The sequence below is a fragment of the Phoca vitulina genome, unplaced genomic scaffold (assembly GCF_004348235.1).
Source record: "Phoca vitulina isolate PV1807 unplaced genomic scaffold, GSC_HSeal_1.0 scaffold6, whole genome shotgun sequence".
Classification (NCBI taxonomy): Eukaryota; Metazoa; Chordata; class Mammalia; order Carnivora; family Phocidae; genus Phoca; species Phoca vitulina.
Window position 1 is genome coordinate 5,629,400 of NW_022589709.1, and position 107,522 is coordinate 5,736,921.

The window sequence follows — 107,522 nt, forward strand, 5'->3', positions numbered from 1 at the left end:
CTTTCTCCAGCGAGCGAACTCTTTTGTCATGGCCTGTGAGATTCTGTGTAACACCCAGCCTCACACCTTATGCCTCCAGTCTCCCTTCTCACTTCACTCATCCCTCTGGCCTTCAGCCAGTCCCTCAGGTATGTCGAGCTCTTTCCTAAAGAGAGGTCTTTGCACCCGCAGCTCCTTCTTTCAGGAGACCCCTTCTCCCAGACCTTTGTCTTGCTCTGTCTTCTGCACCAGGACTCAGCTGAAAACCAACTTCTTGGTACTCACTGGGAGGGCACTTAAGAGAGCCTCGGGGAGTCAGGGAGGGGGAAATACTGTGTTTGTGAGCTACATGGAAGTGACAAGCTGTGTACCTGTGTAAAAACTCATCGAGCTGTCCACTTAAGATTTGTAAATAGACTTAAAAAAGATGAAATCTAAAAAAAAAAAAAATCTAAAAAAAAAAAAAAAAATTCACCCTCTTGTTTCCTTACTATCATAGCAATAAATAATTCCTATTACTCTCGACTATGGCATGTGCATCTCCATCCTGGCACCATAATTATATTCTTTGATTGTTTATTTGTAAATTGCATCTCCTACTGGAATGGAAGCCCCACAAGGACAGAGCCTCTGTCTGTCTTGTTCGCTGAGGCACCTTCCAGCACGGTGCCTGTCACACAGCAGATACTAAAAAAAAAAAAAAAAAAAGAGTGAATGGATAGATGTTAGGGATGAATAAAAAAGCTTGGATTTAATGATGGAGGGAAAAATGGGCAGAGGAGGAATGTCCGAGGCTGGAAGTTCCCACGCCCACCCGGCGGAGAGTCGAGGGGTCTTGTTCTGGAAGTCCAAGAGCCTGTTCCCTCCCTGGAGCGCCAGAACCTGCTGTCTACACCTCATTGGGGTTGTCCTGGTCAGCGTAGATGAGGAAGCCCGTGAAGAGGCTGTCGGTCCAGTAAGGGTCATAGAAAAGCCCGTTCTGCTCTGAGTAGAAGATCTGCAGCCAGACCTCATCACCCTGCTTCAGAGCCAGGATGGTGGAGCCCGAGGCCACATCGTGGTTGCCCGTGTTGGCATCGAAGGTCCGGATGCGGTACTGGCCGTTGTGCACCAGGCCGATGGCCAGGTGCTTGTTGGCCAGCGTGATGTCGTAGGTGAAGTAGTAGATCCCCGGCACGCTGCAGACAAACTTGCCACTGGACGCGTTGTAGTGGCCGCCCTCGTTCATCAGGATCTTGTCAAACTTGATGGGGAGCCGCTCCCTCGGGTAGCTCTTGGTCACGGCCACTGAGAAGGCCGACTTGGCGTGGCCGCTGCCGCAGCTGCAGGGGCCTGGGAGGCCCGGCTCCCCTTTCCTGCCCTTGGGCCCCTTCTTTCCTGGTGTGCCGTGCTTCCCCGGGGTACCACTGACCCCCTTGGGGCCGCGGGGGCCGGCCCGCCCAATGGCCCCGGCTTTGCCCTTTGGTCCTGGCTTTCCCCGGTTACCTGTCCGGCCAGGTGGACCTGGAAGACAGAGCAGCTGGTGTTATGGAAGGGCCTTCACAGAACTAGGCAGAGGCTGTGGGCCTTGGCTTTCCATCCTTGGAGCAGGAGGCTTTGGGTAATGGAAAGAGCAAGAAGGTTTTGGAGTCACATAGAAATGCGTGCAAATCCTGATGGTGTAACCTGGGGCACTTCTCCCCATCTTATCTGGAAAATGGGAATGGTGATACTTACCTTCCAGAACCACTGTGGATCAGGGCAAAAAGAATAACTTACAACAGTTCGCCCCCTTCCCTTTTCCTGCCTTCCGGGGAAAAGTCTGGTCTGTCGGCCAGACCAATCCTTTGACGGGCTGTTCTGGGAATTGGTCGACAAAAGAACTGGAAGAAGCCTCTTGACTTCAACGCGTTGAGCTTAGTACAAGCCCTGCGTTGAGCACGAGGTCCCTGTCCATATGTGCAAGAGTTTTAGTGCAGCACTGCTCACGATAGCAAAACTAGGAACAACTAAATGCCCATCCAAAGACAAATGCCTCGAAAATTATGGTCTACCCATACTGTGCAATTCTATGCAAGAGTTAAAAATATGAGGCAGATTTATGTGTACTATATGAAAACTTCTCTCAAGTATACTGTTAAGAGGAAAAAGCAGGTGGCAGACCCTTTTTTGTTGAAGGGAAACCACAACACTAACTAGTTCTATAGCCATTTAAGAGCAGAGGAGAATGGCCCATAGTAAACACTCTGCGAATGCAGTTGGCATATCCTGCCGAACATTTGCCAAGTCACGTTTTCCTGTAGAATGCCCCTTGGTTCTTAATACCCGTATTTCATACAGTGTGCATTTCTCTCAATGCAACACTTTGGCCAGTGATTATATAGGAAACATGTCTGTTTATGTCCCCTAAATTCAATACAACATTTTAAACAAAACAAATGTGGGTAAGGATTTGAGTCACATCCAAACACAATGGTATAATGGATACAATTGGTAGATTGGCAGAATTGGCTGTAGATGTTTGAAAAGTTTGCCGAATGTCAGTCAAGGGCCTGCTTCTGAAGGTTGCTGGTGCTGAAAGGCATCCTAGCCTGATTGTACACAAGGCGACTGTGTGCTAGGCACCAAATGAACTGGGCGATCACAAAGGAATGTTGTAGGCGTTTTACATTCTAACAAGGCACTTTGCTTCTTTTACGGATATATGTAGGCATTTTACTGTGTTTTAGTTTTGAGTTAACATGTAATGCATTTAAATCCTTCCTATTTTAAGTAATTGGGAAAGAGATTCCCAAATAGCATTTTCTCACTGAACATCTAATTTTCAGGAGCAGATTGCTTAAGTGGCTGGCAACGCCTGGTGTTACTACACACATAGGTAAGTTATGTAGAAGAAGGCCAGGAAGGAGACGTATCTAAGCAATTAATAGTAGTTACCTCTGGGAAGTGAGGAGAAGATGAGGAGGGTGGGAATTAAGAAGGTCTCTTGCTTTATTTGTATGATTTGAATATATCGCAGTGAGAATGTATTTGTGTATTACTCGTAATTAAAAATTTTTTAAATGGGGAAAAATTAAACTAAGATCACGAAGCTGTTCCATGAAAAAAATGACAATAAGCAAAACTTATTGCCTTCATAGTGGGAGAAAGGACTGTGAGGAGGAATAAAAACTGAGTCATTTTGCTTTGGAATTTTTTGGGGGAGACAGATAAGGAAGCTTCTTGGGAAGTTCTACGATGTGTGATGTGGTGGGCCTCTTTCTTGATATCTTTTTGAGGAACTTCAGGAAAAGCTGATTTTACTTTTCAAGACCTTTCTGGGGATGGATCTGTATGTGTATGTCGGGGGAGGGTGGTGGGGTGGTTGCTACTGGTCCCAGGGTGGCCCAGCTTTACCGGTCAGGACTCTGCATCTCTTCACACTGCCTTGCTTGGTGTGTTGTCTTAATTCTCAGCAGAGACTCAGTGCATCGCAGGAGAGATGGCCAAGAGCAGCCCCCAGCCTACATCCTCATACCTCTTGATCCAGGAGAAAAAGGCAATAGCAGAGATACCCACTCACTTCTGGGACCTGTAAGGTGAATGTCAGGGGCAGCTCTCTCTGCTTGGAGCCCAGCCCAGACTGAAGCTACCACTGGGTTCAGGGAATGGGATACTGGGACATCCAGTGCCTGACGCACTCTGAGACCTCCTCGAGTCAAAGCCATCATCATTATTGATATAGTTGTCTGGGGAAGGAGGTGCTTTTGGAGGGCTTAATTTGGTGTGGTAGGAGAAGGTCTGGATTTGGAGTCAGCTCCCAACCTGTTACATGAGCTTGGTACATCAGTTAAGAGGTGACTACCATTTATTGTGCGTCTACTTTGAGACTGATGCTTCCCAGGTCATAGGTCATCTTTGTCACACCCCGGTGAGGTTAAGTGCTGTTATCATCTCTATTGTAGAGATGAAGCAACTGAGGAACGGAGAGAGGTTAACTCATTTGCCAAAGCAGGTCCCTAGGTCTGTGTCCAGAGTTCAGGTTCTTGCAGCTGTGACGAATCCCCCTTGACTCTCAGTTTCTTCGTCTGTGACGTGGGGATAGTAAGAATACCTCCTTCACAGGATGGTATGGACGGCCAGTTGAGCAACATACTCGTAAGTGCTTTGTCAATGTTAAAAGTTATAACGACTCCCCAACTGCTTAAAACGTATGCGTGGGGATGTTGCTGACATCAAGGGTTCTGAGACATAAAGAATATCAAGGCGGAAAGGGCCTGTAGACACTGTTCCATCTGTTTGCTGGCTGCCTGGCATCTCCTCCTTCGGGGAACCGCCCTTCATGACTTCATGTGGTCCCAGCGAGGCTGTCAGTCCCAGCGACCAACTGCCCTCACCACCCACTCATCCACCCAGGGGTGGGCCCATGACCCAGTCCTGGCAGATGGTGGTACCTCATCTCCATGGTCAAAGAGATTGGTCCAGGAAACATATGTGATTTGGGAAGATTAGTCATCCTGAGACTGGCTCTGGGGATCAAGCCATGAGGAGGTAGGCCTGAGCCCGTTGGCAGCCATATCAAAACTTTCAGCCTTTGTGAGAACAAAACCAACACACACGAGAAGCAGAGCCTTGACAACAGCATTTGAGCTCCTGGACCCAGCCATTGCTGAAGCTCGGCTCTTGAACTCCCCAGTTGTATGAGCCAATAAATTCCATTCAGGGCTATAAATTGAGTTTCTGTCACTTGCCACCAAAGGGGTTCTGAATAATATATCAGGAGACTTGCCTAAAGCAACTCAGCAAATCAGTGGTGCAGCTGGGGAAGGGACACAAGATCTGATACCTACTGATCCTTCAGGAAGCACCGCTCTGCTTTTTAAAGAGACATTAATTTGGTATATAATGAAATGGGATTACTTTTCGTTTGTATAACTAAACTCTCTCTGTGCCAGAGGATGTCAGCCCCAGGTAGGAGCAGGAGGGGCAGGCACTGGGCCTCTTACCTTCCTCCCCGCTGTCTCCCCGGTCCCCGTCCTGGCCATCGTGGCCGTCTTTTCCAGGAAAGCCCATTCTTCCCACCATTCCGGAGGGCCCTGGGGCTCCTGGGGGGCCGGGGGGGCCCTGGGGGCCAGGTAGGCTGCAGACAAGTTGAGGGGAGCCCTTTTGGAAGTCTCTGCGGGCGAAGGCACCAAGCAGCGGGTCTGCCGCACAAGGGAGGGCACAGGCCAGGAGGACCCAAGGGATCATGGCGGTCACCTGTGGGAGGCAAAAGAGCTGTGAGCAGGTGAGTCCAGCCACTGAGCTGACTGGTGGTCAGTCCGAAAGGCAGAGAAGGAGGAGGAGGCAGCTGGGAGAAATTCAATTATACTTCTCTCTTGCTCTCTCCTACATCACATGCAAGTAGCTGGACAGGGTCATCCTATCTGGAGGACATATTTGGATGAACTGAGTCATGGACCCAGAATATACTCTGGAGAGGTCTTGGGGGCGAGGCACTCATCATCACACTGTTGTCCTTCAGAGTAGCTGAAACGGAGGTAGGACCTAATGGCCCAGTCGCACCGATTGGGAGGAGCCGTGGATGGAGAGAAATGAGCTATGATTTCATTCAAATACGCAGTACCAGTAGGAAGTCATTGTAGGTGATGATTTGTGGCTATGCTGCTTCTGCAGGGGGACTCGGGGTAGCGCCAGGTGAGAACTGAGGCTTCAGTTCTAAGTCCAGGTGCCCCACACCTGAGCAGCACGGGGAGGGACGGGGGCTACGACAGCAGCCTCCCTGCCAGGTGCTTCCTGGGGGCAGGCACGGGCTCAGAGCGTTCCACACATTACTTAACTCACAGCATCCCAGGCAGACGGATACTGGCGAGGGAGGGGAGGCTCAGACACGTGCACAACAAGCCCACCTCGTGCAAGTAGCAGGTGACAGGGCTTGGGTTTGAACCAGACTGGGCAGATCCAGAGTTTGTGCCCTTTTGCTACAGGCAATAATGCATACTTTTTTTTAATTAAAAAAATTAATTGAAATAATACACTTAACATTCTTTGTGAAGTCAAACAATACTCTAAGTCTTATAATGAAAAACTGTGATCTCCAGCCCCACCTATCCTTAACCTCACACCCCACCCCAAACCCTTATAGCTATCTCTTCTGGCATTTACTTCCATGAACAGATAATATGCTTACACTGATTCTTTTTTATTTATCAAAAAAATTTTTTTTTAAGATTTTATTTATTTATTTGAGTGAGAGAAAGAGCAAGCACGAATGGGGGAAAGGGTAGGAGGAGAGGGAGAAGCAGACTCTCTGCTGAGCAGGGAGCCCAACTCGGGGCTCGATCCCAGGATCTTGGGATCATGACCTGAGCTGAAGGCAGACACTTAACTGAATGAACCACCCAGTCACCCCTCAAAAAAACTTTTTAAATTAAGTATTAGGCTCCATGCCCAAAGTGGGGCTCGAACTCACAACCCTGAGATCAAGAGTCACATGCTCTACTGACTGAGTCAGCCAGGAGCCCCCTGTGCCCTTTATTTTAGACATTATCTTTTGAATTTCATTTATGACAGATGAGGAATCAGCTCCCTTCCATCACCCTAGCTCCTATTTCCTCTCCCTCATGTAGTTAAAATATAATTTTTGCTGAAATGAAAATTTGCTTTCTGAATCATTATCAGTATTGTCTACTGCCAAGCTAAGCCCTATACCATAATTGCATTTCCTTTCTCATACACTCTTTTCTTACTGGACATAATAATTTTATTTTTTCATTTGCTTAGTTCCCCATGTTATTATTTTCTTTTTTTTTTTAAAGATTTTATTTATTTATTTGACAGAGAGATAGAGAGAGAACACAAGTAGGCAGAGGGAGAGGGAGAAGCAGGCTCCCCGCAGAGCAGGGAGCCCGATGCGGGACCCTAGGATCATGACCTGAGCCGAAGGCAGACGCTTAACCGACTGAGCCACCCAGGCACCCCCCATGTTATTATTTTCTACATTACCATTTGATCCATTTATTTTCCATTTATTTTGATCCATTTATTTTCCTGAAGGTAAACGTCCTGGAGCCCCCCAGCCCCCTGTTCCGATCCTCACACATGCAAAGCCGTTGCCATCCTAGATTCTCCTTTATGATCACTGTGCGGGTTGTCTTTGCCTCTCTCGTGTTACATCTCCTGTTGTGTGAATCCCATGTCTTTCTCTTTGTTTAATTAAAAAAGATTTTGTAAGGCTTCAGTTTGGTGGCACATATCCTTTGATAGCTTCCTGGAAAGTAGTATGGGGAGTAATTTTTTAAAAAACGTTGCAAGGGGGCGCCTGGGAGATGGAAGGTACCAGACATGCCCCAGCAGGGGTCAGCCTGGGCCAGAGGGGTCTGCCCTTTTGCTGCAGGCAATAATGCATACTTATTGAGGGGCCCCAGCAGCGATAACCATGCAGGGCAGACACCAGAAAGCCAGAAGCTGAGGGCGAGGTCTGGACTTGCAGCAAAAAGAGGTTGTGCGGGCCCACCTCCAGGCTGTTACAGTCTGAGTCCAATATGGCAACCCCAAGGCGCCGGCAGAAGGCCCCCACGAAAGAGGTAGCTTCGATGTCTGCCAGGCCCAGAGAGGCAGAGCAGTACAGTGTCCGTCCCCACCCAGAAACATGGAAGAGCCCTCCTGCTGCCTGTCCCCTTACCTCTCCTTCCTTCAACCTGGAACAGGTGAGCTGAGAAAGGGGACAGATGGCCCTGCCAGCTTCCCATCTTGGCTGGGGGACAGGAGGAAGTCTCACCTTTGAATGAAGATTGAAGATGGGATTCCCTGGGAGTGGATGCCTCCCTCCCTGGCTACATTATAGAGGGGCAGAGGAGGTAAAAATGTGTGCCTCTGACGTCACCTGAGCTGCCCGTGGCTGGCCTGAGTGACAGGAGAGGTGTTGGCGGGCCTGGAGAACGTGGGGAAGTGTCATGTGCATGATGTACTTTTGGAGAATTGTGCCCTAGACCCTCCCAGGCACCAGGCATCTCCATCTCCTTCCCTCGTCTGCTTGACAAGGGTCTTGGAAAACTGTCGCTGTTCCTTGTGAGCTGTGATACATCTGGGTGCCCACAAGAGAAACCGAATTCTCAAAGCAGGTTTGAAATGGTTTGAAAAGTTGCAATCTGCAAATATTTTGGACCAGGGAGAGGGAGGAAGGAAGCCGGTGGGAGCGAGTCTTCTAGGCAGAGGAGGTCCTGCAAACAGCTAGATGAAGAAAGGCAGGAAGGAGAGACAGCTAGATGAGAGAGGAAGGAAGGCGAAGAAGCCTCTGTTTCAGTTTACGAGCCCCCTTTCTCTTCTGACGATCACTCTCAGCCACACAAGCCCTACCTCTGCCGGCACCAGCCTCCTGGGGACAACAGGGGATGCCGCTCAGTGACCGCTGGCCCAGGGCAGGCCCCAGTGGCTGGGTGGAGGAGCAGGGCTCTGGAACATGCACGGAGGAAGGGATTTCTCAGAGCTGGAGTCTGGCGGTTCCCGCAGTCCGAGCCAGGAACTGTTTTGGAAATAAAGGCGGGGAGACTAGATTCTGGAGGGAGACAGACACTCCTTGCCTCCAGGGCACCTCCAAGAAAAACAAGGCTGCAAAAATTCCTGCTCCCAGCCAGTGCCCCCGCCCTCCTGCCCTCCCAAGCCTGGCCCCAAGCCGACTCTCCACACTTTGGTGCTGAGACAAACTGGATGTTGGGGGCTTGGAGGGGAGCCAGGGCCACAAGGCATCCAGACAGGTTACCTCTTCCAGGGTCTTTTAAATAAATTTAGAATGGCATACTTGGGGAGGGCCCCAAGGGACCAGCCCTCTTAGTTACAGGCAGGGAAACTGAGGCAGAGGCAAACTGACTTTATTAGATGCCTACAATGTTCCAGGCACTGTGTGAGGCTCTTTCCATGAATTATTTTATTTGAAGTTTATAATAAACTCTGTGAAGGTGGTAAACTTATTATCCTATTTTTCAGAGGAAGAAACAGAGGCTCTGAAAAGTGAAATGATTTACCTAAAGTCACGCAACTGGTGCAACGGGGACCGCATTCAAACCAGTGTCTGAGGGGGTCTGAAGACCGCACTTAATCTACTACACCTTGCTCCCTCCTCCTGCCATTTTTTTTTTTTTTAAGATTTTATTTATTTATTCATGAGAGACAGGGAGAGAGAGAGAGAGAGAGAGAGGCAGAGGCAGAGGGAGAAGCAGGCTCCCTGCTGAGCAGAGAGCCCGATGCGGGACTCAATCCCAGGACCCTGGGATCATGACCTGAGCCGAAAGCAGATGCTTAACCATCTGAGCCACCCAGGCGCCCCCCTCCTCCTGCCATTTTTGTCCTGTTTTATACTAGAGGAGACTGAAGCTCAGAGAAGCTAATTTGCTCATATTTACACAACAGTTCATGGCAGAAGTTATATTTGAACTTGGGTTTGGCTGACCCTGAGGCCCAAACGCTTTCCCTTATGTCAGCATTTCTTAGATTTTTCTCCTAAATATTCTGAATCACAGAAGAGACCTTGAAGCATTTGCCAAAGCCACACACAATAGAGAAATTTCTTTAATATCAATTTACACACACACACACCTGCAAGCACACACATATACACACGTGTGTGTGTGTGTGTGTGTGTATAATACATGACTGTGAAAATGTAGATGTGATACTTTTTCTCCCTCAGGATACTTGAGTAAATCGATGCTTAAGGAAAACCTCCTATCCTTTGAGAGGCCCACACTTGGCTTAGCCAAGGTGATGGGGTGGGGATGGGGGGACGTCCTGGGCCCTGACTTCCACAAGCCCCTTTGGAGTGTTAATGGGATGTTCCCATGAGCTGAACCAAAAGACCAGGGTGTACAAAGCACATGCCCGGCACCAGCAGCTCATTCCTTGCTTAGACCCAGCAGGAGCCTCCTCCCTGGTCTCCTGCTTCCCCCACACGTACTCCCCATGCGAAGCCAGAGGGACCGTTCAGAAACATAACTCAGCCCCATCACTTCCTGGAGGGTCTTAGTCCAGTTGTTGCTGGCGGTAACAGCAAACATCGGAAACCCTCACGTGGCCCACAAGGCCCTAAATGACCCGGCCCCTGCTGCCACCACTGCCCCACACCAGCTCCCCCTGCCTCTCCCTGCTTCCCCACCCCCCAGCCACCCACCTCCTTCAAGCCAAGCTCCATTCTGCCAGCCTAGGAGCCCCACCCTCTTGGCTAGCTGGCTCTTTATCCATTGTGTTTCAGCTTAAATGTCACTTCCTTCAAGGCCTTCCCTGACGTGCCCTCTCAGACAGCTCTCCCTTTGGACCCCAGCTCCTTGACTGTGTCTTTCTAGCCCTTACAGCAGTGCACCTGTACTCACTGGATTTGCTCGCTCCCCTGCTTACTGGGCATTCCCATTAAAATGGAAGCCCCATGGGAGCAGGGACCGCAGCTGGTCTGTTATATCCTCACAGCTTCCAACTTCTTTGCACACAGTGGGTGTTCAAGAAACATTTGCCTCATTAATGTGTGAGACACACACTCTGCCCTCAAGAAAATCCACAGTGAGGAGAAAACAAGGCAACGGCCTAAATCCAAAAGGAATCCTTGGATCCAAATAAGGTTTCTCCAAAAAAAAGAAAAGAAAGTTTTCTCCCTTTCGAGGTTATTCTAACTCAAACCAGGTCTAATTCTAACCCCTCCTTTCTTTTGACCTCCTAGAGCACAGGGGCTCCCACCCTCACTCCAGGGATGGAGCTTACAGAATATTTTACACATAGGAGGTACTCCATAAATATCTGTTCAACTGCTCAGAGGGAATAAAAAACAATTATTGATCCTTCCTCACCTAGTTCCTGGGGAGCCTGGGTGGCTCAGTAGGTTGGGCATCCAGCTCTTGAGTTCGGCTCAGGTCAGGATCTCGGGGTCATGAGACTGAGCCCTGTGCCAGGCTCCGTGACCAGCAGGGAGTCTGCTTGAACACTCTCTCTCTCTCCCTCTGCCCCTCCGCCTGCTTGTGCTGGCATGCACCGTGCACGCTCTCTCTCTCAAATAAATAAATACATCTTAAAAAAAAACTATCTTATTTCCTAAATTCTTTCTGGTGGGAGTTGAATAAGAAGGCTATGACAGTCTTCCTGCTGTAGGGGAAAAAAATGTTAGTTGATTAAACCCCCAAAATGAAGTCATGAGGTACTAAACTTGGATGAAGTTCTTCAGTCTGGTTTTAATTTGTCCAGTCCCTGGACTTCTCATCTCTCAGTTAAGTAGCTAATGATTCATAAATACACATGTCCTAGGAAGAACTGGGAGCTAAAGTATCCCAGCCTGAAGTCCACTGTCAGGGGAAGAGTCTGCCTCCTCCTTTCTGCCCTTGGCCCTCAAGACACGGGCTCCCGGTTCATTCCCAAGGACCCTCGGCCCAGACTGTAATGAGAGAAGGACCATAAGTGGGGACATCGGTGTCTTGCTGACTACCCCTGAGTGTGGTCTGCTGGTAGAAACTCCAGGGACACTTGTCCAGGCCGGCTGCTCACTTCTGAGCCATCCTGCCTTGGAGACTAGAAGATCTACATTATGCTTAAATAAATCTAACTTGCTGGTTATTGGGTTATGACCACTGGCAGGTAGGGCTGGTGTTTAACTCTGTGATTAAGAGCCATGGGAAACCCACTCACTTAGTCTCCCCATCTAATGGAAATAATAGTTTAGCCACCTCACGGAGTTTCTGTAGGAACAATGAGATAACGTGCCCACAGCTTCGAGCCCAGTGTGTGACTGACCGCTCACCAGTTGGAGAGAGCTCTGAAATGCCCCCTAGCCCTCACCCCCTCCCTGTGAAGCCCGAAGACCATTGCCTGCCTCATCCTTCAGGGCTCAGATCTGCTACTGTCTCCTCAGACAGAAATGTCTGGTCATGGGACCGAAAGTATCCCACCCACCCCTGCTACTTTGCTTTTCCTTTCCAAGCACTTGGACCAAGTTGTGATTATATAGGTATTGGTTTCTTGACCCACCAACTGTGTCCTCCCTCTGGCGTGGAAGTCCAGGAAAGCAAGTCCCTGCCTGTCTTGCTTTTGATCATGTCGCCAGAGCCCAGCACAGTACCGCCCCACATATAGGAGTGCTCAGTTCAGAGCTGTTCCTCAGCCTTGAACGAGACACTCCTTTTAATAAAAGGGCAAAACAGGATCACAACTTTCATTTGCTTTGTGTGGATGACAAAGCCACACTCGCCCAATGAGGGAGAGGCAGCGAGATGACTGGTCTTGGATTGGAAGATGTGGGTCACGTAACTCACTGGTTATGTGACGGTGGGAAAGTCGTCTCCTCTTATCCCAGCTTCCATTTCCTCACCTGTGAAATGGAGGTGGTAACGCTCACTCTGTCTGCCTTCCAGGGCTGCTCTGAGAATCAAACAAGATAACTAATGTTGAGAGCAAACATGATACAAAAGTTCGGGCCTTGTTGAAAATTGTAATTGCCACCACCGGCCCCTGAACTAACAGCAAGCAGTCCTGACCTCCCACTAGGAGCCCCCGGAGTGTCTGGGGAGGCGGTTCTGGGAGCGAGGTGCTGGGGATACCTGAATCGGACCCAGCCAGCGATTCTACCAGACTGTGGAGTAAAGGGGAAGGGCTGGTGGCTGGAATGGGGTGGGGCTCGCTTGCAGATGAAGCTCCCTGAAAATTCCCTTTGATGGTAGTGAGAATTCTATAATGAAAAACACCCCATGCCCTCCCTGAATTCCAGGAGGCAAATTGGAAACAGCCCTCTCCAGCTTCTTTGAAAAGCTGACAGACCGCCTGGAAAAGAGGGGCTGGCGACAGCTCCTCACACAGCGCTCACAGAAAAGTCCCCTTTCCTGGGATTTGGGAACACTCCAGCAACCCGAGTCTAGTACAGAAGATTAAAAGGCATGGGGCCCACTTGCCAAGAGGCCCCAGAAACGATCCGATCTGCTGTTTTCTCCTGCCACACTCCCTGCTTCTGGCTGGGTGTAGAAAGAGGTCCAAGGACAAAGCGTGACCCAGCGAGATCCCAGGAGCCAGGATCTCGCAGGGTTGGTGCCAGCAAACACTCCTGAAGACCCACTGGAAGTCGCTAGACCTTCTGCTATGTACACCCAAACCCCGGCCGACCAACAAACCCGGCATGCAATGTGCTGTGTTGGACACGGGGCCCACCCCCGGGCCCCCGGCTGCTTCGTGTGGGACCCCAGCTGCCCAGGCAGTGAGGGCACAGAGCCATCCAGCCTCGGGGCTGCCCACAGCTGTTTTCCGCCACGGAGACCAAGGACTGCAGGGAGCCAGAAGAATGCAGCCTGTGTGCCAGATGTGAGGGGAGGGAAGGAGCCTGAGGGTATTCGGAGCCCTGTATCCAGCTTGGCCTGAGGGCCAGCCTCCGAGCGGCAGCCCAGGGTGCTGGGGAGTGTGTTTGAGCAGCGCATCCGATAGCAGTAGGATGTGCGGCCACCATTCGAAAGGGGTCTCATTGCCATGGTAAAAAGGTAAAATGAAAGCAGTGAAATTAATTTTAATATGTTATGTAGCCTTATCTATCTCAAAGATCACTTCAACGTGTAATTAATGTAAAAATGATTAATGAGGCATTTCGCATTCGTTAATCAGCACTAAGTGTTGGAAACCCAGCGTGTACTTTCCCTTTGCAGCGCATCTGCGTTCAGACCGGTCACGTCGCAAGCCACAGCCATGTGGTGGCTGGGATTAGCTCTAAACAGAGCCGCTTGAGTTGAACCAGTTGAACTCGCTGTGGGACCTTTTACAAATTACTTATTCTATCTCCCTCAGCCTTGTCCTCTCCCAAATGGGGACAATACTACTACTATCTGCTTTAGAAGGTTGTTATGAGGACATAATGTCCCTAGACGAGGCGTGGCATGTGGTGAGGGGTACAAAAGTATGAGCTATTATTACTGTATTATTTCTTACCCTTCCAAAGATCAAACAGGATAATGGATGTTGAAAGTAAAGCACGATACAGAAATCAAGACCTTGTTTAAAATTGTCATTGTCGCCAACTGCAGTCCTGATCGCTGAGTCCTGGCGCATTTCAGGGGGAGGCCCCTGCCTTCTCTTTCTCCATTTTTCATTTAAGCTAGTTCTTTGTGTTTCCGGCAGTTGCCACCGAAAGCGAGGAGGCTGGGCCTTTGCCCCTGCTCCTGCATGGCATCCTGAGGGAGGGATGGGTGCCTGCCTTGGCCCCACACCGCTGAGCCACCTGGTGTGTTCACGCTCCATAATACACAGACGGGTGAATCACCGGGACAGCGCTTAGCTCAGCCAGTGACGGGAGGTCAAATGGGATATCATGTGCTTGGTACCATGGCTTGGCATGTGCATGCCCATAAATGGTGCCACTTATTGCCTCGGAGGCCAGACACTGGGGTTCTGGAGATGAAAAGATGTGGCTGCCACCCTCACAGGGCACACAGCCTGGTTATACTGAGGGTCCAGCCTGGGTGCCCAGGAGAGAAAGCAAGCCTTGAACCTCCTTTCTCTTTGAAACAGGCCCTCTTTCCAAAGAGCACCCAGGACCAGGCAGAAGGCAAGGGAAGGACATTGTGGGGCGAGATGATCCCTCGGAATGGTACAGAAGGGACCACCCTTGAAGACCCAGGAACTGAGGGGGGGAACAAATTCTGAACTCTGAAGAGCTAGGGAGCAAAGGCTAAGTTTGCCTGGACTTCTCTGGGCTGCTGGTCTCCATGGAGGCTGTTCCAGTCAGGCCCTGACAGGCTTTCAGGGTAACTCTAAGGATCTGACCCGGGGCTGGCCTTTGAGAAGCACAGAGTCGGTCTGGTGCTTAGGAGTCATACATGTTCGACCTCTGCTACTGAACCCCTTTGGGCCTCAGTTTCCTTATCTGTAAAATGGAAAAAACCATACTCTATGGTCTCGTTTAAACCATTTGAATTTGAAATAGCATGAAAGAAAAATATTTATTCTTTCTCTTTATGTGTGAAATCTGAAATAACTCAAAACCCCCAAATTAAAAGTTTGTCAAGAACCTCGCAAGGCAGCGTGACTTGTAAATGGTCAACTGTGCGTACGCGAGAACCACATGACAACACTATTCTAGTAGATGAGCGAAATACCTGCCATCCTTCAGCCGGCGAATTTTGAATTACACCAATTTGAATTATTTGAGGTCTTTACTCCCCGAGTAATTAAATTGCTCATCCCTCCCTTATACAATAATTGTGAATATTAAATGAGATAATGCAGTAACCAGGCACCAGTAAGCACTAGGTAATGGTAGTGTTATTCTGATATGATGATAACATGTGAAAACAATGTGAGATAGGCTATAACAGGAGAAGGTTAAATGAGCAGACCTGGGTCTGCTGTTGCCTCATTTGTAACATATGAGAAAGGTGAGCTGAACACTTGTGAGCTTTGGGGTAAACAGCTCGCAGGCAGTTATAACAGCTGCTATGGGTTGACAGCAAGGCACAAATGCGAAGGTGCAGGATTTCTACATGTGTGACCTACTGTCAAAGAAGTTGTAAAATTCGGGCGCCTGGGTGGCTCAGTCGGTTAAGCGACTGCCTTCGGCTCAGGTCATGATCCTGGAGTCCCGGAATCGAGTCCCGCATCGGGCTCCCTGCTCAGCGGGGAGTCTGCTTCTCCCTCTGCCCTCTTCCCTCTCACGCTCTCTGTCTCTCATTCTCTCTCTCGCAAATAAATAAAATCTTAAAAAAAAAAAAGTTGTAAAATTCAAATTTACTCATTCAATAACCAGCTCTTTATTAACATTGCAATGTGCAGGGACCTCTGGTTGAAAGGGATAAAAAAGCCAGGGAGGATGGCCTGCCACTGAGGGACTGATTAGGGAATGATAATCTAGACCCGACTGGCTTATCAATGGCCTGAGCTGATGCAAACTACAGACTGCACCATGCTTTTGTTGTTGTTGTTGTTGTTTTAATTTGAGATTGTTGCCAATGTAAAACATGGGAGATTTTATGTTAAAATCAAGATTTCCAGGCACAAGCAGCCGACTCTGTGGCTGGAGCCCAGCTCCCGCAAGGTGCAACGCGCTCTCGCCAGCCCCCAGCTTGCCCTGCCTTCTGCCTGAGCTCCAGGTCTCCACCCGTGGCTAGAAATCCCGGCGGTTGGTCCATGCCTCTCCTGCCTTCGAGGGCACGGGAGTTCGGAGTTGGAGCTGCACATCGTTCCCAGCACCGAGAACCTGTGACAGCTGGTCCGCAAACTCACCCCGGGGGCACACGAACAAGTCCCCGGAGCAGGTGCTGAAGCATACCCAGCGCCCACGGTGCCAGAGAGCTCTGCGTGAGTACAAACGAAGAGCGCCAGAAGCCGTGTATGGAGTGCGTGCCTGCCTGCCTCCGGCACACCAGGAGGAGGGGGGAAGACGAGAGGCAGAGCACTGGCCCCTCGCCCAAGAGAAGCCTCCTGGCAACCCGCTTCTAGCGAAGACGGCGCAGGGGCGAGTGACAGTGACAACAGCATGGCAGACATGTACCCACCCGAGTTGTTCACCAGAGAGGACCTGGGAGGGACTGAGCATGGGGACAGCATCGATGACTCTTCGACAGAGGAGGAGGGCGAGAGGTCAAGGTGCCCAAGGCAGAAGGGTCCTGGGGCCAGAGAAGAGATGGAAGGGGACCAGGAGCAGGTCCTCAGGCATTAGGAGAAGCAGTTGGGCTCACCAAAGAAGTTCAAAAGTCATGACCATAAACCTAAGAGCTTCAGCTCTTTTAAACAGGTTAATAAAAGGTTGCTGGAAAAAGCAAAAAATAAAAAAAATCAAGATTTTCAGGTTTTCTTGAGAATCTGGAGGATCTGGCAACATTTGGCAGGGCACCAACTGGCTGCCCCTTGAGATGGAGTGTTATGGGCTGAAATGTGTTCCCCAAAATTCATATGTTGAAGTCCTAATCCCAGAACCTCAGAATGGGGTGATATTTGGAGGTTGGGCCTTTGAAGAGGTAAAAGGAAATAAAGTCGTATGGATGGGCCCTCTTCCATGATGACTGGCATCCTCATAAAGAGGTTAGGACACAACACACAGAGGGGCGACCATGTGAGGTCCCAGCAAGAAGGTGACCATCTGCAAGCCAAGGAGAGAGGCCTCAGAAGGAACTAACCCCGTCGTCACTGTAATGGTAGACTTCTAGCCTCTGGAACTCGGAGAGAATAACTTTCTGTGGTTTAAGTCACCAGTCTGTGGTACTTTGTTATGGCCACCCTAGCAGACCACGATGCAGCACCTGCATTTCCCAATGTGCACAGTGCTTACCACTCCCAGATGGCATGCCTTCTGCTCACTTTTGTGTCATGCACAGCCCCTATCAGCATCTGAGTTGGCAACCCCTGACCCGGGGGAAAAGGGTGTTCTCCACACATGTTGTGTGTTCTTACTTCAAAGCTTTGATGTTCATTTCCCCCGTTCGGCTCTCCTCACAGTTCTGTAAGGCTGATACTGTCATCCTTACTTGGCAGAAGAGAAAACAGGGCTCAGAAAAGTGAAGTCATTTTTTCCAGGTCCAAGCTGGGAGGGGACCCGGGCCTGCTGACTCAGGGCACGGGGCTCATGTACCTCTGCCATGTGCTCGGGCATGGGACCCACGAACAGAAAGCCTTAACTCACAGGGCAGCTCTCTGTGTGCGCGTGTGTTACAGAGGTAAGCCAGGGCACAAATCCAAGGAGGCTTATTTCCTTGAAAAAAGATTTGGCATAGAATTCCTTTCAAAAGTAAACCTAGAATAGAATTTGAACTGAAATCTGCTTTATGCAGGAGTTCATCTCATGGAGGCAAAGCCCGGTTGGCAAGCCTCTGACTGGAAGGGAGGGTGAGGGAAGCTGTGAGTGTGTACACGGACTCTGTGAGCCTATGCCGAACATTCGGGAGCAGAAAGCAGTAGAGACTGGCACAGTAGGAAAGAAGAGTCAGTCCCCTGTGTCCAAGCAGCTGATGAGGAAGAATAGTGAGATAGGGAAGAAGAGGGGGATTTGCAGAGAAAGCAGTCACGTCCTGGGGGAACTTGCTGAATATTTGGTGGAGGCAGAATAGCTTCAGAGATGACCCCAGACTTGTGAAAGAAATCTCCATTTACTCGTACAGTGACATACTATGACACCGTTATGAGAACAAAGTCAGTCCAGACATGCAAACGGAAAGATGGCCAACATACACAAAGTGAAAAAGGCATGTTGCAGTATGGAATATAAAGTATGATTCTTTTTGAGTTAAAAAAAAAGGATACACACACATATATAATTTCTGAAAGGACACAACTTCTTGATAAATGGGTTTCCTCTCAGAATTAGGAACGGGTATGTCAGCTTTTACTTTTTACTTTCTCCCTTTTTGTACTGTCCGAATTTCTTATGATGAGCACTGTTAGTTTTGTAGCATTTAAAACAAAAGGTGACCCTAATATTTAAGTATTAGAAGACAGGCAAAGTTGGTGTCCCTGCTAGGATGGGGAGAAGTCAGACATTTGGGAAGAAGCCAACACCATGGTGCACTTGATGTGTTAGAATAAAGGGTAGTAGTGATGTTCTAAGAAGTGCAGGGGGTCTGAGGTGTTGGCAGTGGAAAGTGGGCTTAATGGATACAATTACCAGATAACAGAATAAATCAGAAGAGAACTGTGTAGGTGGGGGAGGGGGCAGAAAGGGAGGAGAGGAGAGGACAGACTTTGAACAACGCTACCTGAGCATCAGCCTTGGGTTGACATATAGAAGATGTTGTTGTTATTGCTGCTGGTTCAGTGGGGGTAGGAACACGGGGTCCCTGGGAGATGGCGGGTCTGAGGGGGGAGATTTTGAAGGGTTCCAGGTAGGAGAGTTTTGTGATCAAAGAGCAGAGGAGGATGGTGCAGAGGTTGTGCAAACAAGGCCTGGGAGACCACTGGGGGCCACTGCGATCTTTCAGCAGAGAGATACAGTCCTGGAATAGGACCATGGCAGGGGGGTTGGAGAAATATGAACAAAGTAAATAAGACAAGGCTTAGAGACAAGTAGTTTGGGGGAAGACAGTTGTATGGAACTGGATGCAAATCTCAACTTGCCACTTGCCGCTTAGTACCTTTTGAGCTCAGTCTGCCCGTCTAATAATATACTTAATTAAAGAAGTGCTGTGAAGAGTAAATGAGATCATGCACTCCATAAATACCAACTCTGATTGTTAGCTCCGGTATTGGACTCAGACTTACCAGGGCTCAAGTCCCTTTACCACCAGTTACTAGCTGTGCAACCCGAAGCAAGTCATTAACGTCTGAGCCTGGTTCCTCTTTGGCAGATGGGGATAACCTGTCGTCATGGAAATGAAACAGCACACCAGAGGCTGCCAGAGCCTGGCACAAAATAGGCGCTCAATAAATTGTAGAGGTGTTGCTATCAACAGTTAAGCCACTTAGCACAGAGCCTGGCATACAGTGAGCGCTCAATACAGGTTAATTCATGTTATAATTCATAAGGCAGAGGTCGGGAGCCAGGAATCCCGGGGTTGCCCGGCCTGCAAAGAGGGGAAGTTTGCAGCACTCGACCTCCCACCCGCACAGACCCCTGTCCCCGCCCCAACACCGCGGAGCCCTCCCGTCCCATCTGAGCTCTCCGCCCCTGCAGGAGGGCGGCGGAGGTGCGGCGCGGGTAGCGCACGGACACTCACCCTCGCAGCCTCGGCCACGTCCAGGGGCTTCCGGAACCACGAAGCTCTCGCCGAGCTCGGCGTCCCGCCTCCCGCCGCCGCCGCTCTGCCGGCGCCCGCCCCAGGCATACTTTTCCCATCTCGTCATGGGCGGGAGCGCTCGGTTCCCGGTCACGTGGGCCAGCCCGCGGCTCCGAGCTCTCCCTTCGGCATAGGTTTGGAAAAAACTTCAGCGCTGGTGACAACTTGAGTGTGTCCATGCAGGTCTCTGTGTGTAGAACTTGTCAGTGCATTGGAAGGTTTACATGCACGAGAGTGATTGCTACCCAGGTGGTTGCAAGAGTGTGGGTATTCGTGCGTGTGTCTGAAGAGACATCTGTATTGCTTGCACGTGAGCATTCATCTCGCTGTGGATCAGAGGGTAATGGGCATGACAGCTATAACAGCGTAAATTCCCCAAGTACGGAATTTGCCTGTACTTGAGAGGGATTATGAATCGTGTGTGCGTGTTTAGTTGTGTGTGTGTGTGTGTGTGTGCATTCATAAGTGCAGGTGTCCAAACGTTCATCAGGGCTCCCGTATGCCCACATACACTCACACGTCCAAGATTGCAGCTCAATGTGGAACTGAAGTGCACTTCATTTGCTGGGTGTATGCATTGAAATGTGTGTATGAGTGTGCACAACCACATATCAGTGTGCATGTGCATGATTTCTGTGTGGCGCTTGCTCACTCTGGGTGTGTTTATATGTGCACGTGCTGTGGTGTAGATTTTGTGAGTATGCACATACATAATAGTGCCCCTGCGTCCCAGCCCTCATTTCCCTCCTCCCAGAAGGTAAGTCTTCCCTGGCTTCACTAAGTCTCTGCCCCCTCCTCAGATTGCTGAGAGTCCCAGAACAGGCAGAGTGACCCTGTTTAGGTTGCAAGCAGACTCTAGAGGAAAGAAAAATCATAGAGGCCTGGCTTTAGCTTCTTCCTGTTCTTTCTACTGCTCTCTTCTATGAGCTACCAGTATTTCACTCCACTGCTACAGCATCTGGCTAGCAGATGATATATGACCCACATTCAGAATTTTAATGCAGCTATACATTTGAAGTCTGCTGGTTCCACCACCTAAGACAAGTCACTTACCTCATGGATGGTGTCTTATCTTCTGAAAAGTAGAGAGAGTAATGATTATATTATTGTCTCGTCTCCTCCCCTCCCCCGAAGTTGGGACACTCACCCATAAAGGTGTTTGGTAAGCCACTGAACTATGTAGAGAATTATTACTAATGTTACATAAACATTATCTGAGGATGAAAGTTAGCAGGCTCAACAGATCTTCATCCGACAAACATTTGATAAACATCTGTTAGGTGTCAGTCCCTGAGCTAGGTGCTGGGGATATGGAGGTAAACCAGAAAGCTTTGGTGCCTGTCCTCATGGAGTCTCATGGGGATGACACAAGTGGATACAAGTGAAAGGAGTATTACAGAAGAGGAAAACACTGAGTATGAAACTGGGCGTTCAGGGGGAAGGCCTGGGTCTAGCCCTGAGGGAGGACTGGGACTTGTCTGGGTGTAGGGGAGGTGTGAGCTCTAAACACAGAGGAAAGATGACATGTGAAGTAGGGTTTAGTGTGTTGAATCATAGATGGCTGGAAATGGTACCTCTGTCCACCACTCCCTCTGGGTACCTTGGTCTGTTCCCAAATATGTCAGGAATGAAAAAGGTAAGGAAACCCTGCCTCGAATGCATGGATGCCATTCATAATCTAAAGGACTCTAGGATAGAGTAGAAATCTCTGCGTGTTACCCATGGGCCTCCACTGCCATAGAGGCTGAAGCCACTCTTGTTGGTAAGGAGATGGTTGAAGAGAAGTACAGGAAAAGGAAAAGAAGTACAGGAAAGTGGCACCTGGGAAGCACTTAATATATGTTTACTGGCTGAACGAATGGGCGTGGATGTTCTTCCAGCTTTTGGGGAAGACTTGGAACCGAGGTCTCCTGAAGCTGAGCAGAGTCCTTGGGGTCTTGTCCTGTGGGTCCCTGCAGTGGTGATGGCATGGAACTGGAAATCCCAAATACTCATGAAATGGCTATTCTAGGAGCTGCAGGAGCTGCTTCAAGATAGAATGGGGCTGGGGCGCCTGGGTGGCTCAGTCAGTTAAGCGGCTGCCTTCGGCTCAGTCATGATCCCAGGGTCCTGAGATCGAGCCCCGCATCGGGCTCCCTGCTCAGCGGGGAGCCTGCTTCTCCCTCTCCCACTCTCCCTGCTTGTGTTCCCTCTCTCGCTGTCTCTCTCTCTCTCTGTCAAATAAATAAATAAAAATCTTAAAAAAAAAAAAGATAGAATGGGGCTCAGAACTTCCTCACTCTAGCCTGTTTCTGTCTTTAATTCAGTACACAAACATTTGTTACCTATTTTGAGTATGGGGACAAGGAGGTGAACTTCTGGTCTATGGGGAAAAGGAATGAGAACACAAATTCGTCTAAGAGGCATAATGCAGTAAGTGCTATAGGAAACATACAACGTGTTCAAAATGAGGAGGATTTCCCTGTTTGTTTGATTCAGTTCAATTCATTTCACAATGCCATTCATGTCTAGAAAACATGCTCAGTGTATTGAGAAGATGAATGACATTGAGACATTTATGGCCATAGAGGGCTTGTAGTCCAGCAGGGACAGCCACGTGCCAGACGTGGTAGATTGGCTTGTTCCACATCTGCCCAAACCTTTCTTGGTGTGTTTTCCTGTACTACAGAGGCTGAAAAGCTAAAAATCCATTTCCCAAACTCCTTGCTGTTGGAGTTCCCCTCGTAATTTAGGTTTGGCCAGTCCCGTGCGCTTGTGCAAACCTGAATTCAACACTGAGTTAGGAAAAACAACTGAGTTAGGTGGAGAGGAGGCAGCAGCTGGGGAGGGATCCCTTGTGCTGGCGGTGACCTACAAGGGGCAAGATAGCTCTAGAGTTTGGGCAATAACTCCTGGCCCCGGACTATACCTAGAATTATGTGTAGAGACTGGGTCCAGTGACTCCTGGAACCTCAGCTTCCAGATTGTGGCAGAAATAGTAGTTCCCTTGGGCACTCAGTACTGTGTGGTGTTCTGGGAATCAGTCTCGAGGACCAAGCCAGGCCAGAACTTGCTCTACAAGGATTCTGAGTTCACTTGATTCTATTCATTAATCCATGTTTTCTTAAAATAGCTAGAACGGTTTTGCACCTTCACATGAACCCTAACTGATACGTCACGCTGTGAATTAGAGGTGTTGTGAGTGTCAGAGACGGGGCGGGACACGAGTGTGAGCAGAATAGCAGGGAGGACATCCAGACGGCCACCTTTCTTTCCTCTTTCTGTTTCACCTTGACCCCATTCCAATCCTATAAGCAACTTTCAAACCAATTAATTGGTCAGATATCAAACAACTACAGTGCACAAGGCACTCTGGTTTTCGTTGTGGTCAAGGCAGTGCACAAAACAAGTGAGCTCTCTGCCTTTGTGGTGCTTTTGAGGAGACAAGTGTTGAAGGAGCACTGAAACATAGAACTCACAACCGTGGCAAGAGTTACGAAGGAAAAGAAGAGGGAACTGTGGGGGAGAACAGTGGGGCAGAGTCTGTGAGAGACCTTACTTTCCTGGGAGGTCTGGGAAGATCTCTTGAGTAGGTAACATCGAAGCTGAGTCACGAAGGGTGAAAATGAGCCAGCCCTGTGAAGGTGGCAAAGGAGGAGGGAGAGTGATGCCAGGCAGAAGGAGCCGTGTGTAAGGGCCACACTAGCCATGCCCAACAGCTTTCTAATGCTCCCCTGGGTAATAGTCATAGGATAGAGTCTCAGCCACTTAGCGTTTCTGTAGCCTCAGTAACTGGAAGCCTCTGTGATTTGACATCTTCCCAGCCACTTCTCCGATTTTTCCTGTGTCAGGATTTCTCAATCTCTGCATTACTGACACTTGAGACTCGATAAGTCTTCACTGGGGGAACTATCCTGTGCATTGTAGGATGGTTAGCAGGATCTTTGGCCTCTACTCTCTAGATGATCACAGCGACCCCTCTGCCTCCAGTTGTGACAACCAAAAATATCTCCAGACATTGCCAAATGTCCCAAGGTGGGCAAAATCGCCCTCCACTGAGAACCACTGCCCTATGGGTAGCCCTGTTTTGGTCAGGGTCGTCTTGCTGGCTCCCACCTTCACCTTTTATGTGTCTACACCTCCACTCAGGCAGTTTCCTCCAACCACTCTTCTGCCTCTCCACAAAGCCTTACACATGTGTCTACTAGAAATTCATAGCTTTTATCTGCCCATTATCCCTCTGTCCATTGGGGAATTCCATTTGGGTGATTCTCATGTGTACTGGGTGGTAGGGAAAGAGTGGTTCATCTTGGTGCTCTGCCTGCCCTCTGGCTGCAGGAGTAGGGGCATGTGGACCAGGCACCCCTTCCTTTTGTGCCCAGTTAAGAACCCAAATGGGGGGCCTGAGATCCAAGCAGAGATCATCAGAATCTTTCCATGTGATTTCCATGAGATGGCACATACTTTTCTTCTGAATTGTTAACTGTAAAGATAGAGCCCTGGCTGCACTAGCCATTTTTTCCTGCCATTTGGAGAGAGCCTGCTTGTGGGAGGAGTCAATGACATCAGTATACAGATAGAAGTAGATGCAAGAAGAACTGAAAGGTGGGAGAGAGAGAGTGCTCTGACCACATAATTGGAAACCTTTGTGCAGATACTTGCACTACAACATTCATGTTCTAATTTTCATTCTCTTTCTTCAAGCCAGTGTGAGTTGTTCCTGTCAGTTAGACCACGGAAAGAGTCCTACGGCACTGTCCAATGCCTACCTCAAATCTCTCCTCTTTCATGAACGGCCTCTTAATACAGAACAATCTGAAGAAAATGCTGTCCTTGAATTCCTAACTAGTGGTTTGCTGGAGACAGCCACTAATTCTGTGCTTCTGTGCTTCTCTTTCCAGTTTTGAGTCAAGGGACATCATATTTGCATCATAGTGGGAATAATTATGCTACGGAAATCAGCAAATGCTACAAATCAAGACTCTCTTCCCCCAGCAGAGCCTTCAGCCTGTTCACCAGCCCAGCACTCTCTGAATGCCATTTTAGCTGGACCACCCACTTGGATATTGGTCACATACCGATTTGTAACAACTCTTGCTTTTTGAATATGGTGACGTTGGGAGGGCAAGTGCCCCTGACCCACACTGCATCTGAGTCTCCAAAGGAGGAAAGGTCCTGAGGAATAATTTGGCCTGTGGTCTTCATTTCACACATGTGGAAAAAGAGGACAGAGACCTTCGGTGACTTGGTAGTTCGTTGTGAAGTCAAGACAGAGAAAGTCCACAATCTTTTGACCTCCATCCGTGATTAAAATGTAGGCCTTCCCAGCCTTCCTCTTTGTCCTTTTTCAGCCCTTTCTTTTCTCCAATTTTGGCACAAAAGAGGGTTTAAAATGATTGTTGATTGTTGAATCATTCCAAAGAGCTAATGGCCAAGACCCAAATTGTCAATGCTTACTTACAACAAGGGGCTTTGGGGCTGTGAAGTTCTCCAGGATGAGATCATTCCAGATGGGGTCTTCCTAATGTGGCAGCACTGGGGAGACAGCTGCTGAAAGAGAGGACTCGCTGCCCTTCCATAGAAAGACCGCGATGTTGGAGTGAGTGTTGGCTTCCCTGTGTATTATGTCACTTAGAATCAAACAAGATGATAGTTGAGCTGCAAGGAAAGCTTGCAGATCTGTAAAAATTGAAAATACACAGTTTATTTTTGACATAGTTATTCTATTTCCACAACTTATCCTGGAAGTGTGCATAAAGATATTCATTTCAACTGTGTTTGAACTAATAAAAGACTGGAAACAATCTAATGTTCACCATCGGGAACTAATTAAATAAATCATTATGCATACATACATAGAGGCAGAACTCTATGTACTACCATGGAATTATCTGCACGATACTGTGTTTAGTGAGAATGATAAGGAGCGGAACAGTGTGTATAGTTTGCTATCATCCAAGTTAAAAAGAGGTGAGGAAAACACACAGAAACACACATGAATGTATGAGCATAATCTATCTCAAGAAAGATACATGAAACATTGTGACCCAAAAAGTTGTCTCTAGAGAGGGGAACTGGAAAACAGTGGTAAAAGTAAGATTTATTATTCACTTTATGGGACAATTTGACTTTTAAACCATGGGAATCTAGTACTTATTCTATGCCCCTCCCCTCAATAAAATTTAAAAAAAAATAAAGAATATGCTGTGTTACAGTCCTTGGAAATTCTTCCTTGGCTCTGATGGATGAGTTGGATCTGGGGATGTGCCAGAGAGCTGAGAGAGTTAAAACTAGTAACCCTCCCCCTACAACTATATACTTTCTTTAAAAAAGATTCAGTCTGTTTGAGTATTCCAAGTTTGGGACAATTATTTCTCCCATTATACAGCTGAAGGAACAGAGGCGCAGAAGCCAGCCACCTTCCCAAGGTCACAGAGTGAGCGGGAGCCAGAGTTGCTGTGAGAGCTCAGCTCTTGTCCAGTCATACATTCTCCTACTGGGGCCACATTTGGCCAGGCAAGGGCTTCCACAAGCACCGCAGGCTTCACGGGAGGGAAAAGAAGAACCAGAGAGTTCGGAGAGGCTCCTTTGGTCTAAGGTTTCAGTAGAGTTAAAGCCCCGAGCCAGCAAGAGTCCCAGCACAAATGAAGTCAGACCAAAATAGTTACCACTTATATTCAACAGGAAATGACCCAGAAAAGATCCAACCACTTTCCAGATGTAACTTGAAGGGCCTCAATTGGAGAGACATTTTGGAATCTAATGCAAAAAGCTCTTGATGTTTCTCAAGTCAGTGTGGGGATCAGAAATGAACAGACATTTGATTTGAGGGAAATGCCCTGCTAAGAAAGTCTAAGGCTTCTGCTTTAGGGAATCAATCTTTGAGAGAGCAGTGTAGGAATGAGTATAGAAACCAAGGCCTTGCCACGTTTGGCCAGCATAATTTGGGGAGGGGCTGTGAGAAATAAAGGGTCTATCCCTGCCTTTTGGCTGGAAAGAAAAGCAGAAATCCCAGACTGAGGAAACAATGCATGATTAGACTGCATAAGTGAGATTTAGCTAGTGGCTAGAAAGAAATTTTTTATCTATCAGCTGTTGTGCAGTGAACGGAAACTAATTTCTCTAAATCTTGTATTTCAAAAGACTTCTACAAATTTCTTTTAAACAACACTCAGAAGACAGCTCTACATGTCTCATCCACTTAATTTATGATTGGTATAATAAAAAAAATCATTATATGTGCTACTGCTTGTGAAGAAAAAAGGTTATACATACACACACCTAACCTCTGGTTAGCAGAAAATAGAGAAGAGAGGAACTAGTTAAATGATATAAGAGAAAACAACCAATTCAGAGAGTAGGGACATTCTTTGAAATTTTGATGTCATAAAAAATTAAAAGGTGTTTAATAAAATTAAGAAGATATTTTGGGGGCAATTGGAGGAACTTTGAATATGATCTGAGTATTAGTATTAGGGAGTTATTGTCAGATGTATGATGAAGTATGCCGGGGTGAAGAAACATAATGTTGGGAACTCACTTTAAAATGGCTCAGAACACACACACACACACACACACGCACACACACACACAGATGGTTATTAAGCTATCCTCTCTTCGAACTCGGCTGGCTCTATGTCAAGGCTGGGACAGCAAATCCTTTCTCCTTTGCCAGCGGGTCTTCTGTCAGTCAGCCAATAGGGGGCACTAGAGGGAGACTGGAAGTCTAGATGGGCAAGGAACTTGCTCCTTTCTGTTTTGCTTACTGTTACTGGCAGGGTCACCCAAACAACAGTTCCTCACCCTGGCAATGACAGAAGTATTTCCTGTGGGAGGAACTGGTTCAAGTTTCCATTTTTCCCACAATCTCAGAACCAGCCTCATTATGCTTCTTCAGACATATTGATATCAGCGGGCAGATGCCTCCTCTGTCCCAGCACCATGGGACGCTTTATCCGAGCTCTTAAGTTTTATTAATCCCAAACTCTTCTCCTTTCTCCCAGCCCTCGGGCTGGTAACTGCTTTCTGCATTTACTACAGTATTCCTTTTGCCTTTCCAGTCTTCTCATACCTGGTTAACAATTCTTTATAGTAAATTCTGTCTGTGAAAGTAATTGGTAGAGTTTGTGTCTCCAGACTGAACCTTGCCTGATACAAAAATTGGTACCAGAAGTCTCAGGAAACAGACCTCAGAGATGGAATATTTTCAGGTGTTTGGATTTGTCTCTAGACCTGAATGCACTCTTGAGCTTCTTATCATGGAAATGGGATGCTGGTAACCCATGGCATGGAGTGACACTGATTAATCAAATTATTGGCTGTAGAACATTGTGATGAAGAACTTCCCGAAGCAGGTGCCTTGGGAGATCAAGTGGCTGATGGCAATAATGATGACTAGGAGGAATGTGGGTGAGATGCCTTCTTCTGAGAGCACTGGAGTGCTTACAGAAAGAAAATGACATACTCAGCTCTTTAAAGTCTCAGCTCAAGTCCTGGTTAGGGAGATTCTATGGCAGTCCTAAAAGTATCTCAAATCTCTTATAGCTGCAAATTGAGACACAATATTTAACTGTGAGGGTTGCAGAATTTAAAGGTAAATTGAATTCAAAGCCTATGTCTCTCAGTGCAAGTTGGGATGAGAACTGGGATAGTGTCTAATTCTAAGACTTGGAATGAAGACATCTGCATAGGCTTGCATGAAGCTAAAAATCTTAACCCCTAAGTCACTCTGAGCCTTCCTTGCCTTCACCCTCCATGACTGAGATTAGGCTTCTTTTGCTTAAAGTTCTTGTATTAACCTCACCTGAGGCAGATGCCTTTCAAGGAGATGCCTTTACTCTTCAAGATCTACCCTACTACCCCTTGTTGCCACTAGACCCATAACTAGGGTCAGATCCAGAATATTACAAGGAAACAAGTTCAAAGTCTGATCCTGAAGGAAAGATTTTATAATCCAAAATAACTGCAAGATTTTTCTAATTTATATAGGCAGAAACCTGGTGAATATGTGTGGAATGGGATTCTAAGAGCATTAGACCAAAGAAGGCAGAATATAACAGGCCAAATTTACTGATATGGGTGTATTTATCAGGGATTCTCTATTTAATGTGTTAACCTGTATTAAGAATTTGCTTATTTGGACTCAACAGTGACCTACATATAAGAATGAGTTTGAGATCCCAGAACTTCCCTGGCATAATGTAGAGAAAGGAATTAAAACCTTTAGGGAGAGAGAAATGTTAGAGTAAACATATTATTTGTGACCTTCAAACTTCCCCCACTACTGCCCTCTACTATATGGTTCAAGAGGACCCAGTGGACACTCCTTCACTAAGGTATTGAGCAATACATTAATGAGATCATCAATATTCTTGAAAATCTCTGTGGTGGCTGTTCTCTTTAAGCTGGTATGATGGTAGAAGATGCTGTCACCAATTCAATGCTGTTCATTAATTTCATCCGAATTGAAATTAATGTTTAACATAATACTCAGCAGGGACAAAATGGCCATCAAAATGTTTTGACCCCCAGGGAACACTGATAGTAGCTGTTGATGGTTACTTTTATGTGTCAATTTGGCTGGGTCACTGGGTGCCCAGATGTTTGGGTAAACATTATTCTGGGTGTTTCTGCAATGGTGTTTTTGGATGAGATTAACATTCAAATTGGTAGACTTTGAGTAAAGCAGATTGCTCTCCAAAATGTGAGTGGGCCTCATCCAATTAGTTGAAGGCCTGAATAGAATAAAAAGACCAAGCTTCTCAAGCAAGAGGGGAATCTCTAGGAGACTGTCTTCAGACTGGATCTGCTTTCCTGCCTGTGTGGCTAACTGGCCCACCCTGCAGATTTTGGACTTGCCAAGCTTCCATAATTATGTGAGCCAGTTCCTTATACTAAATCTCTTCCTATGTACATACACACACATCCTATTGGTTCTGTTTCTCTGGAGAACCCTAATACAGTAGCTAGTTGGTACAGTGGACGTAGGAATGAAATAGATGGGAAGTCTACTAAATATTACTTGATCTACACATTAGGAAAAACTCTAGGTCTGGTGCTCCGAAGTCTGACTAAAGTCACTACAGAGCGAGTCATAGCCTCTCCTCCAGTTTCCAGACCTAAGCCAGCTATCATACCCAGAGTCCCTTGACTGAAGGATATGCTTTTTTTTTTTTTTTTTTTTTAAGATTTTTATTTATTTGACAGAGAGAGACAGCAAGAGAGGGAACACAAGCCGGGGGAGTGGGAGAGGGAGAAGCAGGCTTCCCGCGGAACAGGGAGCCCAATGTGGGGCTCGATCCCAGGACCCCAGGATCATGACCTGAGCCGAAGGCAGACGCATAATGACTGAGCCACGCAGGCGCCCTATGCTGAGTTTTCTTAAGAACTCCACAACACTGCCACAGTATATACTATAAACCTTCTTTCAAGACTTCCCCAGAGACCTGTAGTCGTTAATAGGGTGACTGTATCCTGAAAAAAAAAAAAAAAAGTCTTCAGATCTTTTGGGCATTAATAAGCACTGGTCCTGAATTGGCAGTAATTTCTGGGACCCTAAAACACCACTCTGGTCCACCAGTTAAAGTGGGGGCTAATGGTGGTCAGGTGATGAATGGAATATTGGCCCAAGTTAAAATTACAGAGAGCCCAGTAGGTCTGTGAACCCAGCGGTCACATCTCCAGTTCTTGAATGTAATTGCATTAGACATACTTAATTACTGGCAGGATCCCCATATTTCCTCTCTGACCCATGGACTGAGGGTTATTATTGTAAAAAGGGCCAAGTAGAAGCCCCTAGAAAGTCCCCTCCTTACCAAGCCAACAGCAATAGCACATCCCTAGAGGAAATTGCAGAGATTAGTGCCACCATCATTGGCTTGGTATCTGTCACATCTCCACTTAAATTTACCTGTTTGTCCTGTGCCAAAGGTTGGTGGATCTGAGAATTACGATGGATTACTGTAAATTTACACAGGTGATGACTCCAATTGCAGCTGCTGTTCCAGATGTGCTATCTTTATGAGAGAAGATCAACATAACCCTTGGCACTTCATGTACCATTAGTGATCTGGCAAATGCTTTTTATCCCCTCTCTCTATAATAATTTGCAATGATCACCAGAAGCAGCTTGTTTTTACATTGCAGAACTGAGACCACCTTTATAGTTTTCCCTTAGGGCTACATCAGCCTCCTGTCATAATCTGCAGAGATCGTGATCATCTTGACATTTCACAGTCCATCACACTGGTCCACTTCACTGATGACATGCAGATTGGATCTGATACGAAGGTAATAGCCAGTACTGCAGATGCCTTAGTAAAATGCATGTGAGGTTGGAGAGTGGGAGGTAAACCCCATAAAAATTCAGGGACTCATGCACCTTGGTGAAATTTCTGATGTGCTAATGGTCTGGAGCATGTTGCAATAGTTCTTTCCGTGTGAAATATAAGTTGCTGTCCCTTGTATCACCTCCCACTGCAACAGGGGCTTGATGCTTGGTGGGCCTTTTTGGCTTTTGGAGGCAACATATACCACATTTGAGTGTATCACTCTGAGCCATTTACCATAACACTGCTGGTTTTGAGTGGAGTAGAAAAGGCTCTGTAGCAAGTGTAGGGCTAGCTCCTCTGCCACCCAAAACTTAAGATCAGCAGATCCAATGACATTAAATATGGCAAATAAGGATTCTGTACGGAACCTCTGGCAAATGCCAATAGGAGAATCGAAGCATACACCTCTAGGGTTTGGGAGCAAATCCATACCTTCTTTTGAAGTTAACTGATTTTCCTTTTAGAAACAGCTCTATGGCACTGGGTGCTGCGTGATCCAGCAAGCCATAAGCTGGAATGCGCACAGCAGCAATCCATCATCACGTAGCAGTGGTATACAAGGGAGAGAGATCAAGCAGGTCTAGAATGCAAAAGCAAGTTGCCTGAGTAGGTGGCTCAAATCCTTTGACACCTACTCCCGTTACAAGACTTCTTTTTTCCCAGTCTTTACCTCTGGCTGCATGAAGAGTTCCTTTTGACCAGCTGACTAACAGGAAATTTAGGTCTGGGGGCGCCTGGGTGGCTCAGTCATTAAGCGTCTGCCTTCAGCTCAGGTCGTGATCCCAGGGTCCTGGGATGGAGCCCCACATCGGGCTCCCTGCTGGGCGGGGAGCCTGCTTCTCCCTCTCCCACTCCCCCTGCTTGTGTTCCCTCTCTCGCTGTGTCTCTGTCAAATAAATAAATAAAATCTTAAAAAAAAAAAAAAGAAATTTAAGTCTGGTTTACAGTTTATTTTGCCTAATAGGCTAGTGCCAGCTGGGATCTGCAAAATCTGCTGCAGCATTACAACCTCCATCGGATATGTCTCGGAAAGATCCCAGTGAAGGGACATTTTCCTGAGGAGAATCCTGAGCGGTACGATTGCTTGTCTGCTATGTCTGAACTGAGCACTACCCCGAAGTATGGATCGAAACTCTAGTATTCAAGGGCAGTTACTAATGGTGTGATGACTGTTCAGGACTTGGGAAGAACAGATACATAAGACAAGTGACAAGGTCTGGGGGCGAAGTATATATATGGACCTCTCAGAATAGGCAAGAGAATTGAAGATTATTGTGCTCCAGGTGAATGTTCACCTAAGGACACTGTACATCCACGAGAACGTACTTTGTAGACATGCGACTATAGGGAACATAATTAACCATGAGCCCCAGCTGTTGCACTCTGAAATTCATCACACCTGTGTTGGTTCAAATGCCTCCCATGGCCTGCTTCCAGTAAATGACTGAGAGTAGCAGGAATACTAAAGTATATATGGGTCTCTCGTGATAGCTGACCCTGGCTTGAGGACTCCTTGAAGAGCTTGCTGAACCTAAATTAAGACAGAGGAGATTCTCAGTAATCAGGACAAGATGACGTACTTTGTAGCAATTAGTCAGCCTCTTTTTCCAGTCATCTTAATGACTGCTCAGTGGGCCCATATACAAGAGTGGCTATGTTGGCAAGGATGGAGGCTTATACATAGGCTCAGCAACATGGACTTCCCCTCACCAAAACTGACCTACTGAGTGCTTGACCTGCCAATAGCAGAGACCAGAGACCAACACTGGGCCCTGATGTGTTGGGCTAAGGGCCCCCTGGTGTGGGCCCTTAGTGGCAGCTTACTTACATTAGATCCCTTCTATCACGGAAGGGATAGCAATCTACTCTCACTGGAAAAGACACATTATCTGGGTATGGCTTTGCCATTTACTTCTGCCAGCCTTATTAACTGTCATGGAATAGCAAAGGAGTATGTGCTGACCTATCCACCCACTTCAAGTAGCCTTTGGTGGCTTAGAAAAGTAGCTGAGATGTCAAAGGTCCACATGCTCAAGTCAGTTTTAGAAAAAAAGCTATTTATATTTTCTTTCCCACCCATGTTTCCCAATGCTCCACAACAGTTCTGTCTGCCAATTTTGAGCCAGCAGAGGCTCAGGTGGGGCTTTTTTTTTTTTTTTTTTTAAAGATTTATTTATTTGAGAGAGAGAGAGAGCGCACACAAGCAGGGAGAGGGGCAGAGGGAGAAGGAGAATTCTGATTCCCTGCTGAGTGCAGAGCCCACGTGGGGCTGGATCCCAGGACCCCAAGATCATGACCTAAGCCAAAATCAAGAGCCTGCCGCTCAACTGACTGAGGCACCTAGGTGCTCCTCAGGTGGGGCAATTTTAAATTGAACTACAAATCCTTTTTCTAGAGATGTTTAAAATCAGGTATTTGGCAAAATCTGTGGTTAAATTTACTTTCAACCAATCATGCACAGAGAGTGACATCTGCTGGTCATACGATTATATCTTTATCCTGATTCTTTTTTTGCAATTGACCAATGACCTTAATTATATAGTAAAAATATAAGACAATTATCTCTTTCTTGGGAGAAAAAGAAACCAACACATGACTTGTAAGTGCCAGTATATGTACCATTGTGGGAAATTTTTTTAAACTAAAAAATAAAATCTAAGTTTCTTTATTTTAGCAGACACTGCAGTCTCTTTAATTTGATCAGGTAAAATAAACTGTTGTAGAATTTGAAAATGAATTCAAAACTCAGCTATTCCCTTTAAAATATCCTTTGGGTTTTTGTTTCATAGCAGGAGAATTCTAGTGGACTTAATGAAAGACTGGCCATCAAAGGTCATTTGCTTCTGGCATTGCGTCCTAGTCCTGCTTTTTTGTATTGTTAATTTCCATGCTCCATACACGCATACATTGCTTCCATCTTTCTTCCTTCCTATCTCTAGATACACACACATATGAAACTTTATACATACTCTTCCAGATTTATTCCTATATTAGCTTTGGAAATTCTTCCCACTGCTCTTGATGTTAGATTATACTAGAAAAAAATTAGGAACTTATATTTTGTAACTACATTTTTAGATGAAAGTCATGTATTTATGTTTATTGATAAGAGTATTTTGATGGATGGTGATCAGTTGAGTTTTGTGTAGAAAATACAAACTTCAATTTGCAGTATTCAGGTGGCACACCTGTTAGTCAGATTCCATTCCCCTTGTCTTTTTCCTCCAATTTTTCACTATTAGAAAAATGCTGTAATTATCTGTTTTATAAATCAAACTGTGGATATCCCTGATTCTCCCCAGGACGTAAATTCCTAGAGGGAAAAATCCCCAATCAAAGGGCTATGAATAATCAACAAAGGAACTAAAATTAATACTACCATAATAAAAAATTGGGAATAGTAGGAAAGGAGATGAACGTTTTATAAATTCAGTACTTATTATCTAGAGGAGTCAATATATAACGTCTAAAGCTGATAAATCAAAACTTTGAACTATGTTAGGTAAATACACAGAGCTTAAGATGTAAAATAAGTGGGAAAATTGGGGTAAAGGGAAAATAAGATGAGACCGGAGGCCCAAAGAATCTATCAGAACCATCTGGAAGCTGGTTAAGAATGAAGGCCCTTGGGGTGCCTAGGTGGCTCAGTCGTTAAGTGTCTGCCTTCGGCTCAGGTCATGATCCCCGGGTCTTGGGGTCATGATCCCTTGGGGTCATGATCCCCACCTCAGGCTCCCTGCTCAGCAGGAAGCCTGCTTCTCCCTCTCCCACTCCCCTTGCTTGTGTTCCCTCTCTCGCTGTCTGTCAAATAAATACATAAAATCTTTAAAAAAAAAAAAAGAATGAAGGCCCTTGAGCTTATGCCAGATCTGCTAAATCAGAATCTCTATGGTGAGGCTCTCAGATCCTCTTTTTAGCAGCCTCAATGACTTGTTGGAGTCCTGCTGTAATTTAAAAAAAGACAAAGAGTGACTAATAGGATATTAGGACATTTATTAATGTCATGGTATTTAGAGCATGGGAGCTAGAGGAATGGACATTGTAAGACTAACTCCAAAGAATACATTTAAAAGTAAATCTTATATAAACTAGAATCATCCCTTTTCCAACTATAACATTTCATAATCCTTTTCTGATCCCATTAGGCTCCCCATTGACAACACTCACAGAGATGCGGGGACTCAGTCTATCATTTTGTCCTTCAACTTTTACTTTTAACATGAAGATGCATGTTCTGGGAGATCTTCTCTCTTCTCTGGGATCCATTCCTAGCCTATTGTACCACTTAGGTGGATATTCTAGTGCTTGTGTGTCTTTTTATGTATCACATCAACAGCTTCAACAGATACTTAGAAGAATTCTATGTATCCACTAGGTGGTATTTAATCTTTTCTGCTGCCTGTGTTCTTATTCTCAAAACTGTGAAAATTAAAGTTACACATGCTAAACTTTTTCTTGGGATTTGGTATGCCATAAATATAAAAGAGACACAATTATAGCTTAATTTTACAATGAAATTAAGAATATATTAAAAATTATACATTAAAAATGTATCAGCTCACAGTGACTTCTGCTGTAGCTGTAGCTTTTGTTCAATGATGTCCGAGAAACGAGGAACTTTTTTTGAAATAGCCACACGAATGTCATCACTCATATTAAAGCAGCTTCTGGACTTTGTTTTAAAATGTAAAAGTGATGAAAATCCCAACTCACAAAGGTATGTAGTTGCAAATGGTATAAGGATTTCTAGAGCTGTCTTTGCCAGGCTTGGAAACACTGTGAATTGAGCACACCAGAAATCCTCAAGCTTCATTGTCTCAAATTCCATTAGGATTTGGCCACTAGCTCGTAATTCAGCAAGATCAGTTTTCATCAAATAACCATCATCGACAAAATCAAGATTAAAAAGAAACGGATCCAGTATCCATTTACTTGCTTCAGCAAGATCTCCAACAGAAAAATATCCATGGAAGAAGTTGCTCAGCTGTTGCAGGTGCAGTGTTATTTCAGCTGCAATGCTTGCTGCTTCATTATCTGAAACAATGATTTCTTCAAGAAAAGGAAAGTTGGTAAAATTTCTTTTCTCAATTCGCTTTAGCCAAAATGGAAACTTCCTAACAAAAGCAGATAACTTTTCTCTAGCTGATACTGTGTTCATCCCAGTCCTTTGCATAGATGCACTAAGTTCATTCAGGTGTTTGAATAAATCTGCAAGGTATGCTAAGTGAACTTTAAACTCTTTATTTTCAAAGCCATCAACTAAGTTACTGCTTTGGTGGTGAAGAAACTGATTTATTTCTTCATACATTTCAAAAATATGGGTAAGTATTTGACCTCGGGAAAGCCACCTCATTTCAGTATGGAAAAGGAGGACACTATACTCGATTCCAATTTCTTCAAAAAAAGCCTGAAAGAGGCGATGATTTGGAGCACGTCCTTTGATGAAATTTATTACCCTCACCACAGTAAACAGAGCATCTCTCAGTTTTGTAGGCAAGGTCTTTGTGACAAGGTCATGAGGATTCAACAAACAATGTGTGATCACGATGTGAGGTGCCTCTTTTTTCACACAGGCAACAAATTCTGAATTTTCTGCCAGCATAGAAGAGGCCCCGTCAGTACAAACAGAGCCACATACATCAAGCGCTATCTTATGCTTCAAAAAGAAGTCTCTGAAGAGATTGAACACATCTTTTCCTTTCATTGTTAACTGCAATGGTTCACAGAATAAAAATTCTTCTATGATCTCTCTTTCTTTTATGTATCGTACAAATGCCATTAGCTGACTGCAGTCACCCATGTCCGTTGTCTCAGCAAGCTGAATACCCACTTTCAGAGGACTGGCTTTGATGTCCTCTAGAACTTGCTGTAAGATATCCTGGCTCATTTCATCAATTCTAGAATGGATCACATCATCTGATAAGGGTACCTGCTGAAGCTTCTTTTGTGCATCTGGTCCCAAAACTATTTGTGCTATTTCCAATGCACAAGGTTTTACTAATTTTTCAGCTATTGTATGGGGATTCTTCTCCTTGGCACATAAATATGCAAACTGATATGATGCTTGTAATAAGGCATCCTCGTGAGATGCAACTCCAAATGTTTTCAAGGTTTCACTCTGATCAGATGGTGTTGGCATATGCTTCAGGCTATTGAGATCATGCCCACCTACACCACCATGCTGTCTGTTAAAATGGTCAGACAATTTTGATGGTCTGAGGTCAGCATTTGAAAATATCGAGTTACACAATACACATTGTGGGCGCTGAGTTCCATCAACCTCTGTTGTACAGGTGAACCAGTAACGAACATAGTCATCATCCCATTTGCGTTTCTTCGACATGGCACCCCGAAATTCTCAGGTAGTATTCCAGAGATGCTGCAGAATTTTGCTTTGGGAGTAAAATACAACCCACATATTAAAAATCACTGGCTAACCGAATTAAAACAAAGCCACATCACATGCCATTTGTACATGTAAAGAAATATCCTGTAACATGTCAGTTCAAAGTAAACCATGACAGCATGACAGTCCAACTTAAAGCTATCAACTCACAGCTAATGCCCCGGAGTAAACGACTTACCAGTAAGCTACATGTGGGAGATTTGGACTTATATAGGTTGTGAATACCCGTAAATCCTCTACTGGTGAACTGAAGTTACGGCTTCATTTGTTTTCAATGATGTATGTTCCAAACAAATCTGGTACATTTTGTATCCCCTAAAAGGGCATCTTACTACCACCCCCTCCCCCTCCTTCCATTCTCCGCCAGGGATGTACACACACAGGCAGTTATGAGCAAGTGAATAGAGAAGGGCGTAATTCATTAAATACTCTAAGGAAGGACATATTTTGACATAGTGGCTAGTTCTTTTTCATAGTTAAGGATTAAACAGGTCTGTAATACTATTTGATCCTTGACTGGCTCTGATTCCAACGTAAGCAGAGAATTTCAAATGGGTCTGATTAAGTCGCCTTTGACACAGAAGTAGGATACAAAATTGGCCCAGAGCTTCCTTGCAGCTAAAGTGTAACACACTACCAGTCCATGATTCGTATTGTCCATATAGAAAAGCAAAACAAGTTGTTCAGGAGAAATACAACTATTTTTGTTACTGAGACTTCAGAAAAATCTCTCTCATAGAGTAACACCCTTAGTTACAATAGGAATTTCATGATGCTTTTTCATATAACTACCCCTCAGTAAAAGCAGTCGAGAAAGAAGCCGAAACAATGGAATGAAAATAAGCAGTATTCCCAAAATTAAGATTTGTTTTAATCTGAGGACAGGGATTAGAAGGTAATGGTTCCTAGGTTAGCAAATGGAGGAATCAGTGAAATCTTTTGCTAAAATGTAGATTCATGGTCCCAACTCCCAGAGATTCTGATTCCCTAGCTCTATAGTAGGGGCTCAGAATCTGTATTCTACATAAGCATTTTGGATAATTCTTATGAATGGTAACCAGAACAGTAATCTTTAATAAGAGATGCTCATCACAATCATTAGGAACCCCTTTGAACTTATACATCTCCCTCCCTTAGAACTAATAAATCATCTTCTCCAGAAGGAGGACAAAAGACTCTAAATCTTGGGGCACCTGGCTGGCTTACTTGGTAGAGCATGGGACTCCTGATCTTGGGGTCATGAGTTTGAGCCCCATGCTGGGCACTGAGATTACTTTAAAAAAAAAAAAGACTCTAAATCTTGTCCAGGTGATTCTAATACATATCCTAGTGTGTATCAGATTTACAGGAATAAAAACATATCCTTCAGGCCAACCACTAGGTTGCTGATATGCTAGGTTGGTAAATAAATAGTCTAAATGCTTTAATAGGCATTTAAGTTTCTGAGTTGATAACAACCTCCTAAGAAAGTTGAGGGACCTAGAAAGTCATGCCTTTTCTTCTTCTTCCTCTTTAGCAATGAGCAAAGGTATAACCCACAGGTAGGCTCAAACATACCTTCGAAAACAGTTCTATCTCCCAGATAAACAAGTGATCCCTTAAGTTTCTAAAGTTCTATACTACAGAATGTGGCGGAAATAACTTAACAGGGACACATTTAAATCCAAATGCCCACTTTGGCCATAAAAAAAATCTCACAATAAGTAAGGCAAGAATATTAACTTAAAACACTAACTTTCTAGTGGCTCTGCCACAATTAGCTATAAAATGAACTTCTATGTAAGCTAATAAGTTGACATGCCCTATGGCTGTTTGTTATGAGTCAGTTAAAAATTGGAAGGTATCTACCCATCAATAAAGATGATTTGAAGTTTAAAAGTTGATCTTAAGCTTTCTTTTGTCAAGTGATGACAATAGGGCCAAATGTGTTTAGAACCTCTCCTAATTGATAGTAAAATTATGACATTGGCATAAAAAAAAGCTTATCTTTCTATATTCTCTTATGTATATTTACCATGTATGTTTTGGGGAGCAGGGGAAGTGAATGAAAAAGCTTTGCTTCAGTCTCATTAGAAAGTATTACAGGACCAGTTAAGAGTCCATTCCAATCCACCTTGACTATGCTACTCAAGTATGTTTTGATTGAAAATTTACCTGTTCTGAACAAAAGGTTTTTTGGAAAAATTCATTTGCAGTAGTCCTCCTCATCCCCCTCAAAAAGGGAGAATAGGTAGCAAGAATTTTCAAGATTCTCAAAGAGGAATTTACCACCCAAGAGGCTTTCTTGTGTTTTAGAACCTCACAATTTTCACTTGCCCCTCTGTGGTATTTAGTAATCACAATACCCTAAGATACGTAAACATTAAAAAAGCACCATCATACTAAAAAACTATTGTTAACTGGGGCACCTGGGTGGCTCAGTCGGTTAAGCATCCGACTCTTGATCTCAGCTCAGGTCTTGATCTCAGGGTCATGAGCTTGAGCCCCACGTTGGGCTCCATGCTGGGTGTGGAGCCTGCTTAAAAAATGGGGAGGAAAACAAAGAAAAAAAAGGAAATTATTGTTAAACAGATGTGATAATGGTATGTTTGTGTGGAAAAAAGTACTCATTTATTAGAGATACAGACTTAGTTGTTTACAAGTGAGATGATAAGATGTCTGGGATTTCCTTTGAAATACTGTACTTCAGCATACACACACACACACACACGCGCGCGCACGCACGCACACACACACACACAGTGGGGCAGAGATAGAAGACATAAGATGGGCCTTGAGTTGTTAATGAAGCTGAATGATGGGTATGCTACATTACACCATTCTCACTATTTTTATGTTATGTGGGGGAATTTTCCATAGTAAACAGTAAAATAAACAAAAGGCATGACCTTATTTAGACAGAATTCGCTTTTAGAATGATTCCTTTGAGAGTCTGAGAGATATGCAGAGTGATGCAGATGCAGAGTGATATAAGAAAGTAAAATGTTTTTGCAAGTTTATGAGGTATAGGGGTAGATAGGAAAAAGTATCACTGATGAAATGCCAGTTAAAAGTGAACATTCACGTAACAGAAATCTTTGGGAAATGCTAAAATATATATTTCAGCAGTGACAACACCCAAGTGCAGTTGTAAACCTAAAACTCCAAACCAAACACAATGCAACTTCTATCTTGCCACTGCCTCTTCCAGTCCAAGGGAGGTGCGGGTGTCTGGGGGACAGGATTTCCTTAGTACACTTTGCAATTAAAGGCAACAGCCAGGAGAAAAGGGACGGAAATATAGTGGCTGAGCAAACGCTCCAGGGGCAAACGCCTGGGATCCTGGCTTTGTCACCTGTAGGCTGGGTCCTTTCCAAGCCTCGATTCCTCAAGTGGGGATGACAATAGTACCTACCTTAGAGGGTTGTTGGGAGCTTTAATTATGAAGCATGCATGTAAAGAACATGCAGCTCGTAACTGGTAGGACCTGTTGGTGTATTATTAAAGACGGCGCGTTTGGGAAGCAGCTCGGGCGAGCCACGGGCGCCGGCTGCGAGGAAGGACTCCGCTCGGTCTCCGCCCGCCCGTCTCCGAGCCTGGGCGCAGGCCCAAGGGATGCTCGGGCTTCTTTCAGTCGCCCGTCTCCGACTCCAGGTCGCTCTCCGCTCGGGCTGGGGTCCAGCCACTAAGCGCCGGAACAAGTCAGGGCGGCGGCTCCTCAGGTCCGGTCCCCGAGCAGGAACCTGCAGGGCGCGGGGACACAGATGCGTCCGCGGCGACCTCCACCCCAGCCACGCCGGGGTTCCATCCGGGTTCTCCGTGTGGCTTCCCGCCCGCAGACGGTGTCTCCCCGCACGCAGGCGCATTAGCCACCGGCTGAGGCCTCAGCAGGCTTGAGTAAGGAGCATGCGCATTGGCCCTCTCAAAAAATTTTTTTTTTTTTTTTTTTTTTTAATTGAGTACGTGGAGCGGGGAGGTTTCTTTTGTGTCTGCCGGGAAGGATGAATCGTAGAATCCAAGGAATGGAAGGTATGGTAAAGTCCACATAGTTCTTCAGAGCACCAAAATAAATTTTGTAACACCCTAATAATTAGCATTTTCTATGTGTGATCAAGGAGTAAAGAGAAGGAAGCTCATTGTACTTCCAAGTTAAACACTGAGGCAAATGCGACAGGCTGTAAACTCCATGAAGATACTCAGAGTGGAGACGAGCTTCTAGAGCTTGCGTCTTCATGTCTGTGCAGATTATCTTTCCATAAATTAGAGCGTGTGGATGAATTTCCTCAGAATCACTCATTTTAGAGAAAAACTTCAATTTTATTTAAAATTCGTTTTAACATGATCTTAAAGTTACAAACCCATATTGGAGAGATTTTAGAGGAAAAATCCCAAAGTAGAAACTAGAAACTCGAGCATAGACCTCCTTCCTGTGTGGGGGGTATTTACTTCCAGAATTGTTACAAACTTAATGAAAGAACGATTTATTCATTTTTGTATAGTCAGTCTTGTTAGAAGCATCCCACAAGGTGGGGGAAAGGAGTAGTATCAAAGAATGTGGGACAGGGGCGCCTGGGTGGCTCAGTCGTTAAGCGTCTGCTTTTGGCTCAAGTCATGATCCCAGGGTCCTGGGATCGAGCCCCGCATCGGGCTCCCTGCTCCGCGGGAAGCCTGCTTCTCCCTCTCCCACTCCTCCTGCTTGTGTTCCCTTTCTCGCTGTGTCTCTCTCTGACAAATAAATAAAATCTTAAAAAAAAAAAAAAAAAAAGAATGTGGGACAGATGCATCATTTTCAGGTGTTGAGGGTGAACCTGGTAGACTGAGGCCTGCTTAAACTTTCTGTCAAAAGAAGAAATTGCAGAAGACCAGTCTTCCTAGTCCAGAAAGCAGGGTCTTAAATACTAGAGAAAGGAGTAGGCTTTAAGAATCCAAGATACTTGCCTTTATGTCCTGGCCCTAACACTTTTAACTGTCAGGACTTGAGCAAGCTACATGGACTTGTTAAGCCCATGTGCTTATTGTAAAATAGGGGTATTATCCATTACCTTATAAAGTTCTTTTGCAGAGATAACATACAAAAATTACAGTACATGGTTTCAGCACTCAAAAGGCAGCTATTATTGAGATAATAAAATCAAAGTTCACATAATGAACAGTGTTCCAGGTATTATCTTTGTTTTCCAAAATGAAGCAGAAATAAGACATTACAGACTTCTTCCTAAAATCAGTAAATTAGGTTTCACAGAAGAGGGAACAGAGAACCAGAAAAGTTGACACATTTTTTTGTTAAAGATCCTGAAATTTTCTAATTCAAAACCCCTGACAGTCCCATAAATTATTTTTCTGCCAAGTATTTGAAATACTATTACAAACCACTGTTTTCTCAATTATATATCTTTATTAACAAAAGATAAATAAAATACAAAATAGACATCAATGTCAGACTTTATGTTGAACCACTCCATGTTAAGGTAGGAATATGAAAACGTTAAGTCATTGACTTTCTTGAAATGGGTAAGAATGAGCTCTGTTTGCATTGCTGTTTTAATTTGGCACTAGTCTGAATCTAGATACTATGTCCATAGTACCTGACAATTTGTTACTCTCTCACCAGCACAGTTTCTTAGATGGTAACTTAATGCGGTATCCTAGGGGGTTTTGGTAGCTTAGAAGCCAGTGAGCTGTTAAAAGCCAATGTACTTATGTCAGGTGTTTGAAACAGGCTGTTTTCATTGATCCCACTCTCACCGTATTATCTTCACAATGTTCTTAGGAGAGGCCTGAGGATCATGGCAGTCTCAGTTATTAATAGCCCTATAAGCTATCCTTATAATTCTTTGAAGAAACCTTCAACTTCAGGTTTTGCTTTCTGCAGTTTTTACAAAAAGACACCTTCTTGCTATGAAGATTAGGTACAATGGATATTCTACAATCTTTTAAAATTTAATATTCATAATTACATAAAGGCAATCATAATTAAAACAACAAATAGTATCACAAACCATATTCTCTATGATAGAGGAAAGAGTTTCTGTGTCTAAAGGCTCATGTCCAGAATGGTAAAAGACCTAGTACTGATCAATCAACAGTGACTCAAAGATGACAAAATTGTTATTTTTTCCATTCAAAGGCTAATCCATTTAGTTCTGGGTGTAAAGTACAAGGAAATGTTTTAAAAATAAAAATTTTATAACCAAGTAGAAAACAGAATTATTACTATACAGATTGACATGGGGGATAAAGTCATTCATATGTTCTACAGATTTCCTTTCAGTAACTCAACACCCAACATAGAGTAATTTTTTTTAGCTTTAGACCAGGGAAACCTTAGAAGGCAAAAACAAATGATACTCAAATAACTACAATTATAGTTACTAGTAATTTGAAAAAATGAAACTGTGATTTTGAGAAAGAGTAACTCATCTGCCTTTAAAATGTGTGCTAACACTAGATAAAGGGCCATAAGAATTGAGGAAATAAAGTTTGAGACTTAATAAATGTTGAGAAGACGTTCTTGCTAGGTAGAGAGCCAAGGCCTCTTTCCACATCACCTAATATAAAACTGGAAATAAAATCTTAATATCACTTAATGTACTTCCTCTTTTTCTTCTTTGTTTCTTCAGTGTGTAAAGAAATGAATTTGCTATGAGACTTCCGGAGTCTTTATTAAAGTAGGCAGCAAGGGTTTTTCCACCTACAATCATCAGCGAGAAGCTGAAAAGAATGTATCAGCTGTGTCTACCTTGGGTGACTGTCTATAACTAGTTACTACTGCCCAAGGAAGGAAGCCATGGGGTCATCTGGTCTCTGACGTTTCATTCTATAGGCCTCCATTTCCTCTTCAGTGGGTTCCCGAGTTTCATATATGCTATTGTAAGGCCGCTTCCTCTCATCAATCTGCATGATCTCCTTGACATGAAGAAGGCGGGCCTCCTCTGCATTCAGTGCCTACAGTGAGAGGGAAAACATGAGTACCACAGCTCTACATCAGATCTCTTCTGTTCTAAAGTAGCAGAATACCAAAAGACCCCACTGAATATAAATTGCTATATCAAAAACCTAGATCGTGTGAAAGAGCTTGAGCATCAGCCCTTCTACTGACGAGCTGTAACTAATCACTATTTGGCTGATACAATATTTTCATGTAGCACAAAACATTCTACCACATTTTCAATGTTAAAAAAATTTTACTTAATAACAAAGATTCAGTGAGATTCATTTTACTAACAGAAGTCCACAACTGATGCTTCTGGTGGAAACTACAATTCTGACTTTTCCCAAGGACTTGCTGAAATTTACAAATTATAGAGCTAAAAGGCAATTCTTTCTGGGCAGTCAATAACTCTAAAATAACAGCTTTACAAAACACATTTCTTCTGTACGTTAGTGATATTTATCAAACATTCCAAGAAGAAGGCAATATGAGACACACAAAAATCTCCATTTGCATTCTAGACCTGATACAAGGTAACCTAAACAAATCACCCAGACTTGGGGCTTGTTTCCTCATTTTTAAAATGAGCTTAGGGATAGGACTAGATAATTTCTTACAGTTGCTACAAATAAAGAATACTGTCATCACTTTGACTATTTAGAGTTCACAAAGTACCTTTTTCAATTTTTCGTGTTTCTTTTCTTCATCATCACTATCTGAATTGCTCTTTCGATGCTTCTTTTTCTTCTTCTTCTTCTTCTTCTTATCTTCTTTTAGTTTTTCCTGATGCATCTGACAGGAAGGATTGAAATCTACAGTGTTATTAATGCAAAAACAAAGCTCTGGCGTAAATTTTAAAGTCAGCATTCCAGGACTTAATTCAGGACAAATGATTATAGACTTACCTCCATGAGGGTTTGAGGTTTTTTCACAGATTCTTCTCCGGTTATATCATTTATAATACATTCCTCTGAATTCTGTGGGAAAATACATGTAATTTGACTTGAGTATCATAGTTACCATCATTGAAGAAAAAGTTAAAATTTGAAACATGAGACAATATGTTTCCTATAGATTTTGACTTAAGAGCTTTGGCTGTTTTACAGTTTAAGAACTAGAAGACAATTACTTACAGCAATCTCCTTGCCGGCTTCTCCAGTGCAATAGGAATACTTGAAAAAAGAGTGACAGCATTTGTATCCCCATCGGCCTTCTTTCCAGTAAGATCCCCAGATATGCTGCAGAGAGAGAGTTGTTACTTAAAGAGGAACCTGAAACTGGGGACTCTCATTTACTGTTGAGATGAGTACAAAATAATACAGCCCTTTAAACGGTAATTTGGGAGGAAAATTATGGGGATTCCAGGGCTAGCTAACAGGGAAAGTGCAGCCTGACCTCAAGTGTAAGAAGCAGCCATTAGATTATAATGGTCTCGCATTCCATTCCTAAAACTGTAAAGAAATTTAGGATTATCTGACTTCTCTTCAAAAATTAAGAAGAACTGGGAAATTCTGGGCCCACAATCCCACTTGGCAAGAACTGGCTGTTGCTGACCAGTGGATGCCACTTTTAGACAGGGTTTGTGCTCCCTTGTTTGTACAATGTGCCTGGCTCACTTCGCTCATATACAATTACTGGCCTGGCTCCTATAAGTAGTTCAGTTTTTGATCCAACTTAGACAACTGTAGTTTGAGTACTTCAAGAGTATAGAAATAACATATGTTTTATGATGTGATGCAGAACGCATCATAAAAAAGTATGAATTATGAATTCTGCATCACATATGTTCTTGTCAAAATACTGAACTTATAACTAATCAAGTCTTTAGCTCTGAATTCCTGTTTATAGGACATGTAGAAGATAAAGGAATAAATTGTATAGTATCACTATACAATCAGAATCAGAAAATCACAGAATATGACACGTTTACAAAATAACTGGCCTGATCTGTTTAAGAGTTGCTGTCATGAAAAAGGGGAGATAGAGAAAAAGAGACATAACAACCAAAATGAACTCTGAATGGATTCTGACTCAAAACAAAAACAAACCACCTATTTAAAGGCATTTTTGTGTATACTTTAATAATGTGATTAAGAACTAGAGATTAGATGATATTAAGGAGTCATGTCAATTTTTTTAAAGTGTGACAATGTTAATATAGTTATGGTAGGGAATATCCTTAATTTTAGGAGTTACATGATACAGTTTCTGTGGGTGAAATATCTTATCTGTGATTTTCAAATGTTTTAGTTAAAAAAATACAAATATAAATTTTATACATATATTATATTCACATGCATACACACACACACACACATGCTTCAGACAAAGCATATATGGCAACATGCAAAAAATTTCTTAATCTAGGTAGTGGGTATGTGGGTGAACATAATAGTATTCTTTCACATTTTTTGTATTTTTGGAAAAATTTCATAAAACAAAATTAAAATGTAAAAAAAAAAAAAGAAAACAAGCACAACAATGACTTGCTAATGAAGTTGTAATAAGAAAATATAACCCAGAGCAAAATGCTAACAAGGACACCAAATGGTTCTGGTTTAGCACATACTGTGTGATTGTGGATCTTCACGTCCTCCTCATATTTAGAGCAGGCGACAGCCCGCTCCTGTCCTTTGATGACTGTCCCATGCCTTGAATACTCCACATAATCTTCAGTCTGAGCTAAAAGCAATTCAGCTGGAGGGGCATCCAAGTGTTCTTGGCCACCATACTAAAAGAACATTGAACATTATTAAATATATTTTACAGCAAAGATTTGCACTCAAATCTCTACTGATGGGTTTATTTCTAATCAGAATCATTAAAAGAATATTCATTATGGCCTTTGTTATACAAAATACAATTAAAAAAGCCATAAAATTTTTATAGGGAAATAAAAGATGTCTCCAGTTGCTATTCACCTATTGAGTGTGTAGATTACAAAATGGCCATCAGTTCCTCTTATTCTTGTATGCATGCCCATTTGCCACATGACTTTGCTACTCTTCCCCTCAAGAGACAGTTTCTCCACCCTCTGAATCTGGGCCTGGCCATGTTACTTGTTCAGGCCTGTGGGAAAGTGGCAAATGTGATGCAAGCAAAGCCCTGAAAAGCACTTGTACCTTGGGACATACTTTTTGTTCCAGTGTCTGCTACCCTGAGAATGCCTACTGATGCTGGACTAGCCCACCACAGGATGAGAGCCCACATGGGGCAGAGATGAGCTGTTTCAGATGAGGCCTCTTAGGATAATTAACCTGCTAACTGCTAGAGACTAGAATGAGGCCATTTTGGATCATCCAGCTTCACATGGGCAGGCCCAGACCAGGAGACCCAGCTGACATACAAAATCATGAGAAACAACAAATGTTTAAGAGGTGACTGGGTGGCTCAGTCGTTAAGCGTCTGCCTTCGGCTCACGTCATAATCCCAGGGTCCTGGGATCGAGCCCCGCATTGGGCTCCCTGCTCAGTGGGGAGCCTGCTTCTCCTTCTCCCACTCCCCCTGCTTGTGTTCCCTCTCTCGCTGTCTCTCTCTCTGGCAAATAAATAAAATCTTAAAAAAAAAAAAGTTTATTTTAAGCTACTAAGTTTTTCCATGGTTTGTTTTGCTGCAAAAGCTTCCTGATACAGCTATACCAATAATGTATACGATTAAATCAATGGGAGGGTAGAACTATTCCTAACAAATTAAAAGGGACTCTCTGTGTTGTATTCCAAATGTAAATCAAATGTTCATTAACTGGTCACTTCTCTTTAATGAGCATTTTTTTTTTTAGCATTTTGGTCAAAATTACCTTTTCCAAGATGCTCTCTTTCTGCTGTTCTTTGAAGTCTTCTTTTTTGACTTTGAAGGACTTGTACAACAGCTCTAGTTTTGTAGGATCGGCCTGCAGATGCACTTCAGATCCCTTGTCATAGGCTTCCCAAGCAAACACTATAATGATCAAAAACATCTTAATGAGTTCTTGGCTACATTTATTGCGTACTTCTTGAAAACAAGCTTTTAAAAATGCCTCCAAATTTCTTTTGAGCGGATATAAAATATCTTGACATAGAGCAAACACTTACACTGTGTCTGAGCCATGGAAATGGTATCTCCCGTGTATCTGACGAAGTTATCCCCTGCATAGCTCACTCTGTAAATGCAAATTTAAAAAAACAAATTGTGAAATTTCGTCTGGTCCCAGGAATTCAGCTAGATAGTTATCAAACCATTCAGAACACCTACAAACTCAACAGGAGATCGAAGAAAAGAATAGCAGCTACTCTCTGAACAGAAAAGCGACCACTTTCTGGAAGTTTCAGGGTTGTAATATCCTGGCAGAAAGGCACAATGTGGTGGCAAAAGAGTCAATTCTAGCCAGCTGCTGTAGATATGGCATCTTTGTGCCAGGTTTCCAGTTGTCAGTAAATTGCATTGTTGGTCCTCAAAGCAAGATGCTCAGCTGAAACGTGTCAGAGGTCCCATCTGTGGTTCACTTATTTGGTGAGTAAGAGTATGCTAACTACCCCTTCCCAGCTGCAGGCAACAATATATGCTAGGTATCACCCAGTGGGTCACCAAGCCTGGTCTTTTTTCCCCTCCACTTCAAATATTGCATTCCATCTATCTAACATCAGCTAGCCTCAGACTAGAGGATAAAGGAGTGAATGGAAACATCCCTGGAGACTTGGGAGATTTGCCTCTGGTTTTGATGGGATAATATTCTGAGGATTCACACATTTATTGACCTCAATGACAGTAAGGTCAACATGACAATGCAGTGTGTATTGATGTGCTTCAATTCAGAAATTGCTCATTTATCGTTTATGTAAATAAAGCACTAGTCTTTCATCTTCCAATTATAACATGTTACTGAATTAATGTGATTAAAGATGAAGCTGGACTAATGTTAAAAAAAATAAAAAATAAAAAATAAAAAAAAAATAAAAAATAAATAAAAAACAAATTGTTCTTTAAGGAAAGTTAATTCTTTTCTGACCCAACCACAGATGATGTTCATTTTAACTCAGATTCAGTTTTATGATTAAAAACTCTCCTCCCCCACCTTGAAATCTATACATTTAACTTGATACTTACTCATCTGGATTCTTTCCTGCGTTGGCATAGGGATTCTCTCTCATCGCTCTAGTTTTGGGATCATAGTAAGCAGAATTTGGATCTAAATTCCGCAAATACTAGAAGGGAAAATGTTTTAAGGCTGCATTAATGTTTACTTCTGTCAAAAAAAGATTTCAGCAGATTAAGCAGAGGAGTTAATCATGATCATTACATGTGTGTATGCATTTCCGAGGTACAGACAAAGAGAAAAATGGCCTATATCGCCTATATACTGTCCAGATACCATATGAGTAGACAAAATTTGGGGTGGGAAGACAAACATTTTTTGAATGTGTATGTTAAGTTGGCAAGGCTTACTTTTGCAATATCTTCTCGAATCCTGAGATTCCGGACAGTAATTCGTCTTTTAGAGTCAAAGTTCTGTCCAGGCATGTCAATATCATCTGCATATTTATCTTCATCCTCATCTTCACTATTATGATCTTTTTCCTAAAGGAAGGGAAAAGAAGGAAAAACAAATTATAAGAAAAAAAGAACAATATCTAGTTCTTGCTTTCCCTGTAACCAAACTCTTATTCACTTATATTTCTTAAAGCTATTATTATTATTATTATTAGCCATCAGAAATTGAAAAATTTAATGTATACCCAGACAGGGTAAATATTTATTACCATCTGAGAGTTTGGTTCCTCTTCTCCCCACTGATGTTTTGGAGAATTCTGCATCATTCAAGAAGAAAAAGAATTTGTAATTTTACTCCACTGAATCTAGTGATTATTTAACACTTTAAATACATAGGTAAAATAATATAATTTAAATCTAACTGAACAAATCCTCATATTTCTTACTGTAATCAGCATGTAAGTTCTGAATACAAGTATATTATTGTGAATAATTTTATCAGACTGTCTACAAAGCCAGAAAATTTCTAGAGAATTTTCAGTGATATAGGATTATAATCACACAAAGGTAAGAGGAACATTAAAATGACCAATGTACCCAATATATATTCATTTCTTATATGTTAACCTTCAGGCATATACCATTTTTGCTAAACCTCACGAATTTTCTATCAAATCTAAAAAGAACATCTTACCAGGATCATGTAATAAGTACCTTTAGAGCCAAAACAGCTTTTGTAAAATTCAGGCAATGAAGGAATCTACTCAAGTGACACCATATTGTAATTTAAGGAGAGTCTGAGATCCTCATCACAAAGACAACCTTCCTTCATTAGCATTGGTCAGGATTTTCTCTACACAAAAGGCCTATAGCAAAGTAGTCAGCATTTTATCATGTTCCTTTAAAAGGCTTCAAAGGTTAAAAAGAGTACCTTAGAGCATGAGTGGGGGAATGTGGAAATATGAGTGTGTATGAATATATCTATCCTCTTTATACAAACACAATGATTGAGATATATAAATATAGATGGGGCATAAATTTGTACAGCTTTCCTGAATGGTGCCTAAGTGATATGACATCAAAATTTTAAATAAAAATACTCATTGCATCAACAATTACACATTAGGAATTTATCCTAAGAGAATAATATGTCAATTATATAAAGAGGTATGTACAAGAATGTGATTTACAGTGTTGAATAACATCAAAAATCTGGGAAAAATCAAATTAATAATAGACAGTTGGTTATATAAATTAGTGCACTCATTGAACACTGAACATCCATTAAAAGTGATTTTATCCAATTTGCAGAAAAAAAACATATAATTTGCTACCCTTTTTTTTGCTGTTATTGTTTAAAAAAGGGGGAGAGAAAGGTGGGAATAACATTATATATTTGTTTTTGTTTGTGAAACTCTGAAAGGATCCCACAAGAAAAATAAAACAGATTTTGGGGGGGGGTGATGTTTAGAGAGAGGGTAGATGGAGGCAAGGATGGGAGACTTTTTACTGCATATCTTCTTAAATTGCTTTGAGTTTTGAACCATGTGAATTTACATAAAAATAGGTCTATATTTAATGACAGAGCTCAATGACATGAACTCATTGCACTATATATTAATTGAAAGAGTAGGTGATAAATAAGTACGTAAAGATGAAATCCATGTTAAAAACATGTTGTATTATAATTACACACATATAGATAATATGTGGGTAGGTGGAGTGGGACCTGGAAAGGCCGACTTCAAAAGGTTAATAGTTAACACAGGAGACACTTACTTTCTTCTTTATAATTTTCTATTTTTTCAGAGTATGTATTACTTTCAGCATCAAAAAAATATATATCTTTTTTTTTTAATTTTATTTTTTAAGTAATCTCTACACCCAATGTGGGGTTTGAACTCACAACCCCGAGATCAAGAGTTGCACTTTCTACTGACTGAACCAGCCAGGCATCCCAGAAATATGTTTTTTGTTCCCACAAATTGCTAGGACAACAAAAAAAACATTTATACTGCCATACAGAAAGTTCAATCTCTATAGTAGACTATTCTACTGCATATAATTAATATTAATATCCAAGTACTGAAGTGTGCAAAAATCATCAGTCCCCTATATACATTTAAGTATGCTTACTGGCGAAATAAATTAGACTGTGTTTACAACAAACAGAAAATATACTAGAATAAGAGAAACAGGCCGTTTTCCTTTTTCCAGAGTTGGTAATAATAATAGTTACCAATTACCAAGTGTTTATTTACTATCTGATATGATGCTAGGCCTCCTGAGGGGTAGGTGTTGTTGTCTCTATTTGAGATGATAAACTGAGGCTCAGAGAAATGAATTACTTTTTCTATGACCCCCTAGCTGGCCAAGGGCAGAGCTATAATAAACATCTCTCTTTTTACCTGTGCTGTGAACCTGCCTGCCAGGTGGCCTCAGTGACTGCTCACTTGGTGATTATTTACTTAGGTCTGTTTGTAATTCGTACTTGCTGAGTCTTTTTTAGGAATTTAAACTCCAAATGTTTAACTTATTATTTATGTGTGCCATCAATTTGTAAAAAGAAAACTTTTAATAAGCACAATATACATTAACTATTAAGTTGTCATGAATAAAAAATTGGTTGCAATACATCTTTACGATAAATTTTTACTCCGCTATAAAATTATTGGTAATTATGGAAAATGTAGAAACTACTAGTAAAAATACAAAGAAAAATTTACTAATTCTACAGTGAATGAGAATCAGTACTCTGATTTTTTTCCTATGTGATATTACAATATTTTTTTCATATGTTATTTAAATGTGTTATTCACTGTTGTTACAAAGTATTGATAAAAGCCATTTTAAGAGCTATGCAACATTCTATCATGCAGATGTAGGACAGTTTACTTCACCAACTCCCTATTCCTGTTTAAGCTATTTCAATTTCTTGCTATTTTAAAAAGTACTACAATGAACATTTTGCATATGTGATCTTTTTTTTTTCTGATTACTAGAAAATTCTTTAGGATGGAAGGACCTACTGATTTAATTCCAGAAAATGTATATAAATATCTTATGGCAACAGTCTTTCCAAAATGATTATGTCAAGGTATGTTCCTTGACACAAGGTATAGAAGTGCCAGTTTTAGTCTTTCCCCTCAATCGCACTCCTCTCTTGCTAAATCTTTTCTAACTGGAGAGATATAAGATGAATTCTTGTTTTGATTTTCATTTTTTGTTTACTAAGAGTTTGAATTTTTTTAATGGATCATTTTTATTACTTACAGCCTGTTCCACTAATTTTCCTGAGGCTAATTCTTCTTGGAGTTTCTGGGCTTTCAGTGTTCGTTTTGCCTAACAAAAAAGGAAACATTTGAAATTTACTTTACAACATTCAAATGAACATTTGATTTTTATATACTTAAAATCAATATATTTATTGTTTTCAGAAAGGTCACTAAACAGGTCATCTCTTTGAGATTTCTCGTAGCTCTAGATCTATGATTTCTAAATAACAGGAGTTATCAACTCCTGTTTCAACTACGCATTAATGTAAACTGAGTCAAACAGTGCCAGTGATGAAACTGCAGAGAACAAGCCCTGTCCAAAAGTGGCAGCTGTCACCTGACCCCAGATGACTGATGCCTGCCCGGCAGGCCCAAAATTATCATATATTTCTTTGTTCAAGAACAGATGAAATTTACATTATGTGAAATCCCATGATTTTTAAATGTAAACTCTACTTAAGAAAAAACAAAGGGCAGCGTGACTGTGGACTTTAAGGAATGGGGGTGAGTAGGTAAAATCGTAACAAAAAAAACTGAAGATGAATGAAAATAAAATTCATTTTTCTGAAATGCATCATTCTAGTCTCCTTTCACTTCTCTCAAATGCTACGTGAGACAACTGTAAAATAGGCCCAGACGAGATGCAGTGTGTGGGGCCGGGAAAGAGTTTATAACCTTAAAAAGCCAAAAGCCTTAGATACCTAATCCTTCTCATGCTTCCAATTTCTCATGCAACCTCAGGAAGTAAAAAACAATACAAGTATCAAATAAGAAGAAACCACTGCCAATACGGTTAGCACACTTTATTTTCACTATTCCATCAGACTTTCTACTACTATAATAAAAATGCCACCATCTTTATATTGCTCGAAGACTTGAAAAACAGAGTTGCTTAATCAATGACACAGCAAAACATACATTCTTTAAAGAGTGTGGGAAAGCAGGGAACTTTGCTCACCAGATCAACTTTGGCATATTCTTCCACAATTTTCATGTGTTCCTCTGGATTGTAGCCATTCCACCGATCCCTCTTCCCATCATAGTCAAACATCAGCTGAGGCTGGACATGTTCATCTGGAGCTATATTAGTACCTGTAAATTTTGCTCCAACTCGCCTAGGTCTCTGGGAAATAGAATAAAATCAAACCTTTTCCCAAGTTCCTGTAGCCTAGAGGAAAGTTTCAGATGACCTTTACAAAGCAAGCATGAACATATCATGGGAGTTTATGGGTTGTTCAATTATCAGTTACTCTCCCAGCAGAAAATTTTGATGGTGCTAAACTAATTTCACTCAAATTAATTTTTATTTAACTTGTACCAAAATTTAGGTAATTTCAGAAAAACAGAATTAAGCTCTTTGACAGGAAAAAAGAAAGAGGCTTTCTGACAAGTTTCTAAAATTCTCAAAACTGAACTTACCTCAAAGCAGTCTTTCTTTTTGTGTGTCATGGCCCCACAATTTTCACATGCTCCCTTGCGGTACTTAGTAGTTATGGAATTCTATAAATGGATATAAAGACAAACAAAATGTTTTACTTCTGAATAAGTTACAAATAATTTTGGCTCTCATTACTATATTGTCTAGTGAAGCGATTTACTCATTAAGAGAAAAACTACTTAGTCTCCATACTTTTATAAATGAGAAAGTTTAAGTACTTTATTTTATAGTAATAGTTTTTTTTTTTTTAAGGATTTTATTTATTTATTTGACAGAACAAGAGAGCAGGAGAGCGCTAGCAGGGGGAGCAGCAGAGGGAGAGGGAGAAGCAGGCCCCCCGCCGAACAGGGAGGCCGATGTGGGGCTCGATCCCAGGACTCTGGGATCATGACCTGAGCCGAAGGCAGTCGCTTAACCAACTGAGCCACCCAGGCGCCCCAAGAAAGTTTAAGTCCTGTAGGAACATAAAACTTATAAAACACAGAAACTAAAGTAGTATGTATTGTGAATTTTAATCCCAGGTAAAAGGTTATATAATCTGATATAACTTGATGAAAAGTTCTTAAAATAAAATCTCCATTTTTACAAGGAGATATATAAAAGTTGTCCACATACCTCTTTTACACCCCTCTTGTACCATTCTCCAGATGAGCTGTACTGCTTTTGTTTCTCTGGTTGTGGTCTCTGGTGCTTTAAAGTAGGTCTTTTTGATGGATCAATATACCATGGCACTGAAGAAATATACTGAGGTATATGAGGGTTGATGTCTCTGTAATTTAAAAAAATATATATATATTTTAAGAATAAAGTTTGAAAATGATTGGTATTATAATTACAAAGGTAGCCTATACAGACTGTAAGAACAGAGATAGTGCAGTGGGAGGGTGGAGAGAGAATATGCTCAATATCTATAATGCAGTAAAAACAAACAAACAAACAAAAACACACACCTAAAAATAAGGAAAGTAATTTATTTTAGAGTGAAAAAATTTCCAATATAGCAACTAAGAATAGTGATAGAACTGAAGTCGGGAGAGAGAGAAGGAAGACAGGGATGCATGCTAGTAGATAAATCTTAAAAGAGCAAGAAGCTAGCTAATGATGCCTAGAGTTGATTAAAATAATGATGTGGATACATTATTTAGAGATGTGGAGGTATCGCCCGGAAAAACTCAAAATAGAAAGATTTAAAAGTAGTCACTTTTGCGGAGTGGGACAGCAAGTGCGGAGAGTTGAAAGCGATGACTGCTGTTCATTAGAAGCCCTTCGATACTTTATTATTAAATCTTAATATATGAATTTGATAAAATAATAAAAACAGAAAGAATATAAATGGTAAAAATAGCTTCCTGTCAAAGCAAAAGATGAGAAATTGCTAAACTAAGTAGACATAAATTTGAATTTTGAATGAACAGATCATGCAATGAATGTACTTACTTTCCTTCTTCATCAACTTCTGCTGGAGCATTACCCAGTTTTCGCTGTTCTTCTAGCTCCTTCTTCTTTCTCCAGTCCTCTCTGGTCATCTTCTTTGGTTCCTCCAGACTCATTTCTTTGGACCCCGACAGGGGGGCCGCATTAACTGCATCCACAGCTGCAGCTGACATGGTTATCTGGACCCCTCTGTGGGGAAAAAAAAAAAAAAAAAAAAAAAAAAATATATATATATATATATTAGCATAAACCATGCCTTCATCAGTGAAACTATCAAAAGTACACCCTAATAACACATACTGCAGTCTCATTTATACATAATATTTCATATGTTCTTATAGTATCTGTGAAGGAAGGGTCTCTTTCCCCTCTACAAAAAGTCTCTATATACTGTTTGCAGTTCCTCCCTCAACTCTAATTTACAGATGGAGAGAAACATACACATGTGTACTTAAAATTTCGTAAGACTCTTTCTCTCATTAATACTCCTGAATTTCTCTATGTGTCTCAAACTTTTCTAGCACATTAACCCTACATGAGTAAACAGTGTCCTATTTTCCTTAAAGATGAAATGGCTTAAGAGTTATCTATATCCACTGCCTTTATTTTCCCATCTTCTACTTCCTTCCTCAGTCACTCTAATTTAGCTTCTACCTCCTATCTCTCTGAAGAGTTACCACTAAGTTATCAATGATCAATGTGCTAAATCCACTAGACATTTTTCAGTTCTTTTCCTTCCCTTTTAAAAAAATATTTTATTTATAAAGATTTTATTTATTTATTTGTGTGTGTGTGTGGGGGGGGAGAATGAGCAGGGAGAGGGGCAGAGGGAAAAGCAGACTCCCCGCTGAGCAGGGAGCCCGACATGGGGCTCTATCCCAGGACCCTGGGATCATGACCCAAGCCAAAGGCAGACACTTAACTCACGGAGCCACCCAGGTGACCCAAAATTTATTTATTTTAGAGGGAAAGAGAGCACGTGCACAGGCGAGGGGTGGGGGCAGAGGGAGAGGGAGGGAGAAAAGTGGACTCCCTGCTGAGCGGGAACCTGGACAGACATGAGGCTCAATCCCAGGACCCTAAGAGCATGACATCAGCTGAATGGACGCTCAACCAACTGAGCCACCCAGGCGGCCCTTGTTGAAACATGCTTATCTTTTGGCTTAAGTGACACTATTTGAAACATTCCCTTCTTGAAACATTCTTATCTCTTGGCTTAAGTGACACTATTATCTCTTGGTTTTTCTTGAATCTCTCCTGCTGCTCCTGCCTTCATCTATTTCTGTCTAGTTATTTAATTTTGGACTCCACAAGGCTCAGTCCTAGAGTCTCTTTCATCACTCTGGACTCCATCAGTAGACAAGCTCATCTATTTCTAAGGCTTAAATAGCCACAATATACCACTGTTAGCTCTCCAACTTATTTCTCCTCTCCAGATATTTTATCTGAGCTTCAGATACATATATTCCAACTGCTTACTTCACAGCATCTCCATTTAGAGGGTCTCAGAGACACCTAAACTCAACAAAGCTTAATTCAAACTCATGATCTTCTCCATGGAATGTCGTCTCCATTCACTGTTTCCTCTCTTAATGAAAAATACCACTCATACCTTTACATATGTGTTCCAGCTAAGCTCCATAAATATTTAATCAGTAAGTATTGTTTTTTTCACCTTCTGAATAGCATTCAAATTTATCTACTTCTATTTTCAATGCTACCATTTGAATATAAGTTATTACTTTTCCTTCCTTATTGCTCTCCTGTCCTTTCCAATCAGTTCTCCACACTGCAGTGTTATTTTTTTTAGAACACAAGTCTGATCATGTCACATTCCACTACACAAGCGTAAAATCCTTCAATGCGAGGCTGTCCAAGATAAATATGTCAGCCTCATACATCACTTTAAGCGTTCCAGTTAATATTAAGATAGTAAAAAGAAGCTGGTAAAATTACTTTTACAACATCTTAATTTAATCCAATATATCCAACATATTATTTTAACATGCAAGCAACATAAGAAAAAATAAAGTCTTTAAAATCTGATACAGATTTTACACGTATTCAGACTAGCCATATTTCAAGTGCTCAGGAGCCACAAGCGGCTAATAGCTGGGAAGTGAAGCTCCAATAACATCTGATAATTCTTACTCTAAAAACCGTTAAAGACACAATTCTGGTCTGGCCGGGCCTTAAAAAAAAAAAAAAAAGTACCGAGAACACACAACAGCTTAAGCCTCAGTTACAGAGTCTGAGGCCTAGGACGGCGGCTTTCTTCTCGGTCCCCAATCCCCGTTCCCTCCTCGACCTGGAATTCATCATTGCTGTAACGATGTACCTAAGAAGTATCACTATCCGCTCAGGTCATGATCCCAGGGTTCTGGGATCCAGTACCCCGCACCGCCCCCCCCCCCCCCAACCATCGGGCTCCTTGTCAGCATGGACCCTGCTCCTCCCTCTTTGGGCCACTCACCCTGCTTGTGCGTGCAGACGCTCTCTCTCTGACAAATAAATAAAATCTTAAGTAGGCACTCCGGCCTATTTTCCGGGGTTTTCCAGCTTCACCTCCTCCCGATCCCCAAATTCCCACATTTCCTTACCCAGCCCAACACCACCCGACAAAAACGAAGTCAATCCGTCAATGTTTACTTCCTGGCTTTCCGCCCTCTCCCGGCAGCCACTGCGGTAGTTTCCGGGCGAGCTACACATGCGCACTAACATCTTAGGGGGGGTGGCCTCAGTGTCCCACGCGATGTTGTTATCGCGAGATGTCTTTACCTCGGGAAAGCGGAAAGGGTTAGTTTGAGCTGCTCTAGAAGTTTGAAATGTTTCTTGCAGAATCTTAGGACGTTAAAAAAAAAAAAAGTACCGAGAGCACACAACAGCTTAAGCCTTTCTACAGAACTATGTAATGAATGGGGAAGTTCGTGACATTAATTAAAAAAAAGGCAGTTAAAATTAGCATTAGTAGTCAGATACTGCGTAACACTTTGGGGGCGTGGTGAGCAAAAAGAGTCTTTAGTTCCTCGAAATTACATCATACAGAGTGAAAAAGACTCTAAAATGATTATTCAAATAACTTACAGTTGTAAAAAGTCTCTGTGAAAGGAATACCAGATGCTATGAGAACATAGGCGCTATTCGGTAATTGTGATATTCTGCACCGAAGTGATCTTGTGTTTTATCATTAGAAAAAAATACTATAAAACAATTTATATTTTGGGAAACCAATAGTATCTATGACATCCCAACCCTCCTTTTTTCTTCTTTTTTAAGATTTATTTATTTATTTATTTGAGAGAGACGGAGAATGTGAAGCAGACTCACTGCTGAGCAGAGAGCCTGACATGGGGCTGGATCCCAGGACCATGAGATCATGACCTGAGCGGAAGGCAGACGCTTAACCGACTGAGACCAACACTGACCTGTATCATCCAATCCCTACTCCCCACAGGTCACTAGATACATTCTAACTTGTAGGTAAGTTGAGAGAGAGCAGTTGAGCCTACATTATTTCACAAAAGATTTAGCACTACACCTGGCATAGATGCAGTTCTCAATATATGTCAGTTCATTGGCCCTTCTTCCCTGGCATTTCGGAACCAAAATTGGTTGAAGGATTAATTCATTCAATAAATATTTATTGCATATTGATTAAGTGCTAGACACTGGGCTAGGCATCAAGAAGAAAAGATCCTAACTCAAGAAGGTAAAGAGGACAAAAGCCATGCACACCTTCATTGCCCCTTCCCTGTCCTTTTCCTTTTATTCCCACTCCTCTCTTTACTTTCTCCCTGTATCTCCCTCTAAATATTTCACCTCTATATTGCATCATCAGCACACAAAAGTGTTCACTTTGAAACCATAGCTGTACAGCACCTACAGCTTCGAAGTGGGGATTCTCTATCTCCTAAGGTCTTTGGGTGCAAGATTTGTATCTCCCCGGTTAAGTCTTCCCCTTACAACAGGAAGCACTGTGTCTCCCAAGGTCAACTGTATGCTTTAACCACCCCCTCTTTGAATGATCGTTGTTTTGTCACCAGTGATGCCCCAGACCCGCTTTACTACTCCCTACTCTTACTAGATTACCCAATTAGTAAACACCCTCAATTTATCACAGCACCTAGATCCAGTGGCTCAGTCGGTTAAGCATCTGCCTTCCGCTCAGGTCATGATCCCAGGGTTCTGGAATTGAGGACCCCCCCACCCCCCCCAACCATCGGGCTCCTTGCTCAGCGTGGAGCCTGCTTCTCCCTCTTTGGGCCACTCACCCTGCTTGTGCGTGCAGACGCTCTCTCTGACAAATAAATAAATAAAATCTTAAAAAAAAAAAAGTACAAGTATGAGGGTGCCTGGGTGGCTCAGTTGGTTAAATGTCTGCCTTCTGCTCAGGTCATGATCCCAGAATTCCTGGGATCAAGCCAGCGCCCGGTATGGGGCTCCCTGCTCAGCGGGAAGTCAGCTTCTCCCTCTCCCTCTGGCCCTCCCCCTGCTCATTCTCTCTTTCTCTATCTCAAAAATAAATAAATAAAATCTTTAAAAAAATGTACACGTATGAAGTAAGACAAAATACTGGAAAATAAGCAGTAATTTTGGTAGAATTTCTTGTGTTTTTTCTTCTATGTGCTGTTGTAATTTTTTAAAATTTTTCAAGATATCATGTATCACATTTATGTATTTACTTATTTATAGAGAGACAGAGAGAGGGTGCAGGGGGACGGGCAGAGGGACAGGGAGAAAATCCCCAAGCAGACTCCCCACTTAGCACAGAGCCTATTGCAGGGCTCGATCCTGGAACCGCAAGATCATGACCTGAGTTGAAATCAAGACTGTCGTTTAGCCGAGGGAGCCACCCAGGTGCCCCATCATGTGTTGCTTTTGAAAGTAAAAGTGAGGGGCGCCTGGGTGGCTCAGTCAATTAAGCGTCTGCCTTCGGCTTCTGGAGTCCTGGAATTGAGCCCCATGTCAGGCTCCCTGCTCAGTGGGGAGTCTGCTCCTCCCCTCTCCCCCATCATGCTCTCTCTCTCTCAAATAAATAAATAAAATCTAAAAAAAAATGTAAATAGCTTACATCCTTGCCTCAATAAAAGCCTCTCATAATATAATCTAAGTTTTTTCTTATTAAAGATTTGCAATGCCTAGAGTTTAGGAATGTAAATACTAATTTTGATTTTACAGGGCAAAAGGTGAGGGAATAGAAAGAGTCAGAGAATAGCCTGAAAGTGAATAGTCTCTGAATCACCCACCCTTTGTTTTTATCTCTTTAAACAATTTCTGAAATCTGTTTGGAAGTGGTGAGGCCTGTTTTAAAACCCCCAGGCACCAGCCAGGGAACACATCTCCCAGAGGAATCATACAGTGTCCTAGAAGAGAAGGAAGAACCTTTTGTAAGGTTTGGGTTCCCCCTGGAGGATTCAGAGGAGAGTATAGGGAAGCAAGGGGTCAGTTCTAGATGGGTTGCTGTTTGTAAATCAGGATTAGAATAAACCGGGATTGATTAGGATCTAGGTGCTGTGATAAATTGAGGGTGTTTACTAATTGGGTAATCTAGTAAGAGTAGGGAGTAGTAAAGCGGGTCTGGGGCATCACTGGTGACAAAACAACGATCATTCAAAGAGGGGGTGGTTAAAGCATACAGTTGACCTTGGGAGACACAGTGCTTCCTGTTGTAAGGGGAAGACTTAACCGGGGAGATACAAATCTTGCACCCAAAGACCTTAGGAGATAGAGAATCCCCACTTCGAAGCTGTAGGTGCTGTACAGCTATGGTTTCAAAGTGAACACTTTTGTGTGCTGATGATGCAATATAGAGGTGAAATATTTAGAGGGAGATACAGGGAGAAAGTAAAGAGAGGAGTGGGAATAAAAGGAAAAGGACAGGGAAGGGGCAATGAAGGTGTGCATGGCTTTTGTCCTCTTTACCTTCTTGAGTTAGGATCTTTTCTTCTTGATGCCTAGCCCAGTGTCTAGCACTTAATCAATATGCAATAAATATTTATTGAATGAATTAATCCTTCAACCAATTTTGGTTCCGAAATGCCAGGGAAGAAGGGCCAATGAACTGACATATATTGAGAACTGCATCTATGCCAGGTGTAGTGCTAAATCTTTTGTGAAATAATGTAGGCTCAACTGCTCTCTCTCAACTTACCTACAAGTTAGAATGTATCTAGTGACCTGTGGGGAGTAGGGATTGGATGATACAGGTCAGTGTTGGTCTTTTGATTTTATTCCTTTACCTTGTATTTGTTTAATCTATTTCCACTTACTATAGAAATATGAAAAGGTCATTAATTTTTTCAAGCATAATTTCTCCCCATATCTTGGAAATTGGAATTCCTTATCTATATTTTTATTATTCCCCAGATCTTTTTCTCCCCCTTGTGCCCTCCGCCACCAGGCCCTTCCAGGCAGCTGTGACGAATGTATTGTTAAGATACAGAGGTTTAAAATAAGGTTAAGAGGTTTAAAATAAGTCCCATTAAATGATAGAATTGGAAAGGAAGCCTGGATTATGTACTCCTTAGGATCATCATTTTGTTCATAAGCCAGATTCTTGATGCCATAATAGAAACAGCATCCTAGCTTGAAATATTTTTTTTTTAAAGATTTTATTTATTTGACAGAGAGAGACACAGCGAGAGAGGGAACATAAGCAGGGGGAGTGGGAGAGGGAGAAGCAGGCTTCCCGCTGAGCAGGGAGCCCAATGCGGGGCTCGATCCCAGAACCCTGGGATCATGACCTGAGCCGAAGGCAGACGCTTAACGACTGAGCCACCCAGGCGCCCCCTAGCTTGAAATATTGAGGGTAGTTCTCTAGTTAGGGATAGTCAGTCCATTCTTAATCACAAGCCTAACAGAAAGACTCAAACATTGCTGTTTGATCTGTTTGTATTTACATTGCTTCTTAACCTTTAAAGATTTATTTATTTGAGAGAGAGAGCGCTGTGAGCAATGGGGGGAGGGGCAGAGAGAGAGAGAGAAAATCCTGAAGCAGGCTCCCCGCTGAGCGTGGGCGGCGGGGGGGGGGGGGGGGGGGCTTGATCCCAAGACCCTCAGATCTTGATCTGAGCCAAAAATCGAGAGCAGGACGCTTAACCGACTGAGCCACCCAGTGCTCTGCTAGAGTTCTTTAGAGAGAATCTGAGTTGTTTTAGCACTTGACTGTATATTTTTTTCATATATCTAATTGAAATACAACTATATGTATCCATAGTTCCTCAGTTATTTTTCCAATGACTGTAATTCCTTTCCTCCAGGGCTGCATCTTCTTTTTCATTTGATCTGCTCTATTTACTCTTTGGGTAAATAGTTAATTGAAGACTTTAGGAAAATAGTTCTGTCGCCACTTTGCCTTGACTGTTGTTTGAACCCCACAATCTTTTCATTTAAGAACTTCCTGGCCACCTAAGTGTCTCAGGAAAAAAAACCCAAACTCTGTATCTTGATATCATAATAATCATTTATTTCCTGGAATTGAAGACCATATTCACTCCCTTTCTATCTCTGTGAGGCGCAGGTTAACAACACCTAGAAGTAAAGGTGTCAGCAGGTTTGGTTTTTTTCTTCCCACGAAGCAAGCTACAAACTTCCCGGGAAAAGCTTTCCAGGCGGTGCCGCGGGAGCTTGGGTTCCTCCCATTGGTTCTTCCTGGGAGCCTCCGCCCACCCACGGTCCCGCCTCCTGCGAAGATGAACCAATAGGGGCGTGAGTTGTGGTTTAAACTTGGAGTCTGGCGAGATCGCTGGAGACCGAATCTTGGTTGAATTTGGCTGTTGATTCCGACTTGGGTGGACCGTGAGGTCGTGAGTGGCTGGGCGCGCGGGTCCCGCGAGGAAGGAGGTGGGCTGGAGGCCGGAGGGCCTGGGGGTCGAGGGCTGGGGCTTCCCGGGGTCGTGTAGCGCCGAGCCCGGTTGAGCCACGGCCTCGGACTGCTCGCGCAGCCCCCGTTCTGATGAGTACCAGGACCTGTGCCAGCCCCAAACCGCCGACTCTTCTGGAACTCAGAGCCTCCGGCGTAGGCTTCAAGAGTTAAGAGCTGGATTAAATGCCTGTTGGCTCAAGAACGCGCTCGCTCGCTCCTCAGCTCTAGTTCTTAGGTGGACGTGCCCAGGGTAGAAAGTTTGGCCTGTGCCACACCTTAACTTCTCATTTTCCCTAACCCCCCGGGTCTAAATGTGTTTCATACCCGCAGCTAGTCCAAAATGGCTACCCTGATCTTTGTTGATAAAGAAAATGGAGAACCAGGCGCCCGTGTGGCTCCCAAGGACGGGCTGAAGCCGGGGTCTAGGCCTCGTAAGTACACAGGCTGCAACGCGAGTTACAGGTATTGTGAATCAGTTGTGGGCGTGGCCCGGAGTGGGAGAAGCGTTCCGCGTACTTCGTTGGCAACTTGAGTCGGGTATTACCGAATGCCGCTATTGCAACGTGCTTGTTAGGGGTCTCTTTTTCATGTTCAGTACCTTAGATTATTTAAGAGGGTACAGAAATGAAGTACTGTTAGGCATACGGCCATGCCACCGTCAAAAGTGGGGGTTGAATTTGGGGATGAGAATGAGGCCAGGTTGATATACACCGTCAGCCTTCAAGCTGCACAGGTGTTTATTGCCTGCATAATCTTACGGTAAGCCTTTTTCTTTAGCAGTCAAAGCTTTAGATGGGAGATCTCAGGTTTCAACACCACGTGTAGGCAAAATGTTTGGTGCTCAAGCAGCCTTACCTAAAGTTGCCAGAAAGGCTTTGGGAACTGTCAACAGAGCCACAGAAAACTCAGTAAAGACTAATGGATCTCTCAAACAGAAGCAGCCAAACTTCTCTGCCAAAAAGGTAAGTGTTGGCTGCAAAGTCACTGTTGAAACACTCTAGCACTTTTTTTTTTTAAAGATTTTATTTAGTCATTTGACAGAGCGACACAGCGAGAGAGGGAACACAAGCAGGGGAAGTGGAAGTGGGAGAGGGAGAAGCAGGCTTCCCGCTGAGCAGGGAGCCCAATGCGGGGCTCGATCCCAGGACCCTGGGATCATGACCTGAGCCGAAGGCAGACGCTTAAACGACTGACCCACCCAGGCGCCCCCACTCTAGCACTTTTGACTCTTAAAATGACTATTGGCATCCTACCTTGCTTTCTCTCTTGTGAATACAAGGAGATAGAGGCTACCAAACATAGATTAAGGGGAGGGAAGCATACTCTTTTTGTGGTCTTTCTCTGTGCCTTGAGATCAGAAGTCTCAGAAGCAGCTGGTGAATATTTTTGCCTCACCTGCTCTTAACTAGTGTTGAAGCGGATTGGTTGGTAGTATCTACTTATGGATACAGAAAGTACTGAGAGGGAGGGTCCTTTGCAGGAGGTCAGGGAGCTAATATAATAGCTCAGGTGCTACCATCCTCCCCCCAGCCTCCTGGAGCAAGCACCGGGTACTCTACTTTGCTAGCATGTTGATTTTTGTGTGTGTGCATGAGCTAAAGGTCTGTGCATCCCAGACTGAGGAGACTTTGCTGTGAAAGATGACTCAGCATGTAGATTTACACTTCATTTGATAAAATAAATGGTTTTACTATGTATTAGGGAAAACAAAACTAGTACTTTATATTAAAATAAGACTTGTAGTGTGGTTTAGGACAAGATATCTTTTAAAAAACTCAGTAAGAGAAATGTTAAGTTCAAGTATTGCAAGGCTATGGCAAAAATAGTGAGAACGTGACACAGAACTGAAGTATGGGAAACCCTACTTTAAGGATTTCCTCTAGGTATGCACATATGATATAAAGTTGGATCAAGAACATGCAGTCTTCTGCTTTGACCTGCTACGGTACACTGCTTAGCTGCCAATTTTACACTAGGGAATTACCAGGCTTCTAAAGTCCTTGACTGTCTTTTGCTGACTCTAACTCAGTGGGTATGTTTCAACTTAATATTAACCAAGCAAATAATTAAGGTAACACTGATGGAAATACAGATGGAAATCACCCTTCCAAAAGCCAAAAATGGCTTCTAGGATTAGCTTCTATTTGGGTGACTCATGCTGTTTTCTCTGACAGGTTGAGTGACTGAGTTGATTAGCTCTGAATTAACTCTGCCTACTTGGTGACTTATGTTAAGAGGTGTGGATACTTAAATTTCAGACTTAACTTGTGAGCCATGCTACTAGAATTGCTTGCTGAATTGTATTGGTATGTAATTATGAGAATTAAGGATTATGGTTTTTTAGAAGTCAGCATGAAATTGAAAACTGGTGAAGCAGTCACATGTCTTAAAAAAGACTATGATCTTTTGTCCTAATCAGTTGACAAGGCTTCCCCTTTCACTAATTCATATTTTCTTGGGTGGTTTTAGGTGACTGAGAAGACTATCAAAGCAAAAAGCTCTGTTCCTGCCTCGGATGACACCTATCCAGAAATAGAAAAATTCTTTCCCTTCAATCCTTTAGGTAGTATTCTTTTGGTATTACAAAAATGCTTTAGTCTTGAGTGTCTCTTAGAATCCAATTCAACTCTAATTTGATATGGATATGAATATGACCTATGACCCAAAACTGTAATAAGACTGTCTGAATCTGGGTTTCTTTGAATAAAAGTACTTGTTGGTGGATTTATTTGTAAGGAACATCTTAGGTCAGAAGGGGAATTTGTGCAAAGATGTAGAGAACATTGTTCCCTCAAAAACTTACCACATAAGGGAGATAAGATGTGTTCACTAACATTGAACAAGTCTGAAGTGGACCGTATTCCTAGCAAGGCTTTTAGAAAGTGGGTTTAATGTCAAGTTGAGCAATGTCTGAAAAAATCCACATAGTCTGTGATATGTGTGTATTTTTACTCCCTTCAACCTGCTACATGTATCCAAAGTATTTTCTGTTGTAGAAGCACCTTTTCAAGCTTTAATTTTCTTCCGTTTGAGGAGAGGCTACTGTATCCAGGCTTTGGATGCAGTGGTTAACAAGCCAGGCCCCACCTTGAGGGAGCCCACGATTTGGAGGGAAAGGCAAACACTGAAAACATCCTCTCACTGTAAGTGTGAGAAGGAGAAAACCAGCCCATTAGGGGGAACTGAAACTCACCTGGAAGAGCAGGGAACGTTTCTCTCAGGACGTGACATGATGTGGCCTTTTAAAGGCTATCAGGGGAGAGCTCATGGGGGGCGGGGGGCAAGGCAGAGCAGCGCACTTAAGTGTGTGCAGAGATCCCGAGGTAGAGCAAAGGACCGGAGTGGTTCTGGGAGCTGGCATTTTTGTTTGCCCTTTCAGCCAAAGGGCATTTAGTCACTCTGTACATCCAGGTTGTCGCTGGCTTTTATATAATACAATTCTGCAGTTAGAGTTCTCGAAATTGTATTGTGAGTTTGTGACGATAGCTGGGAGTAAACTTTAAGAAGGATTGCTGAGTCTCTGACGGAATGTGATTAAGATTTGATAAAATGTAGTGCTTCCATGCTAATGATTACCATTTAGCCATTAAGGAAAATGAGGTAGATATATGCATATTGATCAGGAAGGAGGACTACAATATGCTGTGTTTGAGGAAACAGATACTGCCAAGTTGCTCTCCAAAATAGCATAAATTACTGAATCCACCTACAGTGGTTGAGGATGCCTGCTTCTCCTCTAATCTCTAACAGCAAATGTTTTAAAACTCTTCTCAAAAAGGCAGTGAGTATCTCATTGTTTTAAATTGGGGAGCATGTATGTGTAGTGAGCATATTTGATTATTGGCCTTCTGTAGCTTTTTTTTTAACTTCCTGTTGGTATCTTTGTTTTCCTTTGATACTAGGTCTTTCTTTCCTTTTTTCCTTTTCCTTCTCCTTAATAGCTTTTGTGGATACAGGAAATTTAACCTTATTATGTTGCAGATTTTTTTCCTCTGGAGTCTTTTGTCTGTTTATGGCTTCCTTCATAATTCCGTGGGTTTTTTTTGTTTGTTTTTAAGATTTTATTTATTTACTTGAGAGAGACTGAGCACAAGCAGGGGGAGGGGCAGAGGGAGAAGCAGACTCCCCGCTGAGCAGGGGGCCCGATGCGGGGCTCAATCCTGGGACTCTGGGATCCTGACCTGAGCCAAAGGCAGATGCTTAACCAACTGAGCCACTTGGGCACACCGTATAATTAAGGGGTTTTAAGTTAAGTAGTCACCTATCAATTCCTTTTTAATTTCTGGGTTTTAGTAGTCTTGAAAAGAGTAGACTAATTCCTAGTATTTAGGCTTTAGAGAACTTTCACACTTCAGAAAATAATGGTTCTCCTTTCATCTTCCTTCTTTTGAGGAAATGCTAAATCCCTTGAAAAGAGGAAAGAATCTATATTTAAATTCTATTTTTGTTACTGTCAAGAAAAATCTATTGTATTTTCTTTTTTAATTAAAAAAAAATTTTTTAAAGTAATCTCTCTGCCCAATATAGGGCTTGAACTCCTGACCCTGAGATCAATAATATCATGCTCTACCAACTGAGTCAGGCTGGTGGCCCCCAAAAAATCTACTTTAAATAATCCTAAGAAATAGGGCACTTGGATTATAAGAAGGAGTGTTACTTAACCCAATAGTTCTCAAATTTGTTTTAGGACTTCTGCAACTCTTAAAAGTTAGTGAAGACTCCAAAGAACTTTTGTTTGTGTGGTGTTTATCAATTTTAATTCCTAATGCAGGAAATTTAAATAAAAAAATGAATTCCTTAAAAACCCATTACATTAATGTAAGTAACTTTTTTTTAACATAAAATAACTTTTCTAAAACATTTAGAAGAATTGCATGATTTTATATTTTTGAAAACTTGCTTAATTTGGCTTAACATAAAACCACCTGGATTCTCCTCTGATTCTGCATTCAATCTATTGCATCTCTTTTGGTTGAAGTACATGAAGAAAATCTGGCCTCATGCAGATACGCAGTTAAGAAAGGGAAGAGCATTTCAATAGTCTTTTCAGATAAGTGTGGAGAGTTTTCTTTCATACTGCACTAAAACCCAACAAGTGGCAGTTTCCGAATGTATGGCTGCAATTTGTAATCTAAAACCCTATCAGTGAACATTTTGTACTCTGACAATAAAATCCACTGGGCTGTTCTGCACTTTGAATCAATTTTTGCATTTATCACACATTGATCATCTAGAAATAATGATTCACTGAGAAATGTAGATCATCCAAATATTGAAGTGTTTCATTATACAATATCAAACACACATTCGTTAATGTCACCACTGATCTCATCAGAAAAGTGTAAGTATTAGGAAGTTGGCAAGCTAATGATTGTGGATAAGTTTTCCAAAATTTTTCCAAAGTTTTTTTTTTTTCTTTCTTGAAATGGTGATCATTGGCAACGAATATTGTGTTTCATGAAGGATAGACTTCTTTCATTCTTCTGAGAAAATGTGCTACAAATACCCGAGTCTGAGTAACCAGTTTGTCTTTCCGTTGCTATTTCAACTAAACAGTGTTCCAGGAAAAAGTCCTCTAGTTTAGCTTGCAAACCAAATAATCACACAAATCTTTTTTTCTTGGAGCTCACCTGGTACTTTGTCATGCAGCAGAAGTGCTTTATGGTGTACTTCATCGTACAGAATACTAAAAAGACCACTGTTCCTCAGGGTTGAGAGCTAATAAAATTAATACTTCCTACTGCAGATGGTAAAGTGAGATGTGAAGCTGGCAATGTTTTACTGCAAGTGAATGGTGCTGAGGAATATAGGGACTATAAAATGTAGTTTATCGCCACCACCTTGACTTGTGCTGAAACACAGCAGTTCCGTCCATTGTTGATTTTGTACCATCACCACGAATGTCAACACAGCGGAAGAAGGTGTTAATGTTACTGAGCACATAGTTTGACCTCATAGACCCACTGAAAGGGTCTCAGACCCCCCAGGGGGCCACTGACCCCTCTGAGAACCACTGTCCTGATAAAGTGCTTTTGTCTTTGTGGCAGATTTTGAGAGTTTTGACCTGCCTGAAGAGCACCAGATTGCACGCCTCCCGTTGAGTGGAGTGCCTCTCATGATCCTCGATGAGGAGAGGGAACTCGAGAAGCTGTTGCACCTGGGCCCCCCTTCACCTCTGAAGATGCCCTCTCCACCATGGGAGTCGAGTAAGTGAACAAGTGCCCTTCCAGAAGGGCTGTGAATTATTTGAGTCATAATATTTCCATTATTGTGGGGGCAGAATTGTATAGAAGGTTAGCCTACGAGTAATTTCTATTTCAGACCTCAGAGATGAGGTTTTAGAATAATGAAAACTGCTTTCAATTGGTATTGTTTTCAGTCCCAGATGCCCAGGTAACATTAAGTCCTTCTGGAATCTGGACAGTTTTAGATACAGAAAACAAGATTAAATTTAGGATATAGCTTCTTAGCTTATGACTTGAAGTGTAAGAAAATTGTTTGGAACGAGAATTCCAAGTTCTACCCAAAGCTAATCTAGGATTAAGACACCTGAGCACAATAGCAGAATGGCAAAACCTTCTTACTGCCAAGGTCGGAAGCCTGGGTTCTAGCTGGTGGTCAAAAGCTATCAGCAGTATGTTTTCTATTTGTTCTGATGGGATAATGTATACTATTTTATAAATTATGTCAGTGATATTGTTGGCTGTTACTTGGGTCTCTGAGAACAGTTGAGTTTCAGGTAGGTCTAAGACTTATTTCCTAATGAAGGTTAATTCTGGGATCTTAGCCACATTTCAAGAAGTAAGTGTGTGTGGGTGTGTGTGTCTAGCTGGGGTGGGGGTAGGGATTCATTAGACAAAGTTGAAAATAAGAATTTACAAGTAAAATTGACAACCAATGTCTGCGTTGAGATGGACGATGACTAAAGCGTTTGCTGATATTGAATAAGAAATTCCTGTTTTCTAGATCTGTTGCAGTCTCCAAGCATTCTGTCGACCCTGGATGTTGAATTGCCACCTGTTTGCTATGACTTAGATATTTAAACTTCTTAGCACTCAGTAGTTTGTGTGTATGTTTTGTATTAATAAAGCACTTCTTTAACAGACTCTTCCTAATCTCGCAGTTGGTATTCTTTGGAATTTGCTTAAAACAGTATGAAAATTAGTGGAAGCGTTTGACAAGGGTCTATAATCTGACAATAGAAGTATATCTGATTTGAAAAACTTACCTTAAAACCCTTTGGTTTGTTTTAACAGCTTATTTTAGATGCTGCCACTGTTCTCCCTGAAACATACACCCTTCAATGTGTACTTTACTGCCTTTCTGTGGCCATTAACGAGTGACAGTTATTAGATCTCTTAATTAGAAGAGCCACTTCCAGCTCATTAAATATCTATTGCTAAGCATTCTTTATTGCTGGTTCTATTTGGTTTCTAATGACTTTAATACTCACTATTCAGTAATCAGAATTTGAAAGGCTCTAAATCTGAGAACTCTACCTCCCTGGGATCTTTAATTAGGTTCTTTGAAGATTGCAGCAGATAATTTATGGTTAGTAATATCCACTCTTCACCTATAGGAAACTCTGTTTAGTTGCTTACACTGTATTGGGACCGGTTTTAAGTATTTATTATTTATTTATTTAAAGATTTTATTTATTTGTTTGACAGAGCGAGATAGCGAGAGCAGGAACACAAGCAGGGGGAGTGGGAGAAGGTGAAGCAGACTCCCCGCTGAGCAGGGAGCCCGATGCAGGGCTCGATCCCAGGACCCTGGGATTATGACCTGAGCTAAAGGCAGACGCTTAACGACTGAGCTACCTAGGCGCCCCTGTTTTAAGTATTTAATAAGCATTATTGTGTTTCAAGTTTATGACCCTATTTTTCAGATGAGGACCGTGAAGCGCAGAAATTCATTGATATGCCAAAGACATGAAGAGCTATTACTTTGATTCCAAATCTGGGATTGGAATCAAAATATCAGAGATTGTAGATGGTTGCTCATGGATTTTCTTTTTTGGAGGGCTGGGATAGAGGATATTAAAAATTGTTGCCACCATTTAAAATTCCAAAGTTTCGGGGTGCCTGGGTGGCTCAGTCGTTAAGCGTCTGCCTTCGGCTCAGGTCATGATCCCAGGGTCCTGGGCTCGAGCCCCGCATCGGGCTCCCTGCTCCGTGGGAAGCCTGCTTCTCCCTCTCCTGCTCCCCCTGCTTGTGTTCCCTCTCTCGCTGTGTCTCTCTGTGTCAAATAAATAAATAAATAATCTTAAAAAAAAAAATAAAAAAAAAAAATTCCAAAGTTTCACATATGTCTGGTTTTGGAGCGTCTCTTGGAAAAGGAGATCTGGCCCTTGTTTCGTACACTTGGACTGGCAGTGGAGTGCTGGCTGCCTTTTAGGTGGAGTGTGGGCTTTCTGTCCTACAGACCCTTCATGAAGTGGCCCGAAGGGACAACTGAAGTGTTCCTTCTACTGTCTCTTCTCACTCTAGCTTCCTTCGTTCTCTTTACTTGCCTGGGCCATGTAGTCTAATTGAATTGATCCTTGCATAATATCAGCCTATGTAGGAAGCCTTTCCCCTGTGAGTCTGCAGCGTCTGTAGTCAGAATTCGACACCTTTTCCATCATTATTGCAGTTGGTATTCTATGGAATTTGCTTGAAACTGAAAGCTAGTGGAAGTCTAAGGTCTTAATAGTCTAAGGTTTGTAATCTGACAATTGTCTTATTGAAAAACTTAAACACTTCAGTTTATTTTATTTATTTAATTTTATTTATTTTATTGCAATAGAGCAGAAGGAGAGGGAAAGAACGAATCTTAAGCAGGCTCCATGCCCAGCGCTGAGCCCGATGCAGCCCGATCTCACGACCCTGAGCTGAAATTAAGAGTTGGACCCTTAACTGACTGAGCCACCCAGGTGCCCCTTAAATGGTTTATCTTAGAAGCTGCCATTTTTCCCTGAAACATGCACCCCTTGAAGTGTACTTTATTCCCTCCATTGTTAGGAAGCGAACAAGGAAGTGGCAAGATAGGCGTGAAATACTAGGAACACATACACTGATTAAAATTTTTATCTTCTAAATATAACTGAATCAGTCTGATTTTCTGTAATTAGTAGACTTCTGAAAGAGAAAAAAAAAATAAGACTATTGGACACTTGGTTTTAAAGAAGAGTATTAGATCTAGCATCCTCAGATATAGCAGGGCCGTATGAAAAGCAAACATGATTCTGAGTGGTTTTCATACTCTATAATAAATTTAGAAGCTTCGGAAAGGGGTCTCTTGTGATGGAAGGAACAAAGGACTGAGAGCATAGCAGCTAGTTAGTCCTTTACCAGCTAGTTAACTGTCCTTGGTCAGATCGAGCATGGAGCGATCTCTCTTCATCTGCTGTTAATCCGAATACAAAGTGCTTGGGGTGCCTGGGTGGTTCAGTCCGTCTGACTCGATTTCCACTCTTGATTTCGGCTCAGGTCATGATCCCAGGGCCCTGGTATCTAGCCCCGCATCAGGCTCCATGCTCAGCAGGGAGTCTACTTATCTCTCTCCCTACCCCTGTTCCTCTCCCCTTGCTCTCTAGTGTGCATGCTCTTGAACTCTCTCAAATAAGTAAAATCTTAAAAAAAAAAAAGTACAAAGTGCTTAATGTTGGTTGAGACTTTGAGAACTTTAGACAGATGCTTCTCCATTAATATAATTTTTATTTTGCGGGGATTGCCGCTATTTGTATACATTTTACTAAGTATAATGTGTTTGGCTTCATTACTCGAAAAAGCTTACGAGATGTCGTGTTTGCAATTCTAGTCTGTCCAAGCAGTAATGCTCTAAGTGGATTGTTTTTGGGGAGGACAGTTGCACCACACTGGACCTTAAGGGTGCTCTGATTTAGGTAAGGTGCACCCATACCTAGCGTACTCCTCCACTGGCATTTTTCAGGCTTCAAATTCCGATGAACCTTCAATAGGAACACAAAGCTTTTTAAATATGTTAATGTAAATATTCTGTCAGATCAATTCTGAGCAATGGTACCAAGTCACAGAAGGGTCAGTACAACCATCAAAATTCCTAAGTTGACTTTGTTCTTTCCATTAGTTTAACCAATCATGTACTCAGGCCCCTCTGTGCTAGGGACCAAGGCTGTGATATGTGGTAGTTAAGTAACACATTGCCCCTGCTCTTAGGCCTGTTGTCCAGTGGGGGAGACTGGCCGGAAATGCTGTCAGGATACAGGAAAATGAATCCAGGGGCGGGAAGAACCAGCTGATGGGGAGCACTTTCCAGCCCAGTTTAGGGAAGGGCAGGAGAGGCTTCCTGAGAAGAAACATGGATGGACACTTGATGGAAGAGAGGTGCTCTGGGCCGAGGAAACAGCTTCTGCAAATGCCAGGAGGCAAGAGAACACAGCCTGGTGAATGTTGAATGAAAACTAAGCTTTTCCCCTGAAGGTCTGTAGCATCTGTAGTCAGAATTTGACATCTTTTCCATCATTATTGCAGTTGGTATTCTATGGAATTTGCGTGAAACTGAAAGCTAGTGGAAGTGTTTAATAGCCTCGGGTTTGTAATCTGACAATAGTTTGTCTTATTGAAAAACTTAAAACCCTTCGGTTTTAACGCCCCCCCCCCCCCCCCTTTTTTTTCCTTTTTTTCTTTCTTCTTTTTTTTTTTTTTTTTTTTTTTTAAAGATTTTATTTATTTATTTGAGAGAGAGAGAATGAGAGAGAGCACATGAGAGGGGGGAGGGCCAGAGGGAGAAGCAGACTCCCCGCCGAGCAGGGAGCCCGATGTGGGACTCGATCCAGGGACTCCAGGATCATGACCTGAGCTGAAGGCAGTCGCTTAACCAACTGAGCCACCCAGGCGCCCCTCTTTTTCTTTTTCTACTTCAGGGTTGAGCAAGGAGTGTGGTTGGTTAACAAAAGAGTCTGGAGAGTTAAGCAGGGGTCACACGGCTTTGTAAACTATGGCGGGGGTTTAGTGTCTGTCCTAGGGATGTTAGGTGCCGTGGAAGGGTTTTAAGGAGGGAAGTGACAGGGTCAGATTTGTGTTTCAGAACCTCACTCTGGAGGCAGGGAGACCAATCTGGAGTCTGCCGTAGATGATGATGATGAAATGACCTTGAAGAGGTGACAGTGGAGAATGGAATAAGGCTTTGGGAGGGATCCAGGAGTTGGACTTGGCAGGGTGGCAAATGGTGTGGAGATAGCACTGGGAAGAGTCAGCGATGCCCAGAAACACCACTCACAGGAGGGTCCCCAGTTGTGTTTACAAACATGTTTATTGCTGTATAGTTTGTAATCAGAAAATATGATACAGATGCACATTGGAATGAAATGTATTCATTAAAAGGGATCTAGGGGAGCCTGGGTGGCTCAGTTAGTTAAGCGACTGACTCTTGATTTTGGCTCAGGTCATGATCTCAGGGTCATGAGATCAAGCCCCAAGTCAGGCTCCATGCTCAGCGCAGAGATTCTCTTTTCCTTCTGTCCCTCCCCCCACTTGCTTGCTTGCTCTCTTTCTGAAAAATTTTTTTTAAAAAAAGGATCTATATATGTGGCCATGGAACGATAACCATGGAACTTTTTCATTATCAAAAGTGGGTTATACTTTCTGCCTCTGGACGCCGCCGAGTAAGCATCGTTAAAGTCTCCCCTCCCACTGTCATCAGGTCTAGGTCAGAGTCTCCCAAAGAGCCTGAACAGCTGCGGAAGCTCTTCATCAGAGGTTTGAGCTTTGAAACAACTGATGAGAGCCTGAGGAGCCATTTTGAGCAATGGGAAACGCTTACGGACTGTGTGGTAATGAGAGATCCAAACACCAAGTGCTCTAGAGGCTTTGGGTTTGTCATGTATGCCACTGTGGAGGAGGTGGATGCAGCCATGAACGCAAGGCCACACAAGGTGGATGGAAGAGTTGTGGACCCAAAGAGGGCTGTCTCAAGAGAAGATTCTCAAAGACCTGGTGCCCACTTAACTGTGAAAAAGATTTTTGTTGGTGGCATTAAAGAAGACACTGAAGAACATCACCTAAGAGATTATTTTGAACAGTATGGGAAAATTGAAGTGATCGAGATCATGACTGACCAAGGCAGTGGCAAAAAGAGAGGTTTTGCTTTTGTAACATTTGATGACCATGACTCTGTAGACAAGATAGTCATTCAAAAATCCCATACTGTGAATGGCCACAACTGTGAAGTAAGGAAAGCCCTATCTAAGCCAGAGATGGCTAGAGCTTCATCTAGCCAAAGAGGTCGAAGTGGTTCTGGAAACTTGGTGGTGGTCGTGGAGGTGGTTTTGGTGGGAATGACAACTTTGGTTGTGGAGGGAACTTTAGTGGTCGAGGGGGCTTTGGTGGCAGTCGAGGTGGTGGTGGATATCGTGGCAGTGGGGATGGCTATGACGGATTTGGTAATGATGGAAGCAACTTTGGAGGTGGCGGAATCTCTAATGATTTTGGCAATTACAACAATCAATCCTCAAATTTTGGACCCATGAAAGGAGGAAATTTTGGAGGCAGAAGCTCTGGCCCCTATGGCAAATACTTTGCCAAACCACAAAGCCAAGGTGGCCGTGGTGGTTCCGGCAGTGGCAGAAGGTTTTAATCACTGCCAGGAAACAAAGCTTAGCAGGAGGGGAGAGCCAGAGAAGTGACAGGGAAGCTACAGGTTACAACAGATTTGGGAACTTGGCCAAGCACAGTGGTGGCAGGGCCTCGCTGCTACAAAGAAGACATGTTTTAGACAATACTCATGTGTATGGGCAAAGAACTCGAGGACTGTATTTGTGACTAATTGTGTAACAGGTTATTTTAGTTCTGTGGAAAGTGTAAAGCATTCCAACAAAGGGTTTTAATGTAGATTTTTTTTTTTTTGCACCCATGCTATTGATTGCTAAACGTAATAGTCTGATCATGATGCTGAATTACAGAACAGGATTTAGGATCACTTTTATTTAAATACATATATTATGAGATAGAAGAGCAGAGTAACAAGAAGTAAAAAAAATGAGATCATGGCTCAGCAACTTAGTTACTCTGTGACCTTGGGCATGACATTTAACCTCCTGAACTTCTGTTTTTTCATTCATGAGACCCATGATAGAGTTTATCTTGAAAGGGTGTCAGGAGGAGTACATGAGCTACTGCATGAACACTTAAAACCGGCTTGACTTGTAATAAGCCTTTTAGTTACAATTATGGTTAGGTTATTTGTGAGCATAAAAATATCCATAAAACCATCCATTCATGCCTTACCGAAGTTATCTTGTGTGTGCATATGGGAGACTAGCTTAGTTTAAACTTATAAAAATTTATATATTAATAGGATTATACCATTTAAAGAAAGAGAAAATGCTCCTCCCTCTGGAGGCTGGAGAGATTGTCTGAGGTAATACCTTTTTTTTTTTTTTTTTTAAGATTTTATTTATGAGAGGGAAGAGAGAGAGCAGAGGGAGAAGCAGACTCCCTGCTGAGCAGGGAGCCCGATGCGGGGCTCCATCCCAGGACCCCGAGATCATGACCTGAGCTGAAGGCAGATGCTTCACCAACTGAGCCACCCAGGCTCCCAGTAATACTTTTTTTTAAAGAAAAACATATAGTCCATTTGTCTTTATAAGAGTCAAATGAATCCCTATGTTCTTGCCCACGGGTTTTATTGTGGGGTTGGGGGCGTCAGGTTTGAGCCTTACCTTGAGCCCCTAAGGTTCTGAGAGGCCTGAACACCCAGTTTGTGACTTGGGTTGGGGCTGGTGCCGCTGATTCTGAAACGGCTCGAAAGGAGGCTGGGGTGGGAGTTGGTGCTTTGGTGTTAGTGCCTTTAGGGAGCTGAAGGTCATTCCTGGGGCAGATCGCCCAGTGGGGCCAGTCGGCATCTGTACAGATTCAGGATCAACCAACTTTGTGTGTGTTGACCTGGGCACACAACATTGCCTGGCAGTTTTACACTAATATTCATTCTCCCGCTTTGAGGCCACTGTATTCCTACCTCTCCACTCTTTAAACTTGAATCTTTCTTTTTTTTTAAAGATTTTTTATTTATTTATTTATTTGACAGAGAGAGATAGTGAGAGCAGGAACACAAGCAGGGGGAGTGGGAGAGGGAGAAGCAGGTTTCCCGCTGAGCAGGGAGCCCGATGTGGGGCTCGATCCCAAGACCCTGGGATCATGACCTGAGCCAAAGGCAGATGCTTAACGACTGAGCTACTCAGGTGCCCCTAAACTTGAATCTTTCTGCTACCACCCCTGCCTCTCAGGTGCTGAATGTCCCCATAGTAGAGTCTACAGGAGCCAACAGTCAGGAATGTCCTCTTCTCGCTGCCATTTATTCTACAACATCTTGCAACAGTGCTGTCCTTCCTGGCTCATGTCCCCTCTTTGGTTATCTCCCCCTCCCACTCTCCCATGTGTGTTTTGGGGAGGGCCTCCAGCCTCTGCAGTCTCCCTCTTATACCTAAAACTCCTTCTTTTGTCTCTACCTCTTTCCGATTGTAAGGGCTCAGTCTTGGTCTCGTTTCTGACAAAGTCCCTGTGTGATCTTGCGCACTCCTGCGGTTTGAAATCCCACCTCTGTGCTACATTGGCGTCTCTAACCCAGATCTCTCCCCTGAACTCTCTGTAGTTGCTTACTAGATCTCAAGTCTCCTCTAAATTGGAGCTCCAGTTTTTCCCCTCTCCACTCTGCCCCTTGCTAGCCTTCTCTACTTTAATAAATGGTGTTTACTCCTGCCACAAACCTGGGGCTATCCTTGTCACCTCCATGTCTTCCCATATCCATCCCCATCACAAGCCTGATGATTCTAGTATATATTCCCAGTTCGTTCACTGCTTTCCCACCCCTCAAATGCAAACTGTAATTTCTTGTGATGACCAAAGCCCTCTAACTGGCTGTTTTGCTTCTGCTCATGCCCCTTCCAACCCATTCTCCACCATTGCCAGAGTGACATTTTATTTTATATTTTTAAGATTTATTTACTAGAGAGAAAACACATGCAGTGGGGGGAGGAGCAGGAGAGAGAATCTCAAGCAGACTCCGCAGAGCCTGACGCAGGGCTCCATCCCACAACCCTGAGATCATGATCTGAGCTGAAACCAAGAGTTGGATACTTGACTGACTGAGCCACCCAGGTGCCCCAGAGTGACATTTTATTTACTTATTTTTTAAAGATTGTATTTGAGAGAGAGCACAAATGGTGGGGGGAGGGGCAGAGGGAGAAGCAGGCACCCCCATGAGCAGGGAGCCTGAAGCGGGGCTTGATCCCAGGACCCTGAGATCATGACTTGAGCTGAAGGCAGACGCTTAACCGACGGAGCCACCCAGGCGCCCCCAGAGTGACATTTAAAATGCAACTCTAATTATTCTTTGCTTGAAGACTTCCAGTAGATTTTTACCGTGCCTTGGGTAACAGGTGAACTCCTCTTGGCCTGTGAGGCCTTGCACTGATCTGAGTCCCGCCTGGTGCTTGGTTGTCCCCTGTTCCAGGCTCCCTCTCCCTACCTTGTAGTTCCTGAGGCACTATTCCTGCCCCTGGTGTGGCCCCTGCAGGAGGAAGGCATCCCTGTTGCCTCCTGAACTGCATTTGCTCTGATTCTTCTGCCCATTGCTGATTGCACCTGAGGGAGCAGGGGGAGCTCTGAGGCGGAGTGCTTGCTTCCTTCATCCGTGCCACCTGGTCCTCTTTGGTTCCTCACCTGAGCAGTCACCCTGTCCTGCCACTTCCACCGCTTGCATATTTCAGAAGGGCTCCATTCTTCCCATTGTTACTGGTATTCCTCTTCAGGCCACCATTTCTCCCCCGGGATGTTCTAACAGCTCCTTCTACCTGCTTTCATATGATTTCCCCAGGGCCGTTCTCCAGGTGCAGCCAGGGTGAGTGTTCCAATTCAACAAATGCGATGTGTCATTTCAGATGTAGTTCTCAACTCTAGGAGCTTGATTTTGTTTTTTGCTTTTTTTTTTTTTAATATTCCGTTTCTGCCTAACTTTGAACATGTGGAATACAGTTATCTCTGTTTAAATGTCCTCGTCTGCTAATTCTAACATCTGTTGTCAGGTCTGGGTTGGTTTCAATTGCTTTGGCTTTTCACCCTCTTCATTACAGGTTGTATTTTCCTACTGCGTACTATGCCTGGCAATTTTCATTGGATGCCAGACATGAATTTCACCTTTTTTTTGTGCTGGGTGTTTTTATATTTCTGTAAACTTTTTTTTTTTTTTGATTTTATTTATTTGACAGCATGAGAGAGCACAAGCAGGGGGGAGGAGGCAGAGGGAAAGGGAGAAGCAGACTCCCCACTGAGCAGGGAGCCCGACGTGGGGCTCGATCCCAGGACCCTGGGACCATGACCTGAGCCGAAGGCAGACCCCCAACCGACTGAGCCACCCAGGTGCCCCTTCTGTAAACATTTTTAAACTTTGTTCTGGGATGTAATTAAGTGGCTTGGAAACAATTTGATTCATTTGAGTCTTGCTTTTAAGTTTGTTAGGCAACACAAGGGCTAATTTCCCCCCTTCTACTGAGGTAATACTTTATTTAAAGAAAAACATATTCTTCCATTTATCTTTATAACAGTCAAATGAATTCCTATCTTACAGATGAGGAAACTGAGGCTCCCAAAATTTAAGTGACACAGCTGGTAGGTGGTTGGAGTCTGGAATCTAACTCATGTCTGTCTAACCCCAACAGCCAGGCTTTTGTTGTGGTTGCTCCCAGCTTTGAGATATAATTGACATACACCATTGTATAAGGTGCTGATTTGATACACGTATATGTTTAGCTAACACTTTCATTATATCATGTAATTACCATTTTTTTGTGGTGAGAACATTTTAGATCTATTCTTAGCAACTTACAATTATATAATGCAATATTGTTAACTATAATCACCATGCTACACATTATATCCTCAGAACTTACTCATCTTATAATTGAAGTTTGGGGCCACCTGGGTGGCTCGGTTGGTTAAGCGTCTGACTCTTGATTTTGGCTCAGGTTGTGATATCAGGGTGGTGAGATGGGTGTTGGGCTCTGCGCTGAGCCTGCTTAAGATTCTCTCTCCCCCTGCCCCTCCTCAACCCATCCCCCAGCTTGTGCTCTCTCTTTTTTAAAAGAGTTATTTTATTTTATTTTATTTTTATTTTTTTAAAGATTTTTTATTTATTTCTTTGACAGAGAGAGACACAGCGAGAGAGGGAACACAAGCAGGGGGAGTGGGAGAGGGAGAAGCAGGCTTCCTGTTGAGCAGGGAGCCGGATGCGGGGCTCGATCCCAGGACCCTGGGACCATGACCTGAGCCGAAGGCAGACGCTTAACGACTGAGCAACCCAGGTGCCGTGTCCACATTCTTCGGATCTATACCCAGAAGTGGGATTGCTTGATCATATGGTGGTTCTATTTTAACTTTTTTGAGGAATGAAGTAAGACTCTTAAAACTCCATCCACTGTTGCTGGATTAGGAGGTTTTCCAGCCTGGCTGTTGGGAGCAGACAGGCTTCCCAGTCCTATGTGAGCTCCGGTGTTCCCTCTCGTTCTCAGGCTGTTTCCTCGCCTGCAAGCGATGAAGCCCTAGAGGGGACTGCAGATTCCCAGAGTCACCTCCATGCGACGCTTTCCTCTCCAGTCCTCTGGCCGGCTGACTAGCTCTGTGATCTTCCCTGACTCTGTCTCTTCAGCTCAAGGAGTTGGCTCAGTCTTCTTTCTTCCCCACTCTGGCTGGAAACTCTCAGACCAGTAAGCAGGGCCATCATAGAGGGCTCACCTCATTTATTCCCCATTCCTCGGGGACCACTATCCTTTGTTGCCTGTTGGCTATTCTCTGGGAAACCATGTTTCACGTGTTGTTTTTCAGTTGTTTCGGGCAGGAAGGTAAATTGGTTGTTGTTCCGCCATCTTGGTTGGCATTGAAACTTCCCTCCAGGTGTCATTTACCTTTTGTTTCGAGATAAAATTCACATAACACAGAATTTACCATTTAAAAATTTCAACCATTTTGAAGTGTACAATTCAGTGGCTTTTAAGACATTCACAGTGTTGTACGAACATGACCACTACCTACTTTCAGAACATTTTCACCTTTCCCCCCCAAAAAAGCCTGACCCATTAAGCAACCATTCCTCATTTCATTTTTTTTTTTTTTTTTTTTTTTAAGATTTTACTTATTTATTTGACAGAGACATAGCAAGAGAGGGAACTCAAGCAGGGGGAGTGGGAGATGGAGAAGCAGGCTTCCCGCGGAGCAGGGAGCCCGATGCGGGACTCGATGCCAGGACCCTGAGATCATGACCTGAGCTGAAGGCAGACGCTTAACGACTGAGCCACCCAGTTGCCCCTCTCATTTCATGTTTAAATGATGCCCCACTGCCCTCGGGAGAAGGCCCACGTGACTCCCAATGCCGCCCGGTGGCTCCTAGGGGGATGAAGTGTGATTCCTGTCCTGGAAAGCTCTTCTGATTTGCTGGCTCACACCTATCCATCCTTTTGCTCTCCATTGAGCTACTTCTCTGACCAGAAGCCTTTCCTGATACCCCAAAAAGGGGGCCACATTCCCTCCTATTTGCTCTGCTCTGGACACTGAAACTTCTCCTAGCACTTCACATGCTAAGCTGTGTCTGCCCCTTGGTCTGGCTGCTCTTCTGCTAGCTACACTGGGGGCCAGCTCAGGTCTGCCGTGTGCCCTTGTATTCCTGTGCCTGGCGCACGGTAGGTGCTCAGGTATTTACTGAAATGAAGGAATGTGTCATCCGTCCCTGGGGACCCAGGTTCTAGAGGCCCAGTGACTGCACCATGCCCACTGTTAGCATCGTGCCGAGTCAGGGCCAGGGACTTTGCCTTTATCTCAGAGAGAGAGGCGGGGGTAGAGCACAAGCCCAGAGGGCCAGCTTCCTGCCTGCCCTGCGAGGCAGCTCCCGGCCCGTTTGAGTTCTCCTAGTACTGCCTGCCCGTGTGCAGAGAGGGTCAAGTCGACAGGGTGGAAATGGGGACTGGTTTTCCTTCTTTAGTAACTCCTACCGATGATGGCGTTTTGGCGGCTTTTCCTCCCTGCTGGGTGGTGGGGGATGCTTCACCACATCCTACTAGATTCCATAGCTTTCTGGTTCCTTTTGGTTAAAATCAATTTTTGACTTAGAAGGTAAGCCTCAGTCTTAATTCATTTTAAAACTTCAATCTCAAACTCATTGCAAGCTCTTCTCCTCCGCCCCCCCACCCCCACAGGCTGGAGCTGGGGCTGGAGCATGGGTGCTGAACACACCTCCCCTCTCCCCTGCAGATGTTGGGCTCTTGTGTGGGCCTCCTGCAGCCAACGCCAGGGAGGACAGCTGGAAGGAGAAGAGATTGTACTCGTGTGACAGGCCACATGTTGGTTATGGGCAGTGTCCTGGCTTCGGTCTGGGTGTTGGGCTCTGTGAGGGGCTGCTGGCCTCCACTCTGTGTAGGGGCATGTGTGACCGCGTGTTTCCATATGGCTGGATATTCCCACCCCTCTGAGAATGGCAGCCGTGCCTCTTCCATGCCTTTCCTGGGCGGGGCTTCCTACTGCGTTGTCCAGGACCCCCTCCCTTAATAACCACTGGGGTCCTTTTCATACCCTTTGAGGGCCATGGAGAACAGGATGGGGTGAAGGTTTCCTGGGCACACCATATCCGAGGATCTTCAGGCCCTACAGTCCTGGGCTACTCTAGCAGGTGAGAAATCTCTGGACCAGGAGCAGCCACCAATATTTAAGTTCAAGTCCCCACATGCCAATGATCCTCCCTTTCTCTCTGTTGTTTGGTAAGAAGACTGAAAAGGAACCATATTCTTAGGCTCCCAGAATGCTCCCCTAAGAGCCCTGTCTCACTCTGCTTGGCTCCGTGGGTAGCACCAGGTGGGCCCACAATTTCTGCAGCTCAACAGGCGTGCATCTGGGGGACAAAATACCATTCTCCCCTTCTTGCAGGTCCCAGCCCTCAGGTGTGGTTCATTTGGAGCCAGTCTTGGCCACAGGATGGGGAGGAACCCCTTTCTTTCACGGTGGACATGGCTCTTCCCTGCAGACACCAAAAGCTGACCATCTCCTTTCCTAGGCCCCTTTCCTCTCCTGGTGGCTGGTTCTGCCTCTCTCAGCAAGCGCAGAGCTAACTTTAGGACATGCTGTACGTGGTGACTTTTGGAGACCTTAGCCACATGGGCTCAAGCAACAGGGGAATCAGTGGCCCATCTTCCGTTCTTCTGCTCCAGTTAGAGTGAGCGCTTACTAAGGGGTGGTTTATCTTTGCAGCCTTCAAGTCCACAGCCCTGCCTGGGACAGACAGTTTGTGGGATTGAATTACAGCAGGAAGTCGGACAGCAAAGTGGCTGCCTGTATTCCTGAATGCACAGGATCCCAGGAGGATCTGTGACTACACTCCTCATGAAGAGGCCTCTTTTCCTGTAAGAAGGGGCCGGATTGAGGAGCCACTTCTCTGAGCACACAGTGGAACAGACTGCAGGTGCTGCCTTCCTCTGGTGCCTGAGGAGTGGGAGGGGGTTTCCATGGTGATGGCACGTACCATCCCTGCCCTCCATCTTGCAGGGCCACTGCAGAGGTGGGAGCTGCTTGCCATCGGTATGCTGCTCGGAGCCTGGGCCACAGCTGGCTTTCGGCTTCCTGCACCCTTGCACTGACCCTGGAAGGGACGCAGCCCCTCGGGGGCACTATGGGAGACTAACCTGGAGGTGTCAGGGGAGAGCACATAGTTAAGAAGCATCTTCATCTTCCTAGAAAGATCAAAAGCTAGTTGAGCACAGTGTTCTGCACGGGTAGGTTGAAAACTGGGCGTGTACCTAGAGCAGTAAAACAGATCATCTTTCTGTCCTGCATTGTAGGGGGAGGCAGATGGCTGAGGATTGTGTGGAGAGATGCTGAAGGGGACAGTCGGGGAAAGAGAGACAGGGAGAGCAGGTACTTCGTTATTTACAATTGTATGTATAAGATGACTTAATAAGCTCTTATTTTTTATTGTTTCAGAATCTGCACAATCCGATTCCCTTCATTCATACAGAAAATATTGAGTGGTCCCTATGTGCCAGGCACTGTTCTAGATACTAAGGATATAGCACTGAACAAAACAGATAAAAATCTCTGCCCTCAGCCAGAAACCACCACCTATCTACAAAATAATAGTAAGGTATACCATATGCTAGAAAGTGGTGGGTGCCATGGAAAAGATAAAGTAGGGAAGGAGGAATGTCCTGTGGGTGAGTGGATGGATGGGTGGGTTGAGATTTTAAATAAGTTATGGGGGTCCTCATTGAGAAGGTACTTATGAGCAAAGATTTGAAGGAAGTGAGAAAAAAGGACTGAGAATATCCAGGGGTAGGACTATCCAGGCATAAGCGAGAGCTAGTGCAAAGGCCCTGAGGTAGGAATGGACTTGGCATGTTTGAGGAACTGCCGAAAGGTCAGTGGGGCTGGAGCACAGTGAATAATAGGGAGTTAGGAGACAATGCCAGAGAGGTAGCAGGGGCCTAATCATGTAGGACATAAAAAATGAGTTTGGATTTTAAGTGTAGGTCCCTGGGGTGGGGGTGGGGGTGTCAAAAGACTATTGGAAATAAGGTATTGTTGAGCTGGGAAGATGGAGACTTTGGTGCTTGAAGGTCAGATTATGGAGAGTTTGAAGTTATTGGTAGTGATAATGTCTAGCAGATGACCACAGGAATGAGTGACAGGTACATGGAGGACAAGCTCATGGGAGAATTGTCCAGTAATTTTGAGAGCAGGGTCCTGAAAGGAAGAAACTGAATGAAGGAGTGGTGTTAGAATGGTACTGAGTTAGGAGCCAAAATCTCCAAGGAGGGAAGGGAGTGACCCAGGTCTTTGCAACAAGACAGGCCAATGGATAGTGTAGTCTGATGACATGAGGTTCTGAGCTGGGGCTTTGGGGCAGAGAAAGGGAGAGTGGCCTGGAAGCAGCAGTGAGGATCCCTGGTGGCAGTGGATGGGGCGTCCTCTTCACTGATGCTGACAGGAGGCCGGGGGGAGGGTTGGCAGCTGGGAGCCAAGGTTCCCTTGAGGTGTGATGTATACTGCTATTAAGAACTCCTCTTTATCTTAGTGAAACCTAAATGGGAGTATCACTGCTCAATACTAGGTTTCTTAGTCTGGGTGAATTTGAGTGAGGATATTTCAGAAGTTCTTTTCCCTAGAAATGGAATAATAGGGATTAACAGCTTATACTTCTTGGTCTTTAGATTGAGGCATCTAAGATTAAAACAGCCCCTCTTTAGTGCTTGTAGGATTCTGTCTTGAGGTTCATCGCCCTGACAGGCTGCATCCAGGGCATGGAGGAAGAAAAAGTCAACTGAGAAGACATGCAGTTGCCAGGAAAAGAACAAGAATGGAGAAAAAAAGGAAAAAGGAAGAAAAAGCAGTTGAGAAGTCAGTAGGAATGTTTCAGGTGGAATGAACTCCCTGCAGAAGTGACTCTCAGGAAGACAGGGCCTTTTGCTCATTTGCCCTATAGATAGTGGTGCTTCTCTGAGAGCAGCCCGAGACCCCAGGGCTCCCCAAGGCCCTTTCAGGGGTGCATGAGGTCAAGACTATTTTAGTAATAATGCTAAGATGTTATCTGCCCTTTGCATTCCTGTTCTCTCACAAGTGGACAGTGGAGTTTTGCAGAAGTTACATGAAGTGAGATATCCCAGCAGACTGAATGCAGAAGCACATAGAGAATCTAGCTGTCTTTCTAAAGTCAGATCGTAAAGAAATCCATAAAAATGTAAAATAATGTCAGTCTTCTCACTAAATATTTTTTTTTAAATCTGGGAAAATAGAGTTATTTTTCATAAAAATATAATAATATTAGGAGGGCTATTGCAATGTTTAAATCAATGAGTAAATATTTTTGAAATTCCCATTTTAATTTCTGCAATATCCACAATAGCCCAAATATGGAAAGAGCCCAGATACCCATCAATATATCAATAAAGATGTCATATTACATATAATTATATAATATATAATTACATATAAATATACATATAAATATATACATATTACATACATATAATTATATAATATATACATATATACATATACACATACATATGTATATATGTACATATAAATACATATTACATACATATAATTATATATAATTGTATATAATACTATATTTAATGGAATATTACTCAGCCATCAAAAAGAATGAAATCTTGCTATTTGCAGCAGTGTGGGTAGAACTAGAAGGTATTATGCTAAGTGAAGTAAGTCAGTCAGAGAAAGACAAATACTATATGATTTCACTCATACGTGGAATTTAAGAAACAAAACATGAACATAGGGGAAGGGAAGGAAAAATAAGATAAAAACAGAGGGAGACAAACCATAAGAGACTTAACACTAGGAAACAAACTGTGTTGCTGGAGGGGAGCTGGGTGGGGTGATGTGGTAACTGGGTGATAGGCATTAAGGAAGGCACTTGATATAATGAGCACTGGGTGTTATATTTAACTGATGAATCACTAATTTCTACCCCTGAAACTCATAATATACTATATGTTAACTAAATTGACTTTAAATAAAAATTAAAAAATTTCTAATACTGTAAATATTGATATCCATAATCCTTATAAACAAAAGCTCTTTGTGGTCCTTAATAATTTTTATTTTTTTAGAGAGAGAGAGTGAGAACTGGTAGGAGGGGCAGAGAGAGAATCTTATGCAGGCTCCATGCTCAGCAAGGAGCTGGACATAGGGGCTTGATCTCAAGATCCTGAGATCATGACCTGAGCTAAAGTCAGGAGTTGGATGCTTAACTGACTGAGTCACACAGGTGCCCCTGGCCCTTAATAATTTTTAAGCATAAAGGAGTCCTGAGACCACACAGTTTGAAAACCAGTGGTTTAGTAGGTAAGAGACCAGGCTCTGGAGTTAGTGCACTTGGGTGTGAACTCAGGCTTTACGATCTTAGGCCTAAGTTACTTAACCTGAGGGTTGGTTTCCTTATCTGTAAAGTAGACTACCTCAATGCAGTTATTATGAACAGCAAATAGAATAATCTATTGATAGTACTTTGCATAGTGTTGGACACAGAATGATCATTTTGTAAGTGATTACTCTTTCATTATATAATGGATCAGATATCTATCACATGCATGACTTTGCTAAGTCCTATGAAGGATGTAAAATGCATAAGTCATGGCTCTTACTCCGGAGGGCTTTGCCGCCCAGCAGGGGAGAGATTTCCAGATTTGTTGTTGGCACCTTTGGTTTTATTTTATTTTTATTTTTTATTTTTATTTTTTTAAAGATTTTATTTATTTATTTGAGAGAGAGAATGAGATAGAGCATGAGAGGGGGGAGGGTCAGAGGGAGAAGCAGACTCCCTGCTGAGCAGGGAGCCCGATGCGGGACCTGATCCCGGGACTCCAGGATCATGACCTGAGCCGAAGGCAGTCGCTTAACCAACTGAGCCACCCAGGCGCCCCGGCACCTTTGGTTTTAATTTCCAGCCCTGTCCTTGACTAACGACCTGACCTTGAGTGAGCCACATCCTGTGGGATAAAGTCAAATAATAAAGTCATCCACTCTGGTCCACTAAGGAGACAGTAAGTTCCCACTTGTAGCTTTCAGGCATCACTGCCTCCTGCCTCAGTTTAACACTTGACTTTGTCCTTCTCCTTAAAAATTATGCTAAATTCTCTGCTTCCCATTTCCGAATCCACTTTTCCTCCTGAGATAATGTAACCAGGCCACTAGAGGGCGCCCCCTGCCTTGTTCATTCATTGCTGCTTTCTCTAATTTGGAAATCTTTCAGCTGAGTTCCGCGGCAAGTGCAGATTTTGTCTTCAGGACAGTCTCAGCTTGGTGATGTGGTAAGTTTTATATGAAAATCTTGACTCTGTTTTTCATCAGTCAACACTTATTGAGACTTCTTGAAATAAAACTGGGGAAGACGGGTTAGTGGTGGAAGGGATACTGTTGGTTATCCCCACCGTCAGCTGACATCATCGGGCATCTATCCCAATGCCAGGGCCATGCTAAGTGCTTCCCGTGAATCATCCAGTGGAATCTCAGAGCAACACCAAGGGGTGTTTTTAATAGCTGGAAAGCCAGGCTCTGATGGGTTAGGTAACTGGTGTAATGTCCACCGTGATGGAGCTGGTTCAAGTCCAAGTACTCTGAAGGGAGAGTTAAACAGTGATCCTGGATTAAGAGGCTCCAGGATTGATTAATTTTGTAGAGAAGTGTGCTGATTACAGAGGAGGGTGGTTGCTGTGAGCTGGAGTGAGGGAGATCTGGGCCTGGTTGGAGGCAGGATTTGGACAGAAGAAGACCAGAGACAGTTTGGTCAGGCAGGGCAGTAACACTTCGTATAATGAAATCTGCCATAGGGGCTCATCAACCCTGGCTGTAAGCCCTCATGGTAGGGAGTGAGTCTTACTTTTCTAGGACAGTGGGTCTCAGTCTTAGCCGACATAAAACCCCCTTTACTATCCTGAGGTGAAATTCAAAGGCAGTACAGATCTATGTTTACAAGTAGGCTTATATATAATACACAGGAGAGGACTGCATAACAATTGAGTTTCAGGCTTGCCTCTGTACACACACACACCAGAAAACACAAAAACTGGCCTCACAACTTTCCAAGCTGTCCACCAGGGGGCGGCACATCTCTTCCGTTGCTGTGAACAGCCCACCCAGTCCGTCCGCGTCCGCCGGGACTTTGGGAGCTGCTTCTTGCTCCCGTCGTAATCGCGTCCTGTTAGACTCCTCCCAGGGTGGCGGGATGGTCTCCCCGAGGGCCCGTGAGGGGTGAGGGTGGGGTTATAAACACAGGAAGTCACAGAGTGTGGGGCCGAAGCTCAAGTTAGTGTGATAGATTTCTAGTCACGTGAACACAGCACGGTTAGAGTTCTATGCTTAAAAGTTGTACTTACTGTCATTTGCTTTTTAAAGAGTGATTATGAAGTAACACATTTGTTATATTTTCATGAAATTTTCGAGGTTACTTTGTATCATAACAAGCGATCAGTATTCATTTAATATTTTTCCTTAAATTGATCAAACCTTTCTTTAACCTAAATACGTATGTTTAAATGGAAACTTTAAATTAATGTATAAATGGAAAACTTGTATCATCTAGCATAATTACAGGGTAACCTATAAAAAAACAAAAACATAAAAGAGTGTTGCTACATTCTTGCTGATTCTTTGTTTCCCACCGAAGGTCCATTCTCTCATTGTAAAAAGGAAGTTTAGTAAGTATTAAAGAGCTGTTGCCGACATATTCACACTGAACTGAGACTCTCCCTTGATCAGGACTAAAAGAGAAGTCAAGGGATATTTTTCTCATTAGTTAAGAGAATCCACATTATTTAAAGCTTTTCTCTGTATGTCCCTGAAATCATCTCCCATACAACAGAGGCCAAAATGTCTCCTGCTCAGGGACACTGGTTCAGCAGGTGACTTCCTGGACTTGGGGTCAAGGGACTACTCACTAGCTGTGTGTTCTGCACATGTCACTTACCCTCTCTGGTTCTTTATGTCCTCACCTGTAATTTGAGAAGGTTAGAAGAGACCTCTGACATTCCCCTGATATAGCTGAAGACTCTCTGAAGCCCCATGCTCACTGGAAGATGGGAGCATCTTTCCACTTTGTACTTAGAACTTTTGATGAAGGGCACTGGAGAAAGTCAAGGATTCTCACAAACCCCAACCAGCACACTTTCTCCTGAGAGGCAATTTAGCCTAACATTGCAGAGCAGCTAAGAGCTGAGTCTCTGGAATCCATGAGACCTGGATATAAATCCTTGCTCTGTCTCCTAGTTTTGTGACCTTAACCAAGCTACTTCTTTGGCCTTACTTCCTTATCAATAAAATAGGGATGGTAATAGTATTTATCCTTAGTGTGAAGATGAAATTATAATATGTATATCAGGTACTTACTACAGTGCCTGGCCCATATGTTAGCACTTATTCATGTGTGTTGTGGTAATTCCCAAGATTTTTTAAAAAAGGAATTGGTAAATCCTAGAAATAAGCCATTGGGGGATGCTGTTTGGTGGCCCTGTCCCCAATATTTTTAAGCTGATAAAATGAAATGAATTTTATAGGCACCCAAGATAAAAGGCCTTGTCCCACAAAAGTGAATGTGAATGTACAAGGTTGTCCCACCCACATGTGGCCTTGATGGTAATGTGGGGGCCAAGCATATCTGTGTGGGTTTAGGACTTAAAAAAAATTAAAAGTTATTTATTTATTTTTTTGTTGTTGTTTTAAAGCACTAGCTGAGCGACTCGTGGCTTTCCAGCCTACAGGCTTCCTGCATCTCTGCCTGGCCCATAGGTACAGGTGCCTGCAAGTGTGTGAATAGGACGAGAGAGTGCGGGGGGGGGGGGGGGGGGAATAGTAGAGGGCCAGGGTTTACCCTTGATCTGCCCTACCACTAACGCAGGCCTGTTCTAGACCAGATAGGGGAGGGCAGGGTGGCTGGGGCACCAGGAGCCTGGTGTTTGGAAGACCAGCACTGCTCAGGCTCAGGGACACCTATCTGTGAGCTCTTGCTACCCCTTCTGGGACATTCCAGACCAGGGAGAATTCTCTCTCGATGAAGACACCTTGTTGGCATGATTGTGTGAGTGCTACTTAAAGCAGAGAGAATTCTGTTATTTAAGCTGTGGACCTGGATTTTCATTCTGACTTGACCACTAGTGAATTCTGTGACCTTTCTGAACATTTCTGTTTCTTCTTTCCTTATTTGTAAAATGAAAGATTAGGTCATACCAGTAGTTGTAGAGTTACAATGTGTGTGTGTGTGTGTGTGTGTGTGTGTGTGTGTGTGTGGTAGGTAGGTCACAGAGGCTTTAGACAAGCTGAATGCAAATAGACTTCCTCTCCAAAAGAATGTATGTCCCACACATTTTATATAAAGTTCAGGGTGTTTTAAGACTCCCCTGGGAATCCATCCTTGGATTCCAACTTGCAAGCCACTAATTCTGTGCTTCATTCAGCTTACAGGCTTCTGTGAAGCCCATGCCTTCCAAGTTGACTTTCCTATGGAGCCCAAACCAAATGAAGGACCTGTCCATTTGTAAACATGTGCTTAGCACATTCTCCTGTCACTCCACCTCAGCCAGCCTCAGCCCAGCAGGGCCATGGAGAGATGTGCCACCCGGGCCTCTGCACGTGGCCATGCAGGTCATTCCCTGCACAGGGCATCCCAGCTGATGGCCATGCCTTTTCCTAATTCACACAAAGGTGGGACATGGGCCAGCAGCAGATATTGCAACATATACTTGGGCACCAAAATATAAGATGCAGCAGGTGGTTCTCCACCCAAGGGCTTGCTCTCCCTGTGTGGGCTCAGTAGACAGTATTAATTAGTGGCTGGGGAGAAGGGTCGTTGAAAGGCGAGAAATATACACTGAAAACTCGGGCCAGGATTAAGCTCCTTAAATTACGAGTCTTGTGGAAAGTAATTGGATTCATTGGAGTTCTTAGTTGCAGGTAACAGAAACCGATTCGCTGACTTAAGCAGAAAAGGAATTTATTGAAAGCATGTTGGGTGGTTCACAAAAATGTCAGGCAAGCTACAGACCAGACACGAGATAAAGGGCAGTGACGAGCGCTCAGGTGTCTGTCGCAATAGCAGTCTCTGTGATGACGCAGCCTCAGTCTGGCATAGATGCCGCCGTCCTCAAGCAAACCAGGCTTATGCTGCTGCCCCTGGGAGCATGGGATGGACAATGTTGCTGTCACCACCCCAGTAAAATGAATTCTCCAGGGCCTTGTTTCACTGCAAATGCACATCTAATTGGCTGAACCTGGGTCATGTGCTTAACCATCCCAGCTGCAAGGGACACTGGGAAAGCCAGTGACTGACATTTCCCACTTCTGTAGTGGGAGGTGCTCTCTGCTTCCCACCAAGACCAAATAATTGAAGACTGCTCTCCAACATCAACTGACATTCTGCAGAAACAGAAACCAGCCAGAGCTAGCTTTACTCAAAAAAGACTCTCAGAAGCTATAGGGTGTTTCAGGGCAGGAGGGAAGCCAGATCTCTGGAATGGCCTGGAACCAGGTACTTGAAAATCCGACCTCTTTCTCTAGATCTCATCTCTGCTTCTCCAGGCTGCTCCTTCATTTTCTCTCTTTGCATTCTGACATTTAATTTTTCAGTCCAGGAGGCAGGATCTTGTGGTAAACATGGGGTTTTTAGAGCCCCCTCCTGTGGCTCTAAGGGTCCCTCCCAGGAAGGAGAGCAAGGCATTCACTACAAGAGGTGGTTTCCACCCCCTCACACCTTCATTCTGGCCTCCGAGGATGGGTCTCTGCTGATCTGTATGGTTTTCACCCACTGTGGAGGTTGCTTGAGGTAAACTGAACATCCCTCCTGATGTCTCTCTGAGGCTGCGGTTAGAGGGCTTCCTCGGTTTACTGATGGAGGGTCTGGGGTCTCAGACTTGAGATTCTGACTGTCCTGTGAATGAGCTGATCCACATGCAGTGCTTAGAAGAGTGCTCAGCATGTGGACAACTCTCAACAGATGTTGTGTCCCTGGGATCTCTTTTCTTCCAAAGTGTATTTCTTTCTTCTTTTTTCTTTCTCTTTCTTGGCTCCTCCTGTCCCTTCTTTATTCATTTTCCCCCCCAAAATATGTACCGAAGGCCTTCTGTGTGCCTGGTACAATTCTAGGTACTGAGAACTCCTCTCTGCCCAAGGCTTTCATTTCAGTAGAAAGCAAGTGCACAACAGCATTTCTGCTGGTGAGAAGTGCCCCGAAGGGGGTGAACGTGAGTGGCGTGAGGGGCTCGGCTCCTTCTGGGAGAGGGCTCCTTCTGGGAGAGGGCCGCTTTGAATTGGTGATTAGGGAAGATGCCTCTGGGGTGGTGATTATGAACTGAGAAAGGAAGGATGAGAGGGAGGAACACGTGCAAGAGCCCTGAGGCAAGAACCAGCTGGAAGGAAAGAGAGCAAGCCTTTGTGGTTGGTGCAGGATGGGGTGAGTGTGATGGGACGTAAAAGTGTGTGGGGGGGAGGCCAAAGCCACACCAGGAAAGGCTCTGTGACAACAGGGTTGATCTGAGTGCAAGGGGTGGGGAAGCCAGGGGAGCCATTTAGGTAGGGCCCTGTTGTGATCTCATTTACAGTAAAAGAGAATTGCTGTTAGCAGAGAACTGCAAACTGGGGGACATTCTACAATCACCCAAAACTAAACAACAAAGACAACCCAACCGGTCTGTACTCTTTAGCAAGGTCAAGGTCATGAAAGACAAAGAAGGGCTGAAGGACACTTTCACATTAGAGAGACGTACCATGTGATCCTGGACCAGTATTATTATTATTTTTTTTAAATTAACTTCTTTGTTGGTTTATTAGTTGTAACTCTTTGTGTGTGGGTGTTTTTCTTCTTCTTCTTCTTTTTAGTTTATAAATTTTTTCTAAATTTATAAATTTAGAATTTATAGTATGCATCTTTAACTCATCATGGTCCACTTGTAGGTGATATTCTATCACTTGATATTTCATGTACCGTGTGAGGACCTTGGAGAGTCTACTTGCATTTCTCTTATTGCCATGCGTTTGTACTTTCTCTTATTCCATATTCCAATGGCATTATTTTTGTTTGAACCATCAATTAGCTCTCAAAGAGACTGAAATCAGAAAACATGTTTTCTCCCCCCAGTCCTCTTCCCTCCTTTGTGCTGCTCCAGATTGTCAGCTGGGGTCTCCTCTTCTGTGGGCTGAACTTCTTTATTTCTTGACGTGTAGATCTGCTGGTGATGAATCCTTTCAGCTTTTGTAATGTCTGAAAATATGCTTTATTGTAGGATTCTAGTTTTTTTCTTTCTCTCAGTACTTTAAAGATGAAGCTCCACTGCTTCTCATCTTGCATATTTTTCAATGAGGAGAAATCTATTATTCTTATCCCTGTTGCTCTGCGCTTAACGGCTTTTTCTTTTAATAGCTACTTTTCCCCACCCCCAAACCACCCCCACGTCACTGATTTTGAATAATTAGATTATGATGTTTTCTTCATGTTTCTCCTGTGTGGGGTTTGCTAGCTTCTTGGATCTCTGGGTTTATAGTTTTTATCAAATTTGGGAAGGTTTCATCCTTTATTTTTTCAAATAGTCTTTTTTAAAAAAAGATTTTTATTTTATTTTATTTGAGAGAGAGAGAGCACAAACCAGGGGAGAGGCAGAGGGAGAGAGACAGCAGACTTCCCGCTGAGTGGGGAGCCCAATGCGGGGCTCAATCCCAGGACCCTGAGATCATGACCTGAGTTGAAATTAGATGCTTAACCAACTGAGCCACCCAGGCACCCCTCAAATGGTCTTTTCTTTCTGCCCCCCAACCCCTTCTTTGGGGCTCCAGTTATGTATGTATTAAGCCTCTGAAGTTGTCTCATAGCTCAGTGATGCTTCTTTTCATTTTTTCTCCAGTCTTTTACTTTGTGTATTTCCATTTTGTGTAGTTTCTATTACTGTGTCTTCAATTTTACTAATAATTTTTCCACAATTTCTAATATGCTCTTTTTTTCTTTTTGACACATGATTTTAAATCTTTCCAAAATCATTAGTATTAACTCCATGTCAGAACAAACCATATTAAAGGGTAGAGAATTCCAATGAAGATTTTAAAAATATGTATTTTTTTTAAAGATTTTATTTGTCAGAGAGAGAGAGACAGAGAGCACAAGCAGGCTCCCCACTGAGCAAGGAGCCCCACGTGGGACTGGATCCCAGGACCCTGGGATCATGACCTGAACTGAAGGCAGCTGCTCAACCGACTGAGCCACCCAGGCATCCCTAAAAATATGTATTATGACTTTTTGGAACTGCCAAAAATTATCATGATAAAAGTTTCCATATAAAATTAGAAACTACAATCTTTAGTGCTCTTTAACTACAAAAACAGAAACAATGTGTCCATATGCATGATTTGCCTAAACCATTCCTCAAAGTTGGACTCAGAAACGTCCTTCTTTTAAAGATTTCAGGAGGAGAAATACTTCTAATAGCTCTCCTGGATGATCATTATGTTTTAATTTTAGCACACAGTTTCTTATGTCTTTAACAACTTTCTCTGGTGTTAATTGAGGTCCATTTCCAAGAGCAATACCTGAATTGTCTTATCTAATAATTTGTATCAAAATATTTCATCACTGCTTTGCTATTATATAACTAATCCTAAAGAAGAAGCACTATTATATAACAGGGAAATATCTCTGAATGCCAGTATACCTTGATTCTAGTTTGGATTCTTTCATTAAGTAGTTATGGAACTTTGAGGGAATCCATTAACCTCTTTTGGCTTTTTTGCACTCATTTCTTTAAAACAATGAGTTTTAAGCATATGTCTTGATTACTTTTTTAGAAAGGGTAGGGCTGTGGAGAAAGAGTAGGAGAAAAAAAGAAATGTCTAAAAACAAATATGATTCTCCAGAAAAAGTACTCACTTTTCTAACCTGCTCTTAATTCCATCCAGTATACTTTTCAGATATAGTTTTCAAGTCTAGAAGTTTGATTTGAGTCTTTTAAAAATATATTCTCTGACTCTACTTACCTCTGAATATATAGACTATAGTTATAGTAGATGTCTTAATGTCTTTGCCTGCTAATTCTAACATATGTGTCGGTGTCGGTTCTAGACCAGTTTCAACTGATTAATCTTTCCCCTCCGTATGGGTCTTGTTTTCCTGCTTGTTTGCATGCCTGATAATTTGTTATTGGATGGCAGACATTGTGCATTTTAACTTTTTGGGTGCTGGATAGTTTTCTTTTCCTATAGGAAATTCCTTGAACTTTGCTCTAGGATGCAGTTACTTAGAAATAGTTTAATCCTTTCAGATCTTTTAGGAGTTGTTAGACCAGAGCGGCATCTAGTCTAGGGCTAATTATAGCTCTCTACTAAGGCAAGAGCCTTCTTATTACTCTCTCTATGCCCCATGAATTATGATGTTTCCCAGCCTGCTTGGGGGGACCAGGCGCTGGTTATGCTGATGCCGAGTGAATGACAGATACTCTTCACTTGAATCCTTTCTGGTGGTTCTTCCCCCAGCCTTGAATAGGTTTCTCACGTGCCTGCCAGGATCAGTACTCTCTTGAACACTCAAGCAGGACCCTGTGTGGAGCTCTGGGGCTCTCTCTATGCCGCCACCTTCTCACTGGCACTCTCTCTCGTGACCTCTAGCCACTGTGGACTTCAAGGACTTTCAGATCTGTCTTCTCAACTGGAGGCATTCCCTGGGTTGTGCCCCCCCCCCAATGTCATGGCCTGGAAAGTCTTGTAAGGTAGTGAGATGGGGCGACTGTGGGACTTCCCTCAATAGTTTCCTATTTCTGAGGCATCACTGACTTTCATTGCCTCATGCCCAGGGTCTCGAAAACCTTTGTTTCATATATTTTGTTTGGTTTTCAGTTGTTTCATGTGGGAGGATAAATTTCGTCCCAGTTACTCCATCATGGCTGGCAGTAGGTGTTCTTCTGTTGGTTTGGTATTATTTAAAATAAAAAGTTAAAAAAAATTCTAGTCGTTGTGTGTATGGAAAGAATAGAAGCAGGAGACATATGGTTGAGGGAGAAAGAATGGTCATTTGGAATTGGCTGGTGACAGTGAAGTTGGAGAGAGGTAGTTGCCTTGGCGATTTGTTTCATAAATAGAATTTCCAACACTGGTTGGTGGATTAGATGGGCAGCAATGGGTGTGAGGCTTGGTGTGAGGGGAACAAAGGAATCAAGATGGTCTTCACATCCTACCTTCTTGACCTGTTGCCTCCTGGGGTTTAAATTAAGCTCTTGATTCAAAGCAGCAATATGGTATTTCAAGAATATAGTTCCTAAAGCCAAGTGGTATCATCCAGGTGGTATTTCCTCATTGGAAAGCTGGATGTTCGTGAAGGCTTGATAAACTGGTGGGCCACTTCATGTCTCATACACTCAAATGCATGACATGGTCTATGACTACAGAATAGAATCATTGGTACTTGGGAAAAATATTTGCTCTCAAGTTATATAGACTTCCCAAGTTTCTGCTTTTCAAAGATTACATTTTGATTGGGTAAAACCTCCCTGTTACCTGTGATTTCCAGAGCTAATACTCTTTTTTTTTTTTTTTTTAAAGATTTTATTTATTTGACAGAGAGAGCAAAAGCAGGGGGAGCAGCAGGGAGAGAGAGAGGGAGAAGCAGGCTCCCCGCTGAGCAAGGAGCCTGACGCAGGGCAAGAGCTAATATTCTTTTTGGGGAAGGAAACACCTGGTATCTGTTGAAAATGGCTTTGCTGTGGGGATCATGATTAAGAATGTACTAGAGGAGTCAATGACGGGGCTTTTCTTCTCATCACCTTTTAAAGGATAAATCTAGTTTGGCCAAAAGAGGTATCCCAAAGAGGACAATGGTACCCTGGTCCTCAGCCAATAATGTTGGACCAGGCATTTGACCCCAAAGTAGCCAATTAATGGGTTTGTAGCAGCCTGTGATGGGAGCTGGTGTGAAAAGATGGGCTAGGCCATTGGGGTTTCTCTTTACTGAGAATGTTGATACAAGAAATATGTGAGAGAGCTGAATTTGTAAAGAACCTGGACTGGTCCTGATGTGGCTGATGGACATTATGCTTTTTAGGGCATACTGAGTCCCCTGAGATCCTTGACATGTCCATTCCCAGAGCTCAGCCCCAGACATGCAGATTCCGTGGCTCTGGGTTGGGGCTTGGGAACTGTCCACAACTCCCTGGAGGATTCTGATGCATCTGTCTGGTCCAGGACCACGTTTTTCTTCTTTTTAAACTTAATTTGTTTTCTGTACTTTTATTTCTTCACTTAAAAAATGTTTTCAAACTTAAAGTTGCAAAAACAGTTTAAGAAATTCTCTGTACTCATTAACCAGATTCACTAGCTGTAAACATTTTGCCACATTTGCTTCTCTCTCTTCACACACAAGACAAACAATTTTTTTTTCCTGAACTGAAAGTAGTGTGTACACATCAAGCCCTTTTATTCCTAGATCCTTCAGAATGTGTTTCCCAAGAGGAAGGCTATTCTCTTACATAACCATAGTAGAGTGACCGAATTCAGGAAATCTAAAATCGATACAATACTATTCTCACCTCTTCAGTCATTATTCCAATATCATCAGTTATCCTGAGAGTGTCTTTATCTGGCCTGGGAGCCTACCCAGGGTCATGAATTCCACTTGACTGTCATGTCTCTTTAATGTCCTAAGGATCACATTTTGAGAAACACTGCTGTAAAGCTACTTGGTAGGGGGAAGAGAGAGTCAAATTCCCTGAAAAGAGCTGAATCACAGGAATGGCAGGGCAGAGACGTGAGGGCAAGGATTCCTGCAGGCTCCTTGGACTCAGGGCCAGTGTCTGTAGAAGGCTCCAGCTCTTCCTGCTGCCGCACTGCAGGTCTTAGATCTGCCTCCATGACCAGCCTTCTTAATTCCCTTGCACTTTCTCCCCCACCTCCATGGTAAAGGCAAACAAGTAGGTCTCCATCATGTGCAACTGAGAGTGAGAAAGGAAAAGAGAAAATGAATGGGAAGGAAAAGAGTGGGAGAGAGGAGTAGAACAAGAGAATACATCAGGCTGTCCTGCTGGTAGACCCACAAAGTGCAAGATGAACTTGGGCAAGCTACACCATATTTTCAAGCATCAGAACCAACTTCAAAATAAAATTGCTTCTTAGTTTCTGTGTCCTGAGGGTGAGATAGTGATTGTAAGAATCTTGGAAGCTATTATTGTCAAATGAGGGGATGGGAGAAGTCTGTAGACAAGGTTCTCTACTTATGAATGTCCCACCTCGTCACACCAAGATACCCACCTTCAGTGGATTTTGCTTGACTTTTATTTTGTTTTGTTTTTAGAGGGAGTGAAAGAAGGAACTCAGTGCACATGACATTGATGGGGCTAAAAAAAAAAATCCCTATTTAGAAATCTGATATAAAAGCAACGTCATCATTTTCAAATCCACTTGGTTCCGACTCATTGGCCTGACTTGTGTTTCTGCACAGGCTTTGAGGGGAATCTCCCAGGGCCATGTGCCCAGAGGCAATCCTAACTGTGCAAACTGGAGTTGCAGGGGCATGGTCTGTGCTATGTAATGCTGGTGCTAAGAAACGCTCAGAGAGTGATACCTATGCACGGAGTCCTAACACTTTCCAGCATGATCTGGTCCCACTATGGTCTCCTTTCTGCTCACTCCCCACCTCCCACTCTCCATCCTGCCATATTGCACCTCTTTGCCTCCTCCACATCTGGTGACCACTATGTTTGCTGTCTGCTCTGGAATATTCTTTCCTGGTTCTTTGTCCTCTTAAATTCTGCTTCTCTTTCTGTTCTCTGCTTTGAAATCACTTCCTAAGCCTTCACTGACACCCAAACTTGGAGAAGGTGTCCCTTCTTGAAATCTCAATATCACGTGAATTCTTCTGTCCTAGCATGATTGTGATTGACTGTTAACCTGCCTGGACTCCACAGTAGATTTTGAGACTGTAAGATCAAGCTCTGTGTTTTCTTTCTTTCTTTCTTTCTTTCTTTCTTTCTTTCTTTCTTTCTTTCTTTCTTTCTTTCTTTCTTTCTTTTTTTAACTTTTTATTTTAATTCCTGTTAACATACAGTGTTATATTAGTTTCAGGTGTACAATTTAATGATTCAACAATTCCATACATTACCCGGAAGTGTTGTGTTTTCTTAACTGTTACATTTCTGGTTCATGGCATAGTACTTAATGCACAGTAAGTGCTCAATAAATATTTATTGGATGAATTAAAGAGAAGCTTGCTTAGATCCTCTGAACGGTTTGGAAATTAAAACAGAAAGAGTGAATTATGTTTGGCAACATTATATATACTCACACGTACCCCCCCACTTCTCCCTCAGCCTGTTATGGAAAACTCAGATTTATTGCATTAACTAGAAATCTGGAGTTTGTCTTCAGCTTCTTCCTCATCTTCCCCAGCTAAATATCCAGACCCTAGACAGTCCACATCCTGGGTCTCTGAGGTTTCATCTTCTCCTTTCCATCCTCACTGCCACTGCCCTCATCACCCCCATGTTAGGTCAAGAAATTCCATTGCTCCTCAACTTTCAGTATCCGTTTGTTTTGGAAGCTCCTCATCACAGCATTTGAAATCTTACCCTGATGGGCCCACTGGTCTCTCAGGACGCAGGTTCCCACACTGGGCTCTTGGCCATTCCTTGGGTGCCTGGTACCTCGCTCTCTTAATTCCTGCTGCTTCCTCCACAAGGAATTCCCACCTCCCACACCCACGGAACCTGCTTACCTATCTGGCAGGGCTGAGCTTAGATTCCGCTTCTAAGCTTCTTAAGAGTGAGAATACCCCTTTCTCTGCGAATCTGTTTTGTTCCTGACTTCAGGTAGCATATTTGGATAGGAAATGGTATGGGTTGTCAAAAACTAAGAGGTTCTGGATTTTGAAAGAGCAAGAAGCTAGAGTCAAATAGAGAAAGAAACCTGTCAAGCAATGTCCTGTGCTCCTTGCCATTTACTAAGAACTGGGGCTGTGCATTTTTTAAAAAGATTTTATTTATTTATTTGAGAGGGAGAGAGTGCATGAGCTGGGGGGAGGGGTAGAGGGAGAAACAGATTCTTTGCTGAGGGGGGAGCCCAACATGGGGCTTGATCCTGGGACTCCGAGATCATAACCTGAGCCAAGGGCAGACAGTTAGCCCACTGAGCCACCCAGGTACCCCTGGGGCTGTGAATTTCACCTGCCCTGTCGTCTTTGTTCTTCACAACAGTGGTTTAGAGTGAGGTGGGGGGCTGGGGGGGAGCAGGCTCTTTATCCTCACCTTGCTGATGAAGAAACAGAGGTTCAGGGAGGTGACCTGATTTCCCCATGGTTGCCCAGTGGTAGATCCTTGGAACAGCTCAAGTCTACTCTGTGTCCCTCCAGTGTGTGAGCTGGTGACCACTGTGCCCTACTGAGGGGAGGAGCCAGTCTTCGGGCTCTCTGCATGGCTTGTGTGTGCAGCTTGTCACCTTGCACATAGGAAATGTTCCACAGTCTTTGAAATGAAGGAATTCTCCCTAATTGGTATTGACAAGAGTATGATCTTTCATTATCTTCTATCATTAATATTGATAACAATATGGCATATAAGTGTGACCCTTTTGTTTATTTAAACAGAAGTTCTGTACCTGAGTAATAAAAAAATTTAAACAGTACAAGAGCACATAGAATGGAAATGAGGCTTTGTTTCCTCTCATTCAGGCCACCTAGTCTAATCCCCAGAGGCAACCGCTGGTAACAGTTTCTTGTTTATCCTTCTGGAAATATTCCATGTATAAATCAGCATATGTGAATATAGATTTCTTTAAAAGAAACACAAGTGGGAGTCTACTATGCATTGCTCTGCATCTTGATTTTTTCATTTAGAAAGTGGTTCTGGAGAATGTTCTATTTCGCACATACGGATCTGCTACATTCACTTGAAGGGCACCTAGTATTCTATAGAATGAATGTGCCCATGATTGAGTTAGTGAACAGTGTTGATGGGCATTTAGGTTATTTTCCCTATTTTGCTATTACAAACCATGCTGCAAAGAATACCCTTGCGCACCCTTCTTTACCCCCGTGGTGAGTGACCTGTATCCCCTCACATGTAAATGTGTACCATTATGGGGTAACTCTTGGCAATGGCTTCCCTTTTAAAAATAGGAGACCAAGGCACAGAGGTTTTAAAAAATCTTTTCAAATGAAGGGAGAGAGGAAGGGAGGAGGTCAGAAGCCTCTACATTCTCAGAACAGGGTCAGATAAGTTTATAAACATAGAATGATTATGGTGTCCCCCCTTTACCCATTAGTAAAAATCACAAATTAATATGACAAAAATGTTCAGATGTTTCCCCATAGGGACCACCTCAGTGCTTTTGTTCAAGTATCTATTGCTTTTAAAGCATTCCTTTTTTGGTGTCCCTACTTTTTCTGAGACCCCAGTTAGGGGCTTAGCCTGCCTCCAAGCACTGGCTGGAATGAGAGATGGAGCTGTAGCAGGAACAGTGGGTCCCAGGCCCTGGGATCAGCCCGGCCCAGTGCTCAGAGTGGGACTGAGCCTGAATTCACAGCCCCGGCCCAGCCGCCTACTCTAGAGAAGAACACACTGAGACTCAGATGTCATGTGGCTGTCAGAAAATAATTGATACCATCTTAACCCAGGCCTCCTAACTCTCAGGCTGGTGGCATTTTTAAGTAAGTGAAACCACCCATAAATAAGTGCAGCCCTAATGCTTCATTTTTATTTCACAAGTGCAAACAGCATGAAGAGATTCACGAGCCTGCTCCAGGTCAGTGGCACGTTCAATGTCGGCCGCCCCCTGCCGCGGAAGGATGCATTGCCCGAGACGGACATATGATTTACGCTGTCCTGTTGGGAGACGCGGAGAATGATAGTCACTGGGTCCCAGGGGTCTGATGTGTGCTGACACCACCCACCTCTCAGGCACTCTGATGGCCTGGAGCATGACCGTCCACTGCCTCTCAAATAACATTTCAAGGCTGTCTATTGTATTCTCTTTCTCGTGCCCTATCCCTGTGGCTTCGAGAGCTCCCAGCCACTGCACTGATCAAGGTAAGATCTAAGCTGGCAACACTTCCTGTTGAAAGAACCGTATAAGTTAAAACTTGCCAGAGACCATGCATGGCAGCGTGGGTAGTCGCTGGGAGTCCTTGGGGACAAAGAACCTCCTGGGAGCTCTTTGGACTTTATGAGCACATGACCCTCCTATTTATTTTTTCTTCATTCTGGCCCAGGTGCAGACAGTGTGGTGTGGTGCTTCAGGGCAAGCTCAAGACAGGAATATCTGGATTCAAATCGTGCCTGCACTGCACGCTGTAGTGTGACCTTGAGTGGGTTCCCTTCTCAGCCTAGAGCAGGCTCATGATTCTCTCGATTCTGTGTGCATATGTGAAAATAAAGCTAAGGATTTTGGATTATCGTGATATATTAGTGGCTTTCTAGGATTTCACTTGCATTAAAAAGGCCACTGACCTGAATGGAAATATGAGTTGAAGCTTGGTAGGTAAGAGCATGGTTCTGGAACCAGGGTGCTTGTATTTGGATCCATGCTGCGGATTCTTCTCCCCCACACCCCCCAACTAAGTAACCTTGGACAAATCACTGCATTGCTCTGAGCCCAAATTCCCTCAGTCCTAAAAGGGGGTAACAACTGTACTCACTTAACTCACAGGTTACTATGAGGATTGCCGGAGACGTGCGCAAAGTGACACAAGCAAATCACACGAAATATGCCCTGTGGTTAGATGCATATGTGTTGTTTTGAAAGACTTGACTATATCTCCCCTGTTCCCTTCTCCAAATACAGTGTGTCTTTCCTTTTTTCTGTACTCTAATATCCTTTAATTTTTAAAAAGATGTGTGTAATAAAAGATGCTCACACATATGTGCAGTTCACTCACATTCATTCCACACATATTCATTAAGCTTGTCCCCTGTGCTATTTACTGTGTTCACATGACATCTACCACGATAAACAAGAAAGCTATGTGATATGTTAGAAGGTGATAATGCTGTGGGCAAATGGTGGCAAGTGGATACGGGAGACAGTGCTGGGGTGTGTGTGCTATTCAAATGTGGGGCACCTCCTTGCACAAATCTTGAGATTTGATCAGAACCCTGATGCAGTGAGTGGTGGAGACCGAAGGGAGTTCTGAGGAGCAGCATGGACACCTTTGTCACTCACTGGAGAGGGCAGGGGTGATGGTAGAAAATCGGGTCCCAGAGCTTGGAGGTGGGGTGGGTGTAGATCTCACTGGGCCGTGCAGGTCATTGGGAGGATTTTCACTTTTGCTCTGAATAAACCAGGTTCCACTGAGGTTTTTGAATAGAAGAGTGACATAATCTCATGTAATTTTAAAACAATTATTTCTAAAAAGTTACTCTTTTCAGCATTGGTCATTGAAACAAAGACTGGAAACAAACTAGATGACCATTAGTGAGGCATCGGTCACATAAATGCAGTCGCAGAAAAGAAAGCTCGTTATGTATGAATAGGATCCGTGCTATGGTCTGAATGTTTGTGTCCCCGCCCCCCAAATGTGTATGTTGAAGCCTAATCCCCATTGTGATGGCATTTAGTGGTGAAGCCTTAGGGAGGTAATGAGGTCATAATGGTAGAACCCTGGTGATGAGATCAGTGCTCTTAGAAGAAGAGACAGCTTGCTTTTTCTCTCTGCTCTCCATCATCTGAGCATACAGCAGAGGCGTCCATTTACAAACAAGGAAGAGGGTCCTCATCAAGAACCGGACAGTTCCGGCATCCTGATCTTGGACTTCCAGCCTCCAGAACTGTAAGAAGAACATGTTTGTTATTGGAGTCCCCATTATGGTATTCTGTTACAGCCGCCCAAATTGACTGAGACAATAACGATATCTAAGATGTGTTGTCAAGTGAAAAAATGCAAAGTGCAGTGTTTTGTGTCTTGCATACATACAGAGATCACTGTATTTGCATTTAGTATCTCTGAAAAGATACATAGGAACCTGACAGCCCCTGGGAATGTAGAGCCTCTGGAGAATGGAGCGAGTAGGATCCTTCTTACTTTATCTGCTTTTGCCTCTTGAATTTTGAGCCGTGTGAACATATTACCTATTCAAAAAACAATGATCAAAAGTAAAGAGTGCAGCTGCTTGTACCTAGTCAGATGATATAGTTTGTGTATAAAGAAGTTAAGAATTGCCCCTTCTCTGTTCCAGTGCTACCCCCTGAGAAAACCCATGATGTATATTTTTTCTACATCTTTCTCTATGTTTAAATATGAATATATAAAACATGTAAACACATCTATGTTTTCTTCTTGAAATGAAGAAACCAACAAGAAATGAGATTATGTTATATTCATTAAGCAACTTGCTTTCCCACCTGCTTTGTAAAACCCCATGGCCATTCTCCGGACCCAGCCAATAAAATTAACGTTTATTATTATTACTTTTTTTTTTTTAAGTAGCAAAAGCATCCATTATATGAATGTGCTGTGGCTTACTTAGCAGCCTGTACTTGGAGCTCACTGAAGTTGTGTGCACCTCTTGCACCTCTCCTGACAGTGTTGCAACGCACATCTTTATATGCCTTTCAACTGCTTTCAGATTCTCCATCTTGACTGCTTGGGGAGTTTTATGGGGTGGGGGCAGCCAGTTAACCTTCTTCCCACATGAAAGTTTGCAGGAGGTCATATGAAAAGCTGGGCTTTGGTCCAGGTCTGCTGCTCCCCAACTCATTGTGTAACTTTGTGCAAGTCTTTCCCTTGCTCTGGGTCTCAGTCTTCCCGACGGTCAAAGGGAGAATTGGACAAGGTGAACCTGAAGGGCCTTTCTGTTTCTAGAATCTTTATGGGATTGCAAGTTCTACAGGAAAGGGACCGTGTTTGTTTTATTTGCTATTGTTTCTTGAATATTAAGCACATAGTAGACCTTTAATGGATATTTGTTGAACAAACGAATGAATGATTCTTTTTCTTGTTTAAGGTTATGAAGCTCAATCATAGCAGAGTGGTGTGAGCTCGTTTCTTTTTTTCCTCTACATCACACTGCCTCTCACCTCAAATACCCTTGACCTTTACATCTGGTAACCACATGATCTTTTGTTCTTCTCCTGATACTCATGTGATGTGTTTTTCACTGTCAATGTGTCTTTTACATATTAGGTCAGGGTTCTAATCTTAGTGCCATCATTTACTACCTGTGTGTCCCTGGGGCAATTTGGCCCTGTTTCCTCCTCTAAAAATAGGAATGGGAGTTTAATAGTTACCATGCAGATGTGCTTGGAGGTAAATTATCTAAAAGAATATGTGTGAATTGCCCAGCAAAGTGCTTGCTGGACAGTGGGTGCTCAGTATATGGTGGCAGTCATGGTTTGAGCATGGTGAAGCCTAAATGGTGGGCGTTTCACCTTGACAAGTGAGGGTTGGTGTCTGTTGGATGGGAGACACTGGCTTAGGGGCTGTGGTGATTCAAAGTTGTGTGATAACATGACCTGTCCTTCAAGTAGCCTCAGCCTCAGCCTCATCACAAAATCCCAGAGACATCAATTTCATAGTGAAATTTTATCAAAATGGTTAAATATATTGTTGCAAATCATATTTCTTGTTCTCTCTTCTCGGGTAGTTATTGCATTAAAAGACTCATAGACACTCACCATGGAGTTTTATGCATTTGACTTAGTTTCTGTGCTTTTCTTATTCTAAATGCCTGGACCATTTTTCAAGTCGTGTTGTTGGTTTTGGAAGGTACCTTAGAAATTGAGGTGGGTTGAAATAGTTGAGGCAGGAAAGGGTGAAGGCAGCTGAAAGCTTATTTTCTTTCACTTTCTTCACAGAAAGAGAGTCTGAGACTCAATCAAATTCTGATGTAGAGAATGCCTAGAACATGGGTCAGGTTCCAGAGAAAGAAATAGCAAAAAATTATTCATCTCAGAAAAGTGAATCAATTAGAGCTTCTATGTGCAAGTTACAGAAGGCCAAACCAAATTGGCTTAAATAACAGTTCATTGCTTCACAATGTCCACAATAGCCAAACTGTGGAAAGAGCCGAGATGTCCATCGACAGATGAATGGATAAAGATGTGGTATATATATGTACAATGGAATATTATGCAGCCATCAAAAGGAATGAAATCTTGCCATTTGCAACGACGTGGATGGAACTGGAGGGTGTTATGCTGAGCGAAATAAGTCAATCAGAGAAAGACATGTATCATATGGCCTCACTGATATGAGGAATTCTTAACCTCAGGAAACAAACTGAGGGTTGCTGGAGTGGTGGGGGGTGGGAGGCATGGGG

At 43.4% G+C, this 107,522-nt stretch overlaps 4 protein-coding genes and 2 pseudogenes across 10 annotated transcripts; 3 read left to right on the forward strand and 3 right to left on the reverse strand.

The window, feature by feature from the left end:
• Positions 1-729: 729 nt before the first annotated feature.
• C1QTNF2 (C1q and TNF related 2) lies at positions 730-19,657 on the reverse strand. Its single transcript, XM_032403469.1, has 3 exons — positions 19,584-19,657; positions 4,944-5,196; positions 730-1,482 (listed from the first exon to the last, which is right to left on the reverse strand). Exons 2-3 carry the CDS (start codon positions 5,185-5,187, stop codon positions 869-871), a joined length of 858 nt encoding a protein of 285 aa, XP_032259360.1. The 5' UTR covers positions 5,188-5,196; positions 19,584-19,657; the 3' UTR covers positions 730-868.
• On the forward strand, positions 15,897-19,568 carry LOC116631983 (annotated as a pseudogene).
• A 15,269-nt stretch (positions 19,658-34,926) lies between the features above and the next one.
• On the reverse strand, positions 34,927-41,181 carry ZBED8 (zinc finger BED-type containing 8). Of its 2 annotated transcripts, none has more exons than XM_032403650.1 (2): positions 40,753-41,181; positions 34,927-37,344 (listed from the first exon to the last, which is right to left on the reverse strand). In XM_032403650.1, the coding sequence occupies exon 2, from the start codon at positions 37,293-37,295 to the stop codon at positions 35,511-35,513; it is 1,785 nt and encodes a 594-aa protein (XP_032259541.1). In that variant the 5' UTR covers positions 37,296-37,344; positions 40,753-41,181; the 3' UTR covers positions 34,927-35,510. The 2 variants fall into 2 exon arrangements, with proteins under 2 accessions (XP_032259541.1, XP_032259542.1); XM_032403651.1 differs by lacking the exon at positions 40,753-41,181 and adding an exon at positions 39,767-39,805.
• Positions 41,182-42,056: 875 nt separating this feature from the next.
• Positions 42,057-60,173, reverse strand: SLU7 (SLU7 homolog, splicing factor). Of its 3 annotated transcripts, none has more exons than XM_032403653.1 (16): positions 60,153-60,173; positions 55,885-56,070; positions 55,063-55,216; positions 54,429-54,509; positions 53,968-54,132; positions 53,008-53,076; positions 50,004-50,051; positions 49,690-49,821; positions 49,351-49,448; positions 48,339-48,406; positions 48,065-48,204; positions 46,838-46,999; positions 45,402-45,506; positions 45,174-45,245; positions 44,944-45,060; positions 42,057-44,282 (listed from the first exon to the last, which is right to left on the reverse strand). In XM_032403653.1, the coding sequence occupies exons 2-16, from the start codon at positions 56,052-56,054 to the stop codon at positions 44,103-44,105; spliced, it is 1,761 nt and encodes a 586-aa protein (XP_032259544.1). In that variant the 5' UTR covers positions 56,055-56,070; positions 60,153-60,173; the 3' UTR covers positions 42,057-44,102. The 3 variants fall into 3 exon arrangements, with proteins under 3 accessions (XP_032259544.1, XP_032259545.1, XP_032259543.1); XM_032403654.1 differs by lacking the exon at positions 60,153-60,173 and adding an exon at positions 58,355-58,475; XM_032403652.1 differs by lacking the exon at positions 60,153-60,173 and adding an exon at positions 58,482-58,581 and having other exon boundaries at positions 42,058-44,282.
• A 3,425-nt stretch (positions 60,174-63,598) lies between these two features.
• Positions 63,599-71,353, forward strand: PTTG1 (PTTG1 regulator of sister chromatid separation, securin). 4 transcript variants are annotated; one of them, XM_032403656.1, is made up of 6 exons: positions 63,599-63,686; positions 64,076-64,176; positions 64,523-64,707; positions 66,215-66,308; positions 69,793-69,951; positions 70,712-71,353. In XM_032403656.1, exons 2-6 carry the CDS (start codon positions 64,086-64,088, stop codon positions 70,786-70,788), a joined length of 606 nt encoding a protein of 201 aa, XP_032259547.1. In that variant the 5' UTR covers positions 63,599-63,686; positions 64,076-64,085; the 3' UTR covers positions 70,789-71,353. The 4 variants fall into 4 exon arrangements, with proteins under 4 accessions (XP_032259547.1, XP_032259548.1, XP_032259546.1 ...); XM_032403657.1 differs by having other exon boundaries at positions 63,600-63,683; XM_032403655.1 differs by having other exon boundaries at positions 63,601-63,723.
• A 3,944-nt stretch (positions 71,354-75,297) lies between these two features.
• Positions 75,298-77,015, forward strand: LOC116631907 (annotated as a pseudogene).
• The last annotated feature ends 30,507 nt before the right edge of the window (positions 77,016-107,522 follow it).

What these genes read in the sequence shown, in the direction of transcription:
- C1QTNF2 (XM_032403469.1), bottom strand. Translation starts at nt 5,187, where the DNA reads ATGATCCCTTGGGTCCTCCTGGCCTGTGCCCTCCCTTGTGCGGCAGAC. An exon ending in GGGAGACAGCGGGGAGGAAG is followed by an intron (nt 1,483 to 4,943) that starts GTAAGAGGCCCA and finishes TCTGTCTTCCAG; the next exon opens with GTCCACCTGGCCGGACAGGT.
- ZBED8 (XM_032403650.1), bottom strand. Translation starts at nt 37,295, where the DNA reads ATGTCGAAGAAACGCAAATGGGATGATGACTATGTTCGTTACTGGTTC.
- SLU7 (XM_032403653.1), bottom strand. Translation starts at nt 56,054, where the DNA reads ATGTCAGCTGCAGCTGTGGATGCAGTTAATGCGGCCCCCCTGTCGGGG. An exon ending in GCAGGAAAGAATCCAGATGA is followed by an intron (nt 48,407 to 49,350) that starts GTAAGTATCAAG and finishes TTGCATTTACAG; the next exon opens with AGTGAGCTATGCAGGGGATA. An exon ending in AACCTCAAACCCTCATGGAG is followed by an intron (nt 45,061 to 45,173) that starts GTAAGTCTATAA and finishes CCTTCCTGTCAG; the next exon opens with ATGCATCAGGAAAAACTAAA.
- PTTG1 (XM_032403656.1), top strand. Translation starts at nt 64,086, where the DNA reads ATGGCTACCCTGATCTTTGTTGATAAAGAAAATGGAGAACCAGGCGCC. An exon ending in GAAGCCGGGGTCTAGGCCTC is followed by an intron (nt 64,177 to 64,522) that starts GTAAGTACACAG and finishes CTTTTTCTTTAG; the next exon opens with CAGTCAAAGCTTTAGATGGG. An exon ending in CAAACTTCTCTGCCAAAAAG is followed by an intron (nt 64,708 to 66,214) that starts GTAAGTGTTGGC and finishes GGGTGGTTTTAG; the next exon opens with GTGACTGAGAAGACTATCAA.